General features: G+C 42.7%; 2 protein-coding genes across 3 annotated transcripts; both read right to left on the bottom strand.

Moving 5' to 3' along the window:
* Positions 1-14,152: 14,152 nt before the first annotated feature.
* Positions 14,153-69,930, bottom strand: acadl (acyl-CoA dehydrogenase long chain). The gene is made up of 11 exons (XM_080198498.1): positions 69,834-69,930; positions 63,320-63,496; positions 57,106-57,243; positions 47,504-47,668; positions 38,374-38,440; positions 31,452-31,616; positions 28,266-28,367; positions 25,968-26,081; positions 24,708-24,835; positions 17,951-18,037; positions 14,153-14,644 (listed from the first exon to the last, which is right to left on the bottom strand). Exons 1-11 carry the CDS (start codon positions 69,911-69,913, stop codon positions 14,554-14,556), a joined length of 1,314 nt encoding a protein of 437 aa, XP_080054624.1. The 5' UTR covers positions 69,914-69,930; the 3' UTR covers positions 14,153-14,553.
* A 6,907-nt stretch (positions 69,931-76,837) lies between these two features.
* LOC145349880 (myosin light chain 3, skeletal muscle isoform-like) lies at positions 76,838-107,460 on the bottom strand. 2 transcript variants are annotated; one of them, XM_080198496.1, is made up of 7 exons: positions 107,240-107,460; positions 84,171-84,198; positions 81,229-81,372; positions 80,922-81,095; positions 78,517-78,594; positions 78,345-78,387; positions 76,838-77,132 (listed from the first exon to the last, which is right to left on the bottom strand). In XM_080198496.1, the coding sequence occupies exons 1-6, from the start codon at positions 107,360-107,362 to the stop codon at positions 78,359-78,361; spliced, it is 576 nt and encodes a 191-aa protein (XP_080054622.1). In that variant the 5' UTR covers positions 107,363-107,460; the 3' UTR covers positions 76,838-77,132; positions 78,345-78,358. The 2 variants fall into 2 exon arrangements, with proteins under 2 accessions (XP_080054622.1, XP_080054623.1); XM_080198497.1 differs by lacking the exons at positions 84,171-84,198; positions 107,240-107,460 and adding exons at positions 84,416-84,440; positions 84,550-84,665.
* Positions 107,461-123,222: the final 15,762 nt, after the last annotated feature.

Genomic DNA, 123,222 nt, shown 5'->3' with positions numbered 1-123,222 from the left:
GAAACTACAAAGGGCTGTGAAGGTAGCCCAGTCCATCACGCAAAATAGCCTCCCATCCATTGACTTTGTCTACACTATCCATGGCCTCAGAAAAAAGTCAGCATAATCAAGGATCCCACATATCCAGGACATACTCTATTTCACCTTCTTCCGTCAGAGAAAAGATACAAAAGTCTGAGATCATGTACCAACTGACTCGAGAACAGCTTTAGACTTTTGAATGGATCTACCTTATATTAAATTGATCTTTCTCTGTACCCTAGCTATGCTTGTAACATTATATTCTGCACCTCCTTTCCTTCTCCTCCATGTACTCTATAAACAATACTTTTCGCTGTATCCCAATACATGTGACAATAATTGAGAATTACTTGAAAATTATTAAAATGACAGGTATTTTACCATACAATATGCTGTACACTATGTAAACTTTTAAAATAAACCAATTAGAAAATACTAAATGCAAACATTTTAATTAAAACATTAATTAGAAATAAACATATACATACATCAAAAAAGTGCTGCACTAAAATATGACCGAATAGGCACTTAGAACAAAGAACAGTACAGCACAGGAACAGGCCTTTCAGGCACCAAGTCTGTGCTAACACAGATGCCTATCTAATCGAAAACTTTCTTGCCTCTACCTGGTCCATATCCCTCTATTCCCTGCCTATTCATGTATTGTTATGCAATCTGCTTCCACCCCTTCCTCCGGCAGCGTGTTCCAGGTATTCACCATTCTCTGTGTGAGACACTTGCCCCTTACATCTCTTTTAAAATTTTCCCCCTCTCACTCTCAACCTATGCCCCCAAGTAATTGACCCTTCGACTCTGGGAAAAAGGCCCTAACTATCCACTTTATCCAAGCCTGTCATAATCTTATAAAACTCTATCAGGTCCCCCTCATCCTCCGATGCTCCAGAGAAAACAATCCAAGTTTAACCTTTCTTCGTAATCCATATCCTTCAAACCAACCCTTTCCAATGCATCAATACCCTTCCGGTAGTGTGGCGACCAGAATTGTCCACAATACTCCAAATGTGGCCTAACCAAAGTCTTATACAGCTGCAATGTGATTTTCCAATTCCTACACTCAACGCCCCAATCAATGAATGCCTGATACCCTTGCATTAAAACTCTCTGCTTTCTATGCCCAAGTCAGTTTTGTATCCATCTTATCAGCTCACCTCTGATGCTATATGACTTCACCTTCTGTAACAGCCTGCCATGAGGAACCTTATCGAAGCTTTACTGAAGTCCATGTATACAACATCCATTGCCTTACCCTGGTCAATTTTTCTTGTCACTTCCTCAAAGAACTCAATCAAGTTTCTGAGACACAGCCTCCCCTTCACAAAATCATGCTGCCAATCACTAATAAGCCTATTCTCTTCCAGATGCAAAACATCCTGATCCTAAGAACGTTCTCCAATAATTCCGCCCCCCCCCCACCCCCACTGATGTAAGGCTCACAGGCCTGTAATTTCCCAGATTGTCTCTTCTGCCCTTCTTAAACAGAGGAACAACGCTGGCTACTCTGCAATTCTCTGGTACCTGGTCCGTGATTAAAGAGGATACAAAGATTTTGGCCAAGGCCTCAGCAATTTCTTCCCTTGCCTCTCTCAGTATTCTGGGATAGACCCTATCTGGCCCTGAGCACTTGTCCACCTTAATGTTTTTTTTAAAACCTCCAACACTTCCTCCCTTTTCATCTCAACATATCCTAGAATTTATTAAATCTTTTAAATATGGGATACAAAACTTAGCCGCAATTCAACTTCCCCAGTTTTTTAAATTTTAAATTGTTTGCCAAATCTGTAATTCCCCATAAAGTAAACCACACCAATGATTGGAGGTACTGTTCTCTGGACAGCAGCAATCCCTTAATTAGAATCGCTACTTAGAAATTAAAACTTCGTTACATGTTCAGTGCTTGAGACAACAACAAAAAACTAAATGCCACAAATGTCAAGTATACTTACGATGAGGAACTTCACACGAGCAATGGAAGTTTAAGAACTGGTGCATGGACACTAATTCCAATCACATTTACAATGGTCTCTAACACTGGCTCCGGAACAAAGGAGCAGTACAAATGATTTCATCATTTAAAACTCACTCTTCCACAAAACAAACCCGATTTAAATTACTTTTCTACCGGAAAGGGATGAGAATTTCAAAGGAAACTCAACATCTTTAAGAAAAAAGTGCTACATATAATAATCGAAATGTATGTATCCTCACGACAAAACCACTTTTAAAATAAATGTTAGGGGCAAATTACAAACGAGCAGTGGAAAAGGCTGAAGCAGAGTAATTTCATTCATATAACTTCTTGCCTTGGTTGTTCTGGGGCGCCCTTGGACACTGAAATGTAGCGCAAGTGATCATTAACGGATTTCTGCGGATTCCGTTAAAGAACAGGACATAAAACCCAATCGTTCTTTAAAACCCGTTTAAATTATTCGTTCCACGGCCTGGTTCTGATCAGGTCTCTGCACCAGGACCAAACTTTCGTGAACCGCGAAACACAGGGATCTCCAATCAATGGGAGTGCTGTATTCCGACAGCGTCCTTCCTGAACACAGCATGGCACCCCACCCAACAAGAACACAACCCTGCTTACTGGGCAGGGAACGAACATCAGGGACAAAAACACCAACGGGAATGGATATCGTCCAGCGCTGGCTGCAAACCAGGATAACCATCAATGCACCATCTTAAAGTCTCACCTGACCTCTCTGTTAAGTGTCCAAGGTGGCTCTGGAGGGGCATCACCAAGAATCTTGAGGCTTTCTGCAATCAGCAGGCACTTCAGGTGTTCACTTGCATCCTTGAAAAGGAGATAAAAAGTAGAATACAAAAACAGAAAATGCTGGAAAATCTCAGCAGATCTGACAGCATACGCGGACAGAGAATAGAGCCAAAGGTTTTCAGGCTGGATGCCAGACGCCAAACATTGGCTCTATTCTCTCTCTCTCCGCAGATGCTGTCAGACTTGCTAAGATTTTCCTGCATTTTCTGTTTTTGTGTTCTTGAAAATTAGATTATGATGTAGTTTTATGGTTCATTTTCAGTTAATTTGAGAATCTACAGTGCTTTATTAGAGGTACCTTCCTTCACATTATGATTATTGGATTACCTAGCTCCATTTATTTGGTTCAGTTTAAACATTCTCAGTCTCTGTTCAAGCAGCCAGCTTTCAGCCATACACTCTGCAATTCTCCACAGCACCTTTTGCTCTCTCTCTCTCAATCTACAAAAACCTTGTCTAAACTTCCTTCTTTGACCCTGCCTTTCAACACCTTAGTTAGTGCTCTCTCCCCTGGCAAGGTTACAGCATGTAAAAGATGCCACGTGAAGATTAGCAATTGTTAAAGTGAGGTTGTTTCACTGTTTCACTCGCAGTTATTAATTACTGATATTCTTGTTCCTTTCCCAAACTGCTAATAAAATTCAACTTCCATTTAGTTGAAGTGGAATACAATTTATGCTGCTTCATCACAGCAATTTCAAACCTGGATTGTGGCTACAGGTGCTGACTAATCTTATTTCTAGGATTCAGTCTTTTACTTTAATGGTAGCACTTTCCACTGTTAAACAATCACTGCTGTAGGGATGAAAACTACCTGTGAGTTTAGAAGAGTGGGAATATTTTAACTAAACCATAATGTGTGGCAAGGGGTTTCCTTTGCACAGAAAGCAGAACAAGGGTAATACGGTTCAAAGTGTTCTTTCCAGACACAATTCAGGATTGCTAGAAAGCAGATCGTACCACTGGGCATTTTCAAAGTGTGGACCAAAGTTTGATGAATTCACACACCATTACATTTACAAAAATCTTACTTCAAATCCAGGACCCCAGCACAAAATCTAGGCCGATATTCCCGTGCCCACCTCCTCCACCTCACCCCTTACCTGAGGTGCGGTGATTCTCAGGTCATCTCCAGTCAGCTCTCCCCTTCAAAGTAGACCATGGTTATCTGGGACTATAACCACTCTATGATTAGTGGTGCAGTCCTTCGTACGAGATGTTTGTCCTATCTGTCCCATCCTGGTTTAGGTGCATGTTAAATGGCACCGTGCAAAGAAAAGCAAGGAGTACTCCTGACACGTTCCATGAAAAAGCAGATTCAGCAGTCATTCCAATTCTAACGTCAGATCATTGATTTAAATCACTAATTCTGTTTTTCTCTCCACTGGTCTTTTGAGTATTTCCAGCATGTTCCGTTTTTTTAATTCAATTCCAGGATGTGGGCATTCCGAGTTGCCCTTGAGCAAGCAGCCTTCTTGAATCGTTGAAGTCCTCAAGTTGTACATCTGCAGTGCTGCAAGGGAGGGACTTCCAGAACTTTGATCCAGCCAGGGCATCGAGTATAAAAGTTGGCAAGTTACGTTACGGTTAAATAAAACATTGGTTAAGCCACATTTGGAATACTGTGTTCAATTCTATCAGAAGGATGTGGTGGCTTTGGAGGGAGTACAGAAAAGGCTTTCCAGGATGCTGCCTTATGAAGGGTATTAGCTATGAGGAGAGGTTGAATAAACTGGGATTGTTCTCCCCGGAAAGATAGCGGCTGAGGGGCAACCTGATAGAAGTTTATGAAATTATGAGGGGCATCGATAAGGTGGACAGTCGGAAGCTTTTTCCTAGGGCAGAAATGGCTATCACAAGGGGGCACAAGTTCAAGGCAAGGGGAAAAAGATTCAGTAGATATGAGCGGGGGAAGTTTTTTTTTTTTACACAGAGGGTGTTGGGGCCTGGAATGCATTGCCAAGTGAGGGGGTTGAGGCAGATATGTTAGCGATACTTAAGACTTATCTGGATAGGCACATGAACAGGCAGGGAATAGAGTTGGTTGATCTAGGTAGGACAACATGACTGGCATATGCTTGCTGGCCCAAAGGGCCTGTTCCTGTGCCGTTTTGTTCTTTCGGAATAGTTTATTCCTACTGCAGAGTGACTTCACAGACTGGCTTAACAGTTCTGTGGATTTTTAAAATCATGTTCCTGAAGTAGTATAACTATTGAGAAAAAAAAGTACCTAAACCCTATGAATGAAATTCGATATAATTACATTAAATGATAACAATAACAACAATAAAGGCCTTCTGTGATTTAAAACAAAGTTCTATTTTATTGTAAATTTGTAAAGTTCTAATCATGTGTCACACTTTTAGAAACAGTATTATAAATGGTCTTTTCATCTTGAAAATTGCTCTGTAGTGCAAAATACAAATTCCAAATGCATTTAAGTTGTGATAACTAGGTTTAGATTTATCAAACAGAACATCATTTTTTTCTTCCATTCTGAACACTAAGATTTAATTCATCATTGTTCATGGGTGGTGGGTCTAAATGTGCTGCAGAGTGAATTAATGTGTTTTATCTCAAATCACATTCCAAGTGGGCATTCCTCCACAAGGTCACATGTTACAATTATGAGGTTACGATTATGTTTTGTGTCTAGCTTTAGTTTGGGGTAAAACGAAGAGTTAGGTTACCTGATTTCTGTCTACAGCAAGCCTGAGCAGACAGATTGCTTTGCTTCTCAGTAGGAATGCATATCCCGTGTGGTTCTAGTTGGGCACCCCCAACACCCCTGTAACATTTTCTTTGAAATAATCTAGTAGAAAGGCTGTTTGGAGTAAGGGGGATTGGGATGTCTCGGAAGGTGAAAAAGGAAAAATGGCTCCAAGGATAGATTGCTTTTAGAATTGTAGAGGTCTACAGCACAGAAAAAGGCCCTTCGGCCCATCAGGTCTGTGGCGGTCAAAGACAAACTGCCCAACTATTTTAATCCCATTTTCCAGCATTTAGCTCATAAATGCCTTGGCATCACAAGTGTGCATCTAAATACTTCTTAAATGTGATGAGGGTCTCTACCTCTACCACCCCTTTCAGGCAGTGAGTTACAGTCTTTCACACTCTTTGGGTGAAAAAGTTTTTTCTCACATCGCCGCCAAACCTCCTGCTCCTTATCTTGATCCCTCCACCAAAGGGAAAGGTTTTCCCCGACTATCTATGCCCCTTATAGTTTTATACATCTTAATCATGTCCCCCCCTACCAAGTCTCCTCTATTCCAAGGAAAACAACCCTATCCAATCTCACTTCATAATTAGCTCATCCTGGTAAATCTCCTCTGCATCCTTTCCAGCGTTATCACATCCACTGGGAAGACTGAGTCTCCAAAATCTGTCAAAGATGTTGGGGATATCCAGTTGTAAACAGTTGTGCTTTAAACAATTTATTTCCAAGATAAAAGGGAGTTTGGGGTCTCAAGCCCTTAGCATTTCTACCCATGTGATTCATGTTGCCATTGAAATGGGCTTTGAGAAGGGAAGAGTATGAAGAAAGCTATTATGACAGAGGGTTGGAGACTTTCCTAAAATATCATTGAATATCACAGACAGATTAGCCTGCCTTGATCTAAGGGCGAGCAGCTACAGGCCGCAAGATGCTGTGGTCACTGCATAGGAATGTGGTTGGAAGCTTGCACTGGGATTCAAAAGAAAATAATCGCATGGGGAGTTAAAATGAGGCTGGAAGATTTACCTAGCTCTAGCTAGAGGAATGTCTACAAGAAAACTCAGAACATGAAAGTCTGTTCTGGAGATAAACATTTCTAGGCTGGGAAAAGGTTGTAATTAAACCGTCATTAGCTAAGAATCAATTTTGACTGGTTTCTGAGAAATTCTGGGAGAATTTAATGGTTACTTCACTTGACTGATACCAGAGAAGGGGTATTTCTTTGGGGAAAGGTTGGACCTGTATCCATGGGAGTTTAGAAGATTGTGAGGTGGCCTTATTGAGGGGTCTCCTATTTAATACAGAAATGACAAGTTTTCTCTCTTCAGGTATCATCAGTCTATGAATTCCCTTCCACAGAAAGCATGGAGGCAGATCAATGACTATTTAAAAGGCAGCAGTTGCTAAATTATTGGCTAACATAGGAGTCAAAAATGATGTGGAGTTGAGTCCACAATCAGATAGAAGAGTCAAATGGCCTAATCCTGCTTTTCTGAATGTTCGTATATACTTAACACACAGTGTAAAGCCTACCTGTGACTTGTGCTTTTTCAGTTGTGCTGAAAGTAAAAAGGAAGAAGTTCTGTTCTGTGGTTTAAAGTACAAGTTGCCTTCAAAAATAGTGTTTAGTTACAATGTTTTTTTCTGGTGTTGCAGTGAAAATCTGAAACGTTTAAAAATTATAATGCATCATGCCGTTATTAATCAGCTGAGTTACCCAGGAAGTAGCAGAAAAATATCCTGTAGTTTAAAATGGTATTAATTATGAATTCAAGGTAAATTTGTGCTTAGTCTAGCTGGATTAAATGGAGCCGTTACCTACCTGAACAATTATAGTTATGTGGAAGTCTTAAAATGTGAAATGTTGTGATTAAAAGTAAAGAAATTTGCAACTCCATTTGTCACTGTGAGGATCACAACATGCACTAATCTTTTCCTTTCACAGCAAACAAAGGAAATTCAAATATCAATGGGTATTTAATCAGACAACATGATGGGTTAAGAATTAGAGACTGCAAGAACAAAGAAGTGCTGGGCACAACTGCCAAGTAATTTATTAAAGAGGGAAGGAACATGTGTTGAGCTTGGAAAAGAGGGGGGGGAGGCATTAAACATACCTTATATTTAAGCAAAAAAAAATACAGGACAATGACCATCCTTCTATATGACAGTGGTCCCTGAAGACTGTAGTAACTATAACTTAAACAGCGAAACTGAGGTATCCCAATAGCATTGGGAAATTGGTGAACAAGGACATTGAGGATTGCACCCGCAATTGTACATGTGGTTTGATCCTGATATTGGTCAAGTGCCAAGAAAATACCAGAGTTTAGTTCCAGTAAGAGCTCCTTTGTCAAGTTGTTTTGATTTTCTAGTTGCTCAGTCCAACAAGACAAAGACTCAAGTTAGTTATTTGGTGACCCTTGCAACCTAGCCGTTAATTCTTCAGTCAGTTTCAGACCATAAACACAAGACCACCGCAACTGATCTAATCATTTCAAGACAGAAATGTAATAAATAACCATTGTAACTTTACTGCGTGCTTTCAGGCTTACTGAGATGTAACAGTTGTATTAAATTGGATCAAGAGAAATCAGAGTGTACTAAATTGGCTGAATGAATTTTGTTTCATGACAAATGTTTTATATTGAGGAAATCAAGATAACTTGTTTGCTCATAGCAATAATGATTGTTCAGGTTGGTGATGGCTCCATTTAATCCAGCTAGACTATACGCAAATTACACTGAATTCATAACGAATACCATTTTTAACTACAGCAGGATATTTTCCTGCTATTTCCTGGGTAACTCAGCCAATTAATGGCATGATGCATTACAATTTAAACAATCTGCTGTGTGTGTGTTGTTGGCAAGGATGGCATTTATTATCAATCCATTAAAGTTTTAAAGTTTATTTATTAGTGTCACAAGTAGGCTTACATTAACACTACAATGAGATGGCTCTGAAAAACCCCGAGTTGCCGTATTCCAGCACCTGTTTGAGTACACAAGGGGGAATTTACCATGGTCAATGCATCTAGCCAGCATTTCTTTCAGACTGTGGGAAGAAACTGGAACACCCAGAGGAAACCCATGCAGTCACAGGGAGAATGTGCAAACTCCACACCAACAGTGAGTCAAGCTGGGAATCGAACCCAGGTCCCTGGAGCTATGAGGCAGCAGGGCTAACCACTATGCCACCCATGTGCCACCTCACCATTGCAGTTTGATACAAATGAGTGATTTGTTAGTCCACACCAGCAGACAGTTAAGAATCAGTTATTTTGATGTGGGACATACAGGCCAGACCAGGCAAGGACAGCACTTTTCCTTCCCTGAAGAACAGCTGTGAACTAATTGGATTTTTAACACAATCAATTGGACTGACGTATGAGGACAGATTGAGTCAGTTAGGATTATATTCATTGGAGTTTAAAAGAATGAGCAGAGATCTAATAGAAACCAAAATATTCAAACAGGACTAGACAAGAGTAGATGCAAGAAGGATGTTCCTGACGTGGGGGACTCCAGTAACACGGGTCACAATCTAACGATGTGGGATAGACTACTTAGGACTGAGATGTGGAGAAATTTCTTCACACAGGCAGTGGGGAGCCTGTGGAATTCTCTACCACAGAAAACAGTTGAGGCCAAAACACTGTTTTGAAGAAGGAGTCAGATTTGGATCTTGGCGCTAAAAGGATGAAAGGGCATGGGGAGAAAGCAGGAACAGCCTGAGTTGGATGATCGTCCATGATCACAATGAATGATGGAGCAGTTTCCGAAGGCTGAATGGCCTACCCCTGCTCTTATTTTCTATGCTAATTACTGCATGGTCACTTTTACTGACGTCAACCTTTAAGTTACAGGTTTATTTTTCTAAAAAACTGAATTCACATTCTCAAAGCGCCACAGTGGGATTTGAAATCATGTTCTCTGGATTATAAGGCCAGCCCTCTGGATTACATATCTAGTAACATAGTTCAACGTTAGTAGATATAGTTCATGTAATCTCTTGGCTATCATTACTTTGTTTTACCACTTTTTAATTGTTTTCCTTTCATTGGCAATTCATGCTAAACAAGGCTGAGTTGTTTCTGGGTTTGACTCAAACAAATGTTGCTGGCTGTTGTGGTAACGTTAAAGTTTCTTATTCTGTGATAGCAGAACTCTAAAGAATCCAGAGGGTTTGTAGTTCACACTATGGTTTTCATTCACAAGTCTGCTTTTATCGTACCAGGAATTATTATCTTAAAATAAACCCATCACATAACAATTTACATCACCAAAAGCCAGGCCAATAACTTACTTTTGCTTCATCAATTTTCTTGATGGTGCAGAGGTACTGGATGCCTTCCAGTATCTCACTCAAGCATCAGCTAGTGTTAACAGGCTCTCTGATAGAAGGCCATTATAAACAAGTTCAATCTTGTCCCCCTCCCAACACATCATTTTCTGCAAAGAGCACAGCAAAAAGCAACAGGCAAATCTGAATCTTCCCCTTCCAACCAAGGATGTTAAGCAAACCACAATGTTAACAACTTATCAGCTAATGCAATATACAAGTCGGCCTGAAGATTTTAAAAGGATCTTACTTTATAGAGCCATCATTTAAAAGTCTGAAAGACGTGCTGGTTAGGTGCACTGGCTATGCTAAACTCATGTACTCGAACACATGCTAGCGTGGGGCGACTAGGGGATTTTCACATTGCAGTGTTAATGTAAGCCTACTTGTACTTATAAAATTAACTTACTTAAAAGATAATTTTCCCTCTGCAGATGGTATAAAATCAATAAAATAAACCATCTCATTAGGTGAAGTTTATGAATCATTTTGCTTCTTCCAGAAAGCAATTTACAGTTGGTTACCCAGCAAATCAATCAGGCATTTAAATTACTATGAGTCTCGACAGACTGGAGGGGCTGATTGTGGACAAGTCCCCAGGACCGGATGGAATGCATCCGAGGGTCCTGAAAGAAATGGCGGAGGTGATAGTGGATGCCTTGGTGGTTATTTTCCAGACGTCGCTGGATTCCGGGGAAGTGCCGGAAGATTGGAAAACGGCTAATGTTACGCCGTTGTTTAAGAAGGGTGCCAGGCAAAAGGCGGGGAATTATAGGCCTGTTAGTTTAACGTCTGTTGTAGGTAAAATGTTAGAATCCGTCACCAAGGAGGAAATAGTGAGGCATCTTGAGGGGAACTGCTTGATAGAGCAGACGCAGCACGGTTTCGTTAAAGGGAAGTCGTGTCTGACAAATTTACTGGAGTTCTATGAGGATGTGTCTAGGGCGGTGGATAGAGGAGAGCCGGTGGATGTGGTCTTTCTTGATTTTCAGAAGGCGTTTGACAAGGTACCTCACAAGAGGTTATTGCAGAAGGTCAGGGGACATGGAGTTGGGGGTAGGGTGTTAGCGTGGATAGAGGACTGGTTGTCAAATAGGAGGCAGAGAGTGGGGGTCAACGGGTGCTATTCGGATTGGCGGATGGTGACTAGTGGAGTGCCCCAGGGGTCGGTGCTGGGGCCTCAGCTATTTACCATTTATATAGATGATCTGGAGGAGGGAACCGAGTGTAGGGTGTCGAAATTTGCTGATGACACCAAGATTGGTGGAAAGGCAAATTGTGCGGAGGGTGGGGAGAGTCTACAGAAGGATCTAGATAGGCTGGGCGAATGGGCCAGGAAATGGCAAATGGAATTTAATATTGGCAAGTGCGAGGTGGTCCACTTTGGTAGGAATAATGGTAGGAAGGGTTATTACTTACGTGGAGAAAAACTGCAGCAGGCGACGGTGCAGAGGGACCTCGGGGTCCTTGTGCACGAGTCGCAAAAACCCAGCTTGCAGGTGGTCAGGAAGGCGAATGGGATGCTGGCCTTCATCGCGAGGGGGATTGAATATAAAAGTAGGGAGGTCTTGCTGCGGCTGTATAGGGCATTGGTGAGGCCGCAGCTGGAGTACTGTGTGCAGTTTTGGGCGCCGTACTTACGCAAGGATATTTTGGCCTTGGAGGGAGTGCAGAGGAGGTTTACTAGGCTGATGCCAGAGTTGAGCTATGAGGAGAGGCTGAATAAATTAGGCTTGTACTCGTTAGAGTTTAGAAGAATGAGGGGAGATCTCATTGAGACGTATAAGATGATGAATGGGATGGATAGGGTAGAGGTGAAGAGACTCTTTCCGCTCAGAAAGGATAGCAGGACTAGGGGGCACAGACTCAAGATAAAGGGGGGCGCGGTTTAGAACAGAGTTGAGGAGGAACTTCTTCACTCAAAGGGTGGTGAATCTCTGGAATTCTCTGCCCGTTGAAGTGGTGGAGGCTGCCTCGCTAAATATTTTTAAGACGCGGGTTGATGGGTTTTTGATAAGAGAGGGGATTAAGGGTTATGGGGAGAGGGCGGGAATGTGGAACTGAGCCACGACAGATCAGCCATGATCTTATTGAATGGCGGGGCAGGCTCGAAGGGCTAGTTGGCCTACTCCTGCTCCTATTTCTTATGTTCTTATGTTCTTATTGTTTAAATGATCCAAGGTTTAGGTTGATCTGGCCATGCTAAATTGCCCCTTTGTTAGGGTGAATAGGTGGGATTAAGGGGATGGGACCTGAGTGGGATCGTGTTTGGTGCAGACTTGATGGGCTGAATGGCCGTCCTCTGTACTGTAGGGATGCTACAAACCAATTTCTGCTTATTAATTGGAAGTAAAACACTATTGCAGAATTTGTTTCCGCTAAATGTGTTTATAAATATGTAATCATGGAAATTAAAATAGGTTACGTGGTCAGCTATAAACTTCTCCTTTAAGTAATTTAATCCCTCAAATCAGTGTTAGACAACCAGAATTTCATGTAGCCTCAATTCTAATCTTTTTCATCTGGAATCCTGTACAGACTACATTCCTATTATTAATCTTATCAAATATAAAGACTAAATTTACAGTAAACAGAGCAAATGGTCACTTTCTTTTATTGAAATCTCAAAGTAAGCATTCCTTTGAATATAAACATTTTAAATCAATATATAAATTCAAGCACTCTTTTTTACAGCTGGAAATTAAGAATTATTGGCATTACAATTGTGTCACATTACAATTCATCCGTATGGGAGTGCAGATGTATCCCATGACATCAGAAAAGACCATTAGAATTTTTTAAAATTAGGTTGTTTTAACTGTAAGATTTCTTTCCCTCTGAGCTACAGTTCTACTGGGGCTGTTCACTTTGGCATTTCACCATACATTTCTCATGTACGAGCCTGGACTGAGTGTATCAGGAGGCTGTGTCAAATGGGAGGCACAAGAATGGAGTTCATATACAAACCCACTCTCTATCAAAGCCGCTGACTCACTTCTCTTGGATCAGGAATGCACTGGCCCATCTTGGTCCCATGTTACCAACCAATGAGACGAGAACTGGCACCTTATTTACCTCAAGTCTACTACTGAAGGAGCTTTCAGACTTCAATGGTTGACAATTTTGCATATTTAATCACTGCATGATTGCATCAGTAAATATTCATTTCAATTCAAACATTTGGCTGAGAACTGTTATTATACTGCGTGTAAACAATTCAAGTAAACAAATTTTATGTCAAATTCTGAATACATGTTTAATTCTGTTACAGTGCGATCAGAATAGTTTCCATTAGCACTTTAAAATACAGGTTCACACACAAGAAACATTAAACTCAGTTTAAAAAAAAGCAATGGAACACTTAACATGTTCCAGCTTTTTCAAAATTGATGTTCATTTTGTTTAGTTGCTTAACCATTCAGCTAGAAAGGAAACACTAACATTATGGGGGCGATTCTCCCATCCTGCCACACTAATTTTCGAGCACAGAGGGGTGGGAAAAAAAAAAAAATCACACGGCCAGAAATGTGTACAATTAGCACATGCGTTCCCACTGCAAGCACATCTCCCAGTGCCAGAATTCTCACGCCATCAGATCTGCACTGGAAACTGGTGGGAAGACATGCAAGTTACTTGCATCTATTTTTAATGTCATCTAAATGTGATTAGCAGGCCCGGGACTGAATTCTCCGGACCCGCTAGTCTCCCACCACACCAGAGTGTTTCACTTTCAGAGAACTAGCAGGATGACCTCATGGGAGTGAAGGGAGGGGGTAATTAGGGCCTTCTGGGGGGCCAGTGCCGCCTGGGCACAAGGACCCTGGCAGTGTCAGCCTATGTCCCCATTACTGCCCAAGGACACTTTGGCACTGTCCATCAGGCATGGGGGCATATAGTAGAAGGGGGCCTATGGTGGACAGACCCCAATGGGACAGGACCCTGCTGCCCTGGGATCGACGGGGGAAGGAGGGAGACCAATAATCGGGGTGAGCTGTAGGGTGGGCAGAGGACGTTGCTTGAGGGACAGCACTGCAGGGGTTCTGAGCTATTCAACAAAAGGAGGAGGTCGACCACTGTATATGTGCAGAGGCCTGCTGGTTTCAGCCTTCCTGGTGGGGCAAGGTCCCACCCCCTGAAATTTAATGATATTTGCGCTGGTAGCCTCTGCAGTGCAGAGTGTGGGAGATTCTGGTGTGAACTCCCATTGAAAAAAACTCAAATTACTCCAGTTTTCCTGCGAATTTGCACTTAGAATTTTTTTGGAAGAATTCCACCCAATATACTGGCTCCCTACCTCAACAATTAAATATGGATTTGTGGATCAGTTTTAAAACTGGAACATCTTGCAGTTGGCTCTTGAAACTGTCAGCAAGACTGGCTTTTGCTTCCACGATTCCACAAACAGCAAGTAAACAAAATGAAATACACAGAATAGATTACATTTAAAACACAAAGTATTGATTCTGCATTGAAACATTACGTAAGGCACATTAAGGTGCAACAAGAAAAAGGAAGTTCTAGGTTCCTTATGTCAATATTCAAGTTCTCATTTCTAAAATATCCTATAATTAATATAGATTTTCCTTCATCTTTGGATGAACTTATTAGGTATGAGTGCAAGTTTTCAGATTGTAGAGTTACTTCTGACAGCAACATTATTTTACTACCATTTTATCAGTCACTTACAATTCCTCGAGCAATAAGCTCTTTCATTATTTCATTTGTACCACCATAAATTGGTTGAACACGGGAATCCACAAAGGACCTGGAAAAAAAAAGCTGGCGTAAGATATATAGTGCACTTTTAATGTATGAGAATCACTAATCTACATAATTGCCCGTTTTTAAATTCTCTAAATTAATAACTTTATAAAGAATTACAAAACTTCTGTCTATTTTCTACCCTGTATTTTCTCCTCCTATTGACATAAACACGACCTTTTGAAAAAAAGCTATGAAACTCCCAAATACAGAATACAGAATTCAGATTAAGACGTGCACTTTAGGCAGAATCTAGATGTGGTTCACCTTCACCTTCCGCCCAGTTTTGGGCGCCGCACCTGCGCAAGGATATTTTGGCCCTGGAGGGAGTGCAGAGGAGGTTTACTAGGCTGATACCGGAGTTGAGGGGATTGAGCTATGAGGAGAGGCTGAATAAACTAGGCTTGTACTCGTTAGAGTTTAGAAGAATGAGGGGAGATCTCATTGAGACGTATAAGATGATGAATGGGATGGATAGGATAGAGGTGGAGAGACTCTTCCCGCTCAAAAAAGACAGTAGGACTAGGGGGCACAGCCTCAAGATAAAGGGGAGGCGGTTTAGAACGGAGTTGAGGAGGAACTTCTTCACTCAAAGGGTGGTGAATCTCTGGAATTCTCTGCCCGTTGAAGTGGTGGAGGCTGCCTCGCTAAATATTTTTAAGAAGCGGGTTGATGGGTTCTTGATAAGAGAGGGGATTAAGGGTTATGGGGAGAGGGCGGGAAAGTGGAACTGAGCCACAACAGATCAGCCATGATCTTATTGAATGGCGGGGCAGGCTCGAAGGGCTAGATGGCCTACTCCTGCTCCTATTTCTTATGTTCTTATGTTCTTATGTTCAACTAGGCAGCATGGTGGCACAGTGGTTAGTACTGCTGCCTTACAGTGCCAGGGACCCAGATTCAATTCCAGCCTCAGGTCACTGTGAGTTTACACATTTCTTCCTGTGTTTGTATGGGTTTCCTCCGGATGCTCTGGTTTCCTCCCACAGTTCTAAGATGTGCGGGTTAGGTTGGTTGGCCATGCTAAATTGTCACCGACTGTCAGGGGGATTAGCAGGGTAAATGCGTGGGGTTACGGGAATAGGGCCTGGGTGGGATGTGGTCGGTACAGACTCAATGGGTCAAATGTTCTTCTTCTGTACTGGAGGGAAGCTATGATTCTACAAAAACACATTTTGGTACCAAAAGAGGTGGATTAGCAGCGGGTAATTGTTCAGCAGACATTTTGCTATCTTTCTCAGAGGCACTGGGTTGTGGCTCTCAGAATAAACGGGTAAGGGATATCAGACCAAGCCGTCACTCATATCCAGATGTCATGACTTATTAGTGATGCAAGGACTTGGGAGAGAATGCAGAGAACATTTTACTAAAATGGTATCAGGGTACAAAGGACTCCAGTTACTTGGAGGGACTAGAGAGCTTGAGGCTTTTTGGGATTGAGAAGGTTAAGCAGCAACATAATGGAAACATTCAAAATTAGGAAGGAGTCCGATAGGGTAAATAACAAAAGTTTCCATTGGCAGTGGGATTGGTTTCAGAAGACATCAATTTAAGGTAATTGGCAAAAAAAGGGAGATGAGGAGAATATATTGTTCTGGTCTGTAAGGCAGTGCCAGATAATTCAATAGGAATGTTAAAAATAGAATAGAATAAATATTTGAAAGAGAAACATTTACAATGCCTAGGTTCAAGCAGGAAGTAGAATGAGATTAATTGGATAACTCTTTCAAAGAGCCAGAACAAGCATGACTGGCCAAATGGCCGCCTTCTATGTAGTCTCATTCTATGATTCTAAGCACCAAATCTTGCGGGTGCAAACCAACATAGAAACTGGTCAGTAATTTCACTTTACTCAATTTCTTTACAATCTGCTAGTGGACCCTCCATCAGTGTGCAGAAATCCTATTGTTTGTTACTTCTAAAGTGATAGCTGGAAACAGTGTGCTCTAGTCTTCAATTGGCTGTATAAATGGTGCTGACAAGTTAATGTAATTCAGGAGACCTAAGAGACTGACTAAAAGCTTGCTTTGATAAAACAGATCACTTCTCAAAGTAAAAAACTGATTAAAAAGTTCATGTGTATGTAACCTTCCCAAGAAGAGCTTTTGTTGTAAGCCAGGTAAGATCCAGGTAAATGCAGCCAGACAATGAACCTAATATACAATATTGGCAAATCATTCATGATATTGCTCACAGCCTAAGGGGCAGGAGGGCAAGTCTCAGACAGCAAGAAAGATTTGCATTTCAATAGTGCCCTTTCACAAACTAGAATGTGCCAAAGCAGTTATGAGGGGCGGCATGGTGGTTAGCGCTGCTACCTCATAGCTCCAGGGACCCAGGTTCAATTCCGGCCTTAGGTGACTGTGCAGAGTTTGCACGTTCTCCCCGTGTCTGCATGGGTATCCTGTAGGTGCTCCGGTTTCCTCCCACACTCCCGCAGGTTAGATGGATTAGCCATAGTAAATATATGGGGTTACAGGGATAGAGCAGGGTAGAGGGCCTAGGTAAGATACTCCCATCAGAAAAAATTGCAGGAACTTTGTGGAAGGAAATCCATCAGTAAGACTAAACATTTTGGTAGAAAATTTGCTAAATGTTATCATAATCTATAACATAGGATTTTGATTCCTTTTATACGAAAATATTTTGTATCCAGCACGTACCTGTCAAACAGCAGACACAGAACAATCTTTTTCTAAAACAGCAATTATTTGAGTAATGGCTTTAAAGAGACAGTAAGAAGTCTCATATTGGACTTTAACCTGGTGTTGTGAGACTTCTTACTGTGTTTACCCTAGTCCAACGCCAGCATCTCCACTAAAAGAGACAGACCAAGTTATAAAGTAAACATCTCATTTGACACCAAAATTTACTAATTACTTTCTAAACAACTACTAGAGCAGATAGGTTAATATTAGATGCCTTGCTGCAAAAAACAAAAAAAAAATCTGCACACCAACAAGTCAAACTGGCCACGTCATTCTCTAACACATATGCAAAATAATCTTAAATGCTGGTTGTTTTGAACCTATAGATCTAATCTCCAGGCTGAAACCAATTACATTCTAACCTCCAATGTTCTATCACTGTACTATTACACTCTAAATGATCACAGCTAGTATTTTAATTATAATTTGTAGCCTTCAAATGCTATTGTTCTTAGGAAATGAAGGATCATCTTACATACCATGACCACCAGCACAAGAGATTTAGCATCACATTTTCAACAGACATTGGTGGAGAGAAAAAAAACTCCCTCTCAGCCTCGTCTTCCCTTTAAAGCAACTGCAAATGATCATACAAGACTTACTTCGCAATTGGGTATTCCCACATGTATCCCCATCCACCGTGAAGCTGTACACATCGATTAGCTATATCATTCTGTTGTTCAGAAGCCCTAGAAAATAAAGTAAAACATCAATAGTCTGGTAATACAGAATTTGAATACTGCTGTAAAGAGGTACACGTTCCCGAAGTTTTCCATCTTCTATTCATCAGAGCAAATACAAGAATGCCAAATTTCAAACAATCACAACTAATTTATACTACTGGAGGTTGACAAGTTGGTTCTTACACCTTGCTCTCATATCCACATACCCATCCTCGACCTGCGGCAACGCTCCACAGTGAAACCCAATGCAAGCTGGAGGAGCAGGATCTCACGTTCCGATTAGGCACGTTACAGCCCTCAAGACTCAATACCAAGTTCAACAACTTTAGACTGTGACCCTTCTTCATTTTAAACCCTTTTTAAAAAAAATCATATATATTTATTGTCTCAGTGCAGAAACCATGCCCCTCCTCCCCTCCCACATCAGGCCATCTGTCTTTTGTTCTCAAGGTGGCTACATCTTGTTGCAATCTCTTACAGCTGCAGATTAATAGCTAACACATTCTCCTACTCTAGTTCTGATGACGAGACAAACAGACTTGAAATGTTTGATTTTTGCTTTGATTTATTGTCACATGTAATAGAATACAGTGAAAAGTATTCTTTCTTGCACACCGTACAAACAAAGCATACCGTTCGTAGAGAAGGAAAGGAGTGCAGAACGTAGTGTTACAATCATAGCTAGGCTGTCAAAAAAGATCACAGGTCGAGGTAGATCCATTCAAAAGTCTGATGTCAGCAGGGAAGAAGCTGTTCTTGAGTCAGTTGATATGTGACCTCAGACTTTTGTATCTTTTTCCTGACGGAAGAAGGTGGAAGTATGTTTTCTCTCCCTATAGATGCAGTCAGACCTGCCAAGATTTTACAGCATTCTTTATTTTTGTGCCTTTTTTTAATTACCTGGGAGCTTGGGGAGTCTTTAGTTCCCATTTGGTTTCTCCATGGCAACACCTCAGTCAACCAGAGTCAGCCTGCCAAGCAATCAACACTCGTTTCTCCTATAGTATAAATTGTGGTGATTCTTTGACATTTGAAATTCTTGTTTTTGTCCTGATGAGTGCAAGATAAAAGTTTTTGGCAATATGTCTCTCTTTTCAGCAAATGTATTACTCGTTAAGATGTAGAAATATCATTTATACAGCTGTTGATCTGATAAGACCATCTCATTACTACAACATCTGCTTTATAGAATCATCATTTTGCCTATTTTCTCCACTGAGACACATTTCAATGGGTATAAGCTGCTCTGTTCCTTGGGTAGTTTTACGTGTGAGCAGCTGGCACAATGGTGCCAGGAGACAATTTGCTCCATCAAGCTCTCAACGGCACTCCATTCCAAAATGTGCACGTCCCCGGGTGATTACTCCCTCTAACCTTGATCCGATCATGCTGATAGTATCTCTCACTGCAGCATCCCAGTTGCAATCGGCATGTTCTGAGGATGGAACAACGTGATCCAAGATTCAGTTACACTTTGGATGAAACATTTGACCCATTGATTTGATTTATTGTCACACATATTAGTATACAATGAAAAGTATCGTTCCTTGCACACTACGCAGACAAATCATACTGCTTATACAGAACAAAAGAGAGTGCAGAATGCAGTATTACAGTCATAGCTAGGATGTAGAGAAAGATCAACTTAATGCGAGGTAGGTCCATTCAAAAGTGATGGCAGCAGAGAAGAAGCTGTTCTTCACTTGGTACATGTCCTCCCTTTGGTATCTTTTTTCCAACAGAAGGTAGTGGAAGAGAGTATGTCTGGGGTGTACGGGGTCTTTAATTATGCTGGTTGTTTTTCCGAGGCAGCGACAAAGAAATAACTGGGAAAAAAAAAACTGCCTGTCCTCAATGAAATACAATATTATTTTTAAAAAAAAGCTTGGATCAGATTTAAATATTCAGCAGCATTACTGTTGGCTGACCAAACAGCAAAAGCAAGGTCATAGTTGATAAGTTGACTTTTCAAAAGTCCCACCACTGAGGAACAGAGATGAATTACTGCAGTTGGAAAATTCTGTTGCTTCCTTTCTGCATATTTTAAAATGTGAGTTTTGTACATGCCAAGGTGAGGAAGGCTGGTGCTGGAGATGGAAAGCATTGCATCTCGGGCATCTGTGCTCCAGCATCAAACACTCCCAGATTGTGGAGAGACTCCCTTTACCCTGTCTGAGGAACCTGCTTCAGCAGCTTGAGAATATTACACACACCAGTGCAGGCTTTTATTTTCCACAAGCTGAACCATTATTTATTTGAAATAAGTTGCCAGTTTATTGCCGCTCATGAGCTGTGGGCCCATATTTGGGGTGAATTCTAGCTCTTGTCTACACCACTTCTCACGTATAGGTAATTTTAGAATTTGTGTTCATTGGCTTTTTCTAGAAACTTTGTACCAATGTTGGATAAAGGAAAAGCTATACAATCAACTTCCTGAACTGAGCCCCGTGATTTGAACAGAGAAATGCAAAAGGAGCCTTCCATAAAAATGCACAATACTGGCCAGTCAGCCTTTTAAGGAGTGGTCTATTGATTTCTGTTCGTACAATCTGGTAAAGCATTTTGAGTAGTTACAAGGAAATCAAAAATAACGCAAGAAGAATGTTCCCACAGGGCTTCCTTATTTGAAGTAGACACAAATATATTTGGTGTGATTACTCTGATTAAATGCATTTTGTAGCAAATGCTCTGCAAGAGGGCAGCCAAGGTGGCTGCTGGATACAAAACTTTGCCATTTCCTTGCACTTCATTTCACATCTGATTAACTTTTAATAATACTGTTTGTATACTGCTCATTTGCACACTTAGCAAAATATACAACAACTACATGAAACAAGTTGAATTTGGGGTTCCAAGCGACCAGGGACCCACAGCAGAGAACTGCTACATTAATTAGCAACTATATCAATCCAGTTTCATACGGAAGGTGTGCAGTAGGGATGATCGTCTGAGGCACATTAGTGTAGACAGCTTTATTCTGCACACGTCACGTTAAACCTGGGAAAGCTGTCAATAATAGCCAGTGTCAAGAGCCCACACATTAAAATTCACACACAAAAGTAAACTGAAGTTAAGAGACTGCATTGATAGCTGCAATCAGTACACTCTTTAAAAATTGCATTATCAGAGCTCATGTAAAAGGATTCTGACCAGCAATTTTTTTCATCTGTTTCTCATTTTATTCCATTTCTTTAAACACTTTAAGTGAACTGATTTTTTTTGCATGAAATTAGCTTAATGACTGATTTTATTGATGTTACTGCAGGTCCCACATGTTCTCACTAATTTCTCCCAGCTATTTATCCCAACATTACCAACAAATAAGTTTTAAAAACATCATCTATCAGCCATGTTTTTTTTCTAAATCACCACAACACAAAATATGTAGCTCTTATATAGAAAGATTCAGTAACAGTTATTGCAGGAAACATTAGATGCAGTGGCCTTGAGACACTAAAAGCTCCAAATAATTCCATAGCAACAAGATACGAGAGGCCTCTCTGTTTAAACAAGCAGCTTTTAAGTATTATTTATTGGATTGCTATCCCAATAGTGTTCCCTACACATTACGATTAGAAATGAAAGGGACTGAAATAGAAACTCACCGCAAACTGTTTAAATTACTGGTTTAATTTACGTGCAGCTCAGATTTTCTTTGATCAAAGCACGGTTTGCCCTTGCCAGTTCTAACTTCCTTTTCGTGCTACATTTGCTTCTGCTAGTGAGACCACAAGCAGAAGGAGGGGAGGTGGCCGAAACCCTGCCAGTGCTCCTCAGATTTCCTCTTTGCTACAGGCGAAATAGCAGAGCAGATTTGTTTGTCTTCAATCCTTCTCCCCTTTCAAGGAGCTCATCAAACATTTTCCCCAAATTCCAAAGTTTTCCATGGGCAGCACGATAGCACAGTGGTCAGCGCTGCTGCCTCACAGTGCCAGAGATCTGGGTTCAATTCCAACCTAGGGTGTCTTCCAGGTGCTCCGGTTTCCTCCCACGCTCCAAAGATGTGTCAGTTAGGTGTATTGGCCATGCTAAATTACCTCTGTTTCAGGGGGATTGGCAGAGTAAATGTGTGTGGTTACGGAAATAGGCCTGGGTGAGATTGTTGGCGGTCAGCACAGGTTCAATTGCCAAATTGCCTCCTTCTCCTACTCAAAATCCTTCAAATATTGCTCAGCAAGTTATTGCATTCCTCTTTAAACAAGTACTTATAGAAAATATTAATTAGTATTTAATGATTGTTATGATCTCATTGGGGGAACCATATAACAAAATAACCAAAAAAACTGAATGACACCCCAAATGAAGAACTTAGCAACAAGATTCCACTTTTGTAGCTTTTACTTTGACACAACTCAGAATCAATGCAAACTAAACCTGAACTGGTAGGCAAATGATACCTCAAGTAAATACTTTATATACTTGATGCACAAACGTTAGCACCTGCATTCCTTCCTGCACAAATGTGGAACTACGTAACTACAGTTATAAGCTATTCTTTAGTCTTTACCAGTCTGGAGTCCAAGTTGACAACAGCTTTCACCTTCAAATTTCATTGGGTATGGTTACCATCGGAAAGCACACTTCCATGAATCCTCTCTCCCTCATCTCACATTAACTGCAGCTTTCCAGAGTTTCTCTAACAAATGTCAAATCAATAACACCCCCGTTCATGATTTGGCCAATTCTGGGAAAACACTCAGCTCTTTCTTTTTATTCATTCATGGGATGTGGGCATTGCCGGATAGATCAGCATTTATTGCCAATCCCTAATTGCCCTTGATAAGGTAGTGGTGTGCTGCCATTTTGAACTGCTGCAGTCCTGTAATGTAGGTACACCCACAGTGATGTTAGGTAGGGAGTTCCAGGATTTTAACCCAGTGACAGTGAAGGAATGGCAAACTATTTCCAAGTCAGGATGGTGAGTGGTCCCATGTGTCTGCTTCTGGATGATAGCAATTGTGGGTCTGGAATGTGCTGTCTCAGGAGCTTGGTGACTTCCAGCAGTGCATCTTGTACATTGGTGGACATTGCTGCCACCGTCCAACAATGGTAAGGAAGTGAATATTTTTGGATGGGATGACAATAAAGCGGTCTGCTTTGTTGTGAATGGCATCAAGTTTCTGCAGTGTTATCAGAGCTCAATCCAGGCAACTGAAGAGTATATCATACCCATGGCTTGTGCCTTGAAGATGGTGAGCATTCTTTAGGAAGTCAGGAGGTAAGTCACTCTGAACTGCTCTTGTAGCCACAGTATTTATATAGCTTTTCTAGTTCAGTCTCTGGTCAATGATAAGCCCTAGGATATAGTGATGATAATGCCATAGAATGTCAAGGGGTAATAGTTAGATTCTCTCTGTTTAGATGGAGATGGTCATTGCCTGGCACTTGTGTAGCACAAATACTATTTGTCACTTGTCAGCCCAAGTCTGGATATTGTCCGGGTCTTGTTGCATTTGGACATGGACTAACTCAGTATTTGGGGAGTCACAAATGGTGCTGAATATTTGCAATCATCAGCAGGCATCCTCACTTCTGACCTTATGGTGGTTCAAAGTTAATTGATGAATCAGCTGAAGATGGTTGTGCCCAGTACACCACCTTGAGAAGCTCCTGTCCTGCAGCTGAGATGATTGACCTCAAACAACAACCACCTTTGTGCTAGGTATTATTCCAACTAGCAGGGACATTTCCCACAGACTCTATTTTTGCTAGGGTTGCTTTATGTCACACTTGGTCAAATAGGGCCCTGATATCAAGGGTAGTCATTCTCACCTCACCTCGAGTTGAGCTCTTGTTCCATGTTTGAACCAAGGCTGTAATGAGGTCAAGAGCTAAGTGGCCCTGGCAGAATCCAAACTATATGCCTGACAGAGATATTTATTGTATTGGCAATCATATTATAAAAAATATCATACTTTAAGCCAATACCCTTCATTGTCATGTGATTACATACCTGCTCCCATGGCTAACCATAGAACTGTAATCATCTGATTCAAAATAACCTCCCATCATAACCCAAGTTCTCAAGGAAAAAAATTGTTATCAAATGCACCACTTATTGCTCATCCATAGCCCAAGTGGACATCACAACAGTACCTTTACTTCAAAAATGCTTCATTGGTGCACTAACCCCAAGGACTTGCTTGGGGAATCCCTGATTGACCTCCCTGTAGGACTTGTAGAATACAGTCTCCCTGGTGATTGGTAATATCCTTACCAGGTGAAACTCATATACCAAGTCCCCGTATAAAGCAGGCCCCTGAGTGGGTCCATTATGACACTGTCCTGGTTGCCAGCTGTTTGTGTTCACCACAGACTTGTGGTGCATTTATTTTGTGCAATAAAGCACTGTTCCTCTACAGCCAACTTTTAGAGTTATTACAATTAGTTATGAAAATCCTTTCAATTTTTACACATTCTACCTCAAAGCAAGTTCATTTTTTCCTTCCTTACTAACATTAATCATAAAAATTCTGGTGGGGGAACAATAAAATCTACAGTGCTTCCATTAAATGTTCACAATAACAATTCAGAAAAATTGGAGGAATGACAGCAACACATTCTGAATATGGAAGTGAAAAACCATTTGCTGAAGTGAACTGACTATAGCATTAATTATTTACAGTACTAAAGAACTCTGTTGAAGTACACACAGAAATCAGTGCAACACAAATACCAGTATTTGGCCATGGAAGCCGTAGCCGAATCCAATTGTTGTTCTTTGTGCAACTGCAAACAGCTGTCAATGAACGCTCTCCCCACACAAATCTGCGTCTTTATTTCTGCTAGCTTGTGCTGCACAGTCTAGAAACGAAAGGAAGAAGAATCTTTACCATAGTTTCCTGAGCATTCTGTTTCATGACTGGATAGCAAATTACAGTGGTATTTCTAATACTTTATTTTAAAATTTCTGACTACTAAAGCTTGTCAGCAATGATAACAGTGTGTAAAACTACTGTATATTTCCATTCATTTTTAAAATTCCATTCATTTATAATATTCAATAGATCCGCTCCAAATAGCCATGTCTGCTGACGTCAAGGCTCAAGACAATTTGGAACAGAAAAACAAATGACTAATATTTTGGTTTTCCAACTCAGGGCACAGCAGCATAGCAAAGCTTTTTTTGCCATGCTTTATCCTGTCCTCCTAGGCCACTGAGATGGAATGTTAGAATTGTCTCCTGGCAGTGAAATTTAATTCTGTTACATCAACTTCTTCTTGATCCAATGTGTTTTTGCATTAAAGTGTCAGAGTCAAGTCTGTTAGAAGCATTTTGTGAATGGCTATTAAAAATCCACAACTTCTACTAATGGTCTGTGGACAAGTGCCTATAAGCCAGAAGGTCTTGCAGGATAACAAGAGTTACAGGATAGGGAGCAATTGGGCAAAATTAATTAGCATTTTTGCTTCTAATCAAAATCCACAGCTAGAAAGTGTATGGGGAAGCTGTGAAAGATGGAGCTTAGCGATGCTACCCTCAATGGTGGAATATCTTGCCAACACTCTGTCAAGGTTTAGACACAAAGATTTATTAGGCAAATTATTGGATGGTTTCTGGCGCCCATTTAATCATTCAAAGAGAGTCATTTATTTGAGGAAGGTTAAAAAGAAACAATAAATCCAGAAAATGAGCTGTAGAGAAATCCACTCCCCCTTTTGGAGGATGAGGGAGGAACAGAAAAGGCTAATAATTTTACCTAAATGGTTCACAAGTCTAAGAACCAATCTCTTACACAAATTTATACTATTCAGCATCTGTCACATTTGATGTCAATTATTACAAAGCCAAGTTTATCAGTATTATCAAACTAACTAGTTTAAATTCTGTACATTCACTGAATTATTCATTTCATAGAAGTGTTTCATTTCCTGTAGAAGTGAACATTAAATGAAATTAATCTATTGTTCTGAATGTCACAATGTGTGCACTCACCTGCAAATGTGCAATAGTTTTTCCAAAGGCCTTTCTCTGTTTCACATACTTTCTAGTTTCTTCAAACATGAATTCACAGTTGGCAAGGGCCATGTCTGCAATTAGCAAACGTTCCTTTTAACACAGAGTTACAATTTATTTCAGGCAGGAAATAAATGCATCAGAATCCATCATATTTACCCAGCATTTTCAGTTACATCTCACAAGCAGAACACTGCAATACAAATAGCACAAGTTAAAACACATTATTTTGTGCGTGGGGGAAAATATAAACTTCACAGCAGATTATACCTGCAAATAATACAATTCGGTATAGGACAGCGTGGAAAATCAAATCCATGCTGTTCTTTTTCAAAAATATTTCAAAAACTGGCCCTTCTTGTCCTACTCTGCAATTATTCCTGTATTTTCATACTGTTAGACTCGGTAACTTCTTCAAACTGATCCCACCTCTTCCAAAGATACCACGGGCATATAATTCAAGAGAAAGAGAGGAACTAAATTACTACTTGATGCCAATGTTCTTCCCGCTTTTGAAGTGTCAATTCTTATTGCAGGATGGCTGAATGGACGCTGATAGCCCTGGGATTCCTTTCGTCAAGCAGATTTAGACTAAGTGCGGCGAACAATGCAGATAAACCTAGTCTGAACTGGTGTTGATACAATTATGAGGTGCTTAAGATTATGATGACTTGGACTGTGTTCTTAAGTTTTAAATGAAGGGGACTGTGTGACTATTTCAAATTCTGCCTGATAACAGGCCAGGCTGAATCAAGGGTCCTGCTGAGCACATTTGGGAACACAGGGCAAGGACAGATGTAATAATGGTAAATAGAGCTGCTGGTTCCAAACTTTTGCAGCAAAAGAGAAAAGAGAGGAAAAGAACAGCAGTTGTTATGTCAACAGAGAAAAGAGACAGCAGGTGCTTTGCAAGCTCCCAAAGCCAGATGTGGGAGGGAAACATTTGTTCGTCAAAGAGATATATTTGCAGCCATCTAAGGAATTGGGAGATTTCCTTGTGTGGCCAGGGCTTGGGAAGGAGAATCATCAGCGTGGACTTTTTACCGTTAACGGTGGATTTGGGAAACTCTCCAAAAACTGAAGGAAGAGCCTGGAGATGAACATTCATTCAGATAAACTACTTTGTAACAGGAAAACATGGATTCATTGGAAGCTGGAAGTTACCGTGGACTATTTGTCATAAGTATGAGAAAGGAACATCCCTTTCTGTAGTTTAAAGTATAAGTTGCCTATAAAAATAGGAGTTATTGTGTTTTCAGTCATTCATTACAGTAAAAAATCTTAAAGTGAAATCATCCTTTATATCATCCTTTTCTGCTCCTAATAGGAATTGTGAATTTCTTTTAAAATGCATAAACAATAGATAAGGGTCATGGGTGGAGGGGGGACTGGTAATGTTAAAATGGCGGCGCAGGCTCATTGGGCCGGAGGGCCTGTTTCCCGGGCTGTTTTTGTTCTTGGTCTCTAAGGGTGATCACTTATATGACCACTTACGTTCTAGTAGGGAGTCACTGGAGAGGAAAGAAAACCCTAGCTGATTTTTCCTCTCCCCAATTTTAGAGTTATCTACTGCCATTGAATAGGAATGAATCTGGCAATCTTTCGTCTTAACATTTTACCCAGAGGCTACTGGGTGAGTTTACAAAAGAACATTAAAAGGTCAGCACTAGGGCAAGAGCAGGCAATGTAAAATAATAACCTGACTCCTAAATCGTGTCAACCCTTCCCCTATTGGTACAGTTAGGAGAGAAAAGCTAAATGTTTCACCTGTTAGGGAAAAAAAAACTCTTCCCTTCCCTGGCAATTTGTTGGAAACTTGTCATGTTACGATTCAACATAAAAACTGGCACATTGCAGTAGAAACTTCAGTCAACAATTTTCACTGCAGATGGGCATCCTTCCCAGGCCTTCATTTAAGCAACACACTCCTTGGCCCAATGGACAAAGACATGACTGAGTGTAGTACTGAAGGTGACAGATTCAATCCCTTCATGTTGATCTGGTCGATTTCAATTAAGACAGTAGTTAGGGTGTTGTATTTAGCCTCGGTACCCCTAGCTAGACATGACCAAAAAAAGGTGACCCAAGGTTGCCCTTCATAATTGCTGACCAACTATGTGCATGTGTAGGAAAAAGTAGGATTGGGCTCAGCTATGATCCTTTCCATTACTAGATATTTCAGAACACGTGAAAAATGGTCACGGGGAAAGGTGCCAGCTTGTCCCTTAGGATAAAGGTACAGAAATTGCATGATCATGAAACAGTCCAAACTGTTACCTGTGGAAGCTCCGTCATAAGATAGTAAAATCCCTTATTAACTTCTCCTAGTAAAGCATCAGCTGGCAAGCGCACATCCTCAAAGAAGAGTTCAGCTGTATCCTTCAAAAAGAACAAGAATTGTCAGTCTAGTCAGTGTAGTTTACAGCTTTACTTTGTCCAGTATTTTAATAAATATCAGTAAAGATCAGAGCTTTCACACAGTGTTCAAAGTACCACCAAAAAGAACAAATAATGTAATGAAACCATAGCAAAGGAAATGGAAATATTCTACAAGCATCCATACATATCTCATTGCCTTCATCAATCCTCTGTTATTTCAAATAATTCAATTGAGTTTAGTCAAGTACATCATTAACAACTTTCCTTTATCAAATCTGTGCTGACTGTTATTGATTGACTGGTGTTTTCAAAGCAATTAATTTTTACCAGAATTATTGCCTCAAGTGAAAAAATCTACATGGCTATGGGAAAAGATCAGGGCTTGGAACAGATTGGCTAGCTTGTTCAAAGAACTGGCACAGGCATGAGGAGCCTCCTTCTATATTGTATGTTAGGTCTCTTGTTAAATAGTTCTAAAACTTTAATACTCAATTATAAATAACTCTGTTAACAAGGAAGGATCTCTATTAGCTTGTTCAGGGTTCAAATAAAGCTTGAATATGGTTAGCATCATTGTGGAAGCACTATCACACTGACACTGAGTGACTGTCTAAGTGGAAAATCATGTTATGACCATGTCTGCTTGTGTTTTCTCTGGGTGCTCTGGTTTCCTCCCACAGTCCAAAGATGTGCTGATCAGGCGGATTGGCTGTGCTAAATTGTCCTTTAGTGTCTCAAGATGTGTAGGTTAGGGGGGATTAACAGGGTAAATGTATGGGGCTACGGAGATAGGGTTGTGGGGGGGGGGGGGGGGGGGGGGGAATGCTCTGTTGAAGAGTTGGCGCAGACTTGATGGGCTAAATAGAATCCTTATAGTGCAGTAGGAACTATGTTACCAAATGGATTACAGTAATTCAAGAAAAAAATTAAGCCTGGGAAATAAATGTCAGCTTTGTTCACATTATAAATACAATAAAGCAGCAGCATATACAGCTGAAGTGAAATCAGTTGAGCCTGAAACACCCAAATAATTATCTAGCTAATAATGGAATGGAGAGGGCAGTGGTGATAATTTAATTAAATTTGTCATAATAAAGAGGGATAGCACAGTGACTCAGTGGTTAACATTGCTGCTTCTCAGCATCAGGGGCCCAGTGCTGTGAGGCAGCAGTTCAATTCCTGGCTTGAGTCACTGTCTGTGCAGAGTCTGCGCGTTCTCCCTGTTCTGTGTGGACTTCCTCTGGGTGCTCCGGTTTCCTCCCATGCTAAATTCTCCTTCAATGTACCTGAACAGGCGAAGTGCGGCAATTAGGGGATTTTCACAGTAACTTAATTACAATGTTAATATAAACCTGTGACTAATAAATAAACTTTACTTTTAAAATACAGAAACAAAAAGAGTGAAAAATGTTGCTGCACTGAAAGTTAATGCTGAAGGATCGGAATAAGACCAAATCTAGATTAAACCGTACATTAAAGTTAGATGAAACAGCAAATCAATAATTACGTACAATATGGATGTGATTTACTTATAGGATTCACTGGAGTTTAGAAGAATGAGAGGGGAGCTCATTGAAACATATGAAGTTATAATAGCACTGGACAGACTGGATATAGGATGTTGTTCCTCTAGCTGAGTACAGGGTCTGTAATGAGAGGTCACAGTCTCAGGACTTGGGATAGGCCATTTAGGACTCAAGACGGTGGCGAATTTGTTGAATTCTCTGCCACAGAAGATACAAAACTGCGTCTTTTAGAGGAGAACATGTGCCATCTGCTGTGGCTCCAAACGTTAGATGGAACAAACCTCTATCTGAACGTTGGGTGGAAAACTAACCTCCTTCCCCAACGAGGGTGCTAGCAGATATATTTTTCAGTTCAGTTATTTTCCACCCTGTGAATTCAGCTGTCAGAACCTCTTAAATTCCGTCTCTGTAAGTCATCATTTGTATAGCCCCACTGATCTCTAGTAAGCAGTGTTTCTGATATGGAAACTTGCACCTCAATTTCTCTAGATGCTGCTAATCTTGTTACTTGTTATTTTGTTTTCATCTCAAGTTCAATTCTTAACCTTGTCAACTTTTTAAATTCCAAAGACTGAATCATTCGATACACTCAAGGCTGAGTTAAGACAGGTTTTTGATCTCAAAGGAATGAAGGAGTGTGTGCGCGTGCGTGTGCGTGTGCGTGCGGTGGTGGTGGTTGTGGTAGTGGTAGTGGTAGTGGTGAAGACAGGAAAATAGCATTATGGCCATAATCAGATTTTTTCAAAGATGGAACAGAGTTGAGGGGCCAAATCGCCCACTGCTCCTCCTATTTCACGTTCTTATATTCTATTACAACACTTAACCTCTTTCATTAGCCATAAATGGATCTCAAAGAATGAGAGATTTCCCTAATTTAGTGGTGGGCAAATATACATTTTTCTGAAAGCAATATTGAAGGAAGTAAACATTTTCAAAAGGAAAGAGACTTTATATGTGAGGCAATCAAATGCAAACATAAAAAGCGATATTGAATCTGTGCACAAGCAAAGTGTGGTTTTGCGAAGACTGTAAGAAATGAAAGGATAGTTATGAGAGCACCCTGAAAATCTATTACTGTATTCACTAAAGCAGAGAAGGTTAATGGCAAAATCCAACATATATGATCAAGATAGTGAAATGTTTGACAAGGTTAAATTGACAGAATATCATTCCCACTAGCCAAATGGTAACGGGCATAGCATCAAAAACATAAATGGAGGAAAGTTGGAAGAAATGTTCTCACATTACAAGTTAACAGAATATAGAACCCATTAACAGAAGTAGCAATAGGGCCAAATCAGTGACAGCATTTAAAACGTATTTAGATGGAATGAACAGAAAAATTGAGTAAGCATTGATAGCTCCAATGTGAAGCAAGACAAAGACACAGAATTGAAAGCCTTTTTCCAATTACATACTTCACATCTTGTGATACCCAAAGTGTAACTCAAGATTTTACATTTTACATATTTCAATTATACAGTCCAGAACATTTGACAAAACCAACAAAATAACAAAAATTAAGATCAGAAGAACAACCAAAAAAAGTCAGGCAAACCTGTGCTTTCAAACCAATCTTCTCCAGTTTTTTCCCTTTGATGAATCCCTTCATCCCGTTATCCACAAGAAACAGACTTATTCCATGGGCTCGAGAACGTGCCTCATGATCTGTTACAGCTACGACAATTACCACATCGCACATCCAGCCATTTGTTATAAAAACCTACAGCAGAAAAATGAATAGTAAACTGGAGATATCTTTACCACACTACAGAATCAAACATCCCAAAAGGGGCCCATCTGGTACTGTTGCAGGTTCTTTGAAAAAGTCATCTCCCATGGTCCCAGTTCCCTGCTCTCTCATATCCTCCTTTTCAAGTATATATCCAATTTCTTTCTAAAATTGAATCTATTCCTCTCACCCTTTCAGGCACTGCATTCCAGATCATAAAACTTGCATTGTAACAAAATCTCACCTCCCTGTTTCTTTGTGAACAGTTCCCTAAAATCTGTGTCCATTGAATGCCAACTTTTCTGCTAGAGGAAACAGTATCCCATATTTTGTATATACACTGACAGCCATAAAGTTGTGCAGAAATGTTGTACCCTGTCTAGGCCTATTAAACCTATTTCAGAATGCAATCATGTCGCAGAAGACCCACAGGTAGCCATGACATACACCTGCTTATTGTCTGTTATCCTCAGGGTTCTCTTTCTTTTCCCTCCTAATTCTGTAATTTTCTGTTTTTTTATGTCTTTCTTTATCCTGCTTTTTGCCTTTATTAGTCTACTGCTGTTGGGGATTGGGTGGGGAGAGGTGGCAGTGGTGGGTGCAGGCAGTGGTTAGTCAGAGGAAGCAATGAGGAATCCCAGGGCCACACCACAAAGCAATCATTCTCCGTGCTCAATGTCTGCTTCCTCTGTACACACTAAGTTTCTTCCCATATCACAGCCCTACTCCTTGCCTACATCCATTACCACTCCTCCCCTTTCGCCTGCTCACTGTCAACCATTCCCTCTCACTTTATCATCCTGCTTTCTTCACCTCAGTCCCATACTTCAATCATCACCTTATGCTTTCTACCACCTCTTATACCATGGGGAATTTTCCTGTTCCACCCGCCACAGGAATCATAGCAAGCAAGCAAGCAGACGACCACGGAAAGGACCTTGGTCAGGATTTTCCAGTTTTGGGGTGAATGCAACCAGAAAATCCCGCTCCCGGTGTCTCAGCGCTTTGTTAGCCAAGACACAGAACCTGTAAAAGTGAACTGGTCGTTTTTGCTCAAGGAAAATGCTACTTACTTTACAGTCATTTGTAAATACCTTTGAATCGATAGAAAAGGCAATGGTAACACAAGTAGTTCTGTTCTTGCCTTTCCGTGGCAGTGAATTATAACAAACATCCAGTTCCTGCCTTTATTTTTTGAACTCTGACTTGGAGCTACTGCAGCCAAATATGAAGAATATAAATATCAATATGCCATTCATATTAAAAGATTGTTGGGCATAAATAGAAATCTGTGATAAGCCACTGGTTTGTGATGACTGTAATATAAAACTGGTTAATGCTTGAAAATTAATAAATCTAATTTTTTAAAACATAAACACAACATTTCACAACATCTCTTAGAAACACCTTTACATACTATTAATTACTTTGAACTACACTTTTTTTCCATTCATTCATGGAACATGGCTGGACAGTATTTATTGTCCATCCCTAGTTTCCCAAGAGCAGTTGAAAGTCAACCAAATTGTGAATCTGGAGTTGCATGTAGGCCAGGCCAAGAAAGAGCAGCAGATTTCCTTCCCTAAAGGACATTAGTGAACCAGATGGGTTTTTTTTTACAACAATTGACAACGGCTTCATAATCAGTAGATTCTTAATTCCAGATATTTTTTATGGAATTCAAATTCTACTATCTGCTATGGCAGGGTTCGAACCCAGGTCTCTAGAATACTAGCTGAGTTTCTGGATTAATAATCTAGTGATAAAATTCAAGGCCATCACCCTGCTTTCCACCCACAGTCCCCAGGTTATTAAAGGTATCACACAAAAGGCTACGTAAGATAAGAGCCCACGGCCTTGGGGCTAGTATATTAGTGTGGATAGAGGATTGGATAACTAATAGAAGACAGAATTGGGATGAGGGGCATATTCAGGATAGTAACTTGTAACTAGTGGAATGGAGTTTAAAACGGAGATTATGTTGCAGCTGTACAAGGTGCTGGTGAGGCCACACCTGGAATACTATGTAGTTTTGGTCATCTTACTTGAGAAAGGATATACAGGCACTGGAGGGGGTATAGAGGAGATTCACTAAATTGATTCCAGAGTTGAGAGGGTTGGCTTATGAGGAGAGACTGAGTAGACTGGGGCCATATTCATTGGCGTTCAGGAGAATGAGTGCAGATCATATAGAAACATAGAAGATTATGAAGGGAATAGATAAGATAGAAGCAGGGAAGTTGTTTCCACTGGCAGGTGAAACTAGAACTAGGGGCATAGCCTCAAAATAAGGGGAAGCCAATTTAGGACTGAGTTTAGGAGAACTTCTTCACACAAAGGGTTGTGAATCTGTGGAATTCCCTGCCCAGTGAAGCAGTTGAGGCTACCTCATTGATTTTAAGGCAAGGATACATACATTTTTGAACAGTAAAGGAATTAAGGGTTATGGTGAGCGGGCAGGTCAGTGGAGTTGAGTCCACGAAAAGATCAGTCATGAGCTTATTGAATGGTGGAGCAGGCTCAAGGGCCAGGTGGCCTACTCCTGCTCCTGCTCCTGGTTCTTATGTTCTTACAAACACCACAGTGATCAGTGTTGGAGACACAATTATTTATAATATATATTAATGACTTGGACAAGGAAAGTGAATGCACTATTGCGGATGACACAAAAATAGGTGGAAAGACAAGTGGTGAGGATGACACAAAGAGGGATATAGACAGGTTAAGTGAGTAGGTAAAACTTGGCAGATGGAATATAATGTAGAAAAATGTGAAGTTATGCACTTTGGTAGGAAGAATAAAAGAGCTGAATATTATTCAAATAAAGAAGACAGCAGCACAGAGGGATATGGGGGTCCTCGTACATAAATCACAAAAAGCTAGCATGAAATTCAGCAGGTCATAGAGAAGGCAAATGGAACGTCGGCCTTTATTTCAAAGGGAATAAATAAGGATAAAAATAAGGAAGTCTTGCTAAATCTATACAAGGTAACAGCTAGACCACACCTGGAATGCTGTGAACTGTTTTGGTCCCCTTAATGCAGGAAGATGCACTGGCATTGGAGGCAGTCCAGAGAAGGTTCACTAGGCTGATCCTGGATATGGAGAGAATGAGTAGATTGGGCCTCTTCTCGCTGGAATTTAGAAGAATGGGACGTGACCTTATTGAGACATGTAGGACTCTCATGGAGCTTTTCCCCTTGTGGGAGAGTCTAGGACCAAAGTAAGGGATGGACCATTTCAGACTGAGATGAGGAGGAATTTCTTCCCTTAGGGTACTGGTTATGTGGAATTCTTTACTGAAGAGGGTTGTTAAGTATGTCCAAGGCTGAGCTAGACAGGTTTTTAATCAGTAAGAGAATCAAGGGATAGAGATAAGATGGGAACATGAAATTGAAGATCATATCAGTTCAGTCATGATTTCATTGAATGGCAGAGCAGACTTGATGGGCTGAATGGCCTACTTCAGTTCCTACTCTACGATCTTCCTGCTATTTCCATCTGTCCTGCCACCTTCAATGGCCGATATACATATACATTCAAGTCTCTCTGCTCCTACACCCTTTTCAGAATTTATCCCTTATTAATTGTATTTAAAATCCACCAGCAGCAGTGGGATTTGAACCTCTGTCCCCAGAGCATTAGCCTGGGCCTCTGGATTGCTAGTCCAGTGACATTATCACTACATCACCACATCCCCATCATCTAAGGGAGGTCATATTATATCTGAAGAAGAGACAGAGCAACTGTGAAGCTTGATTGATCAGCTGAATGGTGGAGCACTCAGACTAGACCAGATATCAGTTTTGATGTGTTGGAGGCAGGGAATATGAAATTCTATTTGCCAAAACATTTCAGTGAGTTTCTGTATCTGAGAAATCCCAGGACTTGCATGGGAAAATCACTGATTGATCTCCCCCAGGACTCGTTGAATACAATCTCACTGGGGCTTACCAGGTGGAGCTTCTATACTGAGCCATCTATAAAGCAGGCCCCTAACTGGGTCCATTATTGCATTGACCCAATTTATGTTCACCACAGGCTTGTAGTTTTGCTTTACTTTGCTTTGTGTAATAAAGCATCATTCCTTTACAGCCAACTGCTGGAGTTATTATACTGTATAATGAGTACAGTGTGTCCATTCAATATTATCCTTCACTGCAGGATAATGTACATTCTACACAAATGAGAGTGGTTGACTAATATACTGGAGATTCAATTTATCACATTTGAGAGCTAAAGAGCATTTTAGCATCATGGAGATAGATTAGGTTGGAAGGAATGACCTACAAGGTAACTGTCTTGATAAGTAATGCTTCAGGTCAATGGCCTTTCATAAATACAAATGCTGTTTTTAATGCTTGATCACTTTATCACTGCCCAAGAAGTCAAATCCATGAAAGATGGTTACTTTGATCAACGCTTGCCTACTCTTAATTTGACTTCTTTGGCAGTGGTAAAATGATCAAGCATTAAAAACAGCATTTGTATTTATGAAAGGCCATTGACCTAAAACATTAATTCTTTCTCTCTCTCCACAGACGCTACTTCACCCACTGAGTTATTTTAGCACTTTCTGGTTTTATTTCATATTTGCTGCAAGTGCAGTATTTTTCTTCTGCATGCACTTTAGTGTATTTCCAAGCTACTATGGAAATGTTGTTTTTCTTTTTCCTTATCTTTTTGGTGCTTGTTTAAAAACAAATCAGCATTCATGTCTCATTTATATTCTATGTTGAACGTGTATAATGTAAAGTGGATCTTTTTCCCCGTGGGGATGTTTTTCTACCAATCCTCATTTCTCCCCCATTTTATACATTCCTCATAACTAAATAAAAGATTTAAAAAAGAGGATTAATAATGATCAATTTCCTTTGGGATAGAGGTTTTTTCACTGGCATATGGATGGCTTCATTAGGATTGGAACTTGAAGGGATGCATGAACATCAGTTTTATTGCAAGAATGAGAGGCACACATGTGGATCAAGTCATCAAACAGAACTTGTGAGCTAACCCCATGTAAATAACTACTGTGAAGTTTTAGGTCCTTCAGTCATCCTGGTTTTCACAGCATGGAATGTTAAAAGCCAACCATGCTGCTTACATCACGTTGCAGCTCACTGAAAATTTCCTTAGTGTAATTTTTTTTTAAATATTGGACCTATAAATCCTGGTGCTTCTTCAGCCACTATCTACATCAACCAACTTCTAACACTAGATGGAGCCCAGTCAATCTAAAACCAGATGAGTAATTTCTTTACATTTACAGTCCTGTATTTCTTTCATATTTAGTGATATAATTTACAGTTTATTTCAGCTAGGAGTGTACAGTACTGCATATGTATCAGACTATATTTCAACCTGTACATTTTTTGGTCTGGAAAAACTAATGTCTGAAGAGCCCTAATTTTAACACTGATTCCTATGGGAACCTGTAACTCATTTAAAGTGGTTTCACTTAAAGTTGCAATTTTAAGGAATGCAACTACAACTTTAAGTGAGGATTCATTGAAATGCCTGGGGACAGTCGTAACACCTTTACACAGTTTCCTTCAGATAAAACACAGCTGTTCTCTTTCAAAAACAGAGAAACTAGGAAGCTATTGCGATGAGGAAGGTGGACCGTTTTGTGTTAATGACAGAACAATGTTGGTGAGAATTTGCTTTCTAATCAAAAGAAAGGGGATTGAGCCAATGGGGATCTTCGAGACTTAAGGAACCAAGTGTCACCAAGACGTGCCTAACTTGTGAAAATTGGATCTAGGGAAACTCTGACCGAGTGAAATGATTTTGGACAAACACTAGAAGTTTCAACGTAGTGTGGCAGGGAGAAGAGAGCTTGGTGGAGAGCTGGGAGATACTTTAGAATTGTTCCTATGATGCTACAAGTCTGCCATTAGTGTAATCCATTCGCGTATGGTGATTGCATTAGTTAGGGAGTGCAAAAGCACTCCTTAATTTGGTGCATTATTTGCCTGTTAATTAATGTTTGACTAATGTTGATTTAGTTGGTAACAGTAACAGTTTGCAGATAATGGAATGAATACGTGCCACTGTGCTCCACCATATCTGCAGAGGATGTTGCTTCAGAGGCTGATGAATTAAAACAAATTTTATATCAGGGGTTAATTAGGTCAGCCTGAACTGGACCTTGCCTTCTAATTTGGTCAAAAAAAATCAAGTTGTCTGAATGATCTGGAAGCATCAGTATATTTAAAACTAGCCAATACTACATCTCTACATGGTATAATTATACTGTTGCTGTTGCTTATAGTTACACCTACCAGGAGATCTGATATTACAGTCGGTCCTACTTGCATCTTACATCCGCTGTCACTCTTTTGTAACTGATCTGTAACATCTAATATCCAACTATGCTGAATGGACCCTTCTTTCTGCTGCCCTCCACTTTGTGCTTGGAAAGAAATCTTTATCGCCGATTATATACACGCAATACTGACATTTTCTTTTCTAGATATCATATTTAAAGTTCCTTTTATTCTTGCAATTTCAGGCACCTCTTCATTTGCCTCATGATCTGTATGTGGAATTTTAAGTCCAAGTCTTGGCATTCACAATCCAAAGCCTCTATTTCCTTGCATTGATCCTTACTTATTGTGCATTACACATCAGGATTAAAATTTTAAAATGTACACATTATTGCAACAAGTGACCATTTAGTACATCAAAGAACAAGGTTAAAAAGCTTCAAGTAATTTTCTTTGCAGAAAGATAAGAAAGTCCTTACTTTACTGCCATTGAGAATCCAGTCACTGCCATCCTTTTTGGCATGTGTTCGTACTCCTTGTAAATCACTGAAAAGGGTCAAAGTTTATGGTTAAGAAATCACACTGTTCATCATTTGAACGAAAATGGGGTGGGGGGAGGGGGAGCTGATTTCTAAGAATACTTGACTGAACTTTTTCTTCAATTAGGAATGCTGTTTTATGCCATTTAGTTTTAAAGGTAGTTAAGACAGCCAGCCCATGTACCTTTATAAATGTGGAAAAGATACTGTGGATATCCCTGCATTTAATTATATGTTTGTCTATTGAGATTTCAGTACATTGTTGTAAACCACCTGGCTTGTGTTTCTGCCAAAGATGATTTGGAGGTGGCACAGTGATCAGCATTGCTACCTCACAGTGAAAGGGACCCAGGTTTGATTCCAGCCCTTGGTGACTATGTGGAATTTGCATATTCTCCCCATGACTGCGTGGGTTTCCTCCAGGTGCTCTGGTTTCCCCCCTCAGTCCAAAGGTGTGCAGGTTAGGTAGACTGGCCATGCTAAATTGCCCCTTAGTGTCCAAAGCTGTGTAATTTAGGTGAATTAGTCATGGTAAATGCACAGAGTTAAGGAGATAGGGCAAGGAGCGGCGGGGGGCCTGGGCAAGTTGTTCTTTTGGGGAGTCTTTTGGGAAATGGCCTCCTTCTGCACTGTCGAGATTCTATGAATCTATTTAGAAAAATCTTGCCTTGTGATTGGTAAAGAGAACTCAGTTTGTCAAATACAATACCATCCAGGACAGGGGTCCTTCCCATCATTGACACAAGAGGGATAAATGCAATGTTAAAATTAGAAGATATACTTTAGTGTTTCCCACTATAGCCAACAATTTTAAAACTTTAAATACACTAATACAACCCAAAAGTAAATGTGACTCTGTTGGTACATGCAGCGTGAAATCTATTCTTTCAGGCACAATGGTTTAGTACTTGCACTACGCTGCATCAACTAATTTTACCAGGGGAAGAAGGGTCAGTGAGAGCAACAGTTTTGGATTCCTTCATGAAATATGGGCATCACTGACAAGATCAGCATTTAATACCCATTTATTTCCCTTGAGACAGTGATGGAGTGTGCCATCTTGAGTTGCAGTCAGTGCAGTACAGGTACACCCATGGTGTTGTTAGGGAGAGAGACCTTTGACCCAGTGACAATGGAAGAACATTTTAAAGTCTGGATGACTTGGTGTTGGTGTTCCCATGCCCTTCTGGGTGGTAAAGGTCACTGTTTTGGTAAGTGCTCCTGAAGGAGCCTTGGGGAATTGGTGCAGTGCATTTTGTATATCATAGAAGCATAGAATCCTTACAGCGCAGAAAGAGGTCATTCAGCCCATCGAGCCGGCAACAATAACAATCCCACCCAGGCCCTATGACCATAATCCCATGCATTTACTCATCTAATCCCCCTAATACTAAGGACAATTTAGCATGGCCAATCAACGTAACCCACACATCTTTGGAATGTGAGAGGAAACCAGAACACAGAGGAAACCCACACAGGCACAGGGAGAACATGCAAACTTCACATAGACAGTGACCTGAGGTCAGAATCGAACTTGGATCCCTGGAGCTGAGAGGCAGCAATGCTAACCACTCTCCCACCATGCAACAGTACTGGATGGAGTGAATATTTAAGACGGTGAATGGGGTTTGATCAAGAGGGGTGTTTTGCTCTCGATGGTGTTGAGCTTCTTGAGCATTGTTGGAGCTGTACTCATCCAAGCAAGTGGAGAGTATCCCATCACATTCCTGACTTGTGCCTTTTAGAAGGTGAAAGGGCTTTGGGAGTCAGTGAGTTCCTTGATGGGAGAGCTTTGGGGATTCAGAAGGCGAGTTACTCGTTGCAGAATACCCAATTCTGACATGCTCTTGTAACCACAGTATTTATGTGACTACACATCTAAACTTGTGATCAATATTAATCCCCAGGCTTCTGAGAGTGGGGAGTTCATGGATGATGAAGGTTATGGGGAGCAATGGGTTAGATTCTCACTGCATATATGATGTATGAAACTTGATTGGCATAAATATTCCTCGCCACTCATCAATCCAAGCTTGAACGTTGTCCAGGTCTTGTTGCATGGAGCGTTTCATTAGCTGTGGAGTTGTGAATTGTACTGAACACTGAATTGTCAATGACTTTCCCCATTTCTGACCTTATAATGGAACATACAAAATAGGTGCAGAAGGAACATAGGAACAGGAGTAGGCCATTTAGTCCATCAAGCCGCATCTCTATTTAATACGATTCATGGCTGATCAGGAACTTCAATGCCTTTCACACCTACTATCCCCATAACTCTATGTTATTGTTAATTAGAAATCTATCAATGCTTTAACATACACAATTACTGAGCTTACACAGCCTTCTATGTAACAAAATTTCTCCTCAGCTCAGTCCTAAACGGCATCTCCCTTATTTTGAAATTGTGACCCTGGTTCCAGATTCCACAACCAAGGGAAACATCCTAACTGCATCCACCCTGCCTATTCTTTTAAGTATTTTGTAGGTTTTAATGAGTTCACTTCACATTCTTTGAAGCTCTAGTGAACATAAACCCAGTCTGCCCAATCTCCTTACAAGAAAGTCCCACCATCCTTGGAACAAGTCTGTTGAACCTTTGCTGCTCTCCCTCTATGGCAATAATACCCTTTGAAGTAAGGTAGCCCAAACTGCACACAGCACCCCAGGTGTGGTCTAACCAAGCTTTTATACAATTGAAGACCTCACTACTCCTGTACCCAAATCCTCTTGCAATAAAGGCTAACATTCCATTAGCTTTCCTAATGGTTTGCTGCACCAGCATGCCAGCCTTCAGTGACAAGGACGCTCAGGCCCCTTTTTACAGCCACCCTTTCGAGTTTCTTACCATTTTGGAAATACTCTGTACATCTGTTCCTTCTACCAAAATGGTTTACTTCACATGGAATATAATGTGGAACAATCTAACATTTCTAGCTCACTCACTAGGTCTGTCCAAATCTTCCTGCAGCCACTTTACATCTTCCTCACAACACACATTCCCGCCTAGCTTTGTAACATCCTCAAAATGGAAGTATTACATTTGCTCCCCATATCCAAGTAACTGAAGCAAACCATTCAGCTGCTCAAGCCTGTTCTCCCGTTCTACTAGATCATGGACCCACTCTTCTCTCCCTTGCAAACTACACGTAAAAGCATGTAAGGGTGCTTTTATTCTGAGCTCAATAATTAATCCTGTCACATTACACCATACCAAGTCAAATGTAACCTGCTCTCTGGTTGGTTCCAGAATGTGCTCTTCTAAGAAACCATCACAAAAGTAGGATACTCACCCAGGGTACTGATGGTTTTTCCGGTTTATATGTAGACCAAAATCACCCAAAACGCTGCCAATCCTATATCACAAGCCCCCAATATTTATTCTTGTATGCTTTGTACTACATCTTGGTTACTGATAGGGAACCTGTAGACCACTCCAACAGTGACTTACTTCTCTTATATTCATTTCCATTCAAATCAATTCTATATCCTGATCTCTTGAATTAAAGGCATCTCTACTTACACCACAAATGCCATTTTTGATTAATACAGCCTTTACCTAACTTCCTATTCTTCTTGAATGTCCTATACCCATCAGTATTCAGGACCCCACTTGGCATCCTGCAGCCATGTTCCCATAATTGCTATCAGATCATGTTTATTTACTTCAATGTGCACTATTAATTTACTTTGTTAAGAATGCAGAAACAGAGCCGTTATTTTGATTTTTGTTATATTTGCAACATCTAGTCTTGAACGTTGGTGTATCCTTAGGGTTTTTTTCTCTCTTGTCCTTTCCTGCCATTCTCTGACTTCCAATTTCCCATGTTACTATACTTTATAGTACTCTCTCTTAATTTGGTGCATCTACCCAAGCTTGATCCCACACCCCTCGTTTAAATTTAAAGCCCTTTTTACTTTCCTGGTCATGGAGTTCACTAGAGCACTGGTCAGCATGGCTCTAGTGTAGGCTATCCAATGGTACAGCCCCAACTTGACCCAGTATGAGGCCAGTGCCCCACAAACCAGTACCCACTTTTACCACACGAGTTTTTAGCCACACATTAGTCTCTCTACAATCTTATTTGCCCAATGTCAATTTGCACATGGATCAGGTAATAATATTATTACTATTTGAGGTTCTGCTTCTTATTCTGGTGCCTATCTCTTCATATTGACTATGCAGAACCTGTTTCCTGATCCTGCCCCTGTCACTGCTACCTACATGGATCACAATTACCAGATCTGTCCCCCTCCAGTCATTAGCAGATGTCCTAAGTTCTGGCACCAAACAGGGAACACAGCCATCTGGGCTCTTGCTCTTTGCTGCAGAGAATGGATTCAAACCCCCAATATCACCACATTCTTGTTTCCTACCCATGTTTGAATGGCTTCCTGCCTGAACAGCTTGCTCATTCACCTTACAGACCTCACTTACACTCTCACAGGTCATAAGCACCTCAAATCTGTTTGCAAAGTCTGAGGCTCCTCCACTATTGTCGCTTGGTCCCTTTACCTGCCTCACCCATGTCCCTCACTGCTGACCAAAACAGATGACACTATTCTCAGTGTGACAGTTTTCTGTAACAAAGTGTCCAGTTATGCTCCCCCTCACTATGATGCTCAGTTTGCAGTTCCCCTTCCAGATCGATAACCCAGAGTCCCTCCAACTGACTCTGCTTTGATTTGCAGCAGGGTAGACTGCACTAATCCCCAGCATTCATTTATAGGTGCTCCTCAGTTCCTGACCACCTCCATTCTACCTTGCAGCAAGGTGGACCGCAAGCCCCAATATTTATTTATAGGCGTTCCTCAGCTCCTGACTTAGCTGAAGAATTTCCAACTTATCATTGTTTCAGTGCCAAATAAGCAATATTCTCTTACAGACTTAACATTCCATTTCTAAATATAGTTAGCAACCATAGATATATTTGCAATAAGGAGTATAAACATTCTGGAAGCTTTCAGAGAGGTTTTGAGTTTTGAAGCAGTTTGCAAACCTCTGTCTTTAAACAAACTGAAAGCTGTTTTCTTCTCTGCTACAAACCTAGCTCCTTCTATTAACCACATTATCTCATGACCCTATCAATCACCTAATCACAAACTCCAAGGAAATCTTCATCAATAAACAAAAATCTATTAGCTCTCTCCAAAGTAAATACTATATAGCTAAAGTTAATCATCCTGCTCTCCCAGCATCTGAGCTGCCTTACTGCATCATAGAAAAAGCTGAATTTTAAAAAGTTCCCCTTAAACATCAAATATATCAATAGCGCACTATCACATATTCTTCACTAGAATTATTCTTAATTTTTTGTCCTTCTTCATGGAGTTCAGCTCATTCTCCTTTGTCTTGATTAATTTCTCCTTAACTTAATTTTGTAAATTTTTGGAACTATTTTCTCCATGTTTGCTGTCAGCCATTTAATCGTGTTGTTTTAATGTTTTCCCTGGAGTTTTAATTCTTTTTTTCTGATTCTCTTCATGTTTAACAATTCCTTGTTTATTTTGGAAGTCTTTTCATTTTGGGACTCTTTTCCTGCCTGCAACACAGCTTTGATGCAGTCCCTCTGGGGGCACACCTCTGCCCTCTCTTTCAGGTATTCTGGTTACCCTCTCCTCGAGGTCTTCTATTGCCTCTTCTTTAAGATCTTCATTCTGAATCTTTGTAAAAAGTTGTCCTCTATCTGGGGTCTTCTCCAATTTTCATAATGGTTTGATTTTTCTTGTGGTTGCAACTTTAAGTGCATTACCTAAAAATGAGATGTCAACCTGGTGAAGCTACCAACAGGACTACTTGCATGCCAAACGGCATAAACAGCAAGTGACAGACTGAGCTAAACGATCCCATAACCAATGGATCAGATCTAAGCTCTACAGTCCTTCCATATCCAGTTGAGAATGGTGGTGGACAATTAAACAACTCTCTGGAGGAGGCGGCTCCACAAATATCCCCCTCCTCAATGATGGAGGAGCCCAGCACCTCAGTGCAAAAGACAAGGTTGAAGTATTCGCAGCAATCTTCAGCCAGGACTGCCGAGTGGATAATGCATCTCAGCCTCCTCCAGTGGTTTCCAACATCTCAGATGCCAGTCTCCAGCCAATCCGATTCACTCCACATGAGATCAAGAAACAGCTGGAGGCACTGGATACTGCAACGGCAATGGACCCTGATAATATCCCAGCAATAGTACTGAAGACTTGTGCTCTAGAACTTGCCACTCCCCAAGCCAAGCTCTTCCAGCAGTTACAAAACTGGCATCAACCCAACAATGTAGAAAATTGCCCAGGTATGTCCTGTACACACAAAAAAAGGACAAATCCAACCCAACCAATTACCGCCCAGTTTACTCTCGATGATCAGTAAAGTGATGGAGGGGGTTATCAACAGTGCTATCAAGCAGAACCTGCTCAGCAATAACCTGCTCAGTGATGCCCAGTTTGGGTTTTGCCAGGGTCACTCAGCTCCTGACCTCATTACAGCCTTGGTTCAAACAAGGACAAAAGAGCCAAATTCCAGAGGCGAGGTGAGAGTGACAGCCCTCGATATTAAGTCCACATTCAACCCAGTGTGGCAAAATGGAGCCATAACAAAACTGGAATCAGTGAGTATTGGGGGTAAACTCTGCACTGGTTGGAATCCTATTGGTACATCAAAAGATGATTGTGGTGAGCCAGTCATCTCAGCTCCACGACACCTCTACAGGAGTCCCTCGAGGAGTGTCCCAAGTCCAACTACCTTCAGCTGCTTCATCAATTACCTTCCCTTCATCATACAACATAGAACCTAGAACAGTACAGCACAGTACAGACCCTTCAGCCCTCGATGTTGTGCAGAGCTATGTCCGAACCCAAGATCAAGCTATCCCACTCCCTATCATTCTGGTATGCTCCACGTGCCTATCCAATAACTGTTTGAAAGTTCCTAAGTTCCTAAAGTGCCCGACTCCACTATCACAGCAGGCAGTCCATTCCACACCCCAACCACTCTGAGTAAAGAATCTACCTCAGACATCCCTCTTATATCTCCCACCATGAATCTTAAAGTTATGCCCCCCAGTAACAGCTACATCCACCTGAGGAAATAGTCTCTGCACGTCCACTCTATCTATCCCCCTCATCATCTTATAAAGTTCTATAATGTCAGAAGTGGGGATGATCACTGATGATTACACAATGTTCAGCACCATTCACGACGACTCAGATACTAAAGCAGTCCACGTTCAAATGCAACAAAATCTGGACAACATCTAGGCTTAGGCTGACAAGTGGCAAGAAATATTCATGTCACACAAATGCCAGACAATGACGATTATCAACATGAGACATTTTAACCACCGCCTCTTGACATTCCGTGATATTACCAACACTGTCAACATGGGTTACCATTTACCAGAAACTCAACTGCACTCACCCACATAAACAGTGGCCACAAGAGGCTAGGAGTAGTGTGGTGGGTAACTCCCCAAAGTCTGTGCACTGCCTACAGGGCACAAGTCAGGGGTATGATATAATACTCCCCACTTTCCTGGATGGATGCAGCTCCAGCAACACTCCAAAAGCTTGACACCATCTAAGACAAAGCAGCTCGCTTGATTAGCACCCCATCCACTCCCTCCATTATTGCGCTCAGTAGCAGCAGTGCATAACAACTACAGGATGCACAGCAGCAATTCACCAAAGATTCTCAGACAGCACCCTGCAAACCCACAAACACTTCTATCTAGAAGGGCAACGGGAGCAGATACATGAGAACACCACCACCTGCAAGTTCCCCAAGCCACTCACGATCCTAACTTGGAAATATATTGCCATTCCTTCGCAGTCACTGGGTCAAAATCCTGGAATTCCCTCCCTAATGACATTATGGGTTAACCCACAGGACTGCAGTGATCCAAGAAGGCAGCTCATCACTACCTTCTCAAAGGTAACTAGGGATGGACAATAAATACTGGCCAGCCAATGACACCCATGTCCCACAAATAAATAAAAAAGGCATCTGAGATTTGCTCATCAACAATGAACGATGAGCCAAAGTGTCACAGGACTGACTGCTGACATCAGAAAATAAAAACTTTTTATGATTCACTTTAAGTTTGGCTGTAGCTTCCAAATATACAAGTTATTCACAGCCATCAAAAGATTAATTTAAAACTAACAGCCATATGAAGTCAAAAGGCTAGCCACAGCAGGGAGTAAATACAAATAGAAAGGATACAGATAAAAGCATCATTTAACACTGACATTTTTATTCTAGATTTACGATTGTGATAGAAGAGCTAAGTTCAGCTTTGCATGAGTTTATGATGCATCTTTTGTAATCAATAGTTGAGAGCTGTGAAGTGTCTATAAAGACTGGGGATTGCCTTGCGGGCTACATAGCTGGAAGTTGAAACGGAGACAGCTGGGAGCTGCAAAACACCTATGATCAACATGGGTTAAACAAAAACTCTAATCTGGGCACACCATGAAGTTAATGGAAGAGTATAGCAGTGAACCTTCATTCCAAGCTGCGGCCATGCCACTGAACAAATTAAGTCTTATGGATTGAAGAGTATTGCAATGCATTATTCAAGATTACTGAAACAAACTATTTCCTCTGATTTCCCACACATTCCTAGAATTGAACATTCTATTGTGGAACATGCAGTAAAGGAAGTCTCCTCAGGGCACTGGCCTTCTCAATTTGTGACTTAAAAACAGTGCTGAGATCCCCTAGTTGCCCAACGGTTTAAATGAACTTTGTCCATATGTTCAACTTCAAAACTCACCAGTGCAAAGCCATACAGACCTGGAAAGTTCTAGATTTAAAGAGGTTGCATTAAGCCAATGTTCCAGCCTCTAACCTCAATGGAGTGATTTCTGTGGTAAAATGTGTTCATAAATCAAAATGGGCCATCTGGGCTTGGGGATGGAGAATTGCTGGCAGTTAGGAACGTTAGCCCAATAAAAGTCAGCTCATTAACGCTAAAGGGGTGAAATCTTATAGAAATGATTTACATCAAATTTATTTAAGCAGAGCCAGGCTATTTCAGAAGAAGGACCGATAGCTTTATTGAAGCTCACTTACCTGCCAGCACCAGGTTCAGTCATTGCAATCGCACCAATACACTTTCCAGAAACCATCTGAGGAATGTAACGTTCAATCTGGTCTTTAGAACCATAATGAGTGATGTAAGGCATGACAATGTCTGAATGCAAACTGAAGCCAGGTCCACTACAGTTCACATACATCCTAGAAATAAGATCAGTTCAAATGGTCAATGAAGAATTTATAAATAAACAAATGTAATATAAAATAATTTTCAAATGAAATGATGAAACAGATGTGTATTTCACATGTTTTGCTGGTTTCTTTTGTGGCCAGCCATTGTTTTACTTAATCATAAAATCCTACAGTGCAGAAGGAGACCATTCAGCCCATCAAGTCTGCATTGGCAACAATCCCACCCAGGCCCTATTCCCATAACCCCATGTGTTTATCCTGCTAATCCCCAGCCAGGCATGCCACCCACTCCCTCCCTCCCTCATGGCCAGGCACGCCACCCACTCCTCCCCGCCCCGGCCAGGCATGCCACCCATTCCTCCCCTCTGGCCAGATGCACCATCATTCCCTCTTATTTCCAGGGACACCAGCCGTTGTCTCTCATTCCCAAATACAAGCTAAACAAAAAATCTGCATGATTTCTTACAGCATCCAAACAAGTGATACAAAGCGCACTGCAAGGGTTAAAGTTTACAGCTTTGAAATCAGACTGCTCACAATGTTTAGTTATTAAGAGTGCCAGGTTTGAGTGAATATTGCCAAGCTAGAAAGGTTAAGAAGTCAAATAGGCTGTGCAGCCACATTATGTTGCTTCAAATTTAGGATGGAGTACTAGATAGAAAGGAAGATATGGTGGACAAACAAAAGTTCTCTGTTCCATCCAAACTATCCTATACAATTATGGTACCTTGCGTGTCACAAGATATATGCACCCTGCCAGATGCAAAACATGCAATCTCCTGGATGAGGTGAAGAAAACATTCTGATTCTGAGTGGGGGAAAAGAGTCAGGAATTAAACTCTTTGGGGGTGGAGGGGGGTTGGTGATCAAAATGCTTGCTGCTAAAAAAGACTTAACTTTGCTGTATCGACTATTTAAAGCTAAATTGAACTTGTTGCTAATTTCTCCAATTGAGGTCATTCAATAAACCTGGCTATTTTGACTCATGGTTCCCCCATAGGGTTCATAACAGCAATATCAAAATTTTATATCTTCCATTCTCAACAAGCTACTGAAAATAGAATTCTTGTAAACTGTATATTGTTTTGGACACTGCAACATTTGGGTCTTAAATCTAGTTGCATTTATTGTATAGCTAGTGCAATAACTAAAAGTTTGTTGATAGAAACCAGGGTGAAGAGTTTATCTACTGGCCCTTGATATTTTTGGCAGACAGTACCCAAATATGGATTTTAACTAAAATGTTAATTCAGATTTCTCACCCGAACACAACTCATGGGTACGGTGCTGACAATCCTGAAGTGATTCTCCTTAATGATTATTCTTCAACATTCATTGCTCTGGTTGTTGCATGTTATTTAACCATGGGGTGTATTAACATCTATGGTCAATATTTCAAATACATTCATTTTCCAGGTTATATAATGCTAAATTGCTAATTACCCAAGTCCTCTCCCTGGTCATTATGCCAGCTTATATAATGGCCTAGCGTTAGGCATGTCCCCCTTCCTTTCAAATCTGCCACCAACTGTATAAATAACACATGTGTGCTCTTACAGACTATAGCTGAACACACAAGTCATTTAATTTCTTCAAGTCTTCCACTGACAGAAGAATATTAAACAAATTATCAGCAGTGGTGGGCCCAAAACAGAGACAGAAGGTAACAACAGCAATTTGTATTTGTGGCATTACAGATATCAGAGCTTAAATAGTTATACATTATCATTTGTTGAGAAAGGGGAGAGTCTGATGATGCTATTGTGGAGGAAATACGTGATCTTTGTGATGGCACGGATGTGTAAATAGGATTTCTTCTAAGGGCGTGACCCCAAGGTTTTGAATTGTCTGGTTCAGCCAGTTGCATGGGAAGACACCTGGAGCTGGTGCCTAGTGAACAAAGTTTTTGTTTGGCAGGGACTGAATACAAATGGCTTTAAGTCTCAAGACTTAACTAGAGGAAGTTAGTACTCATCCAGCACTGGCTAATATGGTTGAGATACTAGATGAATGCATTCATATGTTTATTCAGGAAAGGACTTTGCCAAACTATGACAAATAAGATTATTACCTGGATACTGGATGAGAGAAAAAAAGATGAGGAAGGCAGGGATTTAAAGTAGGTCAGGTACCTGGATCAGATGGGACACTCTCTTGGTTGCCAAGGAGAGGGTAGATTTGTGGAGGTGCTGGTCATAGTTTTCCAATCCTCATTAGATATCGGGGTGATGCCAATGGACTGGAGGATTGCAAATATTTCACTGTTGTTCATAAAAGAGGAAGAGGAGGATAAATCTGACAATTACAGGCCTGTCAATTTAACAGCAATGGTAAGAGGGTTTTTAAGAAATGAGGAGATCCAACATGAATTTGTTAAGAGAAAACTGGGCTTAAATGACAACTATGAGCCACAAAGAGGACAGTGCAACTATTATCGGGTACGTGGGTTTTTAAAAAGGACTTGATAGAATATCACACATTAGGCTCGTTGCTAAACTGAAACTGTGGGATAAAAGGGGCAGTAGCAGTATGAATTGGTTAGAGGATGAAAAGTCATTCTGGTGAATGGCTGATTTACAGACTGGAGGGAAATATACAGTGGAAATCCTCCAGGTTCAGTACTAAGATTGTTGCTCTTTTTGGTATACATTAATAATGTGGACTTGGGGTTACAGGACATAATTTCAAAATTTTCAGATGATGTGAAACTTGGAAGTGTAGTGAATAGTGAGGCAGATACTAATAACCTTCAAGACAGATGGACAGGCTGGTGGAATGGCAGGAAAATGGCAGATGAAATTAACAAAATATGTGCACCTGGAGGGGGAGGGGCATGTGGGGGGTGTAAGTATGCATAATCCAGATGGAAGGACATCTTCATAAAGAACTTAATAAATCAGATGGAATCCTGGTCTTTATAAATAGTGACATAAATTACTCAAGCCAAGCAGCTGTGCTGATTCTACATTTAAAAAAATGAGCTTCGCCTGAGCTGGAGTATTGTCAATTCTGGGCACCATGCTTTAGGAGGAGTGGTGAAGTGGGGGCGTGTCTCATGATGCAGTGCTCGTATTTCTAGGTCAGAAGCTTCAAGGTCACGTCCTATTTCAAGACTTGATGGCTGGCCAGAGCAGGTACATTCATCATGTTCATTTGCAGGTTAATGATCAGCCTGCAAATCCTTCCAATGTGCCTGATGGTAGATAGTAATGTAAAAGTTTATTTATTAGTCACAAGTAGGCTTACATCATCACTGCAAATTACTGTGAAAATCCCCTAGTCACCACACTCCGACACCTGTTTGGGTCCTGAGAAAGAATTTAGCTAACCAGCACATCTTTCAGACTGTGGGAGGAAACTGGAACACCCGGAGGAAACCCACACAGACACAGGAAGAACCTGCAGACTCCACACAGACAGTAACCCAAGCCAGAATTGAACCTGGGTCCCTGACGTTGAGGCAGCAGTGCTAACCAACGTGTCACCCTGCCACCAAGAAATTAGGGCTCTGGATAAATTGTATTTTCTGCATTTATTAACTGCACTGATAAACTTAATGAAAAAGCTTTCTAAAAAGGCAATCATTTCTAAACAGTCTTAGGAAATGGCAAGGTCATTTTGTTCAGGTTGCCAAGTTGACATCCCTCAGCTGGTAAGATGGCATCTTGTGTGCCCCCTTATCTATGCAAGTAGTTTGAACAGATATAATCTTCAACATGATGTAAACTAGAAAAAAAAGACCTCTAACAGGGGAGGAAGTAAAAACCATGATATTTGGAGTACCTGTTCTGTAATCATTGGTCAGAAAGTTTTGAATAGATGACTGATACTTGGTAAGCACCCAGCCCCCAGGCACAGGGGTGGGGTCCTGGTGTGGTGGCAGTCCTCATCAGCAGCTGCCTTCTTCAGGTAGATGAGGGAGAGGAGCAGGAGTAGAATTCCCATATAATTTGACGAGAGAGCAGAATGCTGCTATTACAAACTACTGAGATCAACATTTACTGTACACTCTCTGGGATTGATAAACCACTCTCAACTGGCCTGGGTCGTATATATTTCCTGTCTAATTAGTTAATGCAAAATATCAAAACCGTTGCTTCTTAATAGACTCTTAAAATAGTTGGCCGCCCTGTCTTAGAAATTTGTGGCTCTCCCAATTCCAAAAATCTTACAGTAAAATGTGGGAGAGTTTCCTGGTCAGGGTTTCTGCAGAAATAATGGTAAACCATTGTGGTACTCTGCCAAGCATACTCATGGACTAATCCAATACAAGTCCAGGATTGCCAATGCCCTCTGGGGACATGCTACCTGGAGGAGGAGAACAACACTTTAGGAAGGAGAGGGTACACAGGTGATTTACTTGACATCGCCTAATGAAACTTTTGCTCCAGTTATAAATAACTATCTGTATTGCCATCAGATATTGAGGAAAGATCAGCACGAGTTCAAAAATCTTACTACATTCCCAGTGGAATTGCAACTTTCATAAATGGTCCAACCCACTTAATGAGATGTGCATTCTTGTAAATCCACGGTCACTGCTAACACTATTCATTCAAATTATAACAGAACATCTATTGTACTCACTGATAAAGGGCAGGATTTACCATTGCTTTATAAATATTTAAGTTCAGTCATCCTCTAGAAATGTTTAAGCCACAGCTTTGCTGGCGGTCCATGGAAGACTATAAATGGTAAAAGGAGTTTGAGAAAATCTATATCACTACCAACATACCAAATAAGATTACTGCTCAATTCAAAAAATATTTTACACCACAACGTCAATATTACTTGAAGACTGGGTACAAATCTTCCTTGCTAGTGCAGATTTTGAGTTGTTCAATTACGTAATTTCTGTTGGATCTCTATTATTCATTAAGGCTATTTGAAAAAATACTTCACTGACAGCCTAGTGTATTTATTCATGGAGCCGTGCAGTTGATGTAAGCATCTCATCCCCTTAGGTAATAAATTGTCCTTGAATGTTTTCAAGATTGAAAATTTACATTAAACTTTTCCTTTGCCTAATTTTTCACTTTTTTAATGTAATTATTCCTGCCGTCTTTTTATTCCTCTTTTAATACCCAATTTGATCCTAATCACCCTAATTCCTTTTCCATCATTCTTATTTTTTTTTCTCCATCCTTAAATTTCATTGATCAAGGATAGATTATCAGTACCACTGTTCATCAGGGTCTAAGATGCCCTAACCACCACCCATTATCTGCTTGAACTCCAAGGAGTTTGTGGTGCAACATGTTTGAGCTGGAAGGCAGGGTGACACCGTGGTTAGCACTGTTGTCTCACAGCGCCAGGGATCCGGATTCAATTCCAGCCTGGGATGATTGTCTGTGTGGAGCTTTCACGTTCTCCCCATGTGTGCATGGGTTTCCTCCCATAGTCCAAAGACATGTGGGTTAGGTGGACTGGCCATGCTAGTGTTCCAAGATGCGTAGGTTTGGGGGATTAGGATTAGCAGAGTAAATGTGTTAGCCTACATTGGGGTGGGGTGCAGCGGCGGCGCTGCCACCTGGATTAGCTGCTCTTTCAGACATCAGACAGACAGTTCAGACAGTCAGTGGGCCAAAAGGCCTCCTTTTGTACTGAAAGCATTCTATGATTTTATGAACTATAAGCAAGGTATGGTGCCTCACTCCAGCAAAATTCTGAGTCAACTCTTGCAATAACTTGGTCTGTAGATGTTCATCTAGAATTCAGCTCACATATAGTTTTGAATTAACTACAGTTGTCCAATGACACTAAGTGCAAATCAATTTGGCCGCATTACCAGATAGCATTACCTGCTGTTCTGGTTTAATGCCTCAATGTTACTGTGATATTTAGGTTTTTCTTTAATTCTGTAATCCTTCCCAGTCATAAATTTTAATGAATGAAAATAGCACCTTTTAGATTATTGAGTGTTGAAAGCAAAGATTCTGAAAAGCATTTTTCATTCTCCCAGTTCTCTCTGGGAACAGTAATGAAAGAACATTTCCAATTGGAACTGCCCTGTCACATTCAAATGCATTATCAAACCTGATCAAAAAGGTATTTTTGAAACTTAGGAGGGAAATCTGAAATGAAATGCTGGAAATATGTAACAGATATATTTGTGAAAAAAAAAGTTAATCTTTTTTGATGAGACTTGACTTTGAGTTCTGACATTGCATCTCAACCTGCAATATTGATCCTTCCCTTTTTAGCTGCTGATGGGCTTCCTGTGTAGTTCCATCATTTACATCTTGTATTGAACATCAAGCAACATAGTCACCAACTACTTTGATCCAAAACCTGCAAATCAGTAAAGAGCCAAGAAGCTAGCTGAAGATTGATGACTCCATGCTGTGAGCCACTGGGGCAAAGGTACCCCTTTGGAACAGTGGTACTTTGTTTGGCACAGCTGAAGATCTGAAATGTATTTGGAACCTGAGTGTCCTTAGAGATCAAGGAGACAAGAATCTTGGAATGCAAATCTGAAATCCTACAAGGTGGGTCATAGTTGAAGCCATCAGAGTGAGAACAACCTTTATAATGAATTCCATAGCAGATCTTCAGATATGGTGAAAAAAAAGCAGTGCCACTATCCTTGTGAAAAGACAAAGTTTCAGTGAGATTGGATGGTTCATAGTGTGACAAATGTCTGGGTGGGTTATTGGGAATCCATGGAATCGGTTTTGGTGACCTGTCATTTTTTGTATCATGTGGTGTGTTCCACAATACTTTGCCTGTCAATTCACATGTATCTCATACTTATTCTGAGTGTTAGAATATAAAATAGATATCAAAATTGTTTTATCTTTCTGACCTTGTATTTTCGTTGGTTCCAAACGTGTAGGACATTTGGGCTTTATTCACTTAATAGATGTCTTGAATCTGAAACTTTTTCCAGTTTAAACAACATGTTATTGATCCCTTATGGGATTTCCCCCCATGACCCAGGGTCTGACCAAGGTTCATAACAGTAACTACATGAACTATCTTGGGTTTGCTCCTGTTTGAAACTTAAGATTTTCATCTTTTTGACTGCTCTTTCACTGTTGCACAAGAGCAAGAATTTCTTGTTGTTGTTCCTTGTGTGCATCTATGCTTTTTTTCCTGGTCTTTTGCATCTACAACCACCCTTTTAAATGTCAGGGAGTTTCATTCATCCAATATTATTGCAGAACAATTTAATGATACTTTGGTCCCAGTGTGGAGCACACTCAAAAGGAGTGCAGATCAGAAAGACGTCTATGGCACCATTGTGCTATGCTATGATTCAAAACCTCTTAAAGCAAAGCTCCCCTGTTAAAATCCATTAGAAAGTTTAACAGAAAGTAATTTCCGTTTAGCATGTCACTTATTTCATTGGTTCGTTTATGTCACATTTTATTTTACATTATTTGTAGTGTAAATATTATACATCAGAGTTGAACTTACTTTCTCGCTGTGCATTCACTTTACTGCCCTGAGCGGTAAAGTGCAGTTGTGAACATATCAAGTGGTTAGAAAGAAGTAGGATTAACGCACTTCATTTTTGCTCTGGTCAATGTATCCTGTTGAACCAGTAAATGCTGATATGATAGGGTGGCATGGTAGCACAGTGATTAACACTGCTGCTTCACAGCTCCAGGGACCTGAGTTTGAATCCTGGTTCGGGTCACTGTCTATGTGGAGTTTGCACATTCTCCATGTGTCTGCGTGGGCTTCCTCCGGGCGCTCCGGTTTCCTCCCACAGTCCAAAGATGTGGGAGTTAGGTTGATCGGCTATTCTAAATTGCCATTAGTGTCCCAAGATGCATAGATTAGAGGGATTAGTGAGTAAATGTGTAGGGATATGGGGATAGGGCCTGGTGTAGACTCAATGGGCCAAATGGCCTCTTTCTGCACTGTAGGATTCTATGATCATTGAAATAATCTGTCAGTTTTTGTTCTAATTACAGCAATATCCAAACCTTCTCACTTCACTGACCTGCTGTGTATTTCTGGTAATTTTTATTAGAAGAGAACTTTAAACGAGTCACACCTCCCAGTTGAGACAGGGATGGATTAAAATATGATAATAAAATCAAAGATTACTCAACACCAAGTACGTGTGTATATAATGTCAAATTGTTAACCCCTGGAGACTCAGTAACTTTCTAAGACAATATTGCCTGAAAGGCCATCAGAAAGTAAGTATCACTCCCTTGATGACTTATTTAACAAAGGGAGCAAGACCAGCACAAGCTAACCAACTAGAAGCTCAGATTTAATTTGAATATTAGGGGTGCCTCATGCAGTCTTAATGCAATGGACTAAAATCTGGAAAAATCAGGCTGACTTTCCATTCCTGATTGTTAGAGGAATTCCTGCAGGAAAGTCTGCATGTACAGATGCCAGATGAAAAGAGGATTGGCTTAGCATGGAATGTAAATCTGGATGAGGTATTGCAGGGCTGCCAACACGCTTGGGTCTGTGAGCAATATTTCCAAAGGGGAGTGGGGTAATTATAAGTGCTCCTGATGGAAAAGCTGTAAATAGAATACAGTCGCCTTTCTAAATTAAAAAGTCAAGATAATTTTACAAATTTGCACTGGAAAGGGAAAAACTTGCATTTATATTGCACTTTTCAGAGCCATTAGATACCTCAAAGTATTTTAAACGCAACAGTCAATTTTACACAGCAAGCTCTAATAGCAACGTGATTTAATTGAGGAGTAAATATTGGCCAGGACACTGAAGATATTTCTCTACTCTTCTTCAAAATAGTGCCATGGGGTTTTGTACATCCACGAGAGATTACATTGAATCCCTGCTTGAACTTTTATACATTTAATGAATGGAATATGCCAAAATTCTCTCCATTAAATATCTCATATTGAGAGTGGCCACCATATAAATGCACACAATGTGACCACTGTCCATTCAAGTATTTATTGTGTGTGCACACCACATCGAATGAATCCTTCCACAGTTGGTCCACGTAAGTTAAGTATTAATCACTATTTGAGAGATTCATTTTTAATGTTACAAGTTCCCAGGCCCTCGAGTAGGGAACTTTTTAAAGACTGATGCTGCTATTCTGCACTCAGCCTGAAATGGAATTTGTGCACCTCTGGAAGGTGATCTCACTCCCCTTGGTCTGAGTGTACTTGGGAATCACGTTAACCCTGAGAACCTTAGAAGGTCTGTTGTTTCTATGCAGACTTTGTTAGAGACATAAGAACAAATTTCATTGCCCCTCAGGTTGCATCATTACTTTTAGTACTATTGCATAAGCACTGACATGCAGCATAAAAATCCAGAAATATTCATGTATACACCACAGGAATTAACTAGTCCACAGATTCAAATTTTGTCCAATAATTTTCAGCATAAAATTGATACTCAATTTTAAAATAAGGTGCAGATATTTACAAACATTTATGTATTCTAAACCATCATTGCACATACAACTTTTCAGCTGTTATATGGATCATACTCACTGTTCCTCCCAAACCACAGCAGCAGAAAGTACATCACCACCAAGCCCACCATGTTCCTCAGGTGTATTGACTCCTAAAAGGCCTTGCTGTCCAGCCTTTTCCCAGACTTCTCTGCTCACTTGGCCATCTTTTTCCCATCTGGAACAATAAAAGTCATAATTTATTGGGTTTTAAATGGTAGTGCAAATAGCAGGGTGTTTTACAGCATTTGTTTGATGCAAATAGTTTTTTGTCCTTTTATTCTCAGGTCAATGATTTTCCTACTTTCAGTTTTTATTGAATTTCACATGAAATAATATGTTTCCTGCTCAAAGTCATGGTTCATCAGTGTTGTCGCCAGAAAGCTGATTACCCCAATTTATCTCTGTTAATGCCATTTTCGCAGTTCTAACAGCTTGGCAAATGTAGCACTTAACAATGTTAATCCATCTCCAAAAGAACATATCAGCAGCACTTAAGGAAAACTAGACGTAGGAAAGGGTCTTTATCCAAACTTGGACATCTAGATACTCTTTACACACCAAGGTAACATCATTAGCAATGTGGATCATACAAACCCAAAATCCATGGATGAGATGGGGAAAAAAAACTAGCAACTACATAATACTCTGTCCCCCTCATGAGGCTTATGTCACTTACAGACAGCACAAGACAAGACAGCTTTGATGGTCAGCTTTAAGTTAGTAGCAGTTCTTGTAACTACCATGGAGTAGATTTTGCACTTTGGGTCCAAGTTTTAGGGATCTTAGAAACCTATAAAATTCCCCCAACATCTTCATCTGTCACAGCTTATAGCTTCTCTGCCACTTGGCTAGTCACACCCTTTAGCCTTGCTGTGGACAGCCATTAGCAGTCTTTTCTTCTGATTTCTGTGGCTATGACTCATCTTTCATTCCCTCACGCTGCAGTATAAATATCTCCCACTTTCTATGCCTTTTAGCTTTGACAAAGCATCATCTGAACTCGAAACGTCAGCTCTTTTCTCTCCTTCCAGATGCTGCCAGACCTGCTGAGACTTTCCAGTGTTTTCTCTTTTGGTTTCAGATTCCAGCATCCGCAGTAATTCGCTTTTATCATATAAACCCTACTCCTGGAAATGTCAGTAAAAGATATCCCTTAGTCAGAGATCGATACTGGTTTATCAACATTGCTTCTGACAAGACGCTGCACTCACTGCTTTCTCAGAAATAGAAAGATGAATGAATTTGCATCTACACATCTTTCAAAGCTTCAGATGATCCCACTACATTTCACTTCTAAATTGTTGCGATCTTTACAATATAGGGAACTATAGCAGTCAATTTCCACACGAGATCTAACAGCAGTGAGATAGATGGACGACGGATAAACATTGGACAGGACACTGGGATAGTTTCCCAACTCTTCTGTAAATAGTACCATCTGATCTTTAATGCCAACCCAATATTGAGGTTTAGTGTCTTATTCCAAAGTAAAAAGTCTGACAACACCAGGTTTTAGTCCAACCGATTTATTTGATAGTAAACTCACAAGCTTTCGAGGGGACTGCCTCTTTGTCAGGTGAATGGAGAGTCTGACGAAGAGGCAGTCCCCTCGAAAGCTTGTGAGTTTACTATCAAATAAATCAGTTGGACTAAAACCTGGTGTTGTCAGACTTTTTACTGTGTTTACCCCAGTCCAACGCCGGCACATCCACATTATTCCAAAGTGCCATTTCCAACAGTGCAGCATTCCTTCAGTACTCCATGATTGCCAGCTTAGTTTTTAGGTGTCCAAATCACCAACCGGTCCTGGTCCCCCCCATGCCGACACTATAATTAAGAAAGCCCACCAATGCCTCTGCTTTCTCAGATGACTAAGAAAATTTGGCTCTCAAACTTTTTCAGATGTGCCATATTTCATTTATTATTGTCACGTGTATTAGTTTACAGTGAAAAGTATTGTTTCTTGCACACTATACAGACAAAGCGTACTGTTCATAGAGAAGGAAACAAGAGAGAGCAGAATCTAGTCTTACAGTCATAGCTAGGGTGTAAGAGAAAGATCAGCTTAATGCAAGGTAGAAAACATTCTTTCTGGTTGTATCACAGCTTGGTATGGCTCCTGCTCTGCCCAAGACTGCAACAAACTACAAAGGGTCATGAATGAAGCTCTCAATCCAACACGCAAAACAGCCTCCCACTCATTGACACTGTCTTTACTTCCCACTGCCTGGGAAAGGCAGCCGGCATAATTAAGGACCCCACGCACCCTGGACATTTTCTCTTCCAACTTCTTCTGTTGGGATATATACAAAAGTCTGAGGACACGTACCAATCGACTCGAGAACAGCTTCTTCCCTGCTGTCAGACTTTTGAGTGGACCTACTTCATATTAAGTTGATCTTTCTCTACACCCTAGCTATGGCTGTAACACTACATTCTGCACTCTCTCGTTTCCTTCTCTATGAACGCTTTGAATGCTTTGTCTGTATCGTGCGCAAGAAACAACACTTTTCACTGTATACTAAAGCATATGGCAATAATAAAATCAATAATAAAATATTAGATGCCCTGATCTGTAGAGTGAGACTTGAACACATTTCAGAAGTAAAAATGTTACCAGCAAACCAAGTCCAACAACTAGACATGGCCAAATATGGAAAACATAAGCCCATTAGTGGCTCATCCCAAATCCCACTGAGGGCAAGGGAGCTGCTAGCAATTGAGAACTGCCATTGTCACCCTTTATTCAGAAAGTGGTTCAAAACCATCCACCTTCCATGACAACCTGAGTCTGTGGATAGGAACCATTAGCTTATTTTCAGCTTGAAGGCCCCAGCGTAAATCACAGTGCACTATGAAGCTTGGGGTCATTTTGCTCTCCTGCAGTAACGCAATTACGTATATACCACAGTTGTTTGTCTATCTCAGGGATGCACTAAATACCACCTAAAATTAAGACTGATGAATATGGTGAAAATAGTTAATTGCCATTAATAAACACAACAGGACATAATGAAAATTCTTTTCACAGGTTGAAATGCTCAAAAAAGCAGCAAAGCCATCACTTGCTGGAGTCACTACTGATTTCGTTTTACACCCACTCTTGTAGCAGCCTTCTTGGAGGGGTGGGGGGAGGTAGATAGCAGCAGAAAGCATACCTCTGAATGTCCATATTTGAACATATCTTATAATAGATAAGTTTCCTGTTTTATAGCAGAGATATTTGACATTTTATATACTTCTCTTTTCATTTCCAGTGCAGACAGACCACCATGCTCTGAACTTTATAACACTCCCAGAGATCTGTTGCAATGAACCGGACAGACTGGAAACTTGTCAATAAATCAACAGAACAGTCTGTTTGAACTCTTTTGCAGGTTGGCTCAGACACTCCAAACACCTTTTTGATCTGAGCACCAAAGAATGCACAAACCCTCAGCCAGTTACAATTTTGGAGTAGCTGAAAAGTTGAATATCTTTTGTCTTTTCAACCCTTATTTCGTAATCTGTAAAAGAAACATGAAAGACCTATCATCTCACGTATTTCCACAATAAATCTTCTGATTTAATTCATAGCATGCACTAATATGGTTTATTTCAATTAATAGCAAGTTTCAGAGACAGGTAATTGCTGGATTTTCTCAATGATGCTTCTGTTTACTTTCACCTTCATGTTCCTCCATATACATTTATCTCTGAGACACTCAGACTACTCCTGGGAAAGACATGTGGGAGACACACCTTGCCTCTGCTTCCCAGCTCACACTGTGTTGCCCACAAATGCATTTATCTTTTCTTTCATTTCCATTTCATTTTCTGAATATGTGCACATTCAGATATATAGTCTTTAAAGTTGTCCTATTATTAATTTGCCCTACTCTTCTGTGATTTCTTGGTGCTTAAAGGGTCCAGAGGCAGTTGGCAGCATTTAGAAGAACAGGTGAAAAGTGAATAGCAGTGGAGGCTGGAGCAGACCAGGGGCAGAGTCCTACAACATCGAGTGAACAGCCCATGTGATATCACAGGTAAGCGATTGGTAGATGAGCTTTTCCGTCACTTCTTTTCATGATTTGTTAACATTTAGCCTCATCATTAACCTGTACCTTCTCACTTGCAGCTTCGATGAGATATCCTTAACCCTGGCACTGGACAGGAAACTCAGTCTTCCTCGGGCAAGCAACACTTGCTATCGAGGTGGACACTACAGAACCACAAGGGGATCCACAAACTCCCACATGCTGTCCCTACAATACATTGCTTGGCCCTGCATCCCTATTTTATTTAGTTAGATTTTTAATTTAACTACTCATTATCTCTGTACTTTCTCCTACTTAGCCTTCAATCTTAAAACAAGTCAGAAAAGGTAGAAGAGCGAAATACTCACCTACCAATTACCTCTGATATCATATGAGAATGCTCACTCAATATTGCATGACTGCTGTGGCTGATCTCCCAGCTCTCTGCCCTTTGTTTGCTTGTGCCCCCACTGCCACTCACATTTTACCAACTCTGCTAGATGCTGCTAACTGCTTCTGGGCCCTTTTCTCACCTGCTCTAGCCCCACTATTCCACAGGCCATTCCTCTAATCCAAAAGCTTACATTCTCAGCAAAATGACTAATTGTTAATCTCACTACTGCTGCCCAGAATGGAAGAGGTTATAACCAATTTCTTTCAATAAATGCAGAATGAATGTTTATCATAAAATACAAATTTATTTTAACAGGTTTGCAAGCATTGGTTAACACACAATTGAATTGGGAAGTATAATTATCTGTCACTTCTAATGAATTCCCCTAATACACATACAGATACATACACAGACGAAGGACAAGTTGATAAAGCCCATCTCTGCAGAGAGATTCTAAGAGGACAGGTGTTATAAAGGATATGGTTCATAGAATCTCAATGTTGTCAACCCAGAGTTTCTTGTGAAGTTGGGCCATTGATCTCGGAGGCCATCTGGAAGTTATCACCAACTGGTCTCAACTTTGCAGATCAAAATGCAGACCAGTTACACTCAGATTAGTGTTTTGCAGTTATAGAGTCATAGAGGTTTACAGCATGGAAACAGGCCCTTTGGCCCAACTTGTCTATGCCACCTTTTTTTTTAAAGCCCCTAAGATAATCCCAATTGCTCGCATTTGGCCCCTATCCCTCTATACCCATCGTATCCATTTAACTATCTAAATGCTTTTTAAAAGATGAAATTGTACTCACCTCTGTTCCTACCTCTGGCAGCTTGTTCCAGACACTCACCACCCTCTATGTGAAAAAACTGCCCTTCTGGACATTTTTGTATCTCTCCTCTCTCACCTTAAACCTATGCTCTCTAATTTTAGACTCCCCTGCCTTTGGGAAAAGATATTGACTATCTACGTCATCTATGCCCCTCATTACTTTACAGACCTCTATGAGGTCACCTCTCAGCCTCCTACGCTCCAGAGAAAAAAGTTCCAGTCTATTCAGCCTCTCCTTATAACTCAATCCATCAAGTCCCGGTAGCCTCCTAGTACATCTTTTCTGCACTCTTTCTAGTTTAATAATATCCGTTCCATAGTAGGGTAATCAGAATTGCACACAGTATTCCAAGTGTAGCCTTAGCAATGTCTTGTACAACTTCAGCAAGACGTCCCAACTCCTGTATTCAATATAGGTCAATAGCCACACCCAATTTTAGGCAAGGTAGAGTGGGCAAGCCAGAACCAGTTAGGGTAGTCTTCCATAAGACCACAAGACATTACAGCAGATGCCATTTGGCTCATCAAGTTCTGCACCCCATTCAATGAGATCATGGTTGATCTGGGCACCAGGGACTCGGGTTTGATTCCCAGCTTGGGTCACTATCTGCATGGAGTTTGCATGTTCTCCCCACGTCTGGGCATGTTTCCTCCACGCCTTCCAATTTCCTCCCACAGTCTGAAACAAATGCTGGTTTGGTGCATTGGCCATGCTAAATTCTCCCTCAGCATACCTGAACAGGCGCCGGAGTGTGGCAACTAGATGATTTTCACAGTAACTTCATTGCAATGTTAATGTAAGCATATTTGTGATACTAATAAATAATGTTTTAAAAATTAAAAATAATCCTCAACTCCATTTTCCTGTCTTTGCCCCATAACCCTTGATTCCAAATCTCTTGATTTGAGACGGTGGGGTTAGTATGCCTGTGGTAAGATTAACAGCTGGGAAATTACAATAAATCATTTGAATTTTTAGAATAATTTTACTCAAATGCTGAGGGCTACATACTGTGTGTGATATGGAACCACCTCTACTTCAAAGAATCTTCTCACACTTTGTCTGAATATATCATGCTCTTCAGAAAAGATTCGACGAGCACCAATGTCCATTAGATTCTTGGTGAAGGAGGTTTCTGGGCGAGAAACTTTCTGGGTCCCATCACATTTTGTTTGTGTGCTATGTAGTCTAAGAGAAAAACAAATAAGAGGTTGGATAAGAATTCAAGTACTCATCAGAGAATCACAGAGTTGTTAGAACACAGGAGGCTAGTCAGCCGAAACAGCAGTCCACCTATTGCCTTCTCCCCTTAACTCTGCATATTCTTCCTTTTCAGATAAATCAAATTCCATTTATAATGCCTTGACTGATCCTGACTCCACCACATTCTCAGGTAGTACTTTCCAGACCTGAACCACTCACTGCGCAAAGACATTTTTCCTCACGTTGCCTTCACTGCTGACTGGGTAAGGCTATTTTGTCAGAAATCCTTGGGTACCAGCAACCTTATTTGATTCTCAATACAAACAGTACTAGACACCATGCATCCAAAGCAAGGTATTTAATTATTTGTGCACCAGGAGAACACCAGTCTCCTACCCCCCCCATTCCCTTTCCATCGAATTGGCTGGAGTGGTTCTGATGTTACAGAGAAACAAGTCAGCAGTTATATCAGAACCAGTGATTTTTTACATCTTTCACTGACACACATATTTGCCAATTAAATCCTGGCTTTTCGCCTTTTCTCATTCAATGAAAAACAGACTTCTGCTAATCCTTCATTTGCATAGCATATCCCCATATCTCGCCATTGGTATTTGTTATGGAACACATCTGGTCTTGTTCACCCTCCGGTGAAGGTCAAAAAGCAGAATGTTTTGAGGCCTAGGCAAGGAAAATATTAGTGTAAAGCAGATAGGCTCCCTTGAACTAATTACATTCTCACAAGCTGTTAAGAGAAGGCATGTTTTTTTTCTAATCTGAGCATTTTAACTTCCACACTTTAATCTATAGATTTCGTTAGTAATGAGATACTTGAATTTAAAAGCTTCGATTTTAAAAACCAGTGATTGGGAAACACTGTTTAGGAGTTCTGGAAAGAAAGGCAGTCTCAAAATGATCCATTCAGTAGAAAACCACATTCTTTGCAATATTACAAAACAGTCACTGGTTGTAGCCAATAAATAAACTATACCCAAACATCACATCCTTAACTTTCATTAGGAATATGGTAACAGCCTGCAAGGTCAGCAACACGGAGACCCTACCAATCATAACAGCAAAGCCTCATATAAATAAATCTATCTAGTGCCCTGCACAACATCCAACCAGGATGACATGTGGATAGCATTATGCAGCTTGTGGCAAACAGTCACAGCTGGGGACATTTGTACTCGGTGGGGATTGATTGCACTGGGACGAGATCAGGATGGAAACAGATTCGCTACTCACCATTTATATGGGATCAGGCAAGGAGATGAGAAGAAGGTCTGACAAAGATTCAGCGGCTTTAATTCAGCACAAGGGAAGTCCAAGATTTCTTCTGAAAGTTTCAGTCAAGTGGCCAGGGGAAAGTAAGACTACAACTCACTAATGCACAGGTAGGAGGTCATATCCCTGCATGATTTGTTGAACGGACATAGAAACATAGGAAGTAGGAGCAGTAGTAGACCACTCAGCCATTCATTATGATCATGGCTGATCATCCAACTCAAAACTGTTGCCGCTTTCCCGCTGTATCTTTTGATTCCTTTATCCCAAAGAACAACAAAATGTTTTGGCCTCAACTGCTTTTGGTAGTAACGAATTAGACAGACACACCACATTCGGTGAAGAAATTTCTAATTTCAGTCCTAATTAGTTTACCCCATATTCTTAGATTGACTCCTAGTTCTGGACTCTGCCACCATTAGGAACATCCTTCCTGTCTAGTCCTGTAAGAATTTTATATGTTTCTATGAGATTTTCCCCCTCATTCTTCTGAACTCCAGTGAATATAATCCTATTAAACTGTATCTATCCTCATATGTCAGTCCCTCCAGGAATTAGTCTGGAGGAACCGTACATGAATGAGATCTAACCATGAAACCTGTCAACCAATCCTCTATCCATGCTAATATATCATCCCTAACTCCATAAGCCCTCAGTTAGCCTATCAACCCTTCAAGTAGCACCTTATTAAATCCCTCTTGGAAATCCAGGTATACTACATTTACTGGTTCACCTTTATCCATCCTCCTAGATATATCCAGGAAAGACTCTAATAAATTTGTCAAACATGATGTTAGGCTAGCTGGCCTGCAATTCACTGTTTTCCCCCTCCCTCCTTTCTTAAAAGGCAATACAACATTTGCCAACTTCCAAATTAACGAGGCTGCTCCCAAATCAAACAAATTTTTGAAAATCATAGCTAGCCCAGCCACTATCTCTACAGTTTATCTTTCAGAATCAGAATGCAGGCCATCAGTCCTGGGGATTGGTTGGACTTTGGCCTTCCAGTTTCTCAAATACTTTTTTCCACTGATATTAACCTCCTTAATCTTGAAACTCTTGTCTTTTGCTGTGAAGACAGATACAAAATATTTGTTCAATGCCTAACACCACCATGGTGGGTCAGATCTCAAACAATGACGAGACAATATAGGAATGACAGAGAATCTAGTGAACTGATGCAGCAACAATAATCTCTCCCTCAATGTCAACAAAACAAAGGAGATTGTCATCAACTTCAGGAAGCGTAAAGGAGAACATGCCCCTGTCGGCATCAATGGGGACGAAGTAGAAAGGGCCAAGAGTGTCAAGTTTTTAGGTGTCCAGATCACCAACAACTGTCCTGGTCCCTCATGCCAATACTATAGTTAAGAAAGCCCATCAATGTCTCTACTTTCTCAGGAGACTAAGGAAATTTGACATGTCAGCTACAACTCTCACCAACTTTTACAGATGCACCATAGAAGGCACTCTTTCTGGTTGTATCACAGCTTGGTATTTCTTCTGCTCTGCCCAAGATCGCAAGGAACTACAAAAAGGTTGTCAATATTGCCCAATTCATCACGCAAACCAGCCTCCTATCCATCGACTGTCTATACTTCCTGCTGCCTCGGCAATGTAGCCAGCATAACTAAGGACCCTATGCACACCGGGCATTTTCTTTTCCACCTTCTTCCTTCGGGGAAATAGATACAAAAGTCTGAGGTCACATATCAACCAACTCAAGAACAGCTTCTTCCCTGCTGCTGTCAGACTTTTGAATGGACTTACCTTACATTAAACTGATCTTTCTCTACCACCTAGCTATGACTGTAACACTACATTCTGCACTCTCGTTTCCTTCTCTACGAACAGTTTATTTTGTCTGTATAGTGCACAAGAAACAATACTTTTCACCGTACGTGACAATAATAAATCAAGTCAAATAAAGCCAGTATGTAGAAGGTCCTAAAAGAGAGAGAGTTGTCGTGGACGGTGTCAGAAATGGTTAGCACTGCCGCCTCACAGCACCAGGACCCGGGTTCAATTCCAGCCTTGAGTAACTACCTGGATAAAAGCAAACTAGTGTAACTAACTGTGTGGAGTTTGAATATTGTCATTGTGCCTGCATGGGTTTCCTCTGGATGCTCTAGTTTCCTCCCACAGGCCAAAGATTCGCAGGTTAGGTTGAATGGCTATGCTAAATTGCCACTTAAGGTATTTAGGTTAGGTGGATTAGGGAGAAAATAGACAGGCACTGTCAATAATTTTTATTTCCTCTCTGGCCACTGGAGAGGTGCCGGAGGGTGAGAGGACAACCAATATGATACTGTTAATCAAGAAGAGAGAAAGGGATAAACCAAGCAACTACACGCCAGTCAGTCTAACCTCAGTGGTGGGGAAACTATTGGAAGCAATTCTGAGAAGCAGAAATAAAATACATTTAGAGGAGCAGGGATTAAGGTCATGTCTGACCAACATGATTGAATTTTTCGAAGAGGTGACCAGTGTGTAGATGAAGGCAATGCATTTGATGTAGTCTTCTTGGACTTCAGCAAGGATTTTGACAAGGTCCTACATGACAGACTGACAGTGAAGGAACACGCCCATTGGATCCAAAGATATTTGGCAAATTGTACCCAGAATTGGCTGGGTAGCAAGCAGCAGAGGCTGATGGCTGACAGGTGTTTTTCAGACTAGAAGACTGTACCCAGTGGGATCCTGCAGAGATCAGTATTGGGGCCCTTGCTGTTTGTGGTTCATATAAATGATTTAGATTTGAATATAGGAGGGTTGATCAGTAAGTTCGCGGATTATATGAAAATTGATAGGTGGTAAATAGTGAGGAGACTGAGATTACAAGAGGATATAGACGGGCTGGTCAGATGGGCTGATCCGTGGCAAATAAAATTCAATTGGGATAAGTGTGAGGTGCTGTTTGGACAGGACAAACAAGACCAGGGAACACATGATAAAATGTCAGAACCCTGGGAGGCACAGAGCAACAGAAGGACCTTGACGTGTATATACATCTATCCCTTAATGTAGCAGGATAGGTGGATAAAGTGGTTAGGAAGGCATATGTTGCCTTTATTTCCCAAGACATTGACTTTAAGAGCAAGGAGGAACAATGTAAAAAATGTTGGTTAGGCCACAGCTAGAGTTATGTCAGCAAATCTGAGATCCACATTACAGGAGGGATGTAATTGCACTAGAAAGGATATAGATGAGATTTACCAGAATGTTGCCCGGACCAGAGAGTTTTAGTTATGGAGAGAGATTGGACAGACTGGGGTAGTTTTCCTTGGAGCAGAAGAGACCGAGGGGGCCAGCCATGATTGAGATATATAAAATTATGAGGAGCATGGATAGAGTAGATAGGAAAGGTTTTCCCTTTGTGGTGGAATGAATGACCAGGAGGCATAGATTTAAGGTAAGGAGTAGGAGTTTTAGAGGGGATGAGAGGAAAAAAACTTTCACCCAGAGGGGGTGGGAGTCTGGAACTTAATGCCTGAAAGGGTGGTGGAGGCAGAGACCCTCATAACATTCAAAAAGTATTTAGATGTTGCACTTGCAATGCCAAGACATACAAGGCTATGGGCCAAGTGCTGGGAAATGGGATTAGAAAAGTCAGGTAGTTTGTCTTTTACCAGCAAAGGCATGATAGACCAAAGGACCTTTTTCTGTGCTGTATAGCTCTATGACTCTAATATACATCCTTGAGGACTTAGCCAGCCAGTCAGTTGTGATGCTACTAAGCCATTTTTGGCAACAGACACTGAAGTCCCAGAACAAAGAACTGCCCTCAATTTTTTTTTCCCCTAAGTGATATTCAAATGGAGAGCTACTGATTCATCAGCTGAGGGAGGGTGATAATTGGTAATCAATAAGAGGTTGCCTTGCTTAGGTTTGACCTGACGGCACAAGCTTTCATGGCACTCAATGTTAAGGACTCAGAGGGCCACGCTACCTTGTTTGCCTACTATTCTGCCATATCTCAGTTGTTCTGCTGGTGAACACAATGTACTCAGGAATGGAGATAGATGAATCTGGGACATTGGCTGATTAGGAGAGCCACGGGTATGCCAGGCTGGACAGAATTGTCCAATGGGCTAAGTGCTCCAATGTTGATGGGGAGGACCTTGCAGAGCCAACTGGGCTGGGTATGTCTTTGTCACATTCAGTACCTAAGTTGATGCTGGCTGGTCTGTCTAATTCTATGCTTCGTGAGCTCAGGTTCAATTCCTGTTGTGTGCGCTGAATTAGCAGATCTCAATATGGGCAGCAACAGTGCTACACAACTGGTTTTGGGAAGAAAGACAGCTGGCCTTTGGGGAAAAAAGAGAGGGACAATCAGCTCACAAATGACATTTGAGATTTTAGCTGTGGGAGATATGTAATAAAATTATACACAATGGTTGAATGATTTTGCTTCATATAATGTAAATTCTCCTTCCAGTGAGACACCAACAAGCTGTACCCCAGCAAACATAATCTCTCCTAGAGATGTTAAGGAGACAATTGACTAAAACTGAAACAAACTGAAGCACAAAAAGACCTACGTATGCATTCAGTAAATTTGCCAGCCTTGTTTATTCTGCACACAGGAACCATGATACCTAAATGTTGGAACAACATTAATTATACAATTTATAGGACATTAAATGAACTGTGACAAGAGTTCTGATTATGGTGTTTTGAAAACGTTTCTCTCATATAATTACTTACATATTAACCACATCGTAAACAGTGACCAAAGCAAGGAGGAGTTCCAAAATCAAGAACAGGTCACTGAATCAACATAGTTAAAGTTCATGTAGATATGGGTCTTCCCATGGTAATGAGGCATTGTTGCTCAGCTCTACCAGCTCTCTGGGCCTCCCACTGCTGTAGTTTGGGTAGACTCACCACACCAGGTTAAAGTCTAACAGGTTTATTTGGCAACACAAGCTTGTAGTTTGGGGCCAGCACTGAGGAGTCTCTCTGTCTCCTCAGGGACACAGTCCCCTCAGGACTCAACCTGAACACAGATATCTATCCCTTCCTCCCTCCTCACCTGGACACTGCCGCTCGGCACAGCCTCAGGCCCGGCTTGCTCAAGTACCCGCTGCCCAGCAACCTCAGCGCCGCCATCATCCAGCGACCGCTACTCACCACACAGCTGGGGGGGCGGGGCTTTGTGAGGGGCGGGGTTATGTGTGTCGGTGGGCGGGGCTTCCGAGGTTATTCAAATTAGCGGGGGCGTGTACTGCGAGGGTAGGAGGGAGGGGCCTTGGGGAAGGTGGGCGGGGGTTTTACTGGAGGTGGGCGGAACCTGATGAGGTGAACGGGACACGGGACGCGATGAAGTGGGCGGGGTTTAAGGGTGGGCGAGGTTATATGCGTCGGTGGGCGGGGCTTCTGATATTATTCAAATTAGCGGGACTATGTATTGCGAGGGTGGGAGGGCCTTAGAGGAGGTGGGCGGGGCTTGAGAGGAGGCGGGGTTCTGGACAGAGGAGATAGGGAGGATTTTCTTCCCATTGGCAGATGGATCAAGACAGTGAGACCAGGTTAGAGTCCAACCAGTTTATTTGATAGTAAACCCACAAGCTTTCGGAAACGGTGTTCCTTCATCAGGTGTGTGGAAGGTTCAAGACAGTGAAAAGTCTGACAACACCAGGTTTTAGTCCAACCTATTTATTTGATAATATACTCACAAGCTTTCGGGGTTAGCCCCTTCGTCAGGTGTTTATGCCAGTCCAACGCCAGCATACCCACATCATGACTACGAAGGTTCAAGAAACAGAGGGCACAGATCTAAGGTAATTGGCAAAAGAAGCAATGGTGCTGAGGTAACATGTTTTACCACAATGAATAGTGAGTGCACTGCCTGACAATGATTCAATTGAGACATTCAAGAGGAAATTGGATTATTATCTGGAAAGGAAGATTGTGCTGGGCTATGGGGAGAAAGCTGAGATGTGGCCTTAGGTGAACTGCTCCTACTGAAAGCTGGCACAGACACAACTGGCACAGATAGCCACCTTCTATTATCAGCAACCCTCACGGGTGCTCCCAAGATGTTTCAGAGGCTGAATCTGCAATGGACGAAACAGTTTGCCTCATGTTCTGATAGGAGCAAATTTAAAAAAAAGTAACAGAGGCACGACGTATAAAGAATAAAAGAAATACATGCACTAACATATTCACCCTTCACGACCACCAGATATCACAAAGTGCTTTATGGCCAGTTAAGTCTTCCTTGAAGTTTAGTTGCTGCTACAAAGTAGGAAATAGCACAATCAGTTTACACTCGGCAAGTTTAACAGATCGGGTACAGTAATCAACTTTTGCAATGTTGATTGAGGGATAAATCTTAGCCAGGATATCATAACCATCTGGCTCCTCTTCAAATTAGTACCATACGATCTTCTACACCCACCTGAGAGGGCAGAACCAGGCCCCAGTTTAATGTCTCGTCTGAAAGATAATACCAAACTGGAGATTGAGCCTAAATTGTGTATTCAAGACTCAGAGATCAGAGTGCTGCTCACTCAACCACAGTTGAAAGTAATCAACCCATGCTAATTACACCACATGATAGCCCTGATGTGATAAAAGTCCGTCAAAATTCTTCAAAACGTAAAGGTAATGGGCCTTGTAGCTCTGCCAGTTATGCAGCCATTCACCTTTGCTTATTCTTGGTAAATGGGGCATGGACAACCATTATTTAGAGATTTACAACACGCTGGGACAAAATCATAAGTGAAATGCATCAAACATACACATCGAGTATTGAATAGAGATAATTCATTTTTAATATTCCTTGCAGTTTTTCATTATTTTACACTGCAGGAAATAAAACAGGAGGCTAAAATATGGTGATTCCTGTATGCTTCTGTGAAGCTCCTGTAACAGATTAGCATCTCCCCAACCCTTTGGTCAGAGCTGAAAGGCAGTTTCTGAAGATTCCCTGACCTGCTTCTTTGAGGTTTAGGTTTTTTTATACCTTTGCTAGGATAGGGTGTGAAACTCACTGCCCATTAGCTGTTACTTTCCAATAAAACTCCCAGATGGCTCCACTATTCCATAACATCTTTGAAGCTATTTACAGAATTTTAGATCCATTCCAAAACTGAATTTACATTGTAAATCCAAGAATGTTCTGTTAACCTTAACAGATTACTGTTTCAGTCTCAGCTGGAGAATCCTGTCCACACCTTCGAAAGGACATTAAAGTTTTGCAGTGGGAATGAGGGAGTGATCATTTCAGTTATGTGGGGAGACTAAAAAAGCTAAGGGCTTCTTTTGTTTAGAAAAAGGATTAAGAGGGGGGCCTCCTGGAGGTCAGAATTATGAAAGGGTTTGATCGAGCTAGTAGGGAGAAACTATTTCTTCAGGCAAGTAGGTGAATAACTAGACTTTAAATTAACCAGAAATGAACTAGACTGCATAATAGAATAAAACAAAATTAAATGTAGGTTTGGTTTATTTAAACTTTTCTCACCATATTCACTATAAAGATCCAACAGCTATTGTTAACAGGACAGTACAGCTGCAACATCTTGGAACTCAAAGGGGCAATTATACCATGGCCAGTCCACCTAACCGGTGCACCTTTGGACAAAACAAAAGCAGAAAATGCTGGAAAATCTCAGAAGGTCTGACACTATCTGTGGAGAGAAGATATAGCCAATGTTTCAAATCTGGGTGACCCTCCATCAGAGCTCTGGTAGCAGTAGAGGTAGAAAAGGTTGGCGAGGAGGCATACAGAATAGTTTTCTTTATTGGTTAGGACCTGGAGTATAAGAGCCAGGAAATTATGCAAGGATTGACATAAAATATGAGTTGAACCAAGCTGGAGTACTGCAAACCATATTACGGGAAGAATTTTATTAGGGTGTGACCAGGAATGGGGAATTTTAGGAAAGGTAGGATAGGGTGTGGCTGTTTCCTTTAGAATAAAGGAGGCAGAGGGGAGATTTAATTGAGGTGTGTAAAATTATGAGGGACTCAGAAAGAGTGACCAATGCCCATTTCCTTTAGCAGAGAAATCAATAACCAGGGGTATCAATTGATATATGGTGGTGGGAGTAATTTTCTCACCGGAGATGATGGGGTCTGGGACTCACCAATTGAAAGTTGGCTAGAAGCAGCAAAAATGAAAGCAGATTGTTGTTCACATTTGAGCAGAGAAGTTTAAAAGGTGATTGGAGATGTTTAAAATTAGACCATCATGTTCACAGAGAAAATGGGGCAACTATTTCTAGTGACAGGAGGATAAGCAGAGGACACTGATCCGTGACAGAGGAACCAAACTCAATATTAAAAACCATTATTTAAAACACAGTGACTGGAATGTTACAGCCGTTCACACAGGCAGGATTTTCTACCAAATTCTCCAACCTCGTCAAGCAGAAGCCAGCATGAACAGCCAATAAAATCGCACTGAATCGGTTGTTCTGATAATTGAATGAGTTTCAATACTAACATTGGAAAGAGAATTGGATAAAAAGAGAAATAAGAATACAGGGCAATGGGACAGGAGCAGTGCATTGGAATTAATGCAGCTTCTCTCACAGAGATGTGACATGCTGGTTGGCCTCTTGTTACTGACTCCATAAGTTGTCAAATTGGGCTGAAGACAGCATTGGAATCGGTTGTGTGGGAAACGGGATCGGGGTCGGTTGTGTGGGAAACGGGATCAGGGTCGGTTGTGTCGGAAATGGGATCGGGGTCGGTTGTGTGGGAAACGGGATTGGGGTGGGTTGTGTTGGAAATGGGATTGATTTGATTTGATAAATTATTGTCACATGTATTAACATACGGTGAAAAGTATTGTTTCTTGTGCGCTATACAGGCAAAGCATACCGTTCATAGAGAAGGAAATGAGAGAGTGCAGAATGTAGTGTTACAGTCATAGCTAGGATGTAGAGAAAGATCAACTTAATGCAAGGTAGGTCCATTCAAAAGTCTGACAGCAGCAGGGAAGAAGCTGTTTTGAGTCGGTTGGTACGTGACCTCAGACTTTTGTATCTTTTTCCCGATGGAAGAAGGTGAAAGAGAGAATTTCTGGGGTGTGTGGGGTCCTTAGTTATGCTGGCTGCTTTTCCAAGGCAGCGGGAAGTGTAGATGGAGTCAATAGATGGGAGGCTGGTTTGTGAGATGGATTGGGCTGCATTCACAATCTTTTGTGGTTACATGCAGGCTTGGCTTGAGCAGGAGCCCATACCAAACTGTGATACAACCAGAAAGAATGCTTTCTATGGTGCATCTGTAAAAGTTGGTGAGAGTCGTAGCGGACATGCCAAATTTCCTTTGTCTTCTGAGAAAGTAGAGGCGTTGCTGGGTCGTTATACTGGAAACGGGATTGGGGTTGGCTCTGTCGGAAATGGAATTTGGGTTAGGTTGTGTCAGAAACAGGATTGGGGGTCGGTTGATTTGGAAATGGGATTGGGGTCGGTTGTGCTGGACACAGGATTGGGGTTGGTTGTGCTGGACACGGGATTGGGGTCGGTTGTGCTGGACACGGGATTGGGGTCGGTTGTGCTGGACACGGGATTGGGGTCGGTTGTGCTGGACATGGGATTGATTTGATTTATTATTGTCACGTGTATTTCCAGTGAAAAGTATTGTTTCTTGCACGCTTTACAGACTAAACATACCTTTCATAGAAAAGGAAATGAGAGAGTGTAGAATGTAGTGTTGCAGTCATAGCTAGGGTGTAGAGAAAGATCAACTTAATGCAAGGTAGGTTCATTCAAAAGTCTGATAGCAGCAGGAAAGAAGCTGTTCTTGAGTTGGCTGGTACATGACCTCAGACTTTTATATCTTTTTTCCCAAAGGAAAAGGTGGAAGAGAGAATGTCCAGGGTGCATGGGGCCCTTAATTATGCTGGCTGCTTTTCCAAGGCGGTGGGAAGAGTAGATGGAGTCAATGGATGGGAGGTTGGTTTGCGAGATGGATTGGGCTACATTCACAATCTTTTGTAGTTTCTTGCAGTCTTGGGCAGAGTAGGAGCCATACCAAGCTGTGATATAGCCAGAAAGAATGCTTTCTATGGTGCATCTGTAAGAGTTGGTGAGAGTCATAGAGGACATACCAAATTTCCTTAGCTTCCTGAAAAACAATTCCTGCGTGGAAATGGCATTGGGGTCGGTTGTGTTGGAAATGGCATTGGGGCGGTTGTGTTGGAAATGGCATTGGGGTTGGTTGTGTTGGAAATGGCATTGGAGTTGGCTGTGTTGGAAATGGGATTGGGGCGGTTGTGTTGGAAACGGGATTGGAATCGGATGAGCTGGACATGGGAATGTGGTCGGTTGTGTTGGAAACGGGATTGGGGTCAGTTGTGTTGAATGATGACAGGATTTGTTAGATTGTGTTGCTGGAGGGGAAATGTATCAGCTTGTTTAGGTCTGGAGAAGATTGCAGTTAGCTGTGTTAATTCATCACAGAACTCTTGTGGGGCAGTTCAATTTAATATCATCATTAAAGCTTGACATTTTTGTAGTTCACACAACGGGAGCTAAATTGTCATAAGTGATGGGTGTGCAAGAGTTAAACTGAATTTCTCTGTACTTTATTTGTCTGGGCTCGGGGTAAATTGGATTTGCAGTTGTCACGTCGAGATTTAGAATCAGGAGTTTCTTGGTTTGTTTTAAGATTGTTTCAGTCAGCCTGCTTGACCAGTGAACGCTGGATAAGAATCGGCTTGGTCCTAAATTCCCCTGGAGAACTGGAGTCCACGGAGATAAAAACTGAAATCAGGCCTGTTATAAATGGCAGTTTGTAAATAGGACATAATTCTAGCTGTGGTTTCATGATGAATTATTAAGACATTTCAGTGATACTACTAGATAGGATACTGGGGCAGTATATGTATTAATATCAATACATAATTTATTATTTTATCTTTGATAATGAAGGAAATCATTATCTCTATTAGAATGAGTAACTCTTGAAAATTGATCCCTAACTGTCAACAACTGGTTCCTTCACAGTTGCACAATGGTTAGCACTGCTGCCTCACAGTGCTTGGGACTCAGGTTCAATTTCCCAGCTTGGGTCACTGTGTGTATGGAGTTTGCATGTTTCCCTTGTGGGTTTCCTCCCATTGTCTGAAAGATGTGCTGGTTAGATACATTGGCTATGCTAAATTCACCCTGGTGTACAAACAATGGAGTGTGGCAACTGCGGGATTTTCACAGTAACTTCATTGCCGTGTTGTTTGTTTATGTGGGACACTGATAAATAAATGAAAAACACCTCTACTTGATCCACTCCATACCCCTATTCTAGTGCAATCTCTCCTCTTCCCAGGGTTTTCCCCAGACCAAGGATATGTCTCTTCTGCTGAGTGAGACATCCTGGTTTACTGCAAAACCAGGAGCACACAGGAAAAAACCTCAACTGCTTGTAACTCAATCATCATCAGGTCAATGCCAAAACTTAAAGGGAGGCGAAGGCCTAGTGGTATTATCGCTAGACCATTAATCCAGAAACCCAGCTAATGTTCTGGGGACTCGGGTTTGAATCCAATTCAATAAGAAAAATCCTGAATTAAGAATCTACTGATGACTGTGAAACCATTGTCGGGAAAACTCATCTGGTTCACTAATATCCTTTAGAGAAGGAAATCTGTTGTCCTTACCTGATCTGGTCTACATGTGACTTCAGAGCCGCAGCAATGTGGTTGACTCTCTACTGCCCTCTGACATGGCCTAGCGAGCCATTCAGTTGTCTTATTGCTCATCAAGGGAGACTAGGGATGAGCAATAAGTGCTGGCCAGCCAGCAACCCCCTCATCCCATGAAGGAATAAAGACAAATGCAGCTGTTGCATGATTAAATATCCTGATTAGAAGATAGAGAAACTAATCTTTCCTGAAGGTGTTAACTTCAATAACGCCCCCTCATTGCAGATCTGGGAATTTAAGAGTGAAAGAGTAATCATCCCAAAGAGGAACTGAGTGTGATCATGAAAGCACAACACAACTTGTTGACATTGTTTTTTTTGGAAGTACAGAGTCAATAAATGAAGACTGCCCCATGTGGAGATGCAATATGGATGATACAGCCATAGGTTGACCACTGAGACTTTATTGGATGTTGACTGCCACTTTCCAACCACATCAAACATCATGGACAAACCACACAGTTTTGTCCATCAGGTTTGCCACCACAAACGTCAGTTTTTCCTGTTCTTTCTCTTTGTTGTTTTGAAATACTGTCCATTGGATACAAGTAAAAAAAAAAGTGGTTCTGGTACAGGCTTTAAAGGAGTCTGCTTGCATCGGTCAGAAATCCACAAGTTCCAGGGTTTGATGTTTTGGCCCTGCCAGGTGTTCAGCCATTTAGAACCGTATGCACCAATTCTGGGGAACAAATAAAAGGAGCAACATGTAAGATTTTTGGGGGAGAAATGTAATGAAATACAAAACAATTACTGAACCTGTCACTCAGACTTTGTTCTGACATTGTATCGATCACCTTCCCTCCAACACTGGTGTACAATGGCTGTGGTGTGCCATGTACTGACCTCTCCAAGCCAGAAGGAATCGTGGTGGCACCTTCGCCTCTTGAGGCACAAACCATCCTGGATATATATCACCGTCATAGTCACTGGGTCAGAATCCCAGAACTCCCCAACTAACAGCAAGGTGGGACAAGACAGCTCAATTACAAGGTTCACCATCACTTTCCCAATGACAATTAGGGATGGGTAATGAATGCTGGCCTTACCAATGTCACCCTCATCCTGAAAAGGAAGAAGACAATTTCACACTCTTTTAGACCTTGCTCAAATAATTTCAATGACACATATCCACAGTGGCACAGTGGTTAACACTGCAGCCTCACAGCACCAGGGACCTGGGTTCGATTCCCCACTTGGGTCACTATATGTGTAGAATCTGCACATTCTTCCAGTGTCTGCATGGATTTCCTTCCACAGTCCAAAGATGTGCGAGTTAGGTGGGTTGGCCATGCTAAATTGCCCCTTAGTGTCAGGGGCACCAGCTAGGGTAAATGCATGGGGTTCTAAGATAGGGTGGGATTGTGGTTAGTGCAGACTCAAAGGGCCAAATGGCCTCCTTCTGCACTGTAGGATTCTACGATTCTCTGCTAATTTCTCTCTCAGTGTACCCGAACGGACCCCAGAGTGTGGTGACCAGGGGATTTTCACAGTAACTTCATTGATGTGTTAATGTAAGCCTATATATGACAGTAATAAAATATTTTAGGAGCATTAATCAGTCCCATTCTGCATTATCATGCTGCAAATTTCTGACTGAAGATCAGCCCAAAGATGACTGTTGTTCTCCTCATTTCTCTCACTCCGATCTCTGTACGTCCTTATTCCAAAACACTTACAACATTAGGTACATGTTCACTCAAACAAGACTCACTGGCTATTAACCATTACAACTTAACTACAAAAATGACAAATGGTTTGAGAAATGGATTTGCTATTGATGAGCAAGTGACACACAATATTCCACTAGCACCGACAAATAAGGAACTGTCCAAAAATAGAACAGACTTCAAGACGCGAGAAGACAACTAAAAGGAAACATGCGAATGCGTACCATGGGGATCCACTTTAAACAGACATGATGTGTTTGACAAAAGCTGTCAAAAGGAAACAAAAATAAATTAATAAAACAGAAAGTAAAATATCAAACTAATTTGCAAAAAAAAAGCAAAAGAAGATACAGAGAAAAAAAGGAGGGACATGCCTGAGCTTCTTTGAACACCTACCCTCATAGTTGATGCAGCCATTGGCGTCTTCCTGACCTGTCAGCAGTTGTTCCACCTGATCCTCCGTCAACTTCTCACCTAGGGTAAGGAGCAAAGATTGAAGCTTCAATATTTAAAATGGACAATCTCCTTCCCCTTGCAGTTTATCAGTGCAGCAGTACAGCACTTAACAACTAAACCCACCAGAAATATTAACCACCTGCCCCTTGGTAACGTGTAGCTGTTGGATTTAGATGCCCAGAAAACAACCTTTGATTGCTAATTTGTGAAATCTCACATCAGCTGCCATGCAAGAGAGAGGAGAAAAAAAAACCTACTAAACACAAACAGATCAGCCAGACACCCAAAACACCAGGAGAATTTAGATGGAGAGTGTGTGCTTATTGAGCAGGTGCCCTTAGGAATCCCGACTGAAGCTTCATGAAGCCACATCAATGAGAATATTTCAACACCAACAACTCAGTATTTGTGCACCCTGATTACACAGCCCACCCTGCACTGTCAATGCATTGCCTCCATAAGCTCAGATACTTCCTTCAACACCCCTGCTATGTCCCAGCCCCTCACTAGGCTCTGGCACTAACCCCCGTACTCTTTTATACATGAAAATTAGCCATCATTGGAGAGACAATGGCCTAGTGGTATTATCGCTAGACTATTAATCCAGAAACTCAGCTAATGCTATGGGGACCTGGGTTCGAATCCCGTCTCAGCAGATGGTGGAATTTGAATTCAATAAAAAGAAATCTGGAATCAACAATCTACTGATGACCATGACACCGTTGTCGATTGTTGTAAAAACCCATCTCGTTCACTAATGTCCTTTAGGGAAGGAAATCTGACGTCCTTACCTGGTCTGGTCTACATGTGACTCCAGAGACATAGTGATGTGGGTGATTCTTATCTGCCCTCCAAGAGCAACTAGGGATGGGCAATAAATGCTGGTCAACCAGTGACACCCACATCCCAGGGATGAATTTTTTAAAATTAGATGGATTCTTGGTTTACCAGTTTCATTCCCCTATTTTGTTCCCTCTTATTTTTATTGTTCCGCTTTACTCCTTGTCTTTGTTGTCTGTCTCTGCACTCTTGTCTATTTTCTCATTTTCTAACCCAGTCTCTCAGATCCACCTCTCTCCACAACAGAGGTTCCTTATGCCTGTTCAGTTTAGTATCAGTGATTCCATGCCATTGGTTTCAGGACTCCTATGTCTTTGGCAATATTCCTCCCTTAACACCATTGCGCACAGGTTCCCTATACTATCCAAAGATGTGCAAGTTAGTGGCTTGGCCATGCTAAATTGCCCCTTGGTGTCCCAAGATGTGTAGGTTAGATGGATTAGCTACGTTTGGGGTTACAGAGGTAGAGGGCCTGGGTAAGGTACTCTGTCAGAGAGTGGGTGCAGATTCCCTGGGCTGAATGGCTGCTTCTGCGCTGTAAGGATTCTATGAATTATCTTACATAGAATACAGAACGCTACGGCACAAACAGGCCCTTCGGCCCAAAAGTTGCGCCGATCATATCCCTACCTACCAGGCCTATCTGTAGTCCTCAATCCCATTAAATCCCGTGTATTCATCCAGAAGTCTCTTAAAAGACCCCAACAAGTTCGCCTCCACCACCACCGATGGCAGCCGATTCCACTCACTCACCACCCTCTGAGTGAAAAACTTACCCCTGACATTTCCTCTGTACCTACTCCCCAGCACCTTAAACCTGTGTCCTCTTGTAGTGACCATTTCAGCCCTGGGAAATAGCCTCCGAGAATCCACCCTATCTATACCTCTCAACATCTTATAAACCTCTATCAGGTCACCCCTCATCCTTCGTCTCCCCAAGGAGAAAAGACCGAGCTCCCCCAACCTATCCTCATAAGGCATGCCACCCAATCCAGGCAATATCCTTGTTAACCTCCTCTGCACCCTTTCAATAGCTTCCTTCTTGTAGTGAGGCGGCCAGAACTGCGCACAGTACTCCAAGCAGGGTCTGATAAGAGTCTTATAAAGACCCTTCTTCTTTCTGGTTGTGGGATTTCACCGCGCAGATTTGGCCAAGAGTGACCACATTTCAAAAGTAATTCCTTGCCTGTGAAGCCTGTTCTGAAGCTGTATAAAGAACTGTCTTTTTTTCCCTTACAAAGTGAAAAACAGGACAAATCCCTTCCCTATCCCATTCCCACACACAGAAGGCCCATTTCATCCTAATGTTACAAACACTTCGCTTGACACAAAATGTGTTGGCCGCATCTCATCCAAAAGAGGACAGCAAACACAGAGAATAGAATGTAATTAAGAAAACAATCTTTCTCGACTGGCAAATTCTATTTTGTCAACAACAGCTTCCTATTTATGGTGGAAGATTTAACGATAGTGCTTTGGCATTGTAGACAGTGCCTGCATCATACCCAGTGTAGCCAGAACGTGGCGGAGCTCAGCCCCCATCACAGTGCCGTTGCCTTCCTTGTCAAAGACACGCAGACCCTCAACAAAGTCTTCATATGAACCCTGGTCCTTGTTGTTGGCCATGGTTTGGAGCATGGGCAGGAACTGGTCAAATTCAATGTCTTTGTGGGCCATTTCTAAAAAGAAAAACGGCAACGAAAGGTGAATGATGCAGTTACTCCAGTCTTGGAAAAATCCCCTCAGAAAACAAGGTTTGTGTAGAATCAGAATGGAGACCGCTAAGCCAAAGTGCCTGTGCCAGGGACTTACCCTCAGCGCTGGGGTTGTTCAGAATTTTCTTCACCTCAGCATTGGTTGGATTCTGGCCAAGAGCGCGCATAACATCTGCAACTTGGCTGAGAGTAATCTTGGAATTACCAGTTCTGTCAAAGAGGAGGAAAGCCTCCTTGAAGTCTAAGGGGGAAAGAACATAACAAACACACACAATACAAGAAGGGTGAAAACTTGGAAGAGAACAAAAATTAATGGACAGCACTAAAATAACACACCCAGCCCTAATGCTGCATGATCCAAATGGGAACTGTGGACTTAAGATAAAAATGCTACAGGAAGAAGAACTATGCACTGGACATCATGAGCAGGAGTCACAGTGAGTATGTTGGCTTGTATGCAGTGCAAAGTATTTAGTAATGTATTACTCAAACTGCTTGCACTGATTTACATATTTAAGCCAATATTTTAGCCTTTTAAGGGCATTCCTTTTGAGTTTATCTCAATGATTCTTTCTGGTGAAGTGCAGAGTAGGTGTGGCTAGTTTGGGAAAAATTCCAAATAACTGTATCCAGATGTTCCATTGTGATTCTGTCGAAGACACACAGCTATTTATGAACAAACCCAGAGAGTGCTGGCTGACTGAAAGCTCACTGTTTCTGACAGTTAGTCTTCTCTCTGTTCATAGAATCGCTACAGTGCACAAGGAGTCCGTTCGGCCCATTAACTCTGCACCAACCACAATCCCACCCAGACTCAATCCTCGTAACCCCATGCACTTACCCTGCTAGCCACCCCTTACTAAAGGGCAATTTAGCTTGGCCAATCCACCTAACCCACACATCTTCGGACTATGGGAGGAAACCCACGCAGACACGGGGAGAATGTGCAAACTCCACACAGACAAAGCTGGAATCGAACCCGGGCCCCTGGCACTGTGAGGTAGCTGTGCAATGACAAGACAGCCTTTAATCCAGTCTTCTTTGTGCTGATTTAATGGTTTTTTAAAAATCCCTTTTGTGTCAAGACCAACCACATTAAACAGAGCTAACTAGAGAGATTCAATTATTTTGTGCCATTTAATACAAGGCAGTATTTGAGAATGTCAGTTGGCGCAGTTCTGGGATGAGTGATCCCGATGACCCTTGACATTTCCTCTGCTGATGTTTCCATTCGGAGAGTGCACTATGATTTAATTAGAATCGCAGAACCAAGTAGGGGTTCTCAGTAACAATCTGGAGCTCACATAGCAACCAAAGAGCTGGCATCCAGAGTAAGCAAAGAACCAGGTACCCAGAATTACCTGAAATATGGGTGTGAGCAAGGCAGCCAGTATATGGCACTGCCCCTAAATATCATTTTAAACATTCTTGATCAGTTTGCTTCCAAATTACTCATTTTCTGTTTAACATTGCACTTATCGCACTCTCTTAACCACTCGCTAGGGATTTTACTGCCACAGAAACCCTGGTTGGAGACCCCTACCACCATCCCCAAGAGCTCTCCTTACCAGCACACCATCAGCTTTCTCAATACTTAACCAACAAACGTATCAAACACAGCGCCGAACCCAGTACCCAGACCCCTGCGCAGCACCCAGACCCTGCACACAGACCGTCCAGCACCCAGGCCCCTGTGCAGCACCCAGACCCTGCACCCAGACCGTCCAGCACCCAGGCCCCTGTGCAGCACCCAGGCCCTGCACCCAGACCGTCCAGCACCCAGACCCCTGTGCAGCACCCAGACCCTGCACCCAGACTGTCCAGCACTCAGACCCCTGCGCAGCACCCAGGCCCCTGCGCAGCACCCAGACCGTCCAGCACCCAGACCCTGCACCCAGACCCTCCAACACCCAGCACCCAGACCGTGTCCCCCCAACAGTCAGACCTACAGATCCAACCCACATCACAGCACTCGTACTCACAGTACCCAGACCCCACACCATCCAGATAGACACACCCATAGTACTCAGAACCCACAGCAACCCCAACCTGCACCACCTACAGCACCCAGAAACCCGCACCCCAATCCCCGCACAGCACCCCACGCCCTGCATCCCGCACAGTGCCCAGCACCCCGATCCTCGCACAGCATCCCGCACCCCGTGCAGCATCCCGCATAGCACCCCGATCCCCACACAGCACCCTGCATCCTGCACAGTGCCCAGCACCCCGATCCCCACACAGCACCCTGCATCCTGCACAGTGCACAGCACCCCGATCCCCGCACAGCACCCCGCGCCCTGCATCCCGCACAGCGCCCCGCACCCCGTGCAGCATCCCGCATAGCACCCCGAACCCCACACAGCACCCCGCACCCCGATCCCCGCACAGCACCCCATGCAGCATCCCGCATAACACCCCGATCCCTGCACAGCACCCTGCGCCCCGTGCAGCATCCCGCATAGCACCCCGAACCCCACACAGCACCCCGCACCCCGATCCCCGCACAGCACCCCATGCAGCATCCCGCATAACACCCCGATCCCTGCACAGCACCCTGCGCCCCGTGCAGCATCCCGCATAGCACCCCGAACCCCACACAGCACCCCGCACCCCGATCCCCGCACAGCACCCCATGCAGCATCCCGCATAACACCCCGATCCCTGCACAGCACCCCGCACCCCGATCCCCGCACAGCACCCCATGCAGCATCCTGCATAGCACCCCGATCCCCACACAGCGCCCCGATCCCCGCACAGCGCCCCGATCCCCGCACAGCGCCCCACACCCCGATCCCCGCAGCCACAGTTGGGCCTTTGCGGGTCTAATGCAAAGAGCGGCTGGAAATCCCGCAGCTACCCCGGGATTGAGCGGGGGGGGGGGTGGGGAGGGAAACAGCCCCGGGCTGATTGCACCAGGGGCGGGGAGGAGGGAGGCTAAAGCTGGGCCGGAGCCGCGGGCTTTACCCGGGAAGCGGCCCCCGGGAGTGGGGGGGGGGGGTGAGAGGGGGTTGGGGGGGGGGGGGAAGCGCTTCTCACCTTCCTGCTGCTCGGCGCTGAACTCGATCTGAAAGAGAGAAGAGAAATCCCCCCAGACGGAGGCAGAGTGAGAGCGGGTCAGGCACTGCCCCCCGGGGGGGTACAGACACTACCCCCGGGGTGGGGGGGGGGGGGTACAGACACTACCCCCGGGGGTGGGGGTGGACAGGCACTGAGCCCCCCGCAGCACAGAGCCAGGGACCGCTGTCCCACAGCCACTAAACACACTTCAGTGCAACACTTACCGGCCAGCTCGTCTGCTGAGAATGACTGAAAAACAAGAAGAAGAAAAGAGATTGGAGACATTGTCAATGCACCCGGAGGGGAAAGCAATCAGTGAATGAATGAATGAATGAGAGGGGCAGCGAGACAGACCCACCATGACTGCGGACTGGCAGAGGAATAGCAGGACACTCAGGAGGCTTCAAGTCTCTTCCCGCAGATTTGCTCCTGTCCCTCCCTCGCTGCCTGGCCTCCTATTTATATGGGAGGCTGGCCGGGGGAAGGAGGGGGCAGCGGCATCAGGTGTCGGGCACAGCCTGACCCTCCCACTCCTCCCGAGTTCTTTAACTTTCTTAGGGCAGGGAGACGCGGCCAGAAATACAGCAACACCCTGCCCTATTTTGGGAGCCAGGAGTCTGGGGCATGTCAGCACATTTTGGCCAGCTCCCTGACAAAGCTTCATCTCTCTCTCTCTCTCTCACCCTGCTAGAACTGTCCTCTCAGTGTGACTGTCAAACCCTTTAAGGGGGTGCACAGAGTCCTTGGAAGGCACAGTTCAAAAGCACATCTATAAAAAGATCCTGAGCATTTTCGTTTGAATTATTTATATCACAGAATCCCTACAGTGCAGAAAGAGGCCATTCAGTCCATCCAGCCTGTACCCACAACAATCCCACCAGGCCCTATCCCCTAACCCCGTGTATTTAGCCTACTAATTCTCTTGACACTAAGGGTCCATTTAGCTTGGCCAATCAACCTAATCCACACAGCTTTCGAACTGTGGGAAGAAACCAGAGCATCCAGCAGAAACCCATACAGACACGAGGAGAACATGCAAACTCCACACAGTCACTCAAGGCTGGAATTGAATCTGGGTTCCTGGTGTGTGCCACCCAGGCTACAGAATTAGATAAAATAAAAAGGCAAGGCTACGAAAGATTCATTTCCTTGCTTTTGACCTGGTAGACTTGCCTAGCAATAACCTACCCCGCTCTGTCTTAGAAAGTCCAACTGACTCCTAGCCTTCAGCTTTTGGAGAATGGAATACTGGAATTCTGTTACCCTTTGGAAAATGTTTTCCAATTTAACACCTGCATTAGGTTTGCCAAACCTCCTGGATTGTCCTGGAGTCTCCAAGGATTGAAGAGCAACCTCCAGTATATTGCTGTGTACAATGCTGAGAGAATACCGTCTGGATATTATAAACATTGTTTTCTTTCTTCACTTTCTTTGAACATTTCTGTTTAACCAAATATAAAACAATTTAAAATAGGGAATTAGAAGCTGTTTGACTGATGGTCAATCCAGCTGAGTAATGGACCTTTTTGCTTTCCAGTTGGAGTAGGAAGGCAGTGGGATGTGTTGGTTAACAAATAGCTGGGGATTGGGGGTGGGGGGGGGTGTTGAGGAAGCGGCGGTGGAGGAGGTGGGATCGAGTGATGAAACCTCCAGGAATACATTAATACATTCAATCTGTTGGCAATCCTACTTCTGAACTATTTACATAAGAACTAGGAGCAGGAGTAGGCCATCTGGCCCCTTGAACCTGTTCTGCCATTCAATAAGATCATGGTTGACCTTTTTGTGGAGTCAGCTTCACTTACCCGCCTGGTCACTATAACCCTTAATTCCTTTACTGTTCAAAATTCTATCTATCCTTGCCTTAAAAACATTCAATGAGGTAGCCTCATCTGCTTCATTGGGCAGGGAATTCCACAGATTCACAACCCTTTGGATGAAGAAATTCCTCCGCAAACCAGCCCAAAATCTGCTCCTCCTTATTTTAAGGCTATGCCCCCTAGTTCTGGTTTTACCTGCCAGTGGAAACAACTTCCCTTCTTCTATATTATATTTCCCTTCATAATTTTATATGTTTCTGTAAGATCTCCCCTCATTCTTCTGAATTCCAATGAGTATAGTCCCAGTCTACTCAGTCTCTCCTCATAAGCCAACCCTCTCAACTCCCGGAATCAACCTAGCGAATCTCCTCTGCACCCCCTCTGGTGCCAGTGTATCCTTTATATTATAGAGAAATGCTTAAATTAAGTAAATGTTTGATTGGAAATATGTCATGAAAAATGATTATTAGAAATGAAGCAGTTCATAGAAAACAAATTAGTTGTCAGCACAGACCCCCTAGGGGAGGTTGTGTGGCGGAGTGGGTAGTGTCCTTGGGTCTGAATTGCATGCTCTGGTTTCAAGTCCTACGTCAGGATGTGATGGCTAGGAAGATGTGTTCATACCGAGGCCAACATGTTGAGGGTCTGCAAAATTCTTTCAGGGCGTCAATGGCAGACGGTAAGAGCAAGGGAGACTCCTGGTCAGCCATGCTTGATGCATCCCTCAAGCTTTAATCTTCTGGAGCTAGTGACTTGATCCAACAATAACCTTGCTCTGGGATCAGGGGAAAGTCTGCTTTGTGCACCATTCGGCGTGGGAAGAAAAATGAGTGGAAGAGCAACAACAGACCCCTCGAGCTGTCCAAGGTCACAAAGAACATAAGAACACAAGAAATAGGAGCAGGAGTAGGCCATCTAGCCCCTCAAGCCTACCCCACCATTCAATAAGATCATGGCTGGTCTGAAAGTGGTTCAGTTCCACTTACCTGCCTGATCCCCATAACCCTTAATTCCCTTATCGATCAGAAATCTATCTACCTGTGACTGATTCTGACCCCAGCTTTGGTGATAGATCGCAGAAGTCACACCTTTTTTTAACTCAGAATCACCTGCTCAAGCACACTATTATAATTGCCTGCTAATTGCCACTAACTGACAGTATAGTTCAGTGATGAAGGTCCTGTATCATTCTGAGCAGCTACTGAAACCAATGTGAAAGCTGCATTCAGCCATCATCTGATTTATACTCCCTGAGAGAAATACTACTCCCGAAGGAAGAGTACTCTGTGCCCGTGTGGACTGATGTGGAGATGCCGGCGTTGGACTGGGGTAAACACAGTAAGAAGTCTCACAACACCAGGTTAAACTTTAACCTGGTGTTGTGAAACTTCTTCCCATGTGGACTGCCAGTGTGTGTTCCATGAAGGGATTTGAAAACAAGGATGAGGTTTTTAAATTCATGGCGCTACTGGACTGAGAGTCATTCTACATCAACTAGCACAGGGGTGAACAGGATTTAATGTGAGTTAGGATATAGACAGCAGAGTTCTGGCTGAGCTCAAGTTTACAGAGGCTGCAAAGTGCAGCATAGAAGGAGACCATTCGATCCATTAAATTTAGTATTGAGTATATTTTCCCAATCCTTTCAGGCAGTGTGTTCCAGGTCATAACAATGTGTCGCACATTATAATCTTCTCATCTCCCCTGTTCTTTTGCCAAATATCTTAAATTTGTGTCCACTAGTTACAAAGGTCCTGTCAGTAGGAAGTTTCAAAACACTTCAAACTTTGGCACACTCCATTAAATTTCCCTTTAACCAACTGTGTTCTGAGAAAAACAATCCCAGATTCTCTCATCTCTTCATGTAAATAGCAAAGTCTCCTAATAGCCTCCCTAACGTGTGGTGCTCAGAACTGGATACATTATCTCAGCTCAGGCCTAACCAAGATTAGCATGACTTTCTAGTTTTTGTACTTTCTGCATCCACTTATAAAGCATTGATCCTGTCTGCTTTTTTAACAGCCTTCTGAACTTGTCCAGCTGCTTTTAGGAATTTGTAGATAAAGCCCCAGGTGTCTCTGTTCCTGCATCTGTTTAAAATTATAATAATCATTTATCTTGCGTTTGTTTCTTGCCACTTGTCCTGTGAAATGCTATTGAAGTTGTTACAATGGGCTGATTTGTTTCCAATCTTCGATCAGCAGATTGTCATCTTGGATTTGGACTCTATATCCCTCAAGTTGTCTAAATTCCTTTACGTCCCCTCAGAGGACAAATATTCATTAATCAAATTCAATTACTATCAGTGCCAGTATTTTAATAACTTGGCATTCTGTTTGATTAAGAGAGGAACTTCTGACCATATACCTACTCCACTATCATGTCTACTTACTTCCACCTCCATAACAACAATGTCTCTCACCTTACCTCAGCTAATATTCATAACTTTGCTACCACCAGACTATTCCAATGCACTCCTGACTCACCTCCCATTTTCCATCCAACGACTGTTTGAGGTAATCAAAAACTGCCCCTTTATTAACTCGCTCTAAATCCCATTCACCCGTCACCTCTGCACTAACTGACCTACCTTGGCTTCTGCTCTGCCAGTGCATTGAAGTTAAAATTCTCATGCTTGTTTTCAAATTCCTCCTTACCCTCTCCTCTCCCTTCTGTGTAATTTTTTCAGTCCTTGTTCCCATTGGGATATCTGCATTCCTTTAATTCTGGCTGTTTGGGCATTTATTTTCTTCGCTCTATGATTGGTGATTCAGCTGCCTAGCCATTCTTACCAACTTTAATGTTCACCCACCCTATCGCCCTCTCTCGTCCTTTAAGCCATATTGTAAAACCTATCTCTCTGACCAAGCTTTTGTGTTATCTCTCCTACTATGCCTTTATGGGGCATGGTGTGACATTTTAATTGATAAAATTCCTATTTTTACTAGGTGAGAGGCACTATATAAATGTAGGCTGGTGTTGTGTGATTCTATGTTTCTTTCAAAAAGTGTAAAGAGATCTGTAGGCAATTATTCACATGGGGCTTGACATTGAAATCCTTGCTGGTGTCACAGAATTACATACAATTTACAGGACAAAAGCGGGCCATTTGGTCTAACTGATCTGTGCCTGTGGTGGTTATGTTCCCCCTCAACTTCATCAAACCAGAAGAACATATCCTTCTAGTTCCATGGGGAGGCGATGGCCTTGTGGTATTATTGCTGGACTATTAATCCAGAAACTCAGCTAATGTACTGAGGGCCCGGGTTTGAATCCACCACGGCAGATGATGGAATTTGAATTCAATAAAAATATCTGGAATTAAGAATCTACTGATAATCATTATCGGGAAAAACCCATTTGGTTCACTAATGTCCTTTAGGGAAGGAAATCTGCCATCCTTACCTGGTCTGGCCTACATGTGACTCCAGAGCCACAGCAATGTGGTTGATTCTCAATTGCCTTCAGGCAACTAGGGAGGGACAATAAATGCTGATGCAGAGATGCCGGCGTTGGACTGGGGTAAATACAGTAAGAGGTCTCACAACACCAGGTTCAAGTCCAACAGGTTTATATGGTAGTAAACACCACTAGCTTTCGGGGTTTCACCTGACCAAGGGGCAAACCCTGAAAGTTAGTGGCGTTTACTACCAAATAAACCTGTTGGACTTGAACCTGGTGTTGTGAGACTTCTTACTATAAATGCTGGCCAGCCAGCGATGCCCATGTCCCACAAATGAATTTTAAAAAGTTCCTCATGTAATTGTTTAGCTTCCCTTGAAATACATTCATTCCCAAAAGGGAAATATCTTCCCTATGTCTACCTGCCTAATTTTAAAGACTTTAATTAGCCACCCCCTCAGCCTTCTCTTTTATAGAGAAAAAAAACCCCTGCTTCCTCAAGCTTTCTTGGTTGTTTAACCTCTCAGTTTTGGTAGCACGCTTGTTGGACTTTCTCCAGTGTCTCTACTTTCTTTTTTAACACGGAGGCAGGAACAGTGGATGGTATATTTAGTGGGGTCTTCCCAAAGTTCAGTTCACGACTCCCTATTTTAGATTCTTCTCTGGATCAAATAGATTGTCCAGATTATGAAAATATTCACATCTACAGTTTTGAATAATTAAGAAGTATCCTTGGGGGCAGACAAAATAAAGGAATTTAGGTAGCTTGGGGAATATGGAGGCCAGCCCCAAAGTAAGAATCCACTGATGAAAAATTGGAAACAAATCAACCAACTGTGGGAAACTCAGTAGCATTTAACAAAAGAAGGATTTTTAATTGCTTACGTGCAGATATTCCAACATTTCTTTATTCTTTTACCTCAGTTGGACTCCTATTTTCCAAGGAGTATGTGGCCTCGTTCCTCCTATTAAAATACACGACCTTATTTGAGTAAACTCGTAAAGTATAGAAAACAGAAAACTTGTTGGTTAAGGCGAGGTACTGCGAATGCTGGAATCTGAAACCAAAACAAAAAATGCTGGAGAAACTCAGCAGGTCTGACAGCATCTATGGAGAGAGAGAACAGGCAACGTTTGGAGTCTGGATGATCCTTTGTCAGGGCTAGAAATGTGCTGGTTTGGATTGGATAACCTCAGCAAACACAAGGACTCTCTGGAAGAATCATGTCTCACTTAAGCTTCAATATCGTGAGAGTATTTTTTTCATTGTAAAGGGGATGTGGGGGGGAGAATGGTTGGTGGAAATGACTGCAGATTGGTTCACATGCACATGATAAATGACAGACCCTGCCCGGTCTGTCAGCTCCCCTGATTGCTGGCTTCACTCTCCGTGACCTCTTCAGGGAAGGATTTTACAGTGATTGTCAATGTCATTGAGAAGAGTGCATTTGCAATGTTCCATTTTCATCTTCTAATTCTCAGAAGACCTGTTGCAGAGAAGGGAAGCACAGACACACGTTAAAATCAATGAGCAGCCAGCAGGCAAACCAAGCAATAGCACAAGTCTAGCATTCCTGGAAGACAGACCAGATTGAAGGAGGGGCACGCGAAGCACTGCTTCACCTGAAAGGGGTGTTTCGGCCCTGGGACGGTGAGCGGGGAGGAGATAAAGGGGCAGGTGATGCACCTTCTACAATTGCATGTTGGGTGTGATGGAGGAGTGGAGCAGGGTGTCCCAGAGAGAACGGTCCCTGCGGAATATTGACAGGACAAGTGAAGGGAAGATGTGTTGAGTGGAGGCATGGTGCTGGAGTTGGTGGAAGATGATCCTTTGAATGCAGAGACCAGTGGGGTGAAAAGTGAGGGCAAGGGGGACACTATCCTGGTTCTGGGAGGAAGTGAAGGGGGTGACAGTAACAGACTGGGGATGGGTCAGACATAGTTGAGAGTCCCGTCAACCACAGTGGGTGGAAAACAGGCATGAGTCTGTTGGAAAAAGTCAAGTTTCTGCTAAACGCAATTACTCACGTCCCGATGGCTGGATTTTGGGAGAACCCGTATTAGTGAAAGATTACCATTGGCAGCAACACTACAGAGCACTGAAAACATCCACACATGCAGCACTGCAAGCATCTTTGAGTAATAATTTAAAGATTTTAATTTCACAAACATTTATCTCAATGATTCAGCAAATGGAAAGGAGACAGAGAAAGTGGGGTGGGGGGTTGGTATTGGTACAGAATGGAGAGATGGGGATGGTATTGGTATAGAGTGGGGGGGGTGGGGATGGTATTGGTATAGAGTGGGGGGGTGGGGATAGTATTGGTATAGAGTGGGGGGGTGGGGATGGTATTGGTGTGGAGTGGGGGGGTGGGGATGGTATTGGTGTGGAGTGGGGGCGTGGGGATGGTATTGGTATAGAGTGGGGGGGTGGGGATGGTATTGGTATAGAGTGGGGGGGATGGGGATGGTATTGGTATGGAGCGGGGGGGTGGGGATAGTATTGGTATAGAGTTGGGGGGGTGGGGATGGTATTGGTGTAGTGTGGGGGGGGGTGGGGATAGTATTGGTATGGAGCGGGGGGGTGGGGATAGTATTGGTATAGAGTTGGGGGGGTGGGGATGGTATTGGTGTAGTGTGGGGGGGTGGGGATAGTATTGGTACAGAGTTGGGGGGGTGGGGATGGTATTGGTGTAGTGTGGGGGGGGTGGGGATAGTATTGGTATAGAGTGCCAGGAGAGAAATTCTGAGCTCCTTGTTTGCAACAAGGCACCCAGTGATTTTTAAGACACCTGTAGACAAGAGATGAGCCAATGGAGGGATGACCTAAACACTGCTATTTCTTCTTGTCCGGCCTCCAGCTGAACTTAGTATAGTCAAAAGGAAACAGAGGCTGCACAAAGTTGCTGACTAGTTGAAAGGATTCTGAACCTGCCACATCCTGGAACAGTCACAGTAACGTGGCTTCCAGCATGTTCTGCTCTTATTGCTTATCTCCAGGGTTCATTTCAGGTCTTTGTCCACTGGATAAAATGATGAGGAGAGATATCGCCAGTATCTCGCTCAGGAATCTGCCTGGACTCTGAGCACCAGGCTGAGTTTGGCTTCCTTATCCAGAGAAAGCAGCAATTGGCACTGAACGAGATTTCCTTCCTGCAGTTGGCGGTTTTCCGTTTTAATGTGTGTGTTAGCAATGAAACCGGCGATGGGGTGGGGGCAACGGACAATTTATATTCTGTAGAGAATAGTATCTTGGACTCCGATATCACAGTCTCTCATACATACACAATCAGAGTGCCCATCTCTTACATGTACACTCAGTGCAGTCTCTAATATACCCTCACAGTGCAGTCTCTAATATACCCTCACAGTGCAGTCTCTAATATACCCTCACAGTGCAGTCTCTAATATACCCTCACAGTGCAGTCTCTAATATACCCTCACAGTGCAGTCTCTAATATACCCTCACAGTGCCGTCTCTAATATACCCTCACAGTGCAGTCTCTAATATACCCTCACAGTGCAGTCTCTAATATACCCTCACAGTGCAGTCTCTAATATACCCTCACAGTGCAGTCTCTAATATACCCTCACAGTGCAGTCTCTAATATACCCTCACAGTGCAGCCTCTAATATACCCTCACAGTGCAGTCTCTAATATACCCTCACAGTGCAGTCTCTAATATACCCTCACAGTGCAGTCTCTAATATACCCTCACAGTGCAGTCTCTAATATACCCTCACAGTGCAGTCTCTAATATACCCCCACAGTGCAGTCTCTAATATACCCCTCACAGTGCAGTCTCTAATATACCCTCACAGTGCAGCCTCTAATATACCCCCACAGTGCAGTCTCTAATATACCCTCACAGTGCAGTCTCTAATATACCCTCACAGTGCAGTCTCTAATATACCCTCACAGTGCAGTCTCTAATATACCCCCACAGTGCAGTCTCTAATATACCCTCACAGTGCAGCCTCTAATATACCCTCACAGTGCAGTCTCTAATATACCCTCATAGTGCAGTCTCTAATATACCCTCACAGTGCAGTCTCTAATATACCCTCACAGTGCAGTCTCTAATATACCCCTCACAGTGCAGTCTCTAATATACCCCTCACAGTGCAGTCTCCAATATACCCTCACAGTGCAGCCTCTAATATACCCTCACACTGCAGTCTCTAATATACCCTCACACTGCAGTCTCTAATATACCCTCACAGTGCAGTCTCTAATATACCCGTCACAGTGCAGTCTCTAATATACCCCTCACAGTGCAGTCTCTAATATACTCTCACAGTGCAGTCTCTAATATACTCTCACAGTGCAGTCTCTAATATACCCCTCACAGTGCAGTCTCTAATATACTCTCACAGTGCAGTCTCTAATATACCCTCACAGTGCAGTCTCTAATATACCCCACACAGTGCAGTCTCTAATATACCCTCACAGTGCAGCCTCTAATATACCCTCACAGTGCAGCCTCTAATATACCCTCACAGTGCAGTCTCTAATATACTCTCATTGAGACGTATAAGATGATGAATGGGATGGATAGGATAGAGGTGGAGAGACTCTTCCCGCTCAAAAAAGACAGTAGGACTAGGGGGCACAGCCTCAAGATAAAGGGGAGGCGGTTTAGAACGGAGTTGAGGAGGAACTTCTTCACTCAAAGGGTGGTGAATCTCTGGAATTCTCTGCCCGTTGAAGTGGTGGAGGCTGCCTCGCTAAATATTTTTAAGAAGCGGGTTGATGGGTTCTTTATAAGAGAGGGGATTAAGGGTTATGGGGAGAGGGCGGGAAAGTGGAACTGAGCCACGACAGATCAGCCATGATCTTATTGAATGGCGGGGCAGGCTCGAAGGGCTAGATGGCCTACTCCTGCTCCTATTTCTTATGTTCTTATGTTCTCTCACAGTGCAGTCTCTAATATACCCTCACAGTGCAGTCTCTAATATACCCTCACAGTGCAGTCTCTAATATACCCCTCACAGTGCAGTCTCTAATATACCCCTCACAGTGCAGTCTCTAATATACTCTCACAGTGCAGTCTCTAACATACTCTCACAGTGCAGTCTCTAATATACCCCACACAGTGCAGTCTCTAATATACCCCTCACAGTGCAGTCTCTAATATACTCTCACAGTGCAGTCTCTAATATACTCTCACAGTGCAGTCTCTAATATACCCCACACAGTGCAGTCTCTAATATACCCCTCACAGTGCAGTCTCTAATATACTCTCACAGTGCAGCCTCTAATATACTCTCACAGTGCAGCCTCTAACATACCCTCACAGTGCAGTCTCTAATATACCCTCACAGTGCAGCCTCTAACATACCCTCACAGTGCAGTCTCTAATATACTGTCACAGTGCAGTCTCTAATATACTCTCACAGTGCAGTCTCTAACATACCCTCACAGTGCAGTCTCTAATATACTCTCACAGTGCAGTCTCTAATATACCCTCACAGTGCAGTCTCTAATATACTCTCACAGTGCAGTCTCTAATATACTCTCACAGTGCAGTCTCTAATATACCCTCACAGTGCAGTCTCTAATATACTCTCACAGTGCAGTCTCTAATATACCCTCACAGTGCAGTCTCTAATATACTCTCACAGTGCAGTCTCTAATATACCCTCACAGTGCAGTCTCTAATATACCCTCACAGTGCAGTCTCTAATATACCCTCACAGTGCAGTCTCTAATATACTCTCACAGCGCAGTCTCTAATATACTCTCACAGTGCAGTCTCTAATATACCCTCACAGTGCAGTCTCTAATATACCCTCACAGTGCAACGTCTAATATAGAAACATAGAAGATAGGAGCAGGAGGAGGCCATTTGGCCCTTCAGGCCTGCTTTGCCATTTATCACAATCATGGCTGACTGTTAATTCAATAGCCTCATCCCACGTTTTCCCCATTACCTTTGATCCCATTCACCCCAAATACTATATCTAGCTGCCTCTTGAATATATTCAAATTTTGGCATCAAATGCTTCCTGTGGTAATGAATTCCACAGGCTCATCCCTCTTTGGGTGAAGAAATATCTCCTCACCTCCGACCTAAATCATCTGCTCTGAATCCTCAGACTGTGACCCCTGGTTCTGAACTCTCCCACTATCGAGAACAACGTACCTGCATCTAGTCCTGTTAGAATTTTATAAATCTCTATGAGAACCGCCACCCCCCCCCACCCCCCCCCCCACCGCCCCCAACCCCCTCAGTCTTCTGAACTCCAGCGGGAACGATCCTAACCTAGTCATCTCTCCGCATACATTAGTCTTGCCATGCCCGGAATCAGCCTGTTAAACCTTCACTGCACTCCCTCAACAGCAAGAAAGGAGTCCAAAACTGCACACAACACTCTCGGGGCCCGATTTAACCGTTGCGCACACCCATTTTTGGGTGCAAAACCTTGGTAAGTACAGGCGTGAGGTGGTTATCATGATTCGCACGTTTAAATTGAATTAATGGGTTGCCACCCAACTTTACCAGCAGTTCCCCCTTTACCGTTGCATTCGCATGTCCAGATCCCGTTGGCGGTGGTGGTGGTGGGGGGGGGAGGGGTGGAATGGAGGGAGGTGGGGGGGGGGGGGGCCACATCATTCTCTGGTGAGGGTTGGGGGGAGGAGGAGGGAGGCCAGGTTGTTCTCTGGTGAGGGGGACTGGGGGGAAGGCAGATCGTTCTCTGATGGAGGGGAGGGAGTTGGATCAGACGGATGTTTGGCGGGGGTGGGTGGGTGGAGGGGGGGCGGTGGGATGGGCACGGCAGAGGGGACCATTGCCACTCTGCAGGCGATCGGTGGGGGAAAAGTGGGGCAGGGAATAGCGATAGGTCTGGGTAGTGGGGGGAGGGCGTGCAGATGGGGCGCTGTCTGCGGGGGCCATCACTCCCACTTTTCGTTCCCGGGCCACTTTTACCGCTTTTTGCACCCTGGAAGCAATGTGACAGGCCTGCGTTTATTTCAAATTTTTTTCTCACTGCGCATGAGCAGTTCAAAGCTCGGATTGGAGCTAAAGGGTTTCGGGTGCGATAAGCCCCACCCACAGCACAATTCAGACCCACAATTTTTTGTTTCAGGCTGAGTGCGTATGGGGGTATCAGGGAGCAGTTTTCCAAGTCAGATCTGAATTGCGCCCAGATTCAGCACTTAGAATCAAAATAATAAAATTGGGCCCTAGGTGTGGCCTCACCTTTATAATGGCAATAAACCTCTTGCAATAAAGGCCATCATACATTTGCCTTCTTTACCGCCTGCTGCACCTGCATGCTTACCTTCAGTGACTGGTGCACAAGGACGCCCAGGTCCTGCTACACACTCCCCTCTCCCAATTTACAGCCATTCAGGTAGTAACCTGCCTTCTTGTTTTTGCTTCCAAACCGAATAACCTCACATTTATCCCAATTATACTGCACCTGCCATTGATTTGCCCACTCATCCAACCTGTCCAGATCATTCTGAAGGATTTCTGCATCCTTGTCCCATCCAACTTGGTATCATCTGCAAACTTTGAGATGTTATGTTTTGTTCCCTCATCCAAATCATTAATATATATTGTGAATTGCCAAGGTCCCAGTGGCACCCCAGTAATTACCGCCTGCCAATTTGAAAAGCACTCATTAATTCCTACTCTTTTGCTTCCTCTCTGCTAACCAGTTTTCTATCCATCTCAATACACATCCCCCAATCCTGCGTGCTTTAATCTTGCAGGATAATCTCTTCTGTGGGACTTGTCAAATGCTTTCTGAAAGTCCAAATATACTACATCAACTGGCTCCCCCTTGTCAACTCCACTGGTTGCATCTTCAAAGAATTCCAACAGATTTGTCAAGCATGGTGTCCCCTTAATAAATCCATTCTGACTCTGTCTGATCCTCTCACTGCTTTCTAAATGTTCTGCTATAAAGTACTTGATAAAGGATTTGAGAATTTTCCCCATTATCAATGTTAAGCTTACTGGTCTATAATTTCCTGTTTTCTCTCTACCTCCCTTTTTGAATATTGGAGTGGCATTCACTACCCTCCAATCTGCAGGGACTGTTACCAAGTCTATCGAATCCTGGAAGATGACCACCAATGCATCCAATATTTCTAGAGCCACTTCCTTAAGTACTCTGGGATGTTGATTATCAGGCCCTGGAGATTTATCTGCCTTTATCTTCCCAGCACTATTTCTCTACTAATATTGATCTCCCTCAGTTCTTCCCTCTCACTAAATCTTACATTCTCCAACATTTTTGGCATTTGATTTGTGTCCTCTTTTGTGAAGACAGAAGTATGTATTCAGTTGCTCAGCTGTTTCTTTGTTCCCTGTTGTACATTCCCCTGTTTCTGTCTGCAAGAGATCTACATTTGTCTTCATCAACCTCTTTCTCTTCACATTTCTGTAGAAATTCTTAGGGCCCAATTTTACCATCAAGTTGCACCAGTTATCAGGCACAAAAACTTGGTAAGGTTGGGCGTGAGGCGAGTAGTGAGGGGGAGGCGGATCAGATTACTGATGGGGAGGAGGGTCAGTTCACTCTCTGGTGGGAGGTGAGTCAGCTGGCTGTCTGGTGGAGGAGAGGGAGGTCGATCAGATCGCTCTCTGGTGGGGGGGAGAGAGGGAGGTCAGATCGCTGACTGCTGGGGGGGGAAGGGAGGTGGATCAGATCGCTCTCTGGTGGGGGGGGAAGGGAGGTGGATCAGATCGCTGTCTGGTGGGGAGGGAGGGAGGGAGGTGGATCAGATCGCTCTCTGGTGGGGGGGGATGGGAGGTGGATCAGATCGCTGTCTGGTGGGGGGGGAGGGAGGGAGGTCAGCTGGCTGTCCGGTGGGGGAAGGGAGGGAGGTCAGATCGCTCACTGTGGGGGAGGGGGGGCAGAAGGTCTGTTGCCACTCTGCATGCGATCGATCTGGGTGGCGGGAAGTGGGGGCATAAGGGAGACAATAATGTTGTGGGGTGGGGCAATGTCTGTGGGGCCTTGGGGGGGGGCATTATCCAGCTCAGGGACCGTTTTTCTATTTTTGTTTCTGCACATGCGCAGTTGAAGGCCCCAGTCAGAGCTGCAGTGATAAGTCCTACCCACAGCCTTGTATAGCATCACTGGTGCCAGAGAACAGGTCAAAAAGTCAGATCGAAACACTCCCAGATTGAAGTCTGCCCAGCACTTAGAATCCAAATGGTAAAATCGGACTCTTAGGGCCCAATTTTACCATCAATTTGACTCCGTTTTTGGGCACAAAATTGCGGTAAATTCAGGCATTAGGCCTTTAATGTGATCTGCACCCGAATCCAAGCAAATCGCAATTTTACCAACACCCGATTTGGGCGCGGGTCTGGTCTTGGGTGGCCCGACGATTTAAATATATTCGCATACACTTAAATTAATTTAATGAACCGCACGCCCAACTCTATCGCCAAATCCCACTTTACCGTCTTCTGGTCCGTTCCGGATCCGCTCTGTAAGCGACCTGCTAAATAAAAGTCCAAAGCGGATTTTTATTTTGCAGGGGAACCTCCAAAGCAGCTTCAGAGCCTGCAACAGCTCTCTGACCCAGATCATCCTCTAGTGGGGACGGGGGGGGGTGGGGAGGGAGGGGAGGCAGGTCAGACGTATCTCTGTGGGGGTGGGGGGGGTGGCGAGAGGGCTGATCGTTATCTGGTACTGGGGGGGGAGGCCCAATCGCTCACTAATGGGGGGTTGGGGCGGATGGATCTCTGGTGGGGGGAGGGGGGCAAGATCCGCTGCCACTCTGCGGGCGATCCCTCCTCCCCATCAGGAATGAATCCTTCAGAAGGAGTAAGTGACTTAACTTCCTTTTTTGCCTACATGGTGTGTGTGTGTTGGATGGGAGGGGTGGAGTTACTTACAATTTGTAGATAGAGAGGAGCCTGCCCCACTTTATGAGGGGTTGGTGCTGTTACACTGGTCAACGGGTGCATCATTTCTTGTTTCACTGGGGGAGAGTGTGTATCTGAGCGCAGAGATTTAATCTCTCAGAACATTGTGGCTGCCTCGCGAGCTATCCAAAATGAAGCTCATTAATATTGCAGCCACTCCAGGAGGAGGGATTCATTCCTCCGGTGGGGAGGAGGGATCGCCTGCAGAGTGGCAGCGGACACCCCTGCACCCCCCACCAGAGATCCATCCTCCACCCCCCCATTAGTGAGCAGACAGGCCTCCTTTCCACCACCAGACAATGATCAGCCCTCTCGCCTCATATCCTGATAGTTTCCTTTATTAAAATTCAGCGCCTTGGTCTCCAAATCAACTACTTTATTCTCCATCTTGATAAAAAATTCTATCATGCTATGGTCACTCGTTCTCAAGGGGTCTCGTTCAGCTAGATTGGCAATGATTCCGTTCTCTTACACAGTACCTAGTCTAAGATGGCCTGCTCTCTGGTTGGTTCCTCCATGTGTTGGTCAAGAAAACCATCCCGTATACACTCCAGGAATTCCTCCTCTACGGCATTATGGCTGATTTGATTTGCCCAATCTATGTACAGACTAAAATCACCCATGATCCCCGATATTCCCTTATCACGTGTATCTCTAATTTCGTGTTCAGTGCCATTCTCAACATCACCAGTGCAGTTTGGGAGTCTATATATGACACCCACTAATGTTTTTTGTCCCTTGGTATTTCTCAACTCTACCCATACAGACTCCGCATTGTCAGAGCTAATATCCTTTCTCACTATTGTGTTAATTTCTTCTTTAACCAGCAAAGCCACTCCACCACCTTTTCCATTATTCCTGTCTGTCCTAAATACTGAATACCCTTGGGACATTCAGTTCCCATCACTGGTCACTCTGCAGCCATGTCTCTCTAATCCTGATTATATCATACCTGTTTACATCTATCTGCGTGATTAGTTCACCGACTTTATTGCAAATGTTCCATCCGTTAAAGTACAGAGCCTTTAAGCTTGTCTTTTTAACATTGTTTGTCTCACTCCCAATAATTTTCTCTCTAGCCCTGTTTGGATTTTGTCCATGGTTTCTCTGCCTATCACTTTTCTTATTCCCTTTTCTGCCTTTTGTTTCTGCCCTTGCTCCCTCCTTCCCAGGTTCCCATTCCCCCGGCATATTAGTTTAAACTGTCCCCAGCCACTTTAGCAAACAGACCCCCTAGGCAGTAATCCTGAGATCATACCATCCTGGAGTCTTGTTTGCAGCCACAGAAATGCCTGTCTATTCTCCTTAAAATTAAGTCCCCTATAATTATTGCACTGATACACTTTTCACCCCTCCCCTCTGCAGCAGAGCCAACCGTGGTGCAACAAGTTTGGCTGCTGCTGCTTTTCCCCGACAGGTCATTCCCCTCACCGGTATGCAAAATGCTATATCTGTTTCGCAGGGGAATGGCCACAGAAGATTCCTGCACTACCTGCCTATCTCTCTTCCTCTGTTTGGTGGTCACCCATTCCTTTCACACTGTGGAGTCTGAAATTGCGTTGTGGCCAACTCTCTATACGTGCTATCCGTGAAACTCTCTCCCTCTCGGATCCTCCACAGCATCTCCAGCTGACGGTACAGCTCTGAAACTCGAGCTTCCAGGAGCTGTATACCTCACAGTGCAGTCTCTAATATACCCTCACAGTGCAGTCAATGATATACACAATACAGGGCAATCTCTAATATACCCTCACAGTGCAATCTTGAATATAATCTCTAATATACCCTCACAGTGCAGTCAATAATATACACAATACAGGGCTATCTCTAATATACCCTCACAGTGCAATCTTGAATATAATCTCTAATATTCCACCTCACAGTGCAATCTCAAATATAACTTCACAATGCAGTCTCTAATATACTCTCCCAGTTCATTCTCTAATATACCCTCACAGTGTAACCTCGAATGTACCCTCACAGTGCAGCCTTCAATATACCCTCACAGTGCAGTCTCTAACATACCCTCACAGCGCTGTCTCTAATATACCCTCACAGTGCAGTCAATAATATACACAATACAGGGCAATCTCTAATATACCCTCACAGTGCAATCTTGAATATAATCTCTAATATTCCACCTCACAGTGCAATCTCAAATATAACTTCACAATGCAGTCTCTAATATACTCTCCCAGTTCATTCTCTAATATACCCTCACAGTGTAACCTCGAATGTACCCTCACAGTGCAGCCTTCAATATACCCTCACAGCGCTGTCTCTAACATACCCTCACAGTGCAGTCTCTAATATACCCTCACAGTGCAGTCTCTAATATACCCTCACGGTGCAGTCTCTAATATACCCTCACAGTGCAGTCTCTAATATACCCTCACGGTGCAGTCTCTAATATACCCTCACGGTGCAGTCTCTAATATACCCTCACAGTGCAGTCTCTAATATACCCCTCACAGTGCAGTCTCTAACATACCCTCACAGTGCAGTCTCTAATATACCCTCACAGTGCAGTCTCTAACATACCCTCACAGTGCAGTCTCTAATATACCCTCACGGTGCAGTCTCTAATATACCCCTCACAGTGCAGTCTCTAACATACCCTCACAGTGCAGTCTCTAACATACCCTCACAGTGCAGTCTCTAACATACCCTCACAGTGCAGTCTCTAATATACCCTCACAGTGCAGTCTCTAATATACCCCTCACAGTGCAGTCTCTAACATACCCTCACAGTGCAGTCTCTAACATACCCTCACAGTGCAGTCTCTAACATACCCTCACAGTGCAGTCTCTAATATACCCTCACAGTGCAGTCTCTAATATACCCCTCACAGTGCAGTCTCTAATATACCCTCACAGTGCAGTCTCTAACATACCCTCACAGTGCAGTCTCTAATATACCCTCACAGTGCAGTCTCTAATATACCCCTCACAGTGCAGTCTCTAACATACCCTCACAGTGCAGTCTCTAACATACCCTCACAGTGCAGTCTCTAATATACCCCTCACAGTGCAGTCTCTAATATACCCTCACAGTGCAGCCTCTAATATACCCTCACAGTGCAGTCTCTAATATACCCTCACAGTGCAGCCTCTAATATACCCTCACAGTGCAGTCTCTAATATACTCTCACAGTGCAGTCTCTAATATACCCTCACAGTGCAGTCTCTAATATACCCTCACAGTGCAGTCTCTAATATACCCTCACAGTGCAGTCTCTAATATACCCCTCACAGTGCAGTCTCTAATATACCCTCACAGTGCAGTCTCTAATATACCCCTCACAGTGCAGCCTCTAATATACCCTCACAGTGCAGTCTCTAATATACCCTCACAGTGCAGCCTCTAATATACCCCTCACAGTGCAGTCTCTAATATACCCTCACAGTGCAGTCTCTAATATACCCTCACAGTGCAGTCTCTAATATACCCCTCACAGTTCAGCCTCTAATATACCCTCACAGTGCAGTCTCTAATATACCCTCACAGTGCAGTCTCTAATATACCCTCACAGTGCAGTCTCTAATATACCCCTCACAGTTCAGCCTCTAATATACCCTCACAGTGCAGTCTCTAATATACCCTCACAGTGCAGTCTCTAATATACCCTCACAGTGCAGTCTGCTTCAAGAAGATGACCATCATCCCAATACCTAGGAAAAACCAAGCAGCTTGCCTTCATGACTATTGGCCGGTAACTCTGACATCTATCATTATGAAATGCTTCAAAAGGTTAGTCATGGGATGAATCAATTCCAGCCTCCCAGACTATCTGGATCCACTACAGTTGCCTCCTGCTGCAACAAATCCACAGCAGACGCCATCTCCCCAGCCCTGCACTGGGACACCTAGATAACAAGGAAGCCTATGTCAGACTCCTAGTTATTGACTACAGCTCAGCTTTCAACACCGTTATCTCTAAACTCCGTGGCCTGGGCCCTGGCACCTCCCTCTGCGACTGGATCCTCAACTTCCTAACTCACAGACTACAATCAGTAAGGATAGGCAACAACACCTCCTCCACAATCAACCTCAACACTGGTGTTCCACAAGGCTGTGTTCTCGGCCCCCTACTATACTCCTTTTACACCTATGCCAAATGCCCCTCCAATTTGATTTTCAAGTTTGCTGATGACACCTCTGTAGTGGGTCGGACCTCATACAATGATGAGACAGAATGCAGGAATGAGATAGAGAATCTGGTGAACTGGTGCAGCAACAATAATCTCTCCCTCAATATCAACAAAACGAAGGAGATTGTTATCGACTTCAGGAAGCGTAAAGGGAAACATGTCCCTGTCTGCATCACTGAGGGCAGAGTAGAAAGGGTTGAGAGTTTCACGTTTTTAAGTGGTCAAATCACCAACAACCTGTCCTGGTCCCCTTATCCCGAAACTATTATTAAGAAAGCCCATCAACGCCTGTACTTTCTCAGAATATTAAGGAAAATTGACATGTCAGCTATGACTCTCACCAACTTTTACAGATGCACTATAGAAATCATTCTTTCTGGTTGTATTACAGCTTGGTATGGCTCCTGCTCTGCCCAAAACAGCAAGGAACTACAAAAAGTCGTGAATGTCACCCAATCCATGCTGCAAACCAGTCTCCCATCCACTGACTCTGTCTACACTTCTTGCTGCCTCGGCAATGCAGCCAGCATAATTAAAGATCTCATGCACCTCGGACATTCTCTCTTTCACCTTCTTCCTTCAGGAAAAAGATACAAAATACGTACCAACCGACTCAAAACAGCTTCTTCACTGCTGCTGTCAGACTTTTGAATGGACTTACCTTGCAGTAAGTTGATCTTTCTCTGCACACTAACTATGAATATAACACTACATTCTGCATGCTCTTGCTTCCTTCTCTATGAATGGTATGCTTCGTCTATACAGCACGCAAGAAACAATACTTTTCATTGTATGTTAATACATGTGACAATAATAAAATCAGATCAAATCAAAAATCAAATCAAATCAAATCAAACAATGCAGTCACTAATATACCTCCATAGAGTGTCTAATATACCCTCACAGTGCAGCCTGGAAAATACCCTCACAGTGCAGTCTCTAATATACCCTCACAGTGCAGTCTCTAATATACCCTCACAGTGCAGTCTCTAATATACCCTCACAGTGCAGCCTCTAATATACCCTCACAGCGCAGTCTCTAATATACCCTCACAGTGCAGCCTCTAATATACCCCTTACAATGCAGTCTCTAATATACCCACACAGTGCAGTCTGTAATATACCCCTCACTGTGCAGCCTCTAATATACCCCTCACAGTGCAGTCTCTAATATACCCTCACAGTGCAGCCTGGAAAATACCCTCACAGTGCAGTCTCTAATATACCCTCACAGTGCAGCCTCTAATATACCCTCACAGTGCAGTCTCTAATATACCCTCACAGTGCAGTCTCTAATATACCCTCACAGTGCAGTCTCTAATATACCCTCACAGTGCAGCCTCTAATATACCCTCACAGTGCAGTCTCTAATATACCCTCACAGTGCAGCCTCTAATATACCCTCACAGTGCAGTCTCTAATATACCCACACAGTGCAGTCTCTAATATACCCTCACAGTGCAGCCTCTAATATACCCTCACAGTGCAGCCTCTAATATACCCCTCACAGTGCAGTCTCTAATATACCCCTCACAGTGCAGTCTCTAATATACCCCTCACAGTGCAGTCTCTAATATACCCCTCACAGTGCAGTCTCTAATATACCCTCACAGTGCAGTCTCTAATATACCCTCACAGTGCAGTCTCTAATATACCCTCACAGTGCAGTCTCTAATATACCCTCACAGTGCAGTCTCTAATATACCCTCACAGTGCAGTCTCTAATATACCCTCACAGTGCAGTCTCTAATATACCCTCACAGTGCAGCCTCTAATATACCCTCACAGTGCAGTCTCTAATATACCCTCACAGTGCAGCCTCTAATATACCCTCACAGTGCAGTCTCTAATATACCCTCACAGTGCAGTCTCTAATATACCCTCACAGTGCAGTCTCTAATATACCCTCACAGTGCAGTCTCTAATATACCCTCACAGTGCAGCCTCTAATATACCCTCACAGTGCAGTCTCTAATATACCCTCACAGTGCAGCCTCTAATATACCCTCACAGTGCAGTCTCTAATATACCCACACAGTGCAGTCTCTAATATACCCTCACAGTGCAGCCTCTAATATACCCTCACAGTGCAGCCTCTAATATACCCCTCACAGTGCAGTCTCTAATATACCCCTCACAGTGCAGTCTCTAATATACCCCTCACAGTGCAGTCTCTAATATACCCCTCACAGTGCAGTCTCTAATATACCCTCACAGTGCAGTCTCTAATATACCCTCACAGTGCAGTCTCTAATATACCCTCACAGTGCAGTCTCTAATATACCCTCACAGTGCAGCCTCTAATATACCCTCACAGTGCAGTCTCTAATATACCCTCACAGTGCAGCCTCTAATATACCCTCACAGTGCAGTCTCTAATATACCCCTCACAGTGCAGTCTCTAATATACCCTCACAGTGGCCATCTCTTACATATGCCTCTCGCCCCCCCTCCCTTATATAAACTCTCAGAGCCTCCCTTTCTCCCAGCTTTGAGTTACCTCTACATATACTCTCACTACACGTCCCTTATAGACATGCCTTCACCAAATCCCCTTTGCTAACACTGATCTGGGGAAATTGGATTGAAACTAACAGAGTTAAGATTTGCCCAATTGTTTAATGTTGCAATTACCGCGAACATTAAACCAGCGCACTCCGGTCATACATTAAACATTCACAGCCCGCCAGTCAAATGGTATCACTTGAAACATCCAAGTGAGACTATACAGATCACTAGAAAGATTCCCCAGGTCTGAGTGCTTCAGAAAATGTTGGCGATGGGATGGAACATGTGTAACTCATTCCCGGGGGAAATGAGGAAGGGGAGAGATTTGTTTCAAGCAGTGTGAGAGTGCTCGGGTCTAGGAATGGAAGGAGTCGGGGGCGGGGGGTGGTGGTGGTGATGTAGTTTTTAGTCATTTCCATGGATAATAACAGAGGGAAGCTGTAAACTGCAAAGGTAAAATTTCACTCTGGATAACAATGCATCGAAATCTATCACCAGTTTTTTTAATTCTACAATTGGTATTTAAGGTGTAGATCTGACGGGGGGATTATTGTTAGTTGGGACATGTTTAATTAAGCTGTTGCATTGAATATCAGTGACACTGGCCCAATGTACATTTGAGAACGGACATCTGGTTTATTGGGCAACTGACAGGAGGCCGGCACATTATGGACAATACATCGCGGCGTTGACCTTTTGGAGCAAGCTCATCTCACAGTAACATTAGCTGACACGTCTGAGTGTCGCTCCCATATTTAGTAATATTTCTGCAGTAAATTTGTGTGAACCCTCTCAGCCCTGCTATAGGCGGGGTGACTGAGACGGGTGATAAAATTAGGTTGTCGGGGGTGGGGTGGGGCGGGGGGGAGGCTCGGAGTTGCACATACTGTGAGAGACAAGAACTGCATGTACAGTGTAACACAAGATCTTAATCGCCGTCTTTCGAAATGTACAGCAAAAAAAAATGTAATCTCAGAACATCTCAAAAGTGTTATCAGATTAAAAAATAATAAAATAAAGGAAGACTGGGCAATTTTACAGAAAGGGTTCTCTCTGTTATGGGAGCCAGATTTCTAATCTCACATCTTTTATCATTTGGTACTTGCTAAGGACTTAATCCTTAAAACATGCAACCTTCTGAAAATATCTGGATATGAGCCTTGGATAGAACTTCGAGCGGGTCGGGTTAAAGAGAGTGGAAAAAACATAGAGGGAAAGGATATATTCGAGCAAAGCTTGGCTGGCGATTGTCCCGTGGAAGTGTACCCACCTTGACCTTGGACAAGTCGATAGCTGGCTCCTTGGGTTTGGCTGGTTCGGGTGGTGGGGGAGCAGGAGCAGGAGCTGCGGCAGCCTTGGGCTCCGGCTTCTTTACATCTTTCTTGGGTGCCATTTGGGGGATGGGGTGGAGGTAGACGCCTGGAGTTAGTAAAGACTCTGCTGGTGTGGAGCCCGAGCACGGTCTGCCTGAGAGCTGGGGTATTTATGCCCCTTACTGATAAGACAAACTTGTCACATGCCGCTGGATTGGACAGTCAACAGGAAGGGAGATGGACTGGCCAGACTATAAATGGAACCACGAGTTAACCAAACCAGCAGGAATTCTCAACCCTTTATTCCACACTAGCCCCCCCCAAGGCAACAGGCCAGATTTCACCCCTGTTGACGTGAGGTGACATTGTGGGACATTTTAAAGCGAATTCTAATGTGCTGAAGCGGGACATTCCTGACATCACCAGGAGCTGATTTGGTTTCACCTGGCATTTGGGAATGGGTGGGCATTCCTCGGGATCACAAAACGTGCCAGGTCTCCTTCTGCAGAAAGTGTTGATCAAGCACCCCCGGGGGAGGGAGGGGGGGGGGAGTGAAGGAGGGGGTTTAAAAATAAAATGAAATCAATCCGACTGGGAATGTGAGAGTCTCAAGTGCAAGGCGCCCTCACAAGACCAATCCCCCCGAGGCTTTGACAAGCTTCTCACCGCTGCTCTGCTCAGCCTCTGCTGCCCGGACAACTGGAACCGCTTTACAAACCAGGCAAACTCCCCCAAAACAGCCGCATCGCCCCCCCCAACTCCAGGGCCTCCTGCTGCACCTCAGCTAATAGCGTCTGCTGGCAAATGGCACTCACCCACATTCACTCTCACTCACTATCACACTCACCCACATTCACTCTCACACACTATCACACTCACTCACTATCACACTCACTCACTACCACACCCACACTCTCACCCACCATCACACTCACCCACCATCACACTCACCCACCATCACACTCACCCACACAATCTCACTCACTCTCACTCACTATCACACTCACTCTCACTCACTATCACACTCACTCACTCACTATCACGGTTACTGTCACTCACTATCACACTCACCTACACTCATTCACTCACTCATGCACTCACTATCACACACTCACACTCTCACTCCCAAACTCACTCACTTATTCACTCATTCTCAGACACACTTACTCAGCCCCACACTCACTCACTCACTCTCATTCACTCAGCCCAACACTCATTCTCATTCACTCACTCACTCCATTACACAGCCAGACACAATCTCCTTGGGTTAGAGGGGCTGCTGTTGTTCCATTGAGCTGTCTCTTTATAGAGTCACTTCAAGCTATCAGATGCATTCTGTCTACTCAATAAATGGGGCCCATCGCTTGACGCCTTTACCATCCCCATTTGCCCTACCAGTGATTATTTATGCATTTCAGAAATGTCAAATGAAGTGTTTAAAATTAGAAAAGGAGAAGCCTGTCACACTGTGCTATCATAAGGGCAAAGTTGCTAACTGTGCGGTAAAGGGTGGCATGACAGCCTTGTCCAGGAATGGGAGAGGACAGTCACCTCACTGACTGATTCCTGGATAGTCATTTCATTAGAAACTTTACCCTTTCATCCTCACAGCTCCAAACACACCAACACAGAGATAGCCTTTCAGCGGGGACACAGCCGCCTTTTCTTTGTCCCTAGAATCATTCAAATTTACAGCACTGAAGATCATTCTACCCCTGTGTGCTGACCCTTTGAAAAGAAAAGCTATGTGTAGGCCCACAGCTTGTGCCCAGGAGACTGTAAAGCCATCATTCTCAAGTCGATATCATACTACTTTTTAAAATCATGGATGAATTCAGCTTCCAGCATCTTTTCAGGTAGAACATTCCAGATCCTGACAGCTCTGTAACTGATAACAATCCCCCCACTTCCTCTGTAGAATTTAAGTCCATGATCTCTGATTGTTGACTGAACTGTTAGAGATTAATCAGTTTTTTCTATTTACTCAATTAAAACCATTTAGTATCTTCAAAATCTCTATAGGCTACTTCTTAACCTTTTCGATTGCAAGGAGAATATTCCTAAGTTTTCCAATCTCTCCATACAACAGAAGTCCCCCTTCGCCAGGAACAGCTTGGCAAATCTCCTCAGTGTCCTTTCCTGAAGTGTGTTGTCGAGAGTTATTCACAATACTCCAGTTGAGGCTTAACCAATCATTAATACATTTCAGCACAATCTCTTGGCTTTTCATAGAATCATAGAATCCCTACAGTGCAGAAAGGAGGCCATTCAGCCCATTGACTCTGCACTGACGACAATCCCACCCAGGCCCTATTCCCATAACCCCACATATTTACCCAGCTAATCCCCCTGACATTAGGGTCAATTTAACATGGCACATCTTAACCTGCACATCTTTGGTTAAGGAAATCTTAATTCCTTAACCAAAGGAATTAAGGAATCTAAGCACCGGGAGGAAATCCACGCAGACACGGGGAGAATGTGCAAACTCCACACAGACAGTGACCCGAGGCTGGAATTGTGAACCCGGGTCCCTCGTGCTGTGAGGCAACAGTGCTAGCCATTGTGTTACCGTGCTGCCCCTTATTCCTATTCCTTTACATTTAGAAGCCCCAGCAATCTGAGCAACCTTTTATCATCACAGAATCGTTATAGAATCCCTACAGTGCAGAAGGAGGTCATTTGGCCCATCAAGTCTGCACCGACTCTTACCCAGGTCCTATTCCCATAACCCCACATATTTACCCCACTAATCTCCCTAACCTACATATCTTGAGACACAAAGGGGCAATTTAACATGGCCATTCCACCTAACCTGCATAGCTTTGGAGTGTGGCAGGAAACATACAAACTTCGCAAAGTCACTCAAGGCCAGAATTGAACCCAGGTCCCTGGTGCTGTGAGGCAGCACTGCTAATACTAACTTATAAACTCACTCCATTACCTTTGGGGGTTTCTGTATGCAGACACCAAAGTTTCTCTACTTATCTGCATATTTCAAAGTCATGTCATTTCTTGTCCCTGCTTTTCCAAGTTGGTGCTCCTAAAGTGTAACGTTTCACATTTCTCAGCTGCCACTTTTCAGCTCATTTCACCAGAGGGACCAGAAATGTACAAAACCCTATCTGCGAGTTAGTGGAGTGGGCGATAAAGTGGCAGATGGATTTTAACATAGAGAAGTGGAGGTAAGGCATTTAGAGAGGTCCAACAGTTATAGTTATTACACAATAACTATATTGTTACTGCTCCCTAGACTGGGTACGAACACGAGAGGTCATCATTTAAGGGTGAGGGGGGGGGAGGTATAATTTGGAGGTGAGAAGAAGGTTCTTTACGCAGAGAGTTGTGGGGGTCTGGAACGCGCTACCGAGTAGGGTGGTGGAGGCAGGAACGTTGGACTCGTTTAAGATGCAGTTAGATAGGCACATGAGTGAAACGAGAATGGAGGGATATGGTAGGGGCTATTAAATAGGGTTAAACCTCGGGAGACACCGGAAAGGCAGGCTGTAAGATTAATATTTTTGTCTTTATTCCACAGGTGGAGGTCCACCTCGTGTCAAACGAGGGGCATGCACACGGCGGGTCGTGCGTGGGCTGCTCTTGGAAGTTCCAGGAGTGGCCTAGTACTTCATGTCGGTGTGTGTGCTTGATCCTGGACCGGTAGACGGGCGCTGCAACAGCTCAGTGACTAGCACTGCTGGCTGTGCAGACACATGGATTTGGGCCTGTGTCTGTGGGAGTTTGTGCATTCTCCCTGTGGTTGCGTGGGTTTCCTCCGGGCGCTCCGGTTTCCTCCCACACCCCAAAGATGTGCTCTTAGGCTAATCGGTTTTTACCAAATTGACACTATTTCTTCCCTGAATCTGACTGAGTAGGGTTCCATTCGTAGACATGCAGGGTAGAATAGGTGTAGGGTGATGCAGCGGCGCGGGCTCGTTGGGCCGAAGGGCCTGTTTCCCGTGCTGGGTTGTTCTTTGTTCTTTGTACAATAAATGGGAATATACTAAGAAGGGTAAATGAAACTAGAGATCTTGGCATCGCTAGGTCCCTAAAACAGTGGTTCAAGTGGACAAGATTATAAAGGAGGCATATGGAATGCTCTCTTCCATTGGCAGAATATAATGTAAGGATATAAGGTTGGAATTGTATAAAACACAGATCAGTTTTGTGTGCAGTTTTGTCACTATATTACAGGGAAGACATAATTGCTCTGGAGAGAATGTCGAGGGCTAGAAAAGTGTAGCTATGAGGAGAGATTGGCGTTATTTTCCTGGGAACAAAGAAGATTGAGAAGTGTACAAAATTTTGAGAGGAAGAGATAGAGTGGTCAGGATAAAATTGTTTCCCTTGGTGGAGAATTCTAGAACCAGGGGACATAGATTCAAGATAAGTGACCTTAGGAATAGAGGGGACTTCAGGAAGAAGATTTTCACACAGAGGATAGTGCACATCAGGAAGATGGGATTAGAAAGGACACCTGAGTGTCCTTGAATTGGCCTGGACAAGATGGGCTGAATGGCCTCCTTCTGCACTGTAAATGTTCTGTAGTTCTAAGTAGGCCATTGAGCCCTTTGAGCCTGTCCCATCATTGAGTGAGATTATGCCTGCTCTATGATCGAACTCTGTGTATACTTATCATTGTTCCATATCCTTTAATATTACTGGTTAATAAAAATCTACTAATCTTAGATTTAAAATGAACTACTGACCAAGTATTAACTACCATTTGCAGAAGAGAATTCCAAGCTTCTACCATCCTTTGTAGAACGATTTCTTAATTTCAATTTTGAAAGGTCTCATTCTATTTTTAGACAATGTTCCTCTGTCTAGATTTCTCAACCAGTGGAAAATGTTTCTCTCTTTCTCTACCGATCTGTCTTCCCTCATATCTTGAAACTTCAGTCACATCACAACTTAACCTGATAAATTCCAAAGATTACAATAATAGTCTATATAATCTCTCTGTAGAATTTAACCTTTGGAATGAAGATAAATTCATACGATTCTCTCTTATGTCTTTAGTTTCTTCATTGCTGTTTGTTTGATTATGTTAGTTTTAATAAGTCTTTGTCCCTGATTCAATGGCAGCTCCCTCGGGATGTCTAACATTTGGGTTTAGGCTGATAAGTGCAGGTAACATTCACACCATAAGTGCCAGCCTGCTTTGCACACCATTGGTCACATCAACCACATTCTGGAGCTACACCTTTCCATGAGATATGATTGAAGTTTGGAGCAAGCTGTCCAGATATTTCACCCTTCCCTTATTTGTCAGAGTGTTTCCAACTCACACTTCAGCTCAATAAGTCTGGCCAGAGAGGTTCATGATGAAGGCATGTGTGATTGCTTTCTACTCACAAAGCAGGGAAATCTAGAACACATGGTGCATCTATGACCTCCCAGATATTGCAGGGCGTATGTTCCACTTGGCTGGGCTGTCCTGCCATACCGTAATTTAAAAAATTATTTATTAGAACCTAATTGTAAAAGAGGGATGAGGTTCTGAAAGCAGGAATTGGGAAGGAAATTAAAAAGCAGGACCTCAAGAGCAATAATCTCAGGATTACTCCCAGTGCAATGTGCTAGTGAGTATAAGAATAGGAGGATTGATTGATTGAACAAGTGGCTGGAGAATTGATGTCGGAGGGGGAGCAACAGATTTTTGAGGCATTAGGACCAGTGCTGGGTCAGGTGGGACCTGTACAAGATGGATGAGGTACACCTTAACAGAACCAGGACTGATATCCTCCCAAGGGGATTTGCTAGTCCTGTTGGGGAGGATTTAAACTATCTTGTCAGTGGGAGGGGAAGATGATACTTAGCTTAAATTGGAAGAAAATAAATTTGGTAACGGGAAGTAGAACAGTAGCAACTGAAATTAGAAGGCAGGTGAAACAAAGGCAAAAAACTAAGCATAGTATGTTAAGTAATGTCAAAAAGACAAAATTAAGGCCATTCTCCCTGAATGAACCCAGCATTCACAAGATAGATGATTGAAAGGAACAAATAGAGGGAAGTGGGTATGGTCAAATTGCCATTAAGGAAATGTGGTTACTTGGTGACCAAGACAGCAATCTGAATATTCAAGGGCATTTGATATTTAGGAAGGACAGGCAAAGAGGAAAAGGAGGTAGTGTTGCTCTGATAATAAGGGATGGGATCAGTACATTAATGTGATAACCCCCATGACTTGCACGGGGGAACTCACTACTTGACTTCCCAGTAAGACTCGTTGAATATGAATTTCCTGGGGAGTGGTAATTAACCAACCAGGTTGAGCTCATATACCGAGTCCTGTATAAAGGAGGACACTGAGTGGGTCCATTATCTTTTTACCCCAGTTGGAACCTGTTGTGTTCACCACAGGCTTGTGGTTTTTGTTTGTTTTATTTTGTGCAATAAAAGCAGTGTTCCTTCATGGCCGACTCATAGAGTTATAGTAGTTAGTAAGGGACAATCTCCAGCTTGGAAGAACAAAATGTGGAATCTGTTTGGGGTGAAGCTAAAACAGCAAGTGCAGCAACATTGGAAGGAGTTATTTATAAGTAGTGGTCGTGTAGGGTATGTTGTTAATTAGGACGTTGGAGAAGCATGTAGCATGGGTAACTTCAATCTGCATATAGACTGGGTGAAACTAATGAGTTGAGGAGGAACTTCTTCACTCAAAGGGTGGTGAATCTTTGGAATTCTCTGCCCGTTGAAGTGGTGGAGGCTGCCTCGCTAAATATTTTTAAGACGCGGGTTGATGGGTTTTTGATAAGAGAGGGGATTAAGGGTTATGGGGAGAGGGCGGGAATGTGGAACTGAGCCATGACAGATCAGCCATGATCTTATTGAATGGCAGGGCAGGCTCGAAGGGCTAGATGGCCTACTCCTGCTCCTATTTCTTATGTTCTTATGTTCTTAAAGCTGCAGAAGAAGAGTTTCTACAGCAATATGTTTCTAGAGCAATATGTTGAGGGACCAACTAGGGAACAGCTTATTTTAGAACTAGTGTTTTGTAACAATAAAGGGCTAATTCATCTTATTGCAAAAGCATCTTTAGGGATGAGTGACATTACATGATAGAATTTTACATTATGTTTGAAAGTGAGTTAGTTCAATCTGAAGCCAGGGTGTTAAATTTGAGCAAAGGAAATTGACATTGTGGGGGCAAATTTGCTGAGGTGGACTGGGAAAACTATGTTAAAAGGTATAATAGTACCCATGCAATGTATAGTCTTTAAGGCAACTTTACATAGCAATAGCACCTGTACACTCAGTCAAGGCACAAAAACCTAAAAAGAAAAGTATGTTAACTGTGGTTGACAAAGGAAGTTAAGGATTGTATAAGATTAAAAGAAAAGTCTGATAAAGCTGCCAGAAATAGTAGCAAATCTGAGGATTAGGAGCATTTTAGAATATAGTAAAGGAAGACCAAGAAACTGATAAAGGGAAAATAAACTATAAATGTAACCTCATAAACAATATTAAAATAGACTGAAAGCTTCTATAGGTACATAAAAAGGAAATACTTGGCTAAGACAAATATGGGTTCATTACAGACAGAATCAGGAGAATTCATAATGGGGAATAGGGAAATGGCAGAGAAGGTAAATGATTACTTTGTGTCTGTTTTCACTGAGAAGGATACAGGGAATCTCCAAGAATTAGGGATCCAAGGGAATTGGGAAAATGAGGAATTGAAGGAAATCAGTTCTCTAATTAGTAAGGAGGCTGTGTTGGAGAAATGAATGGGATTGAAGATTGATAAGCCTTCAGGACCTGATATTCCACATCCCAGGGTGTTGAAAGAAGTAGCTATGGAGATGATGGATGCATTAGTGATCATCTTCCAAAATGCTATCGATTCCGGAATGATTCCTGCAGATTAGAAAGGAGCAAATGTCACCACCATGATCTAAGAAGGGAGTGAGCGAGAAAACAGAGAACTATAGATCTGTTCACCTTACATCCGTAGTAGGGAAAATTTTAGAATCTATTACAAAAGATGTGATTAATGGACACTTGGATAATAATGATCTGATTGGGCAGAATACACGGGGATTTATGAATGGGACATTATGTTTGATGGAAGTGTTGGACTTTATTGAGGATCTCATTAACAGAATTGATAAAGGGGAGTAGGTGAATGTAATGTACTTGGATTTTCAGAAGGCTCTTGACAAAGTTCCCTACTGGAGGTTGGTTAGCACAACTAAAGCACATGGGATACAAAGTACTTGTGGGATACAAAATGCTACACTGACACAGATTAATGATTGTTTAATATGCAAAAAGAAAAGTGTAGGAATAAATGGGTCAGTTTCATATTGGCACGCTGTGACTAGTGGAGTACCACAGGGATCAAAACTTGGAGCCCAGCTACTCACAGCCAATATCAATGACTTGGATGGGGGGGACCAAATGTAATATTTCTAAGTTTACAGATAACACAAAGCTAGATCAGAATGTGGTGTGAGGAAGATGCAAAGCAGTTTCAAGTGGATTTGGATAGACATAGTGGGTGGGATTTTACAGCCTCACTCATCCCGAAAGCATAAAATCCTGCCTGCAGTCAATGGATCTCTCCATGCTCTGCCCCTCCGATTCCCGTAATAGGCGGGGTTGTAAAATTCCGGCTACTGGGTGGAATCTTCCCATCCTGCCTGCCATGGGAATCAGAATAGGCAAAGGTCCATTGACCTCGGATGAGATTTTCCGGTTTTGGAGTGAGTGTGGCTGGAAAATCCCGTCTGCTGAGTGGTCAAGAATATGGGAAATGGAGATGATCCACTTTGATAAGAGAAACAGGTGTGCAGTTTATTTACCAGACTGATTCCTGGGATGGCAGGTCTGACATACGTGGAGAGACTGAGTCAGTTAGGATTGCATTTGCTCGAGTTCAGAAGAATGTAGTGGGATCTCATAGAAACCTTGACAATTATAACAGGGCTGGACAGGATGCAAGGAGGATGTTCCCAGCGGTGATGGTGTCCAGTACCAAGTGTCATAGCTGAAGATACTGGGTAGACCATTTAGGACAAGGATGAGGAGAAATTTCTTCAGCCTGGGAGTGGTCAGCCTGTGGAATTCACTGCACGGGAAGTAGTTGAGGCCAAAACATTGTATGTTTTCAAAAGCAGTTAGACATAGCACTGGTGACAAAGGGGATCAAAGGATATGGGAGGAAGGAAGGTCTATTGAGTTGGAAGATCAGCCATGATCATAAAGAATGGCAGAGCTGGATTGAAATGGCTTCCTCCTGATCCTATTTTCCATGTTAAATTGTAAGACATTAGAAAATGTCCTGACATTAGAAAAGGACCTGAGTGTCCTCATCAATAAGTCATTGATAGCTAGCACGCAGGTACAAGAAGAAGTTAAGAAAGCTAAAGGGAAGTGTGAAGAAAAGATTATTTTGGTGGTTTATTGTGCTATTCTGTGAATCAGGCTTCTGAGGACTGTGTGTGTCTGTATGCATGATTCATTTAATTCAGCTGAGCACATCAAACGGGTAGGTGTGAAAGGCAGATGTAAAGAGCGGGATTTTACAGCCTCACTCATTCTGAAACCGTAAAATCCTACCTGAGGTCAACGGATCTTTCCCTGGTCCACTCCTCACCCGCTCTGATTCCTGTGGATGTGACGGTAAAGTTATGGCCGTCGAAGTAAAAAGTGTCCAAATTGAATTTCCTGCAAGTAAGGACAACATGAGTAGAAAGTTGCATGAGGAGATAAGTGAGGTTTTGGGTTCTTAGTTTTGAATTTCTAAGGATAACAAGAGGAAGTTTACAACAAAGAAAAGGTCATAAATAAGGTAAAGTTATTAAATTTTATTTTACATGAATGTTCTCATAAGGCGAACATAAATATTTTTATTCATGGGAAAGGTAAATTTCAAAGTAAAGGGAAAGGGTGAAAGAGGAAAAAACATATTTAAAGAGAGGTTGGGAACTGTGTTGGGGTGTGGCTGTGTTGACTTCTTGGAAAGTGTTCTGTGCTGGGAGAAAGTTGTGAGAAGAAGCAAAGTGAGTAATCTCCAGCAAAACAAAAGCAGCAGAGTATTGTTTAAACATCTGGAATTTCCATAGCTGAGTGGCAATATTAATGGATTTTTTATAGATTAAATAGCTCTAGGGACTGTGGTCTAAAGGTGTGTTTATTTACAAGTCTAACCAAGTAGGGAATTTTTGGTGGAATGTTTTATAAGTATAATTTTAACTGTGTACGTGTAATCTTGTTTGTTCATGTTTTCTTTTACTATTAAATGTTTTAATTTAATATTTAAAAACTAGAGAAGTGGTCCTAGAATTTGTGGCATCTGACTTCAGTTCACATACCTTCTCATAGTAATTTACTAATAGAAAACAGTTGTGATAATTTGTCAAGTCTCTCTTTGGGATTTTGTCTGCATGGCATTTACCATCTATTGGATCATAACATATGCCTTTATCACCCGAGGATCTGAATACAGGAGTAGCAAAGTACTGTGTACAGTTTTGGTCCTTTTACCTTAGAAAGGCGATTATTGCCATAGAGGGAATTAGAATCAAAGCCATTCAGCCCATCAAACCTGCACTGACAACAGTACCACCCAGGCCCTATCCCATGTACCCTGTGAGTTTCCCTGACACGAAGGGGCAATTTAACATGGCCAATCAACCTTACCTGCACATCTTTGGACTGTGGGAGGAAACCAGGGCACAGACACAGGTGTAAACTTCACACAGGCAGTAACCTGAGGCCGGAATTGAACCCCGGTTCCTGGCGCCGTGAGGCAGCAGTGCTAACCACTGTGCCACCGTCTGGCCTTGTTAATAAAGGACTTGTTCCTGGATGGCGGGACAGTCCTATGAGGAGAGATTGGGGAAACTAGGTCAGTATTCTCTGCAGTAGCTGTGATATAGAAATGCTGGCGTTGGACTGGGATGAGCACTGTAAGAAGTCTCACAACACCAGGTTAAAGTCCAACAGGTTTATTTGGAATCACAAGTTTTCGGAGCACTGCTCCTTCCTCAGGTGAGTGTCACAGCCTGAGGGCACAGGGTAGGCTGTTTAGGTCAGAGATGAAGAAATTTCTTCAGCCAGAGAGTGATCAGCCTGTGTAATTCACTACCCCGGGACTCACCTGAGGAAGGAGCAGTGCTCCGAAAGCTCGTGATTCCAAATAAACCTGTTGGATTTTAACCTAGTGTTGTGGGACTTCTTACTGTATTCTCTACAGTTTCAAAGAATAAGAGGGGACCTCATTATAACCTACAAAATATTTAAAGAGTAGATGTAGTTAAGATGGGGAGTCTTGAACCAAAAGACATAATTTCAAAGAAGGAAGATGTCACCTAGGGCCGAGATGAGGAAAGTTTTATTTTTGACACAGAGGGTTGTGAATCTTTGATTACCCAGAGGGTTGTGGAAGCTCAGTGACTGAGGACGGGCAGATTTCTGCATATCAATCACATAAAGGGATATGGGGACAGTGTGGGGAGAAGGGCATTGATGTGGATGATCAGCCATTATCCTTTGAATGAGGGAGTAGGCTTGGCAGAATTAATGGCCTGCTCCTGTGTTCCCAGCCCAAGAAATGATTAAAGAACACTGCTTCTGGAGTCATGTCTGAGATTATCCCAAGAATGATGTGTCACGGCAGGGGGAGGGGTGGGGGGGTGTAGAATAACTTTACAGCCGTAAAATGCAAAACAGTAAACAGAAAATAGAGGAATTGACAACCAAAAATATTAGACCGTCTTTTTGCTTTGAGATGTTAATGTCCTGCAGTACACTTCCAATTTTTTAAATCAATATTTCTCCACTTGCAGTCTTTTTCTGCTAATCCTACAAATAAGTTGTTGGCTTAATGCTTAGGTCAGGAGTAGTACAGGATTTCAGGCTTGAGAGACAGTCATGAAATGAATAAAACCTTCCCCTTTGCAGTAACACTCACTTATGTGCTTCAGTCAATATTGGTTACGCAATACTGAGTAGTCACAGTGTCTAGAGACCCATGTGTTTGAACACAGGCATTTCATACATGCAAGATAGGACCCCGAAGACTAGTTGGAAGTTAAATGGGGTGGAACTTAAAATCTCAAAAGCCAACAGGTGCACAGAAGGAAAGGCCTAGAGTTAAGTGTTGGACCTTCCTTTCAGCAGTCAACAGGATAATGTTGCGGATTTACAACATGTTGCTATTCAATCAACTACAGGGATACCAGCTACTAACATATTGCTTGCTTTAGACATAGTGGCCAGAATTCTACTACCTCACCCGCCACGGAATCGGAGCAGGTGAGGGTCTGACAATGGAAATCTTCGTTGACTTTGGGCAGGAATTCCTGGTCTCGCTCGAGCGAGGCTGTAACATCTCATCCAGTCTGTTTGCTAAATGATGTGATCATTCACAACTAAATTCATAATAATCACTAAATCCCCTTTCCAGTATTTTCCCTCCATTCTCCTGTTGGGGTACACATTTATAGGGACCCCTAGCCATGTGTGCAAAGTAGCCAGTGTGTACCTCTGTGTTAGCAAGACAGTCAGTTATGGAGGGCATCAAGCTTGTCCTCATACACCAACATTTATACAAATTCCTGCAGGAATCCAGTAGGAGTAATTAGGAAGAAAAGACAGGAAGGCAGAGCAAAGATAGACATGTCAAGGCACAAAGGAATACGGCCAAACTGAATGATTTTAACGCCAGGGGTTTTACAGATCAGGCAAATGAGCTGAGGACATTGATCAACATATGGGAGTATGATATTATTGTTCTTTTTCAAAATCATTCGTGGGACATGGATGTCGCTGGCTGGCCAGCATTTATTGCCCATTCCTAGTTGCCCTTGTTCAGAGGGCAGTTAAGAGTCAACCACATTGCTGTGGCTCTGGAGTCACATATAGGCCAGACCCAGTAAGGACGGCAGATTTCCCTCCCTAAAAGACATTAGTGAACCCAGATGGGTTTTTCCGACAATCAACAATGATTTCGTGGTCATCTGTAGATTCTTAATTCCAGATATTTTTTATTGAATTCAAATTCCAGCAAGTGTCAAGGCAGGATTTGAACCCTGGATTAATAGTCTAGCGATAATACCACTAGGCCATTGCTTCCGCTATCACAGAGACATGGTTGAGGGAGAGGCAGAACCGGCAGCTCAATATTCCAGAGCATATAATCTTCAAGTGAGACAGCAGGGGTATAAAAGGAGGTGATGTTGTATTATTGATCAAGAATTCAATTACTTCAGTGAGGAGGGATGATATCTCAGCAGGCTTCTCGATTGAGGCCATGTGGGTGGAAGGTAAAATTGGCCCTCAGTCATGGAAAGGCAGATATCTGGGCAAATCTCAGAGAAATGTAGAAATGATAAGTAATAATAGTAGAGGATTTCAACTTCCCCAATATTAATTGGGATAATCAAAGTGTGAAAGGCTTAGAGGGAGCAGAATTCTTAAGCTGCATCCAGGACAGCATTTTGAGCCAGCCCGTAGAAAATCCTACAAGAAAGGGAATGGTACTGAACCTGATTTTAGAGAATGAAGCTGGACAGGTGGAGAAGTGAGTCGGGGAGCATTTCGGTGATACTGATCATAAGTTGGTAAAATTTAAGGTAGCTGTGTAAAAGGTCAAAGATGGGCTGGAAATAAATTGGGAGAAGGCCAATTTTAATGGGATAAGACAGGATCTGGCCAAAGTGAACTGGGAACAGCTACTTGTAGGAAAATCCACACCAGAGCAGTGGGAGTCATTCAAAAAGGAAATCCTAGAATCTCTACAGTGCAGGAGGCGGCCCATCGAGTTTACATCGATTCTCCAACAAAGCATCTTACCGAGGCCCACCCCCACCTGCCCTATCCTCATAACCCCACACATTTACTCTGCTAATCACTCTAACCTAGACATTTTTGGACAGTGGGAGGAAACCCAAGCAGACATGGGGAGAACATGCAGACTCTACATAGTCACCTGAGCTGGAATTGAACCTAGCAAGGCAGCAGTGCTAACCACTGTGCCAGAGGTGAGGGAGAGACACAGGGCCAACATATTCCCATAAAGGTGAAGGGTGAGACCAAAAGGTCCAGAGAACCCTGGATATTAAGGGATAAACAGCATTGGATAAGGAAAACACAGGCTTATGGCAGGTACAGGGGACTCAAAACCCTGGAAGCTGTAGAGAAGTATAGGAAGTGCAGGGGGTACTTAAAAAAGAAATTAGGAAAGTGAAGCCAGGGCAAGAAAAAACACTGGTGGGCAAAATAAAGAAAGATCTCAAGGTGTTTTATAAGTACATTAAGGGCAAGAGAGTAACCAGGGAAAGCCCATTAGGAACCAAAATGACTGTCTGTGTGTGGACTGAAAGATGCAGATGAAGTTTTAAACGAGTATTTTGCATTTGTGTTCACTATGGAGGGTGATGTAGGTATACAAAGCAGGGAGGATGACTGTGATGTAACTGAACAGATTAGCATAGGGAGGGGGGAGGGATTTGTGGTCTTGTGGGTTTAAAAATGAATAAAACCCCAGGCCCAGATGAGGTGTATCCTACGCTGCTGTGTGAGGCTAGAGAGGAGAATGCAGGGGCACTGACACTCATTTTAAAATCCTCTCTGACCACAGGGGAGGTGCCAGATGAATCAGGGACAGATAACATTATTCAAAAAGGGAAGTCGGGAGAAAAACAAGGTAATTACAGGCCACTGAGTCCAAACATCTCAGGGAAGTTATGAGAAGAAGTTGAGAGACAGAATAAATCTCCACTTGGAGAGGTAAGGATTAATCAAGAATCGTCAGGATGGCTTTGTCAGGGCGTGATCATGTCTAACAAATAGCACGGTGGCACAGTGGTTAGCGCTGCTGCCTCACAGTATCAGGGACCCAGGTTCAATTCTGACCTTGGGTGACTGTGTGAAGTTTGCAAGTTCTCCCCATTTCTTCTGGGTGCTCTGGGTTTCCTTCCACAGTCCATAGATATGCGAATTAGGTGGATTGGCCTTGCTAAATTACCCCTTAGTGTCAGGGAGATTAGCAGGATAAATACAAGGGGTTATGAGAATAGGGCCTGGATGGGATTGTTGTTAGAGCAGGCTCAAGGCTGACTGGCCTCTTCCTGAACTGTAGGGATTCTATGATTTTATGAAATCTGATTGAATTTTTTTGAGGTGACTAGAGGGAGTGACTGAAGTGCAGCGGATGTAGTCTACATGGCCTTCAGTAGGCTTTTGACAAGGTCCCACATGGGAGACTGATCAAGAAGGTAAAAGTCTATGGGATCCAGAACCATTTGGCAAACTGGATCCCAAATTGCCTTAGTGGCAGAAGGCAGAGGGTGATGTTCAAAGGTTGTTTTTGTGACCTAGCACCTTAAATCTGTGTCCTCTCGTAGCAACCATTTCAGCCCTGGGAAATAGCCTCTAAGAATCCACCCTATCTATACCTCTCAACATCTCATAAACCTTTTTCCGATCACATCTCATCCTTCCTCTCTCCAGGGAGAAGAGAGCAAGCTCCCTCAACCTATCAATTTGCTGCCTATTAGGGCAGCAAAAGATTTTGTTACGGACTAGAATCAGTTCTTAAACCGAGATGATGCTATCAGTTAGTGATGATATGGGGAGCTGTGTAACTGTGAAATTGTCAAGTGGTTCCAAGTGTGACATTAAAAGATACTGTCATACAAATTTGCACAAGTATTAAATGCTATTGACTGCGGCCATTTACAGTTACGTTATAATACTGTGAGATCTCCGAGATCTGGTGCTACTTATAGCCATTGGCTGACTGTGCACTTCTGGCCATTTGCCTGCAGTATCGTGGTTTCTAATTCTGGAATTGGTCTAAGGAACTGTCGATTCCAGCTCCCACTGCTGCTTCAGCACCTTGCACATTCCAAACTCAGCCCAGGATTAACTTCCTGCCACGGAAAATGAACAGACAAACAGGTCCGAATGGAAAACCACTGCTCTC

This window comes from Carcharhinus amblyrhynchos, chromosome 11, assembly GCF_965287045.1.
Source record: "Carcharhinus amblyrhynchos chromosome 11, sCarAmb.v2.hapA, whole genome shotgun sequence".
Lineage (NCBI taxonomy): Eukaryota > Metazoa > Chordata > Chondrichthyes > Carcharhiniformes > Carcharhinidae > Carcharhinus > Carcharhinus amblyrhynchos.
The sequence above is the reverse complement of the archived record's forward strand: the minus strand, read 5'-3'. Positions and strand labels throughout refer to the sequence as shown.

Coding starts and splice junctions, on each gene's coding strand:
- acadl (XM_080198498.1), bottom strand. CDS start 69,913: ATGATGGCGGCGCTGAGGTTGCTGGGCAGCGGGTACTTGAGCAAGCCG. Junction 47,669..57,105: donor GCTGTGGTTTGGGAGGAACA/GTGAGTATGATC, acceptor TCTTATTTCTAG/GATGTATGTGAACTGTAGTG. Junction 38,441..47,503: donor ACTGAACCTGGTGCTGGCAG/GTAAGTGAGCTT, acceptor GACCCTTTTCAG/TGATTTACAAGGAGTACGAA.
- LOC145349880 (XM_080198496.1), bottom strand. CDS start 107,362: ATGGCACCCAAGAAAGATGTAAAGAAGCCGGAGCCCAAGGCTGCCGCA. Junction 81,373..84,170: donor CAGCGCCGAGCAGCAGGAAG/GTGAGAAGCGCT, acceptor TTTCCCCCTTAG/ACTTCAAGGAGGCTTTCCTC. Junction 78,388..78,516: donor TGGCTGCATCAACTATGAGG/GTAGGTGTTCAA, acceptor TCCTTTTGACAG/CTTTTGTCAAACACATCATG.